This window comes from Chionomys nivalis, chromosome 14, assembly GCF_950005125.1.
Source record: "Chionomys nivalis chromosome 14, mChiNiv1.1, whole genome shotgun sequence".
NCBI lineage: Eukaryota > Metazoa > Chordata > Mammalia > Rodentia > Cricetidae > Chionomys > Chionomys nivalis.
In genome coordinates, this window is record NC_080099.1 from 24,345,680 (window position 1) to 24,452,968 (window position 107,289).

Here is a 107,289-nt window from a genome sequence, read left to right on the forward strand (position 1 = left end):
GGGCTTATTAATTAGGAGAAAGGACAGAAATGCATGCAGAGAGTCATGCTGGAACGTCAGAGCACACCTAAGTGTTGCAGCTGCAGCTCGGGAGTTACACTGTTTAAAGAGGTAATAGGTAACCGGGTAGAGAGAAGAGGGAATGTGTTAGTCTACTCAGGTCACCTTGACCACCTTGTCTGTGGTTGTCTCAGGGAGCGTATGCCGTGGGTTCTGTCTGGAGCAACTCACGTGTAGGAAGAAACTCCTGTCTTGGGCAGCAAGAAGTAAGCCAGGTCCGTGTGGGGGATGGGAGGAGGATGGCTCTTTTTGTTCTCCATGCCTTCCTCACTTTTCCCTAATTTCTCTCCTGCCTCAATATCACTCTGTTTATAGACTCCCTGAAAGCTGCCCTGTGGCGCTGTCAAAGGAACAGACAGAAACGTGTAGGAACCCAGAATCAAACACACACACAATCAACAACACATCTGAGAAATCTTTCCTTGTTAGTGTGTGGAAAATGTGCAGGAAATGTCCTGTCTTTTCTATCAAAGGGCTTCATTTAAAAAGGGCCTCCAAGGTCAGTACCTCAGGCTCCTTTTGCTGTGACGGAACACCATGACCAAAGGAACTTGGGGAGGAAAGGGCTTTTATTTTGCTTACCCTGCCAGTCAGGGAAGGAACTCAAGGCAGGAACCTGGAGATGCAAAGACCATGGAGGAACGCTGATTACTGACTTGTTCCCCATGGCTTGTTCAACCTACTTTCTTACAGCACCCAGGACTACCACCCCAGGGTGACACCACCCACGTGAGCTGAACCCTTCCATATGGATTATTAATCAAGAAAAGGCAGCACAGGCCAGTCTGGCAGGGATATACTCTCCACTGAGGTTCCCTCTTCGGAAATGACTCTAGCTTGTGTCAAGTCTAGTAGCGTCAACTAGCCAGCAGTCGGGAGTTTTTGAAATCAAAGTACGTGTTCAAGGTTACACTCAGTGCTCAGAATGTATTCTGCTTGTCAACTGCCGCATATTTAATCACCGAATCATGTAATAATTGGAGGCTGATCTCTGATCACTCACAGGGCACAGGACCCCTTTGTGTTAGGAATAAAAACTCATCGGGACCCTCTTGCCTTCTTGATTTGGCACAGCTAGACAACCTTCTACAGAAGTCAAGTTTTTGCATTGCTAAAATACTCCAGCCGGGCGGTGGTGGCTCACGCCTTTAATCCCAGCACTCGGGAGGCAGAGGCAGGAGGATCTCTGTGAGTTCGAGACCAGCCTGGTCTACAAGAGCTAGTTCCAGGACAGGCTCCAAAACCACAGAGAAACCCTGTCTCGAAAAAACTAAAAAAAAAAAAAAAAAAAAAAAAAAACTAAAATACTCTGGATGTGATGGTCATTTTCTTGAGACACAGGACCCATTTCTTAAGAGTACAGAGATTTACCTTGCTGTTCTTATTGCTTAATTTAGGGTTTTATTCCTTGAGACAGTTTCCTGTTAGATAGCCAGGCTGGTTAAACCCGTGATCATTCTGCCTCTGTCTCTGGCATGCTGGAATTATGGGAACACACCACCGCACACTCAGGGTACTAGTTTCTTTTCATTGCTGCATTTGAGATCTCTCTAACCAATGGGCACCTTCATTCTTTCTGGTTTTTCTCTATTGTAAACAATACCACAGTGAACACATGAACCTTTGGGCACAAAGGCAATCATTTGAGCTGGATCCGTTTCTAGAAAAGTGATGTCTGGTCAGCGTAGATACTTGAGATGTGGAAATACTGTGCTCTGAAAGAGGCAGTACGCTTGTACACTTCCACAGCCGTGTGGGAAACCAGCATCACTGTGTTCCGGCTGACACTGAACATTATTGGTCTTTACATTTTTTTTCCCAGGCCTGGGAGGGTGCTGATAATTGTTAGAGAATCTGCCTAGTATGTGTGAGATCCTAGGTGCCATCCCCAGCACTACACACATACACACACACACACACACACCAATCTCCTAGAACAAGCATTAATTTACTAGTGTTTTAATATTCTTTTCCTGGATTTGCGATGATATAAACACTTGATTCCATGTGTTCACCATCCATCCTTCTACAGAGATCTTTTGTCTACTTTTCTATTTTCCCCTTTTGTCTTTTATTGATTCGCTGGGGTTGTTTGTAAGCCGGACTATTAACCCTGCGGCCGCAGATGTTGAAAACATTTTCTTGCAGTCTGCCACATCTCTTTCGTGTCCTTTGGGCAGTGTCACGCACACAGGACTTTCTACTCTGCACTCAAACCTCCCCATCTTTTCATCTGTGCTGAGCTGGCGTTGTTTTACGAGACACTTTCATTTCCATTTTCCCATGCAGGCTGGGGTCACAGGGGATCGCTGTCCTGCCTTTTATCCGCTGTATAGATGAGAAAGGGAAAGATGGGAGGGCAAGCGCCTTATCTGGGGTCTCACAACTGCTTTGGGAAGACTTGGGCGCAGAATTGAGTCCCAGAACCAGAGAAGGGGTTGTCCCGGCTATCCAGGTGAGATAGCTGGTACATTTCTCCTGCACAGCTTCTACTGCTGGAAAGCTGTGGGCCTGCACGTCCTTGGTGAGGACACACTACCTCCCCAGGGCACCCACCCGTCCTGCTGCTGTCCTGTGGATCCCCAGAAATCCTGTTTCCTGCTCGGAGACAGCTCTGCAGTGTTGGAAAGACAGACCCTGTGGCTGTCCTGGCTGTGTCCTTAGACCCTTTGGAACAGGCTCTCCAAGCACATCCGGTCTCCACACCCCTCATCACATCTCCAGTAATACACGTCCATGCCACGCTCCCTTCTTACAGTCTGACATGCTTGGAGGCCAGAAAGTGTGGCTGTGACAGAGACAGGAGATTCTGTGGAGGTTTCCAGAGCAGTGGTGCCCGAGCTGGCCTTAAGGAGAAAAGGGGTCCTCTGTTCCAGAGGTCTGTCTCAGAGAAGGGATCTTGTTGGGACAGAGGCTAGTCAGAGTAGGAGTAATGAGAGGAAGAGGAGGGTGAGGCACACGTGCAAAGACTTCTGACCCAGCTAGGATCTCAGGCTTAATCATGTAAGTGATGGCATCTCAATGGCCCAGAGGTTTCCAAGAGCAATGTGGGAACACGAATCCTAAAGTTGCAAGCACATACAGCAGCCATTAGGACCAGCCAGCTCTGCTACCTTAGAAGTGGATGGGGAGGATGATAAGATGCACAGCCAATCTCTAGGGGTTCTTATTGCTGTGGCCATGGTCCACCCACATCTACGGGCACTTGGCACACTCACTAGTACAAAGACCCCAGGTCACTGTGTTTCCTGGTGTTTATCAGCACAGGCTGGCTGCCTGGTTTCAGTTAACTCTGCCATCCCCAGGAATTTGGGTAAGGAACCACACCTCTCTGGGTCTTGACTTCATTATTCACAAAATGCTGATCACGAAAAGAATGAGCCTCGTGGGCTGAGATTACTGTATGAGAAAATCACACAGAGGGCCTTGCATGGGGTCTGGCACAAAGTCTCAGTGGGTGGCCCTGGGTGAGGAGGTCTCAATGATGCTGTTGGGAGGACGACAGACAAGGACCGAATAGTTCTTCCTGAGGTGGAGTAGAGTTGAATCTGAGGCTAAGGATTAGAAAAACCTTCTGAGAGTAAAGGGACACATAAGTGCTTCTCCACCTGTGGAGAGACCAGCCTTCATCTCTCCGTTTGGCTCCTGAAACCTCTAGATGCCATGCCCCCCGCCCCCCATACTCTGGAACCCTCTGGGCCAGAAACCAGACAACCAACATCAGGGTGGCTTGGCAACTGGTTTTGTATCAGCTCCAGGCCAGAGAGGACTAACCACACCTGGCTCTGGGGATGAGAGTTAAGTGGTTTCCACTGGAGGGTGATGGGTATCTCTCCAGTCTTCCAAGCCAGTCTGGAAGGGGCCTCACAGGCACCTTTATGCCCTACCCCCTGCTGAATGGCCTCTTCCTCTCCGTCCCTTCTATACACAGCCCTGAGTAGTGAGTGTATTTGCAGCTTCTTCCTGTACCACTGTGCCTTCCTCCTGTCTCTGTCTTGACTGTGGATACCTCTCTTTCTCTCGATCTTCTAGCTCTGTGTCCATCTTTGACATCCCCAAGGCTTTTCAGCTTCATAGTGCTCTCCTCCAGCGTGAGCACAGTTGTGAGGGTGGTCACTGATACCCTACGAAGGTGACACACACCTGCCCAGCAGGAGCTCCCTGGTTGGAGCTGCAACAGCTTTTGTCTTTGGCCATGCCTGGCAAAGGAGAACTCAGTCCCCACCAGATTGCATGAGTAAATGCATCAAGGGTGAACAAGCCAAGTAGAATAAGGCTTCCTCATTTCCAATAACCAATTCACTTAATGAATACTTCATATGTTAGGCCTTGCTTGGGGCTTGGGGAGCCCAGGGTTCGGCACTGGTCCCTGCATATAGAGCCTTTACCAGCCTGGGAGATGGAAGAGTAAGTGACTAGGTGGGGGCAGTTAGATAATAAGCTGGTACTACTAAGCATCTAGGAATAGACAAGTGAGACTGTGAGTTCCAGCCACGGAGTCTGGAGGTTCCAAGAACCAAAGGGGGAGAAGATGACTGGGCTCCCTACGTGTGTCGACACATCTAGCAACAGACGTATCTTCCCTAAATTAATATCTTGGAGACCGAAAGGGTGACGCGAACTTTGCGCCGACGCAGGAATAAAAAGTTCTGAGCCTATGCAATGGTGCCAGTCTCTCGACTGAGCTCATTCATGATATCTGTCTTCTGGAACTCACAGCCATGGAACCAGAATGGAGGCATGGGTGTGTTGCAGGAGGTCCTGAGGGCACCAGAAACTGTGCTGGGGAAAGGCTAATCAAAGCTAAGTAGGCAGTAAGAGTGAGCAGGAGCGTGGAATGTTCTAGCAAAGAGAAAAAGCGTGACAGAGGCTTGGTAGTAAGAGTGCTGAGGACATCAGAGGTCAAAGTCACTGGAAAACAAAACAAAAACCAAAACAAACCACCAACGACAAAAACAGCCCTCAGAAGGTCCACACTCAGCACAAAGACAGGAAAGTTTGTGGAAGAGGCGGCCTCTGCTGCCTTAGGACTTAAGCAAGATGACCCTTCACCACAGAGGCTAGGAAGGCCAGGTGGTAGGTGACATGCAGAGGTCAGCAAGTGTGTGTCTCACATAGCAAGGATAGACTTTGAAAGGACGGAGGTGGGAGAGGGAACAGCAGGGGGTAGGTTCATGGCCAGGATGGGCCTTGGATACCACAAGCCAACTGGGTCGGGCTGTGAGGAGCCACTGAAGGTGTCTGAGGAAGGAGAGTACACAAGATAACAAGGAGGCGGATAAACATAGCCCTAGGAGCTCCCTCTGGCCTCTGAGGAGGGGAGGGGAGGGGAGGAGAGGGGAGGGGAAGGGAGGGGAGGGGAGAGGACGGGGGACTCTGACAAGCTGAAGATCTTCCACAAGCTTTGTTACTCCCCTGTGTGTGACTTTTCTGATGTCTTGCAGTGACTGTACACAAAACCCAACCTGGAATCTGTGGAGCTGCAACGATAGAACCAGAGAAGTTGACAAGGGGCAGCCTGCTCCACGCCTGCTAGGAAAACAACAGGCCCTCAAGTGGACACAGAGGAGGAACTGGAGGGTACGGACCTGCATGTCGTCGAACACAAGAGAGAAAAATGATACTGGAAGACTGTATGGCTTCCAACTCCCCTACCCCTAAATCCCTGACCAGAGCAGGGACCTCTGACCAGGCTCTGAAGCACCCAGAAAATTATACTCTCAGTTGTTAACACACACCCCATAGCCCAGAGTGGGCCGAGAACCCCGTCTCATAAAGGAACCCCCCTCCCAGCTTCATCCCAGTCCTCACCATAACCCTAGGCTCCGCCCACTGTCTTTAAGGAGTTTTGGCCTGAGCCAGGAAGGCAATGACAAAGAAAGACATGGGCAACCCACCCAGGCCCTAAGGTTCCAGGTCATCTGAGTGTCTTTCATCAGTTTCTCTCCTCAGCTCATGATGAGGACTGAGTAGTCCCCAGAACTTTAAAGTGTGAGATGGGGTACTCCCTGGGAGGGAGGCCCAGCCTAGGGAGTATCAGATGCAGCGTGGGGCCATCTGCCTGGTCAGTGGCTCTGGGGCTTTGGTCAGTGAGCTATCGATCTGTGTTCCCTGCTAGCTTCTGGCTGTTTACAGTAAACCTGACAGGTTCCAAACTTCCAGTAAGGCCACACCTTGCTAGATCCAGTATTGTTCTCGTTCTCATGTTAAATTTTTATTTTATTTTATTTGGTTTTTTGAGGCAGGGTTTCTCTGTGTAATAGCCCTGACTGTTCTGGAACTCACTCTGTAGTCCAGGCTGGCCTCAAACTCACAGAAATCTACCCGCCTCTGCCTCTCAAGCGCTGGGATTAAAGGCATGCATCCTCCATTTCCAGTGGACTTTTTTTTCCCTTAAGCTTTCTAGAGGCCCTATGACTTTAATTCTTTTTTTAAAATATGCTTATTTATTTTCCATTTTACATATATGCATGTCTTGTTGCATGTGTACCATGTGCATTGCAATGCTCTGTGGGGGCCAAAAGAGAGTGTTGGTTCCCCTGGACCCGGAGTTATACATGGCTGTGAGCCCCCATGAGGGTGCTGGAAGCCAAAACGGGGTCCTCTCTCTATAAGAACAACAAGAATTCTTAACTTCAGAGCCACTCCTCGAGCTCTAACTTTGTGTGTTTTAAAGGGAACTTTCAGTGGAGTGTGGTGCAGAAGGATCAGAAGTTCAAGGTCATTCTCAGCTACATTGAAAGTTGTAGGCCAGCCTGAGCTACATTGGGACCCTAACTCAAAAGCCCAGGTGCTAGGAGGGCGGACTTTGGGTTTCAGTAACTCTTTGATGTTGTTTACTGGAAGATGGAGTCTTTCTATGAAGCTCAACCTAGTCTAGAATTTGTTATCCTGCTCTCACTTCCTGGGTGCTGGAATTACAGGTGTATGCTACCAAACCCAATGCCAGGAGAGAGAGAGACAGAGAGAGACAGAGAGATGAGGAGAGAGAGACAGAGAGATGAGGAGAGAGACAGAGAGAGAGAGAGAGACAAAGACAGAGAGATGAGGAGAGATAAACAGAGAGACAGAGAGATGAGGAGAGAGAGACAGAGAGATGAGGAGAGAGACAGAGAAAGAGAGAGACAGAGAGAGACAAAGGCAGAGAGATGAGGAGAGAGAAACAGAGAGAAACAAAGACAGAGAGATGAGGACAGAGAGACAGAGAGAAAGAGACAGGCAGACAGACAGAGACATGGCCTTACTAAGATGGTCCTCCTGCCTCCACTTCCTGAGTTCTGAGATTATTGGTGTGTGCCTCCTCTCCTATATTTTTAAATAGGTTATTCTTTACTCAGTAATTCTGGCTGGAGATATATCCTATGGAAACAAACACAGATGTGTAAACGCAGCGTGTTTCAAGTCAGGGTTGTTGCAATGTAATTTATAGGTGTAAAATCGGAAATGACGTAAGTGTTCATCAGTAGCTACTTGAGGGCCCAGGGATACTTTAAACCACATGCAGCTCTAAGGATGGATGAACTTATGTCTGTATGTTTCCCGGATTTAAAATACTGTAAAGAAAAAAACAGAAAGGTGCAAAATGCTAGTGGTAGCTTTAAAAATGATTATAACTTAATTATTTACAAAGCAAAAATGTTAACATAAATACAAAGAAGGAAAAATCCTAGATAAATGTAAGTAAATTTTGCAACAAGAAAAAAAAAATTCCCGTAAGATAATTTCCTATCCCCTGGGTAAGCAGAGAGAGTAAGCATTTACAGTGTTATCAGAATTTCAACCATGAGAACACATAAGAGGGTTCGAGGGTGGTGGTGTAAATTATAAAATAATTATAAACTTAAAACACATCCACAAAATGAATGTATTGATGTAAACCTAAATAACATACTCAGATAAACAAGGCCTTATGGGGACAGGGCCCTAGCCTGGAGAAGGGGTGCTGATAGGGGCTGGGAACCCTTCATCGGGGCACACAGGGCCCCACAGTCACACTGTGTTTCAGTATTTCCCTCTTTTTTCCAGGAAAAAAGGACTCCTGGCTGAGAGTGGAATCTGGAAGAACTGAATGGCCCAAGTGGCTCATTTGTCTGGGAGGAAAATTCCAGCTCATTTATTTTCCCTGTGTGGCGAGGCTAAGAAGCAGGAACCCAAACAGGCCTCAGAGATTCAAGCCGGTCTCCAAACATTTTTCATTATCTTTACCCAACCTCAGTGGCACTGGATAGAAACACGGAAAAAGGCAAAGCGTACACAAGGAAGAGTCATGCCCACCCCCACTTTGACCTTTTGTGGCCTGAGTCAGGAGTTTCTACATACAGACTAGAAACTTCCCTACACAGAAACCATATGCAGAACTATACTCTCTTCCTAAGAATACCACAAACAAGGCTATAAACACAGCTGACAGAATATGCTTGGGATAAAAACACAGGTCTTCATCTATTGGTGGAATCTGTGTAAAGCAAAACTATTTTAGTTTTTAAATTTTGATCTACGTGGCTGGAGCGAGTGGTTAAGAGCACTAGGTGCTCTTGCAGAGGACCTGAGTTCAATTCCCAGCACCCACATGGTAACTCACAATTGTCTGTCACTTCAGCACCAGGGGACCTAACGCCCTCTTCTGGCCTCTGCAGGCACTGCATGCACAGGCAAGCCAAACACTCATACACATACCATGAAAAAGTAAATCGTGGGGAGCAGAGGAATCTGAGTGAATGTATGTTGTTGACATGGACATAGCCATGTCAAAGGCCCTATAGCTTCAGACCTGGCAAAGTCTTCCTCTAGTTCCTGTGTGGATGTTGACCATGTATGCAGAAAAGGACCACCATTCTTCCTTGGATGTTTACCACCTGCAGACACTTTCATCCAGAGACTGCTCCTACTGAAATTAGCTTAGACCACCTGATCCCAGGTATTTCTGCATGTCTGTCTGTCTTTTCTTTATTCCCTTGCCTCCCCAGTCAGGTCCCTGGGAGCCTTGCAAGAATGAGGCAGTGTGTGTGTGTGTGTGTGTGTGTGTGTGTGTACATGTATATGTGTATATATATATATATATATATTTTTTCCCAGCATCCACAGAACAGCTCGAGATGGTTCATTACTCCAGTTATTGAAGGGGGAAGGGGGTTCTGATGCCATCTTCTGGTCTCTGTAGGTATTGCATGCAATGATAGCCATACCCTGTATACATAAATCTTTTTTTTTTTTTTAAACTTAAAGAAAAAAAAAAAGTCGGCGTTGTGGTACCTGCCTTTAATCCAGTAGAGGCAGAAGTAGGTGAATTTAAGTCTTTGTCTTAGCTGAAGTTCTTCCTGGAGTGGATGCCTGACGAAGTAACTGCATGAGCCACCCTGCGATTCCATTCGTTAATATGAAGACGTTTCCAGTAAAGATGTGATGAGAACAACACGCTTTTCTTTTTCCTCGCCTCAGCTATGGGTTACCTGCCTTAAACGGTGTAACTCTAAGAGCTCGGATCCCTTCCACAGCTGCTGATGGAGCCTTTATGTGTGTTCTTCTGGCGCTCACACAGCTCTTCAAGGGTCTGCCCTTTTGCCTAGTCAGTGCACTCTGATTTTGTTGTATTTTGACTTGTCCTGAAACCCTGCTGCTCTCTGGAAGTCAAGAATCCCTTCTGTGTAGAGGCCTCTGGGGCTCTGATGGGCACTCCTAAGCTGTGTTTAGCTGGGTTCCCCTTGGATGCTAGTGGCACTACAGGTCACTTAGCTCCCCCCTCTTCTACCCAGCACTTTTAATTCATTCTTTTAGGGGACACACAGATCCAGAAAGACCTGGAGTCCAGAGATAAGAATTGGGTCCCCAGCTGTCAGATATCTGTTTCTTCACTCACCTAAGTTGAGGTGGAAGACAACCAGACCACAGTTTCTTGTCAGCCTGGCATAGCAACCACACTGGGAGAGTCACTTGGGATTCTCGTCTCACTTGGACTAAGTACGGTGTCCATGGGACTGAGACGGGGGCGAGAAGATAACGCACATGCTACAGCCAGCCAGCCTTGGCATACGAGCTTTTGAACGAATGGCAGCCAAGGCTCTAGCGCACTTCACTCTCGGTGACCTTGACAGTTCCATACACCGTGGAGAAACTAAGGTCTGAGGGGTGTCGTGCACCTCCAGTCCGTAAGAATCAGTCTGAGATGGGCGACTGGGGATCCTGACTTCCAAGACCAGGGTAAGGGCATCTCAGACACAGAAAGTCTTGTCTGAAATGTGAGTTTTGCTTTTTGCAAGGCAGATTGGGATATTGCTTTATTCCATGCCTACCACAGCCAGGGCAGAAGGGTGTCACCGACTTGGGGTGTCCTCCAAAGCTAGGAGTCCTGAGAGGGGTAGCAGTGTGTAGCGAGGTTCTCTTGTCAGGTGGTTTCCCCTGCTGTGTCTCAGCTGCCTCTGAGCTAGCAGCTGTCTGTGAGTCAGGGCTATCGTATAGCGTAACTCCACTCTTACTCACCCTGGGATCCATGGCCTGAAGCTCCAGAATCCAGAGATGCCCTCCCCTCAATTCACACAGAGTGAGGGAAGGCCGGACAGAGAACAAGGAATGACAGGTCTCAGGCAAAACTCGCTCCCATCTCAAGTGACCCCGCCAAACAGCTGAGGTGGGAGGGTCTGGGAACCCCAGCCTGAGTTGGAACCCTTTCCCCATTGCCTGTCCCCGAAGCTCTAATGTCCCTGGTCCTGAGCTGCTGTCAGTGTCCCACAGGCCAGTGTGCTGTAGGCTGCGATCAGCAGAGTAACCTAAAGCCAGGACCCAGCAGGAACCAGATTGCTTATCTCATGCAATAGATATGCCGACCCCATAATCTCTGGGATGCTGAAACCACCTGGGTCTGCATCCCTCTGTCCTCAGCCAGCACGGTTCTTCCCCTCCTGCTGCCCCACTCCACCACACTGCCCCTCATCGCTTCGTCTCTCCCCCACCCCTAATCCTTCCTTTCTTTCTCTTGCTCTCTGGCCCTCCTGAGTATTCGGTCTGAGCTGGTCCTACCTGGGTTCCAGTGATGACTCTCAAGGACCTAGGTAGGATTCGGACTCTGGTAGGCACCTCTCCATCAGCTACCCCAGCTCAAATCTGGCTGTGGGCAGCAAGAAGTGGGACAGGGAGGGTGACTCAGCTTAGTGGCCAAAGCCAGAGCACATGGTGAGGCGGGCAGGGTGGAGGGGGCCTGGGCATCTCTGTAAGCCCACGCTCTCCTTCCAGATATCACGGTCAGAAAAGCCTCGCTTCACACCTGGAAACCCAAGCACAAGGCCTAGGTGGTCACCCAACCACTTCCCAGGATAGGAGGAAATGAAACTCGCTTTTTAAAAAAGGTAACTGTAAGTCGGAGCCAAAGGGACGGACCTGTCTGGAACAAACTGTCTCCCCAATCCTGGACACATAGACCGAAACCCAAGAGAACAGTCTCTCAGTGAGAAGCACCAAGTTTAATATTACATTTTTTCCTTTAAAGAAAAAATACAGATAGGAAAACTTAACAGCATATAAAATAGCACTTCCGGTGTCTAAATGTGGGTTATTGTGAGTCCTACAGGTACTTGTAAACCTAGGTGATTACATCTTTGGTACCCTTGTGAGCAATGCTCTCCATCCTCCAGCAACCTCTGCTGCTCCTGGCAGGGAGCTGCCAGCCAGCAACCCAGCATGGGAGGGCCCCCAGAAGGGCTGACTTCCGCTACACTGTCCCATCCCACCCCTCACTCCCCAGGATCCTCCAGTATCCATTGGTTCAGGGTTAGTGAGAAGCCAGTGATGGAAACATTCCCGTGTGGTGCTGCCTGAGGCCGGGCACAGCTGCCACTCGAGATGGCAGCCCCCATAGCGTCTACTTCTCATGTCCACCTCAGGCCCCACTCTGTCCTCACTCACTCTCCATCACGTCTGTCCACACTTCTGGTGACAGTGGCCTGAGGTGCCTGGCTTGCCTTCTCTGTCACTCTTGCTGACTCCAGAGTTTACCATGGCATAAGTAGGGTCTCGTGGTCCTTCTGTGTCCTCAGGACAGCTGTAGGGGGTTTTCCTAGGACGGTGACTGTTAGGCCAAGTCAAGGCCTGGGCAGTTACACTTGGGGACCTGAAGAAAAGGCTCAGTTCCTGAATCCCCAGATGTGGTGTGTTTCTGGAGTCTTTCCAGAGTTCAGCTGACTCCCAGAGAGGTGGCTTAGGGACTTGACCCCACTTTGCCTGGATAAGTACCAATCCCTGGGACACTCTGGAATTAAAGTATTGACAGGGCACTCAGAGTCGATGAATCCAACTTGTTCATTTTTCAAAGGGGAAAGAAAACTGGTACCCAGAGAGAACAAGGCACCCTCCAAGGTCTCACTGCAAGTCCAGTGCAGAGTCAGGACTCCCAGTGAGGCACACTTCAGGGAGATACAGCTCACTTCAGTGAGGCGCATCCCAGGCGTGGACTAGAGGGCCTGCAGACTCTGTTAGGCAGGTCGGCTGAGAGTGAGGAGGGACACACTCCAGCACGGAGGAGGACGAAAGGCATTGGTACTTCTTGTGGCCAGCTGTGCCCTGAGGGATGCAGGCCAGAGCATCCTGTACTCAGCTCTGCCTTCACCCTTAACCATGTTCATTAATCATGGCTGGCCCCAGACCAGCTTGGGCCTAGGACACCTAAGATTGGCACCAAGGCAGGACCTTGACCGAGGCTGGCCACTGTTTGACCAGGAGCCAGGCACCAGGTTCTTGTCCAGTTCTTGTGAAGATCGAAGTGGAATGATCCAGCTGGCTACACAGGAGGAAATAATGAACACACCGCCTTACACCCAGCACTCTCTCCAGGAATCCAGGCTCCATACCTGTCTGAGAGCCAAGTCCAATTCTTCCTCTTACATCTGGGGAAACTGAATCCCTTGGAGGAGCTCTGGCTCAGAGACTCATGGCCTTCCAAAGGCAGAGACTCGATCCCCACAGTTCTCTTGCCTCCTAAGCTAAATTGGTCCCTGGACCTTGGGTGCCGCACACCAGGGTCCTTCTTCAAGCAGCTGGTGGCAGTGCAACAGCTTGATGGCCAGGCCAGGCCAGGAGGGTTGGGTGCTGGGAGGCAGACGGGAGTTTCGGACAGGGTGGGGTGGGTCCAGTCCCTACAGGAAGCTGTCCTCTGCTTCAGCCAGGGGTTCCTGGCCCGAACCCTGTGGCTGCTCTGGGTCTACCTCGGGCTCTGCCTGTGGCTCTTCTTGGAGCTCCAGGGGACTGTCACAGGAGATGGTCGAGGAAGTGTTGACTTCATTCAAGGTGGAGCTGGAGGAAGGAAACAAGTCAGAAAGGAGCTAGGGAGAGCCTGGGAAGAACTTACAGTATTGTCTAAGAGCTTTCTGTGTATTGACTTTCCACACCGAGAGGCCTGCACCTCTGGAAAGCACAGCTTTGAGAGTTTATATCATCGCTCCCCAATACACAGTGAAGGAGGACAGAAGCCAGAACTTGAGGGCAGGACCATAAAGTTCTTGAGTTTCTTTCTCAATCCCACCTGCCTTCAGGGCCTGCTAAGACCTACATGGACTGCGAGTTCCTATTGAGAAACAGAGGCTCACAGAGGCAAGGCCTGTCCACATTTCATAATGACAGGCTAGAAATGAAAACCAGCATGTCTCCTTCCACTCCTCCATGGGCTGAATCTCGATTTGGGGAGTCCCCACTCCAGCTTGACATCAGTCTAGGAAGCAATGAGGCTCCCCTAGAGCCCATCCCACAATGCACTCGCCACAACCCAAGGCAGACCTCGGGTCTCTTCTGCTGTCTGAATTCTAAGCTGAATTTGCAGTGCCTCCATCTCCTACAACCAAGTTCTCTGGAGCCCTCTGGACATGGTGTCAAGGGCAGCCATGACCCATACTAGCAGCTAGGAAGTGTTAAATGTTTCCTCTCTGAGCTCAGAACTAACATAGTACCTGAGAAGAGTCTGCTGGGTGCACCTTTAAAAGGAAGAGCTATCTTGCAAATGGGTTCTTGAACATCTTATTTCATTCTAGAATGCCCTTCCCATCTGTGGTTTCAAGGGCTGAATAAACTCCAGCCTCTGCTGGCCACTGGGCAGGAGTTAGTCCTTTCTCTAGCTAGCTGTCAGTTTTTCTGTGGTGAGTGTAGTAAGCGTGTGCGCATGCTCGTGCACACACACATGCATGCTTGTGCACACACACACATGGTTGTGCACACACACATGCACACACACACACACATGAACACATGCACTATCCGCATGATGTCTGGGAACAAAGGGTTAGGGTGGCTACCTGGCAAGGCTGGGGGAACCTTCCATGAGGCCCTCATCAGAAGCATCAGGTTTGGGGTCAGGCAGGGGGATGATGTAGTCATTGTCACCCTCGTTGGGCTGCACGGCGGTATAGAGGACAGAGCTGGTGTCCAGGGGAGATCGGAGGCTGTGGAACCCTGGCAAGCGGGCTTGAGACCTCAGGATGGCTGGGTGGTCACTTCTTAGAAACTCTTCATCCACCTGCTGGTATTTCTGCTCCACAGGACAGGGAGAGAAGGAAAAAACTGGGTGAGAGACAGGCAAGGTCCTAGAGATCCCCTCCCCCAGCTGGTACACAGAGAAAGGGGTTCCGCTCAAAGCCACACTGGTGAGCTGCCTTCCTACCTGGTATCCCAAGACAAGGCACATGCTCAGAGTCCCCTAGGGAGGGCAGGTAGTCAGGCAGCACCATGACCATTGTTCCTACACCACTTCAGAGTAACTGATAAGGAATCTTATCCCGTTGAGGTCTCCCATAGCCGTCTGTTGGGGCTGGGGGTCAGCGTCCCTTGCTATGAGATAGTGGTGAGTCCGTTCTGCCTTGATCTCCCCAAACCTCCCCAGAACCACCCCCAGATGGGAAGAAGTAAGAAGGCGAGGTCAGGACAAACTCGCTCCACTGGCCTCATATAAACCTGGGACAAAGTTTAAGTGGTTGGTGCAAGGGCTCGGGAGAGCCTAGGGAGGAGTCCCAGGGTTGTCATGGTGCCCAGGTTTGACAGTGTTATCAACCGTCTGCACCTCCCTGGGTCAGATTCATCAGCTTCCACATCTTGGTTCTACTAAAATAAACTCCTGGCTCTCGCATGACTCTTTCTAGTACCAGCAAGGAAACTCAGGCCCAGTGTATGTGAAGAATATTTCCTCCCAAATACCAGCACATCACCCCATGCCCAGTGCACAGGGTTGGGACCAGAACTCTGTCTCCCACCCCGCCTTGTCTCCATACCTTTTTATAACCCTCGCCCAGCAGCCTCTCCAGGAGCAGCACCAGCTGGGAGAAGGGAGGTCGAGTCTCAAACTTCTCTTCCCAGCACTTCTGCATGATCTCATAGCTGGGGGAGGCAGAGAGAGGGTCAGAGTCTCTGCCTTAGGGGCAGGGCCATGCAGTAGAGTTCAGAGCAAGGTGAAGGCAGATGCTGGGAAGGAGCCGCATCATTGTTAACACCATCATTGCTGTGATTCTGTGTGTCCAAGATGCCATGGTGAGCATGTGACCCAAATTTGGCTTATAGGGATTTTCATCTTCCCAGCTCAGGCCTGGATCTGATGGCATGTGACCAAACTGAGCCCTTAAAGTTCACCTCTGGGTCAGGTTGGAGATATGGCTCAATGGTTATGAGCACTTGTTGCTCTTAGAATAGTTGGGTTCGATTCCCAGCACCCACATGTTGCTCACAATCCCAGAGGATCTGACACCCTCTTCTGATCTCCGAGGGCATCAGACATGGATGCAATGCACACACAGGCATGCAGGAAAAGCACTCATACACTTAAAAAAATTTTTTATTTTAAAAAAAGTTCAGCTTTGGGTCTTTTGCTGGAGCAATGCAAGCAGTAAGATGTTAGGGCAGTACTAACGTCAGCCATATGAACAGGACAGGCTTGAATTTGAAACCAGCCTTGAGAAAGTGGAGACCTGGGCTAGGATAGAACTTTCTGATGGTGCCATTTTGAACAGCTTGATCCAGTTCTAACAGGATTTGTCTAGCCTCTGAGCTGGAGATGCACAGCCTCTGAACCCTCAGATTCCTCCCAAGTGCACAAGGTTCCACTCACATCTCGTCAGAGGCATGAGCGGGCTGGGCCATGCGGTAGCCCCTCTTGATGGCATTGTAGAACTGGTCGTTCATAGGCAGCTCTGGATAAGGGGTGCCACCTGTTATGGAACAGAGACAGGGACATTAGTGTCTCAGCATGTGGAAAGTGGCAGGTTGTCCTCTCAGGCACACTGTCCTGGTGTATACAAGAGTGTAATGCCCTTGGCATTGGAGACAGAGATGGAACTAGAGAAGCAATGATACCCAAGCAGGGTCTGTCTGTGCTTATGGAGTCTCGGTGTAGCCCAAGCTGGCCTGAAACTTTCCATCTTCTTGACTTCCAAGTATTGGGATTACAGACGTACACCTTTATAGCTAGCTTCAAGCATGCCTTTTGATATGTCTAACTCCTTTGATGCTTGGATGGGAAGACAGAGTAGGCAAAGAACTTGCCAAAGCCATGCAAGGGAAAGAGAGGCACAGCCTGGCCTTGCTCATGAGTCCCTGCTCATGTTCCAGTGTCTGCCCCACAGTCCCCTGCTTCCAGCCTGAGAGGCAGTCAGGAGGGAGGTAGGAGCAGGAGGGTAGCTGCTCTGGGGTATAGCTTGGGGCCAGGAGAAGAAGCAGCTCACCCAGTGTGAAGATCTCCCACAGCAGGATCCCGAAAGACCACACATCACTCAGCGTGGTGTAGAGGCTGTTGAAGATGCTCTCTGGGGCCATCCACTTTAGAGGCAGGAAGGTCTGCAAGGGCAAGACAGGGACTGAGTGCATGGAGGGTCCTCGTGGCCAATCTCTCAGCCCCACCTCGCCTGGGAAGGAGGAGGCCCAGCATCTCCCATACCAATTCCATCTCACTCCACTCCAAGGCTCTATCTAAGCACATTCCTGGTCAGAGTGCTGCGAAGCTGTTTCATAACTCACTAGCTAAAGACATGGCAGCCTGTGTTCCTGCAGGAAGCCCTTAGGGTGTGTTGTGCATAGACATGGGCAGCCATGGTCATGTCCAGGAGTTCTCTTTGGTCTCTGGGGTCTGCAGACCTTCTACCCCTGAGCTTCAAGACTTAACCTATCTTACCACATCTTCTGGGCTCCTTTCTATGCTCCTTTACCTTACATCTCCTAAAACAGGGGTGTCTATACCCCCTTCCCATTTACCCCAAGCCCACTGTAGCTGGTTCCTTGGCCCCTGCTGTGACACTCCTGACCCTCTCCCAGTCTCTCTCCACTGTGCACAAAGCTAGGCTCCTTGTCCTGTCCCTGCTCATAAGTAGGCAGCATTGACATCTCTGCTGGTAGGATAAGCTACCAGTGGCCCCCTACCAAACTGAGGCCACATGAATCTGGAGAAAACCATGTCTAGGTGAGAAGCACCTAGGGACAACCCCACGGATGATGAAGGCACTCACGCTGCCTTTGGAGATGTAGTTTGAGTCACGCATGATGTCTCGAGCCAGGCCAAAGTCGCAGATCTTGACCAGCTTGCCCTCACAGATGAGCACGTTCCTGGCCGCCAGGTCTCGATGGACGCACTGGGTCAGGGAAAAGGGGTGCTGAGACTAAGGGGCAACTGTGGAGAAGATCCTCTGGGACAGAGATTCAGGAAAAATCCGTGCCTGCCCGGGTGTGAGGTTTCTCATTGTCCAGCCCACCAGAAGGTTGGGAGCTATCTCACCCATAAATGTGGGAGAGTCTAGTTGGCTAGATGACCCCTCTCCCCATAATTCTGCCTTCCCCATCAGGACCACACTTACATTCTTAGATGCCAAGAACTCCATGCCATTGGCCACCTGGTAGCTGAAGCCCACGAGGTCTGTGTAACTAAGCACTGGAGAATCATTGATCAAGGTGGCCCGATAGGTCCTTTCAGGGGCTAGAGAGTGCAGAGGATTATGGGTTACTTTGTGTACACCACAGGCCTAGAAGAGCCCTGTCTTTAGGCTTGTAGGTGGCTGAGAGTTCAATACAAATGGCTACTGATTTTCTAAGTGTTCCCTTAGGAGAATGAGTTTTGTTTTTGTTTGTTTGGTTGGTTGATTGGTTGGCTTTGTTTTGAGAGACAGGGTTTCATTATAGCTTTGAAGCCTGTCCTGGAACTCACTCTTGTAGACCAGGCTGGCCTCAAACTCACAGAGATCCGCCTGCTTCTGCCTCCCGAGTGCTGGGATTAAAGGTGTGCGCCACCACCACACGGTGAGAATGAGTTCTTAAGTGTCTAACCTAAACCTCTTCTGCTTTCACTGTCCTCACTGGCAAGAAAAGCCCTAGTCCTGAAACCACCAGCTAAGGCTTGCCTGCCTGTTTCTCAGGACATTAGATGATCCCACGGCCAACCCAGAGCACATCTGTCTTCCTCCAGGCCCTAGAAGGCCACCTCTACCTGGTTCTCCCCTTCTTGCCAGAGTGTGCATGCTTCTGGAACCAGTTACAGGATTTGGGTCAGGGCTCCACTGCACAGCAGCAGTGGGCAGGCAGCTGGCCTCAGTTTCCACAGGTATGAAATGGGCTCTCTGCCTTCCAGGGTTGTCACAAGACTGAGCACATGAGGGACTTTGAAAGGAAAGCATCACCGTGTACATGGGATGAGCCTGCACACGTGTGCCAGCACCACATCCACTTACCAGATGGGACATAGTTGTCATAAGGAGCCATGTAGTTGGAGGGCTCGATGTCTGCATATTTGATGTCTCCTTTCATGTCCAGCATAGGCACATAGTCTACAGATTCATCCTTGCTCATGTCCATGTAGCCGCCATCGCTCTCCCCAGTCAGGGACAAGTGGCTGGAGATAAGAGGATGGAGTCAGGGGAAGCCATGGATTTCTCTTCCCTCCTGCTCCTGGCCCTTGCTCAGCCTGAGCCCATGCGGCCTTGTCATCTGTAGATCTCCTCAGTCACTGTACCCACTGTCCTATGGTCTGCCACAATACACATAACTGAATCAACTCTTCCAACTAATCTGTGTGGCCCTGAGCTGGACCCTGGGCTGCAGGGATGATATGAGGAAATGCACCCCATGTTCCAGAGGTCCTGAGTTCAATTCCCAGAAGCCACATGGTGGCGCACAACCATGTAATGACATTTTGCGCCCTCTTGAGGAAGAGACCTGGTCAGTCGTCATCAACTTAGACCATGAAATCCAATATGGACAAATTCAACAGAACCACCATATACGGGCTGCCCATGCATGCTTCAGCATTGCCAGAGCATACATTTCAAACTTCAATTTCACGTGTTCTCAGAGTTCACACCCAGGAGTGATTACAGCAACCAGGGAAAGGGTCATACATGAGTCTGCAGAGTGGTTCCTTTCTGGGCCTTTCCAGTACCTATCCATGCCTACAGAGCGGCGAGGTGTATAGTCTAGGGTAGCAATGAGGCCTCACCTGGACCCCTCAGGTACAGCCTCAGTTCCCCAGGGAAGAGTGGAACCAAACACGCATGTGAGGGAACACGTCACAGTGTTAGGATGGGGTGCATTTTCATATCCCTGAGTACACTTTTGCAAAGTTATTATCTTTGTTTTTTTAAATTAACAAACAACAACAACAAAACAAAGTAAGCGGGGATGAAAATATGGCTCAGTGGTTAAGAGCACTGACTGCTCTTCCAGAGGACCCAGGTTCAATTCCCAGCACCCACATGGTGGCTTACAGCTATCTGTAATTCTAGAATCCAACACCCTCACACAGACATACATACAGGCAGAACACCAATGAAAATAAATAAATTAAAAAACAAAAACTAAACAAACAAATGAAAAACAAAATAAGAAAAGTTCTTTATGAAATAATCAGAAAAAAAGAGCTGAGTTGCCTGTAGGGAACTGGGGAGACTGGCTTGTGGAGGGTAGGGAGCTAAGGCCCAGAGCCTAGTATATAGCATCTTAGAGCCTGGCTCTCAGATAATCACTGCCTCTGCCCCTATGTCCCTAAGACAATAGAAAAGGACACCCATGGGTTCAAGGAGTCACATCTTTAGAAGGTTTAGGATGGAGCCTGCCTCACTGAGATGACACGGAATAACAGCTGATCCCTCTCTCCCTCCTATTATCATCGTCTGTCTGGTTATGACTCTGTCTCTGGGAACTGACTCTGCCCCAACGCTCACACCCTCATCTTTGGGCTTCTGAACACGAGTGCCCATATGCTTGGCAGGTCCTCACTCGGGGCTCCCTCCCTCATACCTGGGTGGGGAAAGCCCCACTGGCAGGGCATTGCTGTAGAGCTCAGCACTGGGTGGGCATGGCTTGTTGGAATGGCGCTGCAAGAAGGTGTGCTTGTTGCGGTGCAGGTAGTCCACCAGGTCACCGTAGCGGCAGTATTCGGTGATGAGGTAGATGGGCCCTGCAGAAGGACAGGCTCAGGGATGGACTCTGGGAGAGGCCTCATTCTTCCCAGGATGGCCACAAGGCCAATGAAGAGTCTTGGGTGTGGAGACACCGATGGCAACATGGCAAAGAGGGCTGGCACCTTGCAAACCTGGATCCTCTCTCTGCCCTCTGTGACTGTAAGCGATTACTCTCCCAGGGCCTTCTTTTGCCCTTCTAGCCAGGGGCTAACAAGACCCACCCTTGGGGTTGACATGAAGACCCCTGAGATGATGTCTTTGAGGGCTCGGCATGGGGCAAGCCTCTGACATCAGTTGCTGCTGCTCTTTTCAGACTCTTGGATTCTGATCTACATGAAGTAGGTAAACGTCTCTGTCAGCACCATTTACCAGTTACACTTAAGTTCAACGCACTTAAAGCCACCCAAAAGACAAAGACACTTTTGAAATATGCCCAGTACAGGCACGGACGACGGTCTGTGTGCAATGTACTTCTGTATTTAGACTGATTACACAACACTGAGGAAAATCCCAGATCTCACAACAGGCAGCTGCGAATGGCAACAACTTCACTATTATTACTATGTCCACAGCCCAAGGGTAACCAAACCCTCAAGTAAACACATCGACCAAAGTGACTTTCAACACCCATGTGAACAAAAGCCAGCTCCTGGTTAGCCCGCTGATGGATGGGCTCTGCTGTCTCCAAGCTGTAGAAGCTGTTACTTTCTCACGGTTTCCAAAATGTATTGTGAAAATACAAAAATGGAGGTTGGAGAGATGGTCAGCAGTTAGGAGCCTTGTTAAGAGCTCTCACAGAGGATCCTGGTTCCATATCCCACACCTACGTGATGGCTCACAACCATCTGTAACTCCAGTTCCAGAGGGTCTGATGCCCTCATCTGGCCGCCTCAGGCACCAGCACACACATAATGCACAGACATACAGGCAAATATGTACTCACATAAAACTTCAGAATCTGAAGAAAATAATGTCTGGAGAGACTTGGGTTTGGAAGCTGCTGGAACTAGTGGCCCCAAGAATCTCTCTGCCCTGAAGGTATCATGATTCTGAGTTTCTAAAACCGAACCCAGGGGCTGGAGAGATGGCTCAGTGGTTAAGAGCACTGGCTGCTTTTCCAGAGATCCTGGGTTCAATTTCCAGCAACCACATGGTGGCTCACAGTCACCTATAATGAGATCTAGTGCCCTCTTTTGGCCTGTAAGCCTACAGGACAGCATAACACTGTATGCATAATAAATAAATTTCTAAAAACAAAAACTGAACTCATCTTGTGTTGGGACTAATGAGTCCTGGCCTTCAGCTGCTCTTCCCTCCTAGAACCTTCTAATTGAAGTTACTAGAAGCTGTGCCTAGCTTAGAGGATCAGAGGATGGGATTTTCACCTGTTGGCCATTGACTGCAGTGTATTTAAGCCTCCATGGTGCTAATAAAGAGGGGCTTTGGTATCAGTGTTTAAAGGTCTGTGTGTCGGTCTGTCTCTGTGTGTGTATTCTCAACCTCCAGCCCCTTGCCCGAAGCTTGCAAACTGGGGTCTAGCGCATAGAGTGCAGACCGGGGTCGCGGTGTGCGGCAATCTGGGATAGTGAAGTAAAAGTAAAACAACGTCACTATTATCACTATGCCAGCAGCCCAATGGGTCACCAGTTGGTGTGCTGGGCAGCAGGTGTGTGGGCACTCCCGCAAGAGCGTCCTGTTGGTGGCTGACTGAGTGAGAACAGGAAAGAGAGGAGCCTCAGAGTCCTCTGGGGCATGACTTGAGTACCTCCTTTGGTACAGGCTCCCAGCAGGTTGACCACATTCAGGTGGGGTCCGAGGTGACTCATGATCTTCAGCTCTGACATGAGGGCTTGCTTCTCACTGCTTCGGGCTGTAGCTGAGGAGGGAAAGGGGCTCAGTCTGGGTGGGCCCCACCAGGGCCTACTCTGTCCCACTCTGATGTAGGACTATTGTCCCAGGGTGGTGAGGACCTCACTGGAGCAGGAAGAAGGTGGAAGGAGGGGAGAGAAGAAAGAGGAATCCAAAGAGGACACAGTGAGGAGCCTTTCTGTCTCACAAATCCAGGACCGGGGCCCTTCAGAAGAAACCAAATGTACAGGGAAGGGTAAGGCAGAGTAGGACCATAGGTGTGAGGAAGGGGTGGGCTGGCTCATGTTTCAAGACTCACATTTCAGCATCTTGACAGCCACTTTCATGGTGGCGTGTGAATGGCTCAGACCATGAGCCGTGGCCTCCACCACCTGTCCGAAGGCCCCGGAGCCTAGCGTGCGTCCTGGGATGGAAAGAAACTCTCAGCTTCTGGGAACTAGGACCCTTACCTCATCTTCCCACTCAGAACGGGGGACTATTCTCTTAGGTTACCTTCCAACCACCTCATTGTGCTCCCTCTCAGGAAGCTTCCCATCCTTTGGGTCTCCTTTAGATCCTGCCTGCTGTCTGCCTCCCCTAGAGCCCCTGGAAGACCTCCTGCCTCCTCAGGAAATCACAGCTCCCCTGCACCCGTCTCAGACTCCCCAGCCTATCTCTGGTACTTCCTCTTTGGCCTAGAGGGGCCCCATATCAATCTCAGGTTCCTAGGGCTTCCATGCTATCAGGGATCATCTTGTCTTCACCATATAGAGAGGATACTGAGAACCAGAGAAGACAAGATATCAGCTCTGGGCCTCAGCTGAGTCGTAAGCATGCTGGGAGCAGATCTCAGGGTCCCTATTGCCACCGAAGACTTCTTATGACTGACCGAGCACGAGCTGGTCCCGTGGCAGTTCCCAGGTGGAATCATAAGGCAACTGTACAGGGTCCACATAGATGTATTCGTGACCATCAGAGCTCACAGACTCAATCACCTTCCATCGGATCTCATAGCGTGGTTTCTGCAGGACAAGACCAACAAATGAGCTGGTTGGTCAGAGGGCATCTTTGGCCTTGAGCCTATCAGTTTCAGCCTTAGATGGCAGATGGGACAGGAGACTCTGAGACCAAGAGAGGCCGGGAACATATTTAAAGAAATACAGCGAGTGACCAGCAAAACCAAGGTCTCCATGAGTTCAGAGGCAACTGGCACTAAGGGGCCCCAGAAGGTGGAAAGTGTGCCTGAGATACCCTGAGGACGCTGCCTCTGGAGAGCAGCTGACAGGGTGGCCTTCACTCACTAGAACGGATTTATCAGCTTCTCCCTGAGCCCCAGTTACTCCTCAGATGTCAAATGTGGGGGGCCCTTCCCATGTCGGGTCTGTCTCCGTGGGATCTCAAAAGGATGCAGCCTTTGAATGTGGAAATCTTAGATGCTGGAGTCACAGGATTGGAATCTTATAATGACAGGATGAAGGGCACCAAAGTCCCAATTCAGGAATTGTAAGCGTTTGGAGCTACAGAACGGGAAAATGTCAGAACAGAGCATTGCAACTTTAGATTCGTGGGGTCAGATTGCATTCTAGTGACTCATGGGTAAGAGCTGGAAGAATCATGGGGCCAGGGTAGTCTACCCACAAAGTGCCATTTGTCCCGCGACTGGATTGAACAGGAAAGACTGAGGCAGAGGAAAGAGCAGGGGTCTGGAGTCAGTCCTGGACCCCTTGCACCAGGCCTGGGGTCAGCACAGCCCACTGGGGATGGAGGGAGATGGGGACCCAGTGCTGCTCTGAATCAGCTGAGCTCTATGCTAGGTCCTTTATATGTGGCAGACTGTGTGACATTTAGGGCAGACCATGAGGAAACAGGGGTTTACTTTGCACCTACAGGCTAAAGGCGCTTACCTTCTGCCACAGCATGATGAGAATGATGAGCGAGATGACGGTGAGGACCACCAAGGCCAGGATGGCTGAGATCACCACCACTTTGAAAGGCAGGGCTAAAGACAGAGACCAAAGTAGCCGTAAGCAAATAGCGGCTGGCAGTTGCTCTCCCCATCATGCTGTGGGCATCACAGATCCACTGGACTTGCTCTGCCTAGCACTAAGCCCTTACTCTCTAGATAGCTGGCCTCAGGACCCTCGCTCTGGCCTTACCTGCAAACCCCAGTGTCCCTCAATAATCCCTCTTCTCAGATCATGGCCGGGCTCAGGCTGGCCTCTGCATCATCCTGCTAGGCTACAGAAAACCCTCTTCTGGTTCCTGATCATTCTCTGTACCTCTCATGGCATTAGGCACCCTGAGGACCAGGCCATGCCCTCTTTTCTTCCAGGCCGATGCCCTGGTGGGTTGTCATACCTGGGTCATAGATTTAAGTGCCATTTCTAACCAAATGGTTGAGGCATTCACTAAGTGACTGCTCGAAAGAGCCAACTCTGAACTTCAGCAGCCTGGTGAATCCACATTCTAAAAAGAGTCTGTTCCTCCCAGACCCTCCTTGGGGACCAGCTGGTGTGTGTGACAGGGCGGTCATAGAGTGCACTACTCAGGGCACTGAGGTGAACACACAGCTCTGCCTGGGTCCCCTGAGCCCTGAGTCTTCTCTAGCCCAAGGTTTCAGCTTTGCTGCTACCCAGCCACCCTGGTTGAACTTCTGTCCTTCCCCACTTAGCAATAGCTGTTGTCTTCTGGGAACTTGCTCCTTCCTCCTTATGTCCCCTTCCTGTCCTCCTCTGTTCCCCAAGGAGCCTTCCTCTGGCTTACTCCACCTCCTTTCCTTCTGAGGGTCACTGACTGACATCTTTGTCCTCTCTTCCTGACAGCGCCCATGTCCTAGTCTTGCAAAGGGAGCCTGCACCCTCCAGGGATCCATCAGAGTCATCCTCTGTGTGATAGAACACAGTGTCCTGGCCAGGCATCACACAATGACTTTCCTCCTGCCTTTACTCAGGCCTAGAGTGGGTCTATATGCCAGGCTGCGCACACTCTGCTGTACCCACTTGCTCAGGGATGCATGTGCACATATGAGAGTGTGGGGGAAATAATTGTGTTTTATTTTTATGTACGTGTATATGTGTGCATTTGTATGCCTGAATGCCATGTGTGTGGATGCTGATGGAAGCCAGAAGAAAGCATTAAATCCATGGGCACTGGAGCCACAGGTGGTCGTGAGCCCCCTGGCATGGGCGCCGGGAATGGAACTAAGGTCCTTTAGAAGAGCAGTGAGTGAACTTAAGCCCTGAACATCTCTCCAGTCCAATAGGATATTTACAATGACAGGGATGTACATAGCCAAACCTTCAAAGGCTGTGGAGAAGCCTGTGTGTGCGTGTGAGTGCGTGGTGTGTGCGCGTGCATGCTTGTATATGCATGTGTGTGTGTGTGTGTGTGTGTGAAATGCCTTTTGAAGCTCTGATTTTTCTGACTTCTGTATCCCGTATCCCCACTCCTTACCACTTCCTTCCCTATTACTTCCCCTGCCTCAGATCCACATACAGCTTGCCTTCCAGACGGTCTGGTTTCCTTGAACTTCTCAGAAACTAATGTACCTCTAGGCTTTTCCACAGGCCTCCTTGACTACAACACCACCCCTCCCAGGCTAACACTAGCCATCTTTCAGCATTTGATGTAAAGCTTCTTTTTCCTGGGGTACTTCTTCAACCCGACGGTTGGCATAGAGCTTCTTCTCTTATGGGTGCTTTCTGGATGTAGTGATCCAGCCCGGGCTGGTTTACTCCCTTGTCGGCCTCCTGTGTACTATGAGTTTGGGTCCCCATAACTTACTGAGCAGGAAATAGGTGAGTGATGAAGCATGCACATACGTGTGCGGGCAGGGATGAGTGGACACACACACCTGAACTCTGGCAAGCACTGTTCATATGTGCAATAACCATACACATATGTGAACCTGCTGTACATATTGTCTGGGGGGGGTGTCTACAGACTTGTGCTCAATGCTTTTTTATGTTTTATATGTTGCAACTATGTGAGTGCAGATATGTACCATGCCAATTTTCACACATGCACAAGATTTGTACATGCATGGTTTATACACATGTATGGGGATTGTACTAACTCCCACATGTACCTGTGTATAGATATTCATTTCATGGATTTACATACAAGTCTTAGATTTGGGCAGGCTTATATACACAGCTTACAAAAGTATATCTTGCGGTTTTATATACATGGACAATATTGAAGCACATGCTAACATATATGTTCTCTGGGGATTAAACATTCTCAGCACAGATTGCATGTGCACATGAAAAGTGTATGCCCAAGTCTCAAGATCAGCCCTCTCATGTTTATCTCATGCTTACAGCATGTATCATGCATACCAGTTCATTTCCTACGCATAAATCAATGCTTTGCATGTCTGTGCTGTATAGACTTGTGTTTGTGCACCTGTGCCCACATGATATGTTGTGATGTGCATAGGAACATACTCTGGTGGGTTTTGTAATGTTCCTATAGGCTTTGTGAGCATGCTGACTTGACCCACTTTGGGCATGCAGGCTTGGAATAGCAGGATCAAGGAAAGGGTGAACGGTCATCAGAGCAACCCAAAGCTGGGACACTCACAATGTGGTACCACGGTGACCTCCTGCGAATCTCTGCCCATCGAGTTCTGCAGCATGCAGCGTACTGACAGTGGCTGATCCACGTGACGCAGGCGCAGCGTGCTCACCACCTCATATACCCGTTCCTCCTCCCAGAAAGTCACATTAGTCTCTAGCTGGTTCTCCTCCTTGGAACCGTTCCCCAAGGGTATGGGTGACAGCTTTCGTGGACACCTGCTAGGAGACACAATGGGACTAGATTGCAGCCTCTCTTAGTTCCCCTCTGCAGATGGGGAAACTGAGGCTCAAAGCAGGCTGTACACTGAGTGGTGTATAAAGAAGGAAAGCATGCTTCCTCTCTATGACTGCTTGGTCCTTAAGCAGGTTCCTACTGTGTTGTCTAGATGGACCAGCAGGGGGCGCTAGTACTCCAGAACTGAGACTCCTAAATGGCAAAATTCACTCATTTGACCCTCAAGGTTAACCAGTGTATCAGGGTTAGAGGCAAACCCTGAACTCAACCTATGTTTATGTACTAGACTCAGCTCTGGTCAGGGGTATAGAACAACTACTGGATGAATTAGACACCTCTAGGGGCCAGACCCTGCACCTTCCAGAGCTGAGGATGGCTCAGGGTCAAGAAAAGGAGCTACTTAGGTTATGCACAGTATCTCCAGGAAGGCAGAGGACTGGTCTAAGATGTGGCCTGGACCTCTCAGGAGAAGAGGCTGGTCTGGATTACCGTGCACTGGGTCATTCTAGGCAGATGAGGGTATTCTGAAAGGCTGAGGCTCAGGTATGCTCACCTTTTGAGGTCTCTGCAGGTAGACCAGGTGACGTTTGGCTGCGGCATGCCCCGGCCACGACAGCGGATTGTCTGCTCCCCATTGGCAGGGTGGCTCTCACTCAGCTCCAGCACACGGACAGGAACTGAACAGTCAGAGAGTACAGGGTCAGGGAGTGGGGTGATCAGAACAGACCTCAGGGGACATGCTCCAGAATTTCCCCAAGGCAGGAGACTGCAGGGGGAACATTATACACCAGGAGCCACAGTGTGAAAAGTGACAGGTTCCTCTCGGGTACTTCAAAGGGCAAGGCTCAGAGTCTGTCTCTAACATCAGTCTGAGACTTGCTCTTCCCTTAACAAAGAGAAAACGGGTCCGGAGACCAGGGCCCTGGGCAGCCAGGCTCATGAAGCTAGACTTTGACAGCATTGCTTTCTTTTTTTTTTTTTTTTCTAATTTTATTTTAGTGGTTGTTTTATATTTATGTCCTATGGCACTGAATTTACATCTACAACCAAGATGCTAAATTTTGTCTTTCAAAATAGATTTAGTTTTAGAAAGCTAACTGATAAATCATTAAGTCTTTATCCTGTCATTTCTGTACACAAATTCTTCATTTCAGTCGCCAAAGCTGTACCAAGCCCACAAGCACTCACCCAAGTACCCCCTCCATCCTTCCTCCATTTCTACCCTGACCTTATGCCCTCCATATATGCCAGAGCCCTCTGTTCAGGCCACACCTACCTTCCTTCTCTGGCAACGTGACGCATGATCTGTAGTGCTCTTCCCTAAATATCCACTTGTCTAATGCCCTTCGTCCTCAAGTCTTCTCACAAAGGCCGACTCCAGAATGAGGTCAACCCTGATCACCACACTGGAAACTACAACCCTCACCACCTGCTATGCCAGGCTCCTCTCCTCTCTCTCTCTCGCTCTCTCTCTCTCTCTCTCTCTCTCTCTCTCTCTCTCTGTGTCTGTGTGTGTGTGTGTGTGTGTGTGTTCTATCTCTCTCCCTCCTTCCCTGCCCTCTATAGTTACTTCTCCTCTTCTAACCCTAACCTTCCTCCTTTCCCCTACTAGGATGCAAGCTATAAAATGTAGAACTCTGAACAGACTACCATATTGAAATTACTCATCGAAGTATGAATTGTATAAGTGAAGTAAAAATGTGGTGTTGACTGATAAATGACTCAGATTTGGGGGAACACCAAAACAATCTGGTGGTCATTATTTTGCTGCTGGGAAACTAGGGCCCAGAGGGGGGACACACTGGATCAGCAGTCTAGAATGCAGCCTCCTTGGTTCCAGGCCCTTTCTCCAGTCTCTCCCATGGGTGGATGGGCAAAGAAGGAAGGGAAAGGTTTGGATGGGGAGGAAGGGAAAAGGAGGTGATGTTTACCGTTGACCTGCAGCTTGAAGGAGAGCTGGGCCTCTGCGTCCTCGTGGAAGGCCCGCATAGTGTAGTAGCCAGCTTCTGCCACCTTCACACGTACCAAGGTCAGTTCGGATACGTACCTGTGGAGCAGACCAGGCCAGGGGACTTCAGTCAGAACTTCAGAAACCCCTACAGCATCCTCACCTTCCTATAGTCTGTCAGGGAAGGGATGTGCTTGCCAAGGCCACGTGGGTGACGGCAGCAGAGTAAGCATTCACACCGAGTCTCCTGAATCCCTACCCACAGACAATTCCGCTAAGCTAAGAGGAAAACTTCGGAAAGACCTCGGTATCCCTCTTCCCACAACCCACCCCCTTCAGAAGGGACAGTCTGGTCAGTCTGCCTCAGGGACACCCGCTTCCATCCAGTCATTTTGCTTTTGGCTGCCACCTGCCGTCTCTTCTCATTGCAAAGGTAACTAAACCTCTAAGCGGCCAAGCCACCAGTGTGTTTCTCCCTCCAGGAGGGACAGAGTGGCTTACTCTGGTCCTGAGCATCCCTGGCAGCTGGCACATGCCTAGCACATAGCAGATTCTCAGGCAAAAAGGATCTAGGTTTGTGGTATCTGAAGGCCCCTGAGCTGCCTGGCAGCTTTGAAACTTGAAAAGCAAGCGGACTCTCTGGTGCTCACCGGGTCTCGGACACGTTGCGGGTGGACAGAACCATCTCGCCAGCACTGGAGTCACCTAAGGTACGGTTGTCCTTGAGCCACAGGACAGTGGGTGGCGGATAAGCCTCAAACACCACCTGCAATGTCCGACTCCGGTGCAGCTCAGCAATTTGTACATCACCCAGTGTTCCCAGCAGCCTCACGTAGCCATTCTCTGTGAAGGTATACAACAGACAAGGGTGGATCCTGTGGGTGGGGCTATGCCCAGACACCAGTGAGAGTATGGATCCAGGTAGTGGGGTGTTCCTGGTGGCCTGTACCAACTAGAGGTCAGAGAAGTACCTTCTAGGGGCAGGGCTTCTTGAGGTAACAGACCAGGAGTTCAAGCTTGGTCTGGAATTGGAACAGGAGTAGAATTTGGTGTTCTTAGTGTTGGGGTCAGTGCTGAGCTTGGGACTGGAGTTGAAGTTTTCTGTTCTGGCTCTATATTACATACAGGATACATCAGAGCTTCAAACTAGTACAAGGTTGACTTTGGCAATGGGACTGCCAAGGCCGGCATCAAGGGGTTGATAATGAACTAGGAGTCTGGCTAGGTGAGAAGTCTAGGTTAGGCTTAGAGCTAAGTCTGGGGCTGACGCTACATTTTATTTGAATCTGATACTGAAATGGACCTCAAGCCTGTGCCAGAGTCTGGTCAGCTCAGGGTGGGGTAGAGGGCTGAGTCCCAGGTACCCACCGATCACAGTGATGTTGATGGCCTTTTCATCTCCATGGTCATTCACGCTCACAGAGACATTGCAAGTATAGGTTCCCGAATCACTCAGCTCAGCAGCTGGGATGTGCAGGATAGAGCCAATTCGGGAGGGCACCCCAAAGAGGTAATCTGTCACTGGTTCCACCAGTCGCCCACTCTGCAAGGACAAGTCCCCAAATGAGAAGCCGGTAGGAGCCAGGACATCTGTCCTGCCTTCCAACCTTGGCCCAGCGGTACCTTCATGCGGGGGTATGTCCACTGGAAGTTGACCACATCATTGCCCATCACGATGCACTTGATGGTGATGCTCTCACCCTGGCGGACCAGCGTCTGTGCAGCGTTCACAGAGACATTGATGGATGACACTGGAGTGGGGCGAGGAGATTAGATTAGGGCCACGGAAGTCATCAACAGCCACCAGCACTGAGCTTGGGAATGGGAGTGGGTGGCTGTTGTGAACGATTCGTTCATGGGTCCTATCAATAGTAATTAAACACTACTATATACAAGCACTATGCTACACTAGGGCTAGAGGAGTGCACACCATAGACAGAATCTCTTTCGTCATGGCGCTAACAATGGGATAACCATCTCAGAAGCCATAATCCTCTAGGAACCCAGAGACATTTACCAAGCACCTATCACATGCTAGCACATTAACCTGTTATTTTACCTTCCCCCAAATCTGTGAGGAAGGCAATCATCGCCACCCTCATCTTATTGGAGGAGAGGGAATCAGGCTCATGGGGACCACGAGTCTTGTGCAAAGTGGTCCAAATGGGAAGTGACCAAGTTGGGATCCAAACCCAGTTGTCTGCAAGCCTGTGCCTTTGTCCCCACCTTATGAAGCCCAGACTGGCCCTTAGTCAACTATGACTGTGGACCAACTCCATCCTTTCTCTGAGCCTCGGTTTCCATAGACATAAAAGGGAGAAAATGCTAACTAGCTCCCTCCCAAAACTACAGGAAAATCCAACGAGATATGAGGCTGTGTACTTAGTTAACCGAGGGGCTGTTCCCTCAGAAAGGGAGCTCACCCTGCAGGCTGTAGACATAGAAGGTATCGGAGTCCACTTCCCTGTCCCCAATGGTGGTTTTGCAGATGTAAGTCTTGTCCTCAAATGTACCAATGAAACCTCGCTGGTGGTCGTAGGGTATGTGTAGGGGGATATCCACTTTCTTCTCATGCAATGTCACCTCCAGCTGGGGGTCTGTCACTCGGCACGGAATCGTCGTCTCAGTGACATCCGTGACAAAAATGAACAGGTCCTCAGAGTCCATAGGGAGGAAGCCCATGGTGGGATCTGTCAGGAGTAGAGCCAAGGAATGAAAGTCCTGGCTAGTTTTGTTTTGTTTTGTTTTCCAACTTTGACATAAGCTAGAGTCATCTGGGAAGAAGGAACCTCAACTGGAGAATGCCTCCATCAAGTTGTCTAAGGGGCATTTTCTTGATTAATGATTGATGTGGGAAGGCCCAGCCCACTGTGGGTGGTACCCCTCCTGGGCAAGTAGTATAAGAAAGGTAATATAATACCTTTGGGTAATATAAGAAAGCAGGCTGAGCAAGCCATGAGGAGCAGGGGAGTAAGCAGTGTTCCTCCGTGGTCTCTGCTTCAGTCCCTGCCTCCAGGTTCCTGGCCTGACTTCTCTTCCTGATGGACTACAAGCTGTAAGATGAAATAAACCTTTCCCTTCCTGAATTCCTTTTGGTCGTTTAATCGCAGGATAGTGAGTTTCTAGCTGTCTGGTGAATTGCTGTTTGACTTTGAGCAGTCTCTTCTCTCTCTGACCGTCAGTCCCCTCAATACAGAATAAGGATGCTGCTATAGTTCTGATGTTGGTCCCCTCCAAACTGCACTGAAATATAATTGTCATTGTAACAGTTCTTACAGGTAGGATTTTTAAAATGATAATTGTTAGCTGGGTAGTGAAGACCTATCATCACCATCATCATTATTCCCAGCCTCTTGTGAAGCTCATGCAAGATGTCAGAGGACTGACTTGAGATGTGCTGAAGCTACAGAGTGAATTCAAGGCCAGCCATGGCAACCTAGGGAGATTACGTCTCAACACAAAAAAGTTAAATAGCAGTAGTAAGAACTGGAGAAATGGCTCAGGGGTTGAGAGCACTCGCTGCTCCTCCAGAGAATTTGAATTTATTTCTTAGGTAGTTCACAATTGCCTGTAACTCTAGCTCCAGGGGGTACAACACCCTCTTCTGGCCGTCATGTGGCTGGCACACACACACAGACACGCACGCACACACACACACACACGCACAGACACGCGCACACACACACACACGACACACAGTGCATTCACAAACACATAAATAAAAACAGCTAATTAGTTTTTTTAAAAAATCACAGTAGAGAGGTCTGGGTATGTAGTTCAGTGGTAAAGTCCTTGCTTAGTATGCACAAGACCGTGGGTTCAATCCCCAGCACCAAAAAGAAAAAGGCGTGTTGCGGGGGGTGATTAGCCATGAGAGCTTCATGGATTGATGCCGTTACAGAAGCGTAAGTTCAGGCCCCTCTTACTCTTCTTGTGCTCTCTTGCCTTTCTGCTTTTTCCATGGTATAAAGTTGCAAGAAGGCTTTTGCTGGGCCAGGGGTGTGGCTCAATGGGCAGACTGCTTGCCTAGCATGCATTAAGGGGTGCACTAGTGCATGCATGTGATTCCAGTACTCAAGTGGTAGAGGAAGGAGAATCAGAGGTTCAAGGTCACCTTTGGCCATTTAACAAATAGACATTGCCTCAAAAATAAAGGAGAAGAAGCCGAGTGTGAAGGCGCACACCTTCAATCCCAGTTCTCAGGAGGCAGAGCAAGATGGATTTCTTTAAGTTTGAGGCCAACCTGGATCACAGAGGGAGTTAGTTCCATGCCAGCCAGGGCTACATGGGAAACTCACCCCTAGGGTGGGTGGGGGGAAGAGAAGAAGCGGGAAAAAAGAAAGTGTTCTTGCCAGATGCTAGCCCCTGCCTCCAGAACTGTCTTCGGTTATAGTAGCACAATGGTATTCAGGAAGATGTTCTCAGAGGCCGTTTCCTGCTCTGTGTTTGATGTTGATAGTACTGGCGTTGGAGGGAGGGGGTAAAAAGTCATAAACTAAAGAGTAGCTACACCTGGATCTCAGAGAAGAGGGCAGTGGGATATGGGGGCCGAAAGGAACAGGTTGGGACCAGCTGAGAATGCGGAACTCTTGGGAGGCAAGAGTGAGAGACAGGCAGGAGAGAGCGGACAATGAGTGGACCAATCGTGCTCCTGGACTGACCCAGGCTGGACGCTGCTCTTTGCCTGTGTCACATGGCTGCATCTCACTGTGTCCTCGAGACACTTCCTTTTGTACTATGCGCCATGGAGATGAGGGTGCGGGAGTAGGCACCCAGGTAAGGTCCTTACCTGGCACAAAGATATAGATGCGCTTCCGTTCACCGAGCTCTGGCCCCAGGGAGTTGTTGTAGGCACAAAAGTATTCTCCAGTGTCGCCCCCGGTGACATTACTGAGTGTCAGCACACTGGAGAAGGTACCGTCCTGATTTACGGCTGTCTCTTGCCAGGACACCTGGGACATCTGTTCCCATATCACTGGTGCTGAGCCCGAGCAGGTCAGAACAAAGGTACTGGAGACATTGAGGATGAACTCTGGCCCAGGGGGCGTGATGACTAGGCTTTGGCAGGTCGGTGGTCCCAGGAGCAACAGCAGAGACAGCAACAACTGGCCTTTGTGGAGGAAGGGTCAAATGTCAGGGGGAAAAGATCTTAGCCACTCCCCCAGAGTTGTCCTGGAGGCCTGTCTGCACATCTTCCCATTCAACACAGGCCACTTGACCACTGTCAGGCCCTCAAGGGTCCTGTCCTGGGTCTCTGCCTCTTTTGACTCTGGCCTCTGAGCCGTTCAGTTATGCTGTGTGTAGGCGGTAAGCAGGAGAACGGGGCAGGAAATCCTGTGGAAGCAATCCCTAGGCCTCCAGTTCCTGCATTGCCGTTCAGGTCACTCCCTAGACCTCTCTGTAGCTCCTCAGTGAGCCGCTGAGGCCCCTGGGGCTTGAAGGATGGAGCAGGGTAGGGGGTTAAGAAGTGTATGTTACATGATTGGTGACATCCCCTGGCGGAGGATGGGAAGAAGCAGCCACCTTCACCACAATACATCAGTGTTCACAGGGAGGGTTTTAAAGGCCACACCCTCATGTTCCCTGGTAATAAAAATCAGGACAGGTGCAGCCAGTCAGCAGGGCCATCAAACCACGGTCAGTAGGGCAGGCCACTGGCTCATCCCTGGTTGCCTGGGCATTTACCCAGATCTCGGAGAGCTTACGGAAGGTATCCAGCTAAACCGAAACAGGATGGGGGACTGTCTCAGAGGCGCTGTGGGTGCAGAGGGATAAGTGGGGAACTTGGGCTGGTGGTTCTGGACAAGGAGTGATCTACTGAGGGGATCTAACAGACCACCTCCAAATACAGGGAAACTGAGACTCAAGCGTACTACAGAGCTTCTAGATTCTCAAGTCTTAGTGCTACCAAACATCACCACCGCCGACTCCCTAGGGCATCCCTGGGACCCTCATCCTTGACCCCCCACCAGCCTCCTTACCTTTGAGGACTGAAGCTGGCATCACACCAGGAAACCCCATGGTGCCCTGTAAAATTAAACAGAGATCAGGGCCCAGGGTGGGCAAAGGCAGTGCCAGGCCCACCTTAGACCTGGTTCCTGCAGAGTCAGCCCTACTTGGGTTTCCAACATCACGTGTCAAGGCTGCAAAGACATCCAGGGCCCCAAGCCCTGTCCCTTCTGTTTCCAACCCTCATGTAGCCTTGGCTGTGTCCTTTGCCCATGGGCCTTAGGTTCCCTATGTATTACCCTGGAGGTGGGGAAGTTGGGCTAGCCGGGGGACTGCCAGCTCTGACAGCCTGTCCTCCGGGTGACAGTTCCAATACCAGGCACTTATCTGCCAGGACAAATATTTGGGAAAGTGTGATGAAAGGCCTAGGGGAGTAGGAGGGGCAAGCCAGAGCCTGGAGAACTCCCGCAGCGCCCTCTGCAAGCACAACAGGAAATGGGATGGCTGTGGGAAGGGAAGTGGGGAGGGGGTGAGGGTCAGGACTGAGGAATGTGGGAGTGGGCTGAACCCCCCCCCCCCACACACACACAGAACACAGCGCTGCCCAGGAGGCCCGGGAGAGAGAGGAACCAGGTTCTCAGTCCCATCTAATTTATTAGGTTTTGAGGTCCTTGGAGACCACTGAAGCCAAACTTTCAACGTTCATGTGGGGAAACTGAGGCTCTGAGGAGCAAAGACATTTCCACAAGGTTCCTAGCAGGGCCTGTCTGAGAGTTCAATGGTGAGAGCCGAGGAAGACAGAGAGGAGATCTGAGAACCAGGGTGCTGGAGCAGGGACACAGACAGGTGAATCTTTGATTGGTCCTTCCTTCACTAGCAATCAATCACCAATACCCAGGTATGGTCAGAATCATGGATGGAAAAACCCAGGAGGCAATCACATGACAGGCAACAGGAGCATCCTGAGATTGTGGGCCCAGTTTGTCTCCGCTCCGCCATGTTGCCCTTTCTAGGTTCCTCCCGGGGCTGAGGAGTCAGGTCTCATGAACTCCACTGCCATCTCTTGTGCCAAGGCTATGCCTGTGGACAGAGCCGCTACCCAGCAAGGAGTTGATGAGTGTGCCACCAGTGAGGGCTATGGTCACACATGGTGCATGAGACACAGGCAAAGCCCCCCAAAGTTCTGTTTAACACAAACTCACTCTGTAGACCGCTTCTCCTCCTTTACCCTCTCTCCAGACAGCCTGCCTGGGTGCTCCCTCGGGCTCCGGGTCACCCCTCTCAGAATTATTACAGGTCAGAACCTTCCTGATGCCCCCTCTCCAGTCATTCCTCTTGCATCCCTCCAGGGCTGGCTCCTGCAGCTGGACACCAGGCCTCTTTCGGCAGCACAGACAGCATCGGGTACCCAGGCAGAGCCAACAGGCCCTACAGAAACCCATCTTCCCCTTGGTGGGTGCCCCTCTGGCTCCCCACTTCCTGCCAGAGATGCAAGCCAAAGAAAATCATTAGCAGCCCAGGCTGGGGGAGGGTTCACCCTAGCCTTCTTCCCCTCCTCTCCCAGCCTCCCTGGCTGGCCACACTGTTTATTATTCTAAAGGAGGAATTTGGCCTGCTGGCCAGGAGATGGGAGGTCACTGCAAGGAGGCTGGTCTGGCTCTGGCAGGCTGTGCTCACCATGTAGGTTAGAAACTCGTGGCATGCAGATCCCAGCCCTACTACTTGATAGCACTCGGTCGTCTCTTCTCAGGCTCTCTCCTGCAGGGAAGAAGGCTGGGGGAGCTGAAAGAAAGACTCTAAGCTGGGAAGGAGTCTTCCCAAGTGGGAAGTAGAGACCCTGAGAAGCCCAGAATCATGACCAGGTCACATAGACACAAAGTGGGTTCCAGCTGTGGGGAGGACAGACTAGGCAAATGAGCTTCCGGAAGGAGAATGCAAGTCAGTGCTAGCATCGGGCTGGCTTGATTGTCTCTTGAAACAAGCACCCCTCACCAGATCCTTGAACCCACTGTGACAATGGCTGGGTCCCCTGCCTGCTCTGGGACTCATTTGCATATCTACTCAAAGAGAGGTTGTGATGGTCATCTGTTTTGTTTGTTTGTTTTGGTTTTTTGAGACTGTATAGCCCTGGTTGTCCTGGAACTGCTCTGTAGACCAGGCTGGCCTTGAACTCATAGGTCCACCTGCTACTGTTTCTACCTTTTTTGACTACTCAAAGAGAGGGTTCTGACTACCATTAATCTCAATGGGGTAACCTGAGGAAGTAATGATTGGTCAGGATTGTAGACGACTTGTTTGAGGCCACAGTACCTGGGAGTCCATGACCCACATCCCACCGACCTAGTGTGTAGATTCAGACACATTGTCTAAATGGCCTCAGTTTCCTCCTCAGTACAACCAGGAGTTGGATGGTTTTTCAGGTGACTTCCCATCAGTTGAACCTGGGGTACCTCCGGGGTGGCGTGGACAGCAAACCACATGTCAAGGACTCATCAGAATGGAGCCCAGGCACCCAGCATAACCTCCCGGCCATCTCAATGTCTCTGGGCAATCTTAGCTTTCCATGTGGTGCTTTATGGAACATTTTGTACTTCTGGAAGCCGCTGTATTCTGAGCAACCCCAGGAAGGACCAGGCAGCTAGCTGACTTGCCCTGATGGCATGCCTCTGACAACTTCCTTTCTTCAAGAGAGGGAGTTGTGCTTCAGAAAAAAAGTTACCTAGGTCACCATGGGCACCACATCAAGAGCCAGGCACCCCCTACCTGCCACGCTATCCCACCCAGTGAGTCCCCTGTAGTGGAGAAAATTCCTAAATCCCACTCCTTGCAGTCAGAAAAGCCTCAGCATTGCCCTTGTTCAGGCAAGGTCTAAAGAGGGGGTCAGCTCAGCTTGTCCCAACAGATCTGAGGCACTCCTTAGGGAATCAGAGTGAGGCCCGAGGGAGCAAGCATGCTTGGGAGTCATTCTTGGAGCCTCAGCCTTCCCGCTCACAGGCACATACAACTCCCCACTCCTTTCCCACCAACTTAATCTAAATAAATCCAGCCCATCTTGGCCACATCCGCCAGCATCAGCTTTCCTCCCTCGGGGTCCCGAGGCTCCCACGACACAAGTAGTCTGGGAAGGAGGGGGGGACGCTGCACTGCTGCCAGAGGGAGGCCTGCACACGGTGAACACATGCACACAGCCCAGATGCTGCCTACGCTCTCTCTCACACGCTCTTCTCAAGCGTATACATGTGTAGCTATTCGGATATGTGCCCAACCCTCAAGCAGGCACGAACCATGTGCGTGCCCACACAGGGCACATGTGCACACAGCTCCCCCAGTGCTCAGCACATGTGCCCACTGCACAGACCGATGCCTGGGTGCTTTGCCACATGTCCATCAGAGACACAGTCGGCTGTGACAGTCACTCGTATACTCCCCATGGGACATATACAGAACACGTGTGCACAGGACCACAGTCACCTGTATCTGTGCACAGCATTGATAAGGAGCTAAAAGCCTCATTTGCTGTGGTACTTGGCATGCACTGTCTCACTTCATCCTCTGACATCTCGGGGGCATAATTATGCCCATTTTATAGTTAAGAAGACCAAGGAGGAGACTGCTTTGGTAAATTGCCAAGAAATGCAGACCAAATGAGAGGAAAGTAGAAACCAAAATAAAGCAGTGTGTCTCTCCACTGCCTGCCACCCCCTGCAAGCTGGGCAGAGGGCAGTGGGTGGGGCCTGACGAAACAGATGGCTTTGAGATTAATGTAGTTGAGAGTCCATGGGACTTGGTGACTGCATGTCAGAGGGGCCCAAGGGGCAAATTTCAGAGATGAACTATGGAGGGCAGGAGGGCAGATGACAGGAAGATAAAGCCGCGTTCTAAGAATGAGACAGCACAGGCTTAAGAGATGCTGCTGAGCTGGTTTCAAATGTGCAAGGTTCTGTTGGCACGAACTGGAGGCAGAGAGCAGGCCGGGCAGAAATGTAACCTCATGGGGGGGGGGGAGCCAGCTGTGGCCCAAAGGGGCACTTGGTGTCACCAGCTTCAGTTCCATCAAGCTCTGAATAAACAAGATACCCAAGCAGGAGGCCCGGTCCTGGGGTCGCAAGGTCGGAATCTTGGAATGTCAATGCCCTGCAGCCAGGAAACATCTAACTGATCCCTTCCTGAGGCTCACTGTACAGGTGGGGAAACGAAGGCATGGGACAGGGAAATGAGTAGTCCCACTGGGTCTTAGCAAGATGGGTTCTGTGCCCACCTGCCTGGAGTCCCACTGCCAGCACCTGCTCACCGTCCGGAGTCTAGCTCCGCAGGGCTCCGCTGCTCCACAGAATGGTCACTTTCCTTAATCTGTCCCAGACACGGGGAGCCCCGTGACAGACTCAGGGGTGTGAGCCACTCAATTGCTGGCAAAAGGGGAACACAAACTTGTTTCATGGTCTTGTCTGTCTTACAAATCAGGGGCCCTTCACAGCCCCTGGATGGGAGGAACCAAACCTGGTTATTATTTTCTCTCTACAAGAAAGTGGAAGAACTTTCCAGGCTGGTGGTGTGACTCTCAGGACCCTTGCCCTGTGGACTTGGAATGCCGGGTTAAGGGTGGGGGTGGAGTGAGTCTCCCCAACCCCAACCGGGACGCCATGACTCAGCTCAGAAGAGGCAGCCAGCTCTAAGCTGGGAGTGTGTGGGGGCAAGAGGAATCTGCAGCCAGGGACAGACTCCTTGGCGAGCGGCTGGACAGTGAGCAAGTGGCAACAACCTACTCTGGACCTGACAGACTTTGGCACTTCTAGCCTTCCCGTAGCCAACTGATGTGGGTGGCGCCTTATAGTACCAGTCAGGAAGCCCAATCCTGGGAGCCGGAGATGGGTCTGGAGGGTGAGGATACCATTACAAGTGGAAGAGAAATCTGGGGAGGAAGAGAGCCCATCCCCTCCATCCTACGGCACACTTTATTGGAGAAGTCTTAGCATGCTACCACTGCTCTACAGTGGCACTCCCCAGGAGCCTCGGAGGACCACCAAAGATGGTGGACCAGCCCCCTAGGCGGTCTGGGCTGTTTGTGTGTTCTTGCCCACACATGACTCCTCAGTTTCCCTTTCCCCCTCACCTGTCCTCTCTCTCTGTCTCTGTCTGTCTGTCTCTCCTATCCATCTGACCCTGTCATTTCCCAGACCTGCCTGGGGCTCTGTGGCACTCAGGTAAAGGCGGCTTCTGAGCCATGGCTGTAGGAACGTAGGAACCATCTCTCGCGCTCAGACCACTGCTCCTCACTGTTGAGGGAGGAAGGTCACCGTCCACTCAGTGGACAGTGTCCCCAGGGTCCCACATTCATCCTGTCTTCCTCTCCCCCAGGAGGCCTCCCCAGGGACAAAATGGAAAAGAAATGGCCTATTTTCTGGAAGTCCAAAATAAAACGAAACATCTGTCTGGAAGGGAGCCAGGCAGATAAAGAACGAAACGATCCCCCCCTGCAACAGCACCCCCCACCCACACAGTGTGTGTGCTGGGGTTGGGTGGCGGGTGGAACAGCCTGTGGGAAAGTGTTCAGTGTGTGCTAGGGGCCCCAGGGAGGGAGCAGCCTGGGAAGGAGGTCTGAGAGGAGGATGGGAGGCCCAGTCATGCCCCTGCCCACAACCCAGCCGCCTGCAGAGCAAGCCCTTCCTGACCCCTGCCTCAGGCACTTTGCTGGCCTCAGGCTCAGCCCCCATTGCTTCATTCCAGGCCAGATAGCCTGGCTCTGCAGACGCCCTGGGAGCCCAGGGTCTCACTCCAGCCCTCCCTCGTTAGTTCAAAAGAAACAGGAAAGCCGAGCGGTTTTAATCCCAGCACTCGGGAGGCAGAGGCAGGCGGATCTCTGTGAGTTCGAGACCAGCCTGGTCTACAAGTGCTAGTTCCAGGACAGGCTCCAAAACCACAGAGAAACCCTGTCTCGAAAAACCAAAAAAAAAAAAAAAAAAAGAAAGAAAAAGAAAAAAGAAACAGGGACGTAGAGGGCCTTGGAGAGTTCCAGGATGGCAGTAGCTCTACCTTAGGCAATTCTCCACTGGGCCTACCACCCTTGGCACAGTCACGGGGGTCCTGTTTAAGGCCTTGCCTGCCACCAGGGCCAGGCTACTCCTAAGAATGATCTTGTCAGGTTCTCAGCCCAGTCCCCTAGGTCCTGCTACGTGCCTGTCTCACAGATGAAGAAACTGAGGTACAGAAAGAGCTCACATTATTTGCTCAGCCATGGCTAGCGTGCAAACCCTTGGCAGACTGACCCCACCCCTGTCAACACACAGGCCGAATTTCACCCACCCACCCACTCACTCACCCACCTTTCCTGCAGGACTAACAGCTACAGGCCTACAGAAAGGACAGTGGGAGCCCGGGCAGCACCAGGCACACGCTAGTCTCGGGTCTGCAGCCTGCTTATTCCCATATCTGGACTTCTCAACACTGTCCTTTGAGCTAGGCCAAACCGAAGTCAACAGTCATCAGGGTTACAATCTTAGGACCAGCAGGGGCCACACATGTCCTGTTCCCCACCTCCTCTGCAATTGCATACAGCCTGTAATAGGAATCTTATCACTTCTCCTGGGGCCCTTTCTACGCAGCGGTCCAGGAACCTCGGAGGCCAGGCTAGCACCGTGGTCTTACACTAAGCACAGCCTGTTTCACTATGTCCCCTTCCTCTTGGTTGGTCCTGCTTCTGTCTACCAGTTTCCCATAACCACTGAGCAAGACTTTCCTTCTCACTCACTGTTTCAATCTGAAAACCAAGAAAAGTCCCAACTAATTTGGAGCCAGACATTCTGCTCGGCGAAGTGATCCAGAAATTCTGTTATATCCACACAGCAGTAGTTGGGAAATGTTCTCATTATACCCATTTCACAGAGGGGAACACTGAATCTCATGGAGGTTTGGTGACTTGTCCAAGGTCAAGTGGCCAATAATCAGAAGAGCTAGAACAGCATGCAAACCCAGGCTGGTTTGGGTCCAAAGCCTGTTTTCTGAGCCAGACAGCTGATCTCCGAGCTAAGAGCAACTCTGTCCACAGGAAACTGGTCCCACCTGAAGCTCCCAGAGACAGGAGGATCCTCCAAGGTCAGGGCCCTGCCCCTCTCCTCACTGAGGGCAGTGTGCAGGGAACTGGCACCCGCATGTTCATCCAACAATTTGAGAGACAAAGTAGAGACAGAAATCAAAGCCCTTTGGAGACATCACAGTAGAACTCAGGAGAGGGGTGACTGGCACAAACCTTTAATCCCAGCACTCGGGAGGCAGAGGAAGGAGGATCTCTATGACATTGCAAGTTCTAGGCTGGCCAAGACTGTGTAGTAAGACTGTCTCAAACTCAGAGAGACATCCTTGCAGAGAAAACCCATTTGGTCTCATCGCTAAGGTCTCTGAGACAGATAATCTCGGCAGTCTCGCTCAGTGTGCTGCCAGCTCTGCACAGGGCCTGCGGATCTGCCTCTACCGGCCTTGCACCCCTAGCATAGCCACAGAACACCAGAGCCTGAATCCAGAGTCCCAGCCTTCACCTCCCCAGGCTGCCCTCCCTTCCCCCCACTCTCTAGAGCCTCATCTCAGGCTGGTGCCATGGCAACTGAGAACACCAGGCCCTGGCAGCTGAAGGAGCCCCTGAGAGGGGTCCCAGGCTGGGGCTGGGAGGGTGCAGCAGGCACAGACAAGCAAACCTTCTGTTTCCCTGGCCGCTGCCATCGGGTCCAGCCGTAGGCTGGGGGGCCTCGGGGAGAATGCGTTCTCAGAGCCAAGTGGGCAGGGGGCAGGCCTCGAATCCCACTCCTACTGACCCACCAGTGCGCGGCCTTCCCGCACCAGCCCATAAACCTGCAGACCAGGCAGGAACCACTGGTTACGGAGAACGCCTGCCACAGGGCTGTGTCAACTATAGAACATTGAGATTCCCCTCAGAGCCCTCCTGGGCAGTGAATCGGGAGGGAAAGTGTCCACGTTTCCATCACCCCGGCATTTTCTCAGCATCTCTTCCCTATCCCTTCCTGTAGGCTCTGCCCTCTGGCTCTCCCTTGGACTGTCTTGTGTCTTGTCCTCTAGGCTAGAATCGAGGCCTGTGTGCTGAGTCACTGGGCCTGTGGATGAAGTTCACACAAGCTAATGCTTGAAGGAGGGCCTGGTACCCCATAGGAAGTCAGAGACCACCTTCTCCCTCCCTCTCTACCCTTGGGAGCGGAGTCACTTGGCCAGTCTGGAATGCATAGCTGACACCTGGTAGACTAGATTGGTCAGGGAGAGGATGCAAGCAAAACACCAGATGGCACAGGAAGCTCCAGGGGAGCTCTCCCGTGTGTTACGCTGAGGCTCAGTTAGGAGTTTGTTCAGCTATTATTCCTAAATAAGCTAAATCTGATGGTGTCTCCCAGTCCACAGCTGTCAACTAAGTCTTCTCTGTCCCTCGAATTTGACTCCCCACAGTTCAGGGAACATACCTAATGATTATGTGGGACCTCTCCAAATTCCCAGTATGGGACTGAGCCTATAGTAGGTACTCCATTGATGCTTACGCAGCATGGGATAGAACGGCTACGTTGAGTGAACTCCTCCATGCCGTAGGCCTTTTCCTCAGCTGTCCCCTCGCGACACTGCTCTCTAGGCTGGGGACTGGGTTGGGCAGACAAGGGTGACTCTTTCCTCTTGGCAGCTGGTGGGAGCAGAACAGACAGACTTATGGTGTCCCAAAGCCAGCGAGCTAGCTGTCCCTGATGACACCCAAGACAGGGAAACAGCACGGGAGCTCAGCCAGGTTGGGAGAGCTTCTCCATCTCCAAGCCATTAACCCACACCCACATCCCAGTCCTTGCTTCTGACAGCTGTGTGACCACTCTGCGTTTAGCTTATCTGAGCGTGTTTTCTGAGGAGTGGCATGACAGCCTTCTGCTATTGCTATGACTGCTCAAGATGATGCCTGTGGCATGCTGTCCCAATCAGTACACGGTAGCGACTATGATTCCATGGGCTCTAGGACAGATGTCAGGGCAGGCTACTCCACAGCGCTCTTGTATGAACCACATTGAGGAAGTGGAAAGGCATCTGGGAGAAAGGGCAGCGATGAATCTCGTCAGCAGAGTGATAGGTGACCAGCAGGAAAAGAGGGCAAGCCTTTGGGAAAGGTTCACGGTACAATTCGGGCTTTGCCCTGGGTTTATCACTATTCCAACTTCCAGGGGTTCAGCAGAGATGGTGAATGACTAGCCACTGATAAAGCCATAATGGTAAGCGTGGGTGGGGATGGGGCCTGTAGGAGAGACATGAGCAGGTATATGGGGTGGGTTGTGAGCTGGCATAAGGATGGTGGAATCAGAGACTCCAGTTTCCAGAATGAGGCCATGCTAAAGTCAGACAGAAGTCCCCAGCAGGAGCAGCTATGTAGTTTGTGGGGCAGGTGTAAAGTAAGGGAGCGGGGTAATTTTTTTTTTTTTTTTGGTTTTTCGAGACAGAGTTTCTCTGTGGCTTTGGAGCCTGTCCTGGAACTAGCTTTGTAGACCAGGCTGGTCTCGAACTCACAGAGATCCGCCTGCCTCTGCCTCCCGAGTGCTGGGATTAAAGGCGTGCGCCACCATCGCCCGGCGAGCGGGGTAATTTTTAAAAGTTATTTGTAGCTTCAAAATGCTGCTTTGAGGACATTACGCTAAGTGTGGGCCCTTCTCAGCACAGAGTCCTCATGAGGGCCAGAGCTGATGAAGTCACCTTTATGTCCTGGAATAAAGGGAAGGTCATCTGTCCATCATCCATCTATACATCCATCCCTCTTGACGGTCATTAATTTCCTATTCACCATAGCACTATAGTTCAGTAGACAGGTTGGGCATTGATAAAGGCACAGGTAATACAATCTTAATGTAATCTTAATACAGGTAAGACTAGAATGGCCTATGTCATCGAGCCTGAATGTTTACCTTCAAGCCCAATGCTAAGGGTTAAGAGGAGTCAAGGCATCTGTGGCCAGTTTAGAAATCTGGTTCTTGTCCCTCTGGAGTGGTCTGGGTATCCCTGCTATCTCTGTACTTTTTATGCTCAGGAGAAGAAGAGCTGGTGGTACCACAGTTCTTGGGGACCCACTTTCCAGGAAATGAAAGTAACAAGGTCACCAACGAAATGTGGCAAACAGCCATAATAAGCCTGGCAGAAGGGCCGGGGTGTAGGTCAGTTGGAGTGCTTGCCTAACATGTAAAAAACTCTGGGTTCGATCCCCAGCACCACGTAAATTGGGCATGGTGGTGCACGCCTGAACCTCCATCACACAGGAGGTGGAGGCAGGAAGGTCAGACATTCATGGTTAACTTCAAGTACCTATCAAGTACATATCAAGCAAGCGTGGGCTACAGAAGACATTGTGTAGAGGAGGAGGAAGAGACTGCAGCCATGGCACATGGGAGGGGCACTGAGTGCTAAAAGCAGAGCTGGGAGGGCCTCTGCAGCAACCCCTTTCCCTCCTCTTTCCCTCTTCATAGAAGAGAAAACTACGGTCAGAATGGAGAAGTGATGGGCCTGGAAGCCTTCTACCCAGAAAACCACACTCGGGGGTTCGCATCCTTCAGGATCTTTGGGTTGCGCCTCAGTGAGCAGAGCACTTGCCCTGCAAGAAATCTTGGTCCCCAGCACTGCATAAAACTGGGCACAGTGGGGCATGCATATAATCCTAGCACTCAGGGAGTGGAGGCAGGAGGATCAGAAGTTCATGGTCAGTCATGGCTACAAAGCCAGTTGGAGGCCAGCCTCAGATACCTGAGACCCTGAGAGAAGGGAGGGATGGGGTGAGCTTTATTCCTCTTATGCATATATCTGCCCTGTAGCCTTACCCCCGAGGGTCGAGGAGCCTGATCCACAGACAGCAGCTGGTGCTTGGATGCCTCTGTCCTTTGGGTGATGATATGGACACGGGCATGCTCCATCACCTGTGGTCTGCATAGCTTGAGATAGATCCTTTCTTTTTTTCCGACTTTGGGTCTACCCCCATACCATAGTGAAATCAAACCAAATGAGTCCCGAAATCCTTTTCATCTCTGACATTCAGGCAATTCTTGAGCCTCTGACCCTCCCCAGGGACAGTGCTGTCCATCACAGAGCGGAGAAGCTGTACCTCCAGGAGATGAAAGTGTCAAACATCAAGACATCAAACAGGCCTACGCTGAGGCCGGAGTGAGTGAGAGTATTAATGTGATTAAAGCCGTACACAGACATACTTTGATTTTTCACCCACCTGCATCAGGCTGAGCATTATCTGAGCCCCCAAGAAAGTGCTTGGGAGTAGAAGAGCCTTGGAGCCAAGTCTGGGGATTCAGAAAGCTGTTTTCTGAGTCTTTGGATTCAAGACTTGGTGGTGGAGGGCATCCCAGAGGTGGGTCCCTGGGCACCCATTCCCACCACTTCTGCTAATGCCCCTCTTTGTTTGGGGTCCAAGCCTACTTCCTCTTCAAACCAAAGCTCAGCCCCGAAAAGGACATACAGGATCTTTCTTGTACAGTCCTCACACCCTACTTCCCAGACCTCCTTACTCTCAGGAAAACAGGCTGCAGGAATATGTCCTGGGACGGGAAACTGAGGACATTAAAGGGCCCTCTCCTGTTTAGAAAGTTCTCCTCCTTATTATAGGTTAAGGTTTTCCATTAGCAGCCATTGATCCAGACCTCTTTCTGCAATGTGTAGAGACAGGGTAAGAAAAAACTCTTTCATTGTAAAGTTAAATATGCATGATCCCTGAGTACACAGCAGGGCCTGTGCGGCTGCCAATCTGCTCTGGCAGGGCTTGGAATCCTGGGATTGTTCTGTGGTGGCAGGGAGCTTAGTGATCATCGAGGTCAACCTCTTTGTTCAACTGAGGGAGGACTGAGGCCCGTGGTCACATGGTATTCTGGGACTTGAGGCCCCGCTCTGGAATGCTGAGGACAGATGAGGCCAGTCTTCGGAGTTTATACTGGGTCCCAGGCCCCACCCAGCCTCTTCTCACAAGGCTCTGAAATCAGAAAACCCTAATGTTGATCCCAGATCCTCTATTTCCTATCTGTGAGACTCTGGACTACTGATTTAGCCTCTTGGGGGAACTTCCCCATCTGTAAAATGGGAAGAATTTGTATCTACTCCTCGAGATGGCAAGATTTTGTTAACTTAACAGATATGTAGGAGCTTCCTGAATGTCAAGCACTGAGGACCAAAGAGAGAACTTCAAGGTTTCTTCAAGGCAGGAACGTAGTTAAAACACACATAATAACTAACTGTTCAGGACTTGGTTCTGCTCACATTAGCTGAGGTGCCACAAAGGGACCTGGGGAGGTGCCACGCCCTTCTCCCATCTCCCTGCTTCCACAGTGAGTTGTCTATGGAAAAAGTCCCATTCCAGGGACCTACTGTTCGGGATCCAGAGCCATCTGGAAGAAATAGAAGGGCCTTTCCGGAATGTCTAGTGATATTCTCTCTCTCTCTCTCTCTCTCTCTCTCTCTCTCTCTCTCTCTCTCTGTGTGTGTGTGTGTGTGTGCGTGTCTGTCTGTCTGTCTGTAAGTCTGTCTCTTCTCTCTTCTCTCCACATCACAAGGCCTATCCAGAACAAAAGCCAGATTCCCTCTTACAGCCCGTGGGCATCTAGTCTCAGAGTCAGCCTGTGTACTGGCTCTGGAGAAAGAGGTATTAGATACAAGTCCCTTCCATAGTCAAAGGTCTTTAGGGTTGCACATCATTTTTCTAGCCAGATGCTCACACACAGAAAGTGGAGGGCACATGTTCTGTTCTCAGCTGTGGTCACAGGTCCCACCCCACAGGTTACAGAGATCAGGCACACACCTTGTATCTTGGTAAACCCACAAATTGTCACACGGTTCACAGAGAAGACAGAGGCCCAGAGAGGCAAAGTGCTGGCCGGGGCCACACACCCAGCCAACAGCAGAATCAAAAGTCAACACCTGGCTATGCTTGGTAATGCAGTTTTGGTCCCAGAACTCTGGGAGGTGAAGGCAGAGGATTTCTGTGAGTTTGAGGCCAACGTGGTCTACAGAGTGAGTTCCAGGAAAACCAGGCCCTGCCTCAAAACAAACACCTGGTGTTGACCATAGGACTCACAACCTCTAGGTATGGAGCAGCCCAGGGATGACCACAGGGTGCTCATGCAAGAATAGGCTCAGATTTGGATCCCCTGGGCTTTCTGTTGCCTCCCTACATCTGCTAGCAATTACACGTCCATCTTTTTTTCCCCTGCAGAGGAAAGAGGGCTGCTGATAACACTGCCATGCTGTGGTCTGAACTGCTTCCCAGACAGCCTCCCTCCTCACTCAGGACCAGAGATGGGGGATCTTGGGGCATCTAGGCCTGATGCTACAGCTTCTGTTGGGGATGATGGAGGCTGGGAGGAAGCACTGCAGGAGGAGTGAGACTGCCCAGATGATACAATGCCAGGATGTATGGGGCACAGAGTTTGGTTTATTTCCCCCTCAGCCTAAACACTAGCGCCAATGTGTGAGCCTGGAGTCACTTAGCTTTGGTTTCCTCATCTGCAAGCAGGGATAACAACACTGACTCTGAAGCCTTGTTGCAAGGCATACGAAGTGGGTGTGCACCCGGCTCGCCTGTGACAGTGCCTCTGTGATGGTGTGACCCCTATGCTGGGGCTCCAGGGGCGCCTGCCTGGAGACAGGGGAGGACTGATCACTTTAGAAAGACCTGTCAGAGGCATTAGGGAATCCTGGCCACCACATTCTCACTTCCAACCCAGGGTCAGGCACTGAGGCTGCAAAGCAGCCAGAGCTGGTTCCAAACAGGCTGTGGTGGACAAACAGTGAGCAGCAGAGAGGCCGGGTGTCAGGGTGCTAGTAGGAAAGGCACGGCAAGCGCCTGAAGACTGGAGGAAGCAGGGAGGGCTCCCTGGAAGAGGTATGGTTGGAAGGACCAGGAGAAGGAAGTGATGAGGAAGAGCATTCCAAGCAAGAGGGATGGAGGGGCGGGCAAATGCCCACAGGCAGGGTGGTGCAAATTCCTTTCACAGATTCTGGAATCTAACCATCTGGAACCAAGAAACCAGGCTGGAACCAAGGGTCCCAGTCTGTCTGGGGCAGTGGGGTAGAGGAAGTTTAGAGTCACTTCAGCCTGGTACTGGGCTGAGCTATGGTTCGGTAGTCATCACAACAAGGTAGAGAAAGAAACCATCCCTGCATCCCAGAGGACATTCAGAGTGCTGGGACATTCCTTCTGCAAGAGGAAGTTGCAGAGAGATCTGGGCAAAAGGGAATTGTGATGAGACTGGGTTCAGATTTTAGGATAGAGCAGAGGGAAAGGAGCAGAGTCCTGAGGGAGAGAGCGAACCGGGAAACAGACCTGGAATAGCAGGAAATGGGACAGCCACCACCCTTCACAGAGCAGCCCCCCAACCTGATAGCCCAGAACTAGATCCCACCCCAGCCACAGTACCACTAGGCCGGTTGGTAAACTTCCCTCCATCCAAAACTTCAGGACCCAGAATTTTCTCAGTAGCTAGGGTTTTGGAAGGACATCTTAGGAATCTGGAAAATTTGCAAATCTATTTAAAATCTCTAAAGTCAGCCTGGCAATTGACTGGCCTAAAGCCAGACTAAGTCTTAGGCACAAGACTTGGTCCAAGGGACAGGGGCTAGGATCCTGAGGTCCCCACTTCTGCAAAAGCTGTTAGCCACCTCTGGATCACCCTCCCCTGGCCCTGCTATCTCTCCCCATCCTCCACAGTCTTTGCTGTGCCTTGGAGGTCCTGCTCAATTGGCACCCAGAAAGCTCTGGGGGTGTCCGAAGAGGTCTGGCAGGCAGCAGAATTGAGGGAGCAGCAGGTAACCATGCGGGGAGGGAGGACAGCCCTGCTATCAAGGGGAGTTCCTGCCCTCCTCCCATCTGATTTTGTTACAATTTTTCCCTTTTCCCCCCTGCACAAAGAGGCACAGGCTGGGGTGGAGAGTGACGACAAGACATGGGATGGGTTTTCTGTTCCCTGAACTTACCAGGCTACAGATGGCTTCTGGTGTAGGCTATCACCCCCTCCAGGAAGTCCTCCTCGCTGTCCTCTGCTATTTTGCTGGACCCAAAATGGACAGCAGTAGAAGGGCTGGCCTGATTGCGGCAAGCCCTGGGAGAGTCAGGGGAACGGAGAGGGTGCTCAGGGGCGAGTTGCAGCCCGGCCCCTCCTCACTCCAAATGCATCCTTTGGGAGGAGCGGAACAGCCTGGAGGGGCCGCCCTGGGTCTCGCTGGCAGGCAGAAGGCTGACGACTGGTCTGGGCCCGGTCAGGCTCTGGCCTCCTCTCTGTTCTCCTCTTTCTCAAAGTTACTCCCAGAGCAAGCTTAAGTCTAAGATAGGGCAGGCGGGACTGTGACCACAGACAGCCCCAGCGCTCACACCACTGTGGGCTTTACGTGCCTCCCCCTAACACCACACACTTTGGGGGAAAGGCTGCAGGGCCGATTCTGATTGGCCAAGCTGGGGGAAGGGGGGGAGGTGGAGCAGGGAGGGTGGACGGCGGCGTGTGTCTGTTTTCAATTTCAGGGTTTTTTTTCCCCCCTCTCTCTTTCTTTTCCCCCAAGTTTCTTGTTTTTCTTCCTCCTTTCTCTCTGCTCCCTCCCTCCTCCACCGGCTTGCTCAGGATGTGAGGGGATGTTTAGAAATTCCGCTGCCCACGCCAGCCACTGAGTCACTGTATTAGAGTGGCCTGCTCTACTTGCCTGCTGCCTGTCAAAAGGAGTCTCCCTTCAGCACAGCACCTGGGGTGGGAGGGGGTGTGTGGTGTTCCTCTATGCCTTAGTTTCTCCATCTGTAAAGGAAGGGCTGATGAGCTGTGTAGCAAATTCAGCTCTGACTCGGTGAACAAGCCCACTGAACATTCGCCCTGTATGAGGAACTGTACTATATAGTACGAGATCACCTGAGTCAGAGAGACGTTCCCAGACAAGCAGGGACCCCCTAGAGGAGTGGCCGACAACCCCATAGAGGAAACCTGAAGGAAGCTGGAGGCGATCAGATAGCACTTGGTCATAGGGCCTTCAAGGCTGCTACCACTGAGTCCTGACTTTTCACCTGAGGCTGGAGCTGTCTCCAGGTTGTCTTACACTTTGGGTCTGATTCCTGTCCATTTCTGCATACACATGAGTCAATCATCAGAGGAGTGTCTGACCAGACACTCGCCGCAAGATAAGAGCCACTAAGCCGCTGAGAGTGGTGGAGCATGCCTGTGACCCCAGACAGGCACACCAGAAGACCAGTCTTAACTACACAGGGAGACACCGTCAGAAAAAACAGCATACTCTTAGATTCCAGAAACAGACAGTCTTACAGGCAGACCACCCCAAGCATGATGGGATTCTCACAAGCTGCGGCAACCTCCCAAGAGCCAGTGGGACCCTACAGGACGAGCCCCGGGAGCACGGGGAGCCGGAGCACCGCATGGTGGGAGACAGCCTGGTTTGTGCATCCCTTTCTCCTGGTCCCTGCTGTAGATTATTCTCCTCTATCTCTTGTTACTTCCACAGACAGGGCTTAGGAGGACAGTGCCCATCTCCCTGGAGATACAAAGGCTTTCCTTGCTTCTCTGCCACGTTTCTGACTAGACTCTCCAGGCGGCCCTGGCAGAGCCTGGTGTGTTAAGCTCTGGTGTCAAGTCTCTGGCCTGAGGCCCCTGAAACTCTCCCAAGAAGGATAACATCAGCCTTCTTTCCTCCAGAAGAAACAAAGGCCCAGAGGTGAACTGGCACAGGAGGGAACAAGACTTACCCAAGTTCACCCAGCACATTGCCTCATGTGTTCATGCCTACCCCCTTTTAACACCTTAAAGTCCCCGAGGAAACAGGAAAGGGATTATTTGCCCTCTTTTAGGGCAAGGAAACTGAGTACAAGTTCAATGAGCTTCTTGATTTCCCACGGCTACAGCAAGGGTGGAACTAGATTGTCTGGAACCACACTCACAGAGACAGGAGCCCTGACCTGCCTTTCTCCTAGCATAAGGTACCACCTATGGTGTTCCTGTCCATCTCACTGCCCTTCTTCCCGGAGCCCCTGGCTGCTTCTCTTCCACCCACCTCTCTAATTCCTGGTCTTTGTTGTTGTTGTTTTTTGTTTTTCAAGACAGGGTTTCTCTGTAGTTTTGGAGCCTATTCTGGAACTAGCTTTTGTAGACCAAACTGGCCTTGAACTCACAGAGATTCCTTGCCTCTGCCTCCCGAGTGCTGGGATTAAAAGCCTGTGCCACCACTGCCCGGCTGATTCCCTGGTCTTAAACCCCTAGTCCTCAAAGATCCACTGGGTACTGTTCCAAAAGCACTTGGAGCCTTAAATAGAGCCACCTGCCCCCAGCCCTGGGGAAGCTGGGTTTCAGGATGTGGAGATGGGGTGTCCCAGGTCATGCACAACTGAGTTCTGGCCTCTTTCGACCTTATCTTCTGTGTCCCTATACCCCAACTCCCCCATCTCTTCTCCAGTCCCACCAAGGTCTGGAATCAGGGGCATCTGAGATTCCATTATTGAACTTGCTGCCACCCCTAGGTCTCATCTCAATAGCAATTGCTCAACTGAGTACTGGGCGGGACTGTGTGGAAGAGGGGACTCTGACTGGCCCAGACCATGTAGGGCAATGAGTCTCTAGAAGGTGAGCCTGGCCCAGGGCTTGGTGTCCACACAGGGTCATGGGGAAGCATGGATGATGCTGAAGGTCACAGGGTCAAGCCTACACAGGAATTTCCTGTGCCAAAGACTCCACCAGAAATTGCCAACTCCCTGGGTTTGAACCCCAAATCACAAAACAGAGACCGAGAGAGGTAAAGAGAAGGGGGAAACTGTACCCTAGAATTTCACTTGGTTGTGCTCATCTGGACTCTCAGACCAATCACAAGGACCAGAATAGCTTACAGGAAGCAAGGAGTGTCCACTCCTTAGTCCTGAAGGAAGTGAGGACACCTGACCCTGGACTTTCAGTCATTGGATGGGTCCCTATCTTATCTGAGCCTCAGTTTCTCAGTTGTGATCACTGCTGCACAGGACTTCGGGATGTTCTTCTGCAGCCCTCCTTCATGGCTGGACATTGACTAGGGAGGGGAGGATGGCAGACGCTGGAACAGGGACAGCTGGGGGCCAAAGATGCAGCATAGAGGGGAGGAGTGGTGGTGGCGGCTCCCCAGGGGAAGCTGGGGGCTGCCATTTCCGGCCAGCCCAGCCGTCCGCTGGCCCATCTGGAATCACTTAGCCCTACCACCATTAACCCTTGGTGGGCACAGGAGCTGTTTCTCCTCCCACTGATGGGGGAGGGGGCAGGAGATCCAGAACTACACAGAGTACCACAGGGTCCTTCCCAAGGCCTGGATCATGAGGCTAAACTGTCACAGCTGAGGGTAGATTTGGCACCCAGAGAACAAAGTTGGGTCAGATTCCAGCCTCTCCGTTCCAGGCTGAAGGACCTGAATGAGTCCCCGAGTTGCCCGAGCCTCAGTTTCCTGCTCTAGAACACAGGTAAGTCAGGGGCTGCCGAGATGGTCACTGTCCTCCGAAGCAGCATGGTACCTGGAAGAGCGACAGGACGAAGTGGGCGTCTCTCTTTGAGAGTACCCCATCACTAAGTGCTTCTGTACTTGCTGCTTCTTCACAGTTCTGTAGGGATTACGTAGCACCATCACACTGGCATGCAAACATGGCCCTAGCCCCACTGTGGACAGAGCAAACCATGCACATCCACTCCCTGCCTATACCCTCGGAGCTAGTTTGGCTACAGTCAAACAGTGAGGGTGATGGGGAGAACTCAGAGGGGGCTTGGGTTTTGGGGACACCACACTTCCCACCCCTACAGTCTGGCGGTGTACTCAAGGGGTAAGGGCTGAGCTCTACGTCCAAAGTTCCAAACCAGCCCAGTAGCTTCTTAGCTGTGTGACCTGCAGAATGCCCCAGCCTTGGGACTTTAAAATAGGGATACAAGTGCGTAGCTCACATGCTAGGAGAGGCATACAGGACCCACAGAGGTTGTTGCAAGCCCGAGGCAGAACAGTTAAGAGTGCTACAAAGAATAACGGATTCTCAGGAGCTGCTGTCACAGGAGTCCATGATCAGAGCTGGAGGGAGGCCTCTCCACCCACTCATTTTACAGCTAAGGTAGGGGGTTGTGATAGAAGCGGCTCATGCCAGGCCACGCGATCCTGCAGTGTGGGTACAGATGTGACTGCAGCGAAGGCTGGCTCTCGACCTTTACACTCACGTTCTGCCTTGGAGAGGACGTCCAGACTATGTGCAAACCCTCAACATCTCCCTCACCATCAGAGCAGGAAGCAGCGCTCCATGGGGTGAGCCGAGGGGCCGGAAGTGGAACCCCCGTGGGAGAAATCCCTGTGGGACGGCTCAGCATTCGCAAGACAGGGCCAGCAGCTACCACAGCTGGCTCTCCCACGCTCCTGGAGCTGCCCTGAAAGCTCCCAGGGCAGGCATGGGGTGTGAGGAAGCAGCGCACGTCCCAGACCTTAGCTCGACCACCTCAAGTGTCAGAAGGGCGTGTTCAGCACAAGTCCATGGACGGGTCTGGAGGATGGAGGGTTTCATGGGGATACGCCTGAGTTACAGGACCCCCAGCACCCTTTCCTACTACATGCAGTGAGCGGACAGTAGATCCTCTACCCATAGATGGAAAGCCAGAGACTTAGAGCAGAAATCACAGAATGGTGACTCTTTGAGCGGGTGAGGGGAGCAGCAGGGATACAAGTCATCTTCCACAGAGACTCTTGGGACTTTTCTGACTGGTCCAGGCTGTAGCAAGTGAAGCAGGCCAGGATGGCAGGAGATCTGGAGTTCAGGACATGTTCTGTCACACTTACCCCAGACCCGATTCATACTCCCCCATGCCATTGCGGTGCCCCAGGACCACAGGGCACCATGGTGCATCCTCCTAGCACACAGAAGTCTTAAAGACAGTTGGTCAGTGGTGGCACATGCCTTTAATCCCAGCACTAGGGAGGCTGAGGCAGGTGGATCTCTGTGAGTTCGAGGCCAGTCTGGTCTACAAGAGCTAGTTCCAGAACAGACTCCAAAGCTACAGAGAAACCTTGTCTTGAAAAACCACACACACACACACACACACACACACACACACACACACACAAAAGAAGTCTTAAAGACATACAGCAGCAGGGCCCTTGAAGACCATATAGTTTCTCCCTCATGGGGACACTGGCTCTTAAGGTTCAGAGGGGGACAGAACCTGCTAGAAGGCACATAACAGGTCTTCTGTGGGGCCTCTCACTCCTACACTTAGACTGTCCTGTTTCTCCCATCATGCATTTGCATGAAGGAAGTTCACTGGGCACCCAATGTGTGACCTGTCCCTCCATCCTGCAGAGCTCACTAGCAAACATCAAGGAAATAACACTGATACTAATATGTGCTTGGTACAATAAAAGAGATTCAGAGAATACTGGGTTGGGCAGATGAGGGTTTTGTTTGGGTCTCAGAAGCTCCTTCGGGGAAGACATATTTCAGCTCCTACCTGAGGTTGAAAGCTCACACATGAATGGGAACAGTGTTTGAAGCAAAGGGAACAGCCTTTGCAAAATCTCTGAGGCTAGAAAGACCTTGAAGTGGGAGATCAGAAGGAGGAAAGGGGAGGCTGAGATCTTATTAAGGATAGGGAGGTAGCTGAGGGCCAGCCTGAAGGCCTTGATGGCTTATGGCAGCCTGGCTTTTACCCTGAGACCGGTAAGTCTCTACAGCTTAAGGATGGATATGACCAGATACAGAGGAGAGTTTGAGGCTAGGCTGGCCCGCTGGGGAGCTTTCGGGCAACTGGGAGCTGCAGCTGAAACTTCTGGGTCCTGTCTGAGCTTTGACCATTGAGTCTCTGCCAATTTTCGTTCCTGACACATCATGGACGCAGGACCCCTTCTGATGAGGACAGTCTGTGCTTGCCCTGGGCCCTGGCTCTTGTGTCTCCTTTGGGGTGTCTGGAGAAGGATGCTGTCTCTGTTTCCCAGCTTAATTGTGGCTTCTGTCACCAGAGACTAGGCAGTAGGGGATAACTCCTCTTGTAATGCTCCAGAGTGACAGCAGGTGGCGACCGCACCTCTAGAGGGGCAGAAGGAGCATAGGCCAGGGTAGACAGGATCGTCTGAATGGCAAAAATAATTCCAGGGAACCCGCCCACACATCGAGATTCCCCTCTACCTCTGAGACATGGACAGCCACCCCCATTTCCAAGGTGTAGCAAGGATCCAGAGAAGGGAATTGACGTGCCCAATGACACAGAGCAAGGCTGAAGCTTGGTTGGCCCTTGGTCTGCTGTCTAGAGAGGGGCTCAGGAGGCTAGGAGTGGGAGCCCGGTGGGTCTGACACTGACCCTGGTGCCTGCCAGTTTCTCTTAAGCAAAATATTTTCAGCAGAAACCAAGACCCAAACCTTTCTCTTTCAGAGCCATAAACCAAGTTATCAGTGAGATCTTTATGAGGCCTTCATCAGGGCACCCCACCCCAGGAGGCCCTGGTGTGAGAGTGTCCTGGAGTGAGAGCTTCCAGAGGGAAGAGGGAAGAAGGAGGGGTCCAATAAACAGCCACACCCAGAGATAAGGGGGCTTCCCAAAGGAAGAGGCTGGTTTAGGATAGGCAGGGACCATGCACAGTGGTCTTGTCATCTGCTACTACCAGTCCCGGTGGGCACATGGGAGACGGGGGCCCAGGGTCTCGAGGTCAGATGACAGGTCAGAGGTAGAGGTATGGGTGCTACAGTTTCCAATGAGGCTTTTAAATAAGGTTATGATATCTCTAGTTATGGAACTGGGGGGAGTCACATCCATGATGCTAAAACCTCTGACAGATGAGGGGGTCCACCAGGGGCGAGGGTGAGGGGAGTCTAGAAGCTCTTTTGCATGAAGAAGCCTGAGGAGGAAGAGGAACGAGCAATTTGTTTAAGCAAAATCCAGCTATCAGGTCGTGGGGTGGGTGGGGATGTAGACACACATTCGGGGTCACTCTCTGTGCTTACCAGTCAACCATCTCTACAGGGGAGAAAAAACTGCCAAATAGGTCATTGACTTGCTGTGTGACCCCAGGAAGGTGACTTTACCTCTCTGAATCCATATGTTAATCTGAAAGAGAAAGCAAGGGTAACAATCACCTCCATTTCCCTGGAAGGTGGTGAGGATGGGTGGAAGTGATGTGTGGTGTGAGACCTCACTCTTAGCACCTGCTCAGTGCGTAGAAATGTCACTGTCACAAACCAGCCTGAAGCATCAGAGAGAGACACTGAATACTCAGAATACTCAGGAAGCATGGTGCACCCCAGGAGTGCCTGCAGAGTGGGAAGGACATCCACCCCGGGTTCCCTGACTGACTGCTCTTCCCTGCCATCATCCCCTGCTACACTGACCTATCCCTAAGCCACTACCAAATCCTGGCTATGCCTCAGCCACTCATGATCCCTCTCCAGGCGTGAGGGGTCGAGTGGGGCTTTCAGACGGCCCCCTGCTTCCCACTCAAGACTGGGTTATCAGTACTAGGGGAATATTCCTAGAGCTCTCGGGGCCTCTGTTTGTACTTGGAGCACATCACCCTCCCCCACTCACCAACCCCCCCCATCTCCTGCAAGAGTTCTCTAGCCTTCTGTTCCTGCCCAGAAACAAGATGTAGCATCCTTTTCCCTGTGAACATTTAACACGCCTGGCCCCCAGCACTGAAGGCCCTCTGAGCACAGTGTCAGCACAGGTATGTAGGTCAGTCTGTAACTGTCAGATGAATGAATATAGACACCAATGAATGTCTAATTTCAAATGCAAAGCCTTTCGACTAGGTGTGAACTAGAATACTTGGGATTAGAGGCCCTCACCAGAATGAGATCCCTCGCTGGAGGTGTCCAGCGATCCCTTGCACACTTCCCCTTGGTGGCAAACTCACTCTCTGCAACCTCTACTTCATGTTAACCAATTGTGAGCACTTCCTTCTGGACTGGTAGGTCAGGCTCCACACCTGCAGTTTTCCCGCCCTCAGGTCCCTGCCCTCCCTGCCAGGCCTTCACTTCCCACAATAGAAGCAGGCCCTGGTTGTCCCAGCTGAGAGCAAAATTCCCCCCTCCCAGGCTTCATCTTCCACCCATGTGTATCTCTTGGTTGGGCTCTCAGTGGAGCCCAGAATGTCAGATGTCTTCCAATGTGGGGAAGTGGTGGCCTTCCCTGCGAGACGGCTGTGAGCTCCACTGTGTCATACACTCAGCCGTTGTTATGAAGCATGAACAGAGTTTTCCCTCTCCTCCCTGGGCCTCCCTACTTCCATCCATTCAGTGGGCAGTTTCCCCGGAGCAGGAAGAGAACCCCTAGGCTTACTGCTATGTGTGAGTGTGATTCTCATCAGGGACGCCTTCTCCCGCCAGTCGTCCGTACAGGGTTCAGTTTCAAAGGACCGCATGCTTGGCTGAATCCCACTACCATGAAATGCCAGGTTAGTTTTGAACAACAGACCTGCCATGTTCATTTTGCACCCGCAAGTTACAGTGTGACCTTGACTTACCGGCCTGCCCCGAAGGGGTGCTGCTTGGTCCTGTGAAGAGAAAGAAAGCATTAACAGCTAAGACCTGGTTCTGCCTTCCTTTGAGGGCTCACACATCCTGCGCATCTCATGGCGCTAGAACAGGAGAGAAGATCAACCCTCAGAGGACTCTTTTGCACTGTTTCCTCCCCGGCCCCAGCGCCATGCGGAGGGGTCCTCATCTACACCAGCCTTCCTGACCCAGAGACATCTTTTCAGATCCTTCCCCAATTCCTCAGCCATGGCCGCCACTACCAGTCTCAATGATTCCCTTTCCCATTCAAGCAGCTGTGGTTGTCTGCCTGTTTTCAATGGAGTAGGGAGAGAACACACACAGACATTTAAAATGCCAGCAGGGCCCAACCCGTAGCCAATGAGGTCAACTGTAAAAACACACTTTTTCCCAATCAGTTGGAGTGTGTTGGCTATAAACTGCATTAGACAATAAACACTCAGGAATTTGTCCATGTATTTTAGAGAATCGGGCTGACACGTGTAGGGGTATAAAATGACATGAAGCCTGAAATTTGTTTTAAAATGCTTTAGAAAAATGGCAGTCGATGTGAGGGGGCGGGGGAGTGACAGAAACCTTATAATTATGGAAGCTGCACGGTGGGTTCATGATAAAACTCTGTTTTCATGTATATTTGAAGCATCTCAACCAAAACGATAGTAAGGAAAGGTAAGGCGCCAGGGAGAGCTTGTGAAGTTTCCCAAGGTGTCCCCAGAAATAGCCCACACCTTTGAGAAATCTCTCTGTGGAGCCACCAAGGGAAACACACTCAGTAGCATGCAGACAGGCTATCTACATAGGCACATTCTCCACAGCTTTCATCTGGGACCCGAGAGGTCGTGACCCCTGCCCCCCCCAGACGCCCTCTACCTTACAGACGGAACCCCGTTTGAAGTCAGTCTTGCTCTCCCCCTCACCTCAAGCTGGTGGGCACTGCTGACAGCGCCACAGGCTCCTTGCGCTGTGTGAGGATGGCCTAGGGTCCTCCCCCATGCCCCTCAAAGCCAGTTTCTCCACCTGTAACCCAGGGTCGGTGATGGGGAGGTCCCCGCGACCACCGAAAGAGGAGTCAGAACCTGAAGCGAAGCCTGGACCCTCACCCAGGCCGCGCCCTCTGGGTCCCCAGCCCCCAGGCCCATCCACCTCCTGCTTAGGGCGGCAATTTGTCTCCTTTTGAACCCCTTCGCCCGACGGGCTTCCCCCTTTGATTCGCGGCCCCGAGGCTTCCCCCCGCTTTGAAATGCAAAGCCGCCCGGCTGGGGCCGCGGACGGCCCGCGGCTATAAAAGGCCGGGGTGGGGCGGGCGCGGCGGCGGCCGCGGGTCCAGGTGAGCAGTCGCTGGTCGTCGGGGCGGCCGGCCGGCGCGGCGGCTCCAGGGCCCAGCATGCGCGGGGGACCCTGCGGTCACCATGTACGTGGGCTATGTGCTGGACAAGGACTCCCCCGTGTATCCAGGCCCCGCCAGGCCATCCAGCCTCGGTCTGGGCCCTCCAGCCTACGCGCCACCCGGCCCGGCGCCCGCACCCCCGCAGTACCCCGACTTCGCCGGTTACACGCACGTGGAGCCCGCGCCTGCGCCCCCTCCGACCTGGGCCGCGCCCTTCCCTGCGCCCAAGGACGACTGGGCAGCTGCCTATGGCCCGGGCCCCGCGGCCCCCGCCGCCAGCCCGGCCCCGCTGGCCTTTGGGCCCCCTCCGGACTTTAGCCCGGTGCCAGCGCCTCCCGGGCCTGGTCCTGGCCTCCTGGCGCAGTCCCTCGGCGGCCCGGGCGCACCGTCCTCGCCAGGAGCGCAGAGACGGACGCCCTACGAATGGATGCGGCGCAGCGTGGCGACCGCAGGCGGCGGTGGCAGCGGTAAGGACCCTTTTCCCGCCCTGGGCCTTCTGACCGGCTCCTGGCCCTGGCAGGTGCCCAGGCTGCCCTCTCTTTGACCTCTGCCCTGGCCTTGACTGACTTCTCAAGAGTGTGGCCCACTACCACCTCTGCCCTGGAGAGTCATTTTGTTTCGCCCTTTCTTATCTAGGGGCTTTGCCAGCTTTGAGCAACACAACTGAATCCTTCTGTATAGATGGGGAGACTGCTACCCCATGAAGAGAGGACATGGGTGTATGTAAGTGGCAAGGCCGGAATTAGAAGGCCAGACGCCAAATCTCCGCAGCAGCATTGGCAATGATGATCTTTCTTTCCTAGCTTCTTCCACTCCTAAACCTGCCACACACACCCAAGCACCTATCGGCTGTGGGAATGTGCACAGGTCACCTCTGCAGGACCAACTGGCTCCCTACCATACAGTGAAGAGATAGGAGTCTATCCTTTGGTTGACAAAGCCCCCTTTGGTTGCACTGGTACAGGGGTCCCTACCTTGCCTCCCCAGGACTCTCGCTGAACTCTTGACCCCGGGGGAGGGGCAGTAGGAGCAGTTGGGAAGGTGGCTGCTGTTTGGCTCCTTAGCCTGTGAAGCTCCTGCCCCCAGGCAGGCCTCTCTGATCCACCCTCTTCAAAGGCAGGGGACGGGGCTGGACAAAAGCTCACTTAATGACGGACAGCCTGACCTTTCTAGGTGCCCCCCTTTGTCATGTAACTGGCTTTGCTTTAGCTCAGTAGTGACTCCTGTTGGCAGGAAAGTGTACAGGATTCCTCATTGTCCAGATTGTGTTTGGCCTGTCCTGACAAAGGCCACCTGGCCTTGAGGGCGGGAAGCTGGCCTGCCTCCTCTTTGATGTTCAGCCCCTCCTTCCCTTCCCCCAGCTGGGAGCCGGCCCGGAACTTCCTCCACCTCCTCCCCATTCCCTCCATTTTTCCCACACACCCATCGACTCCCCTGGGCAGCTGCGGGGAGGGTTTGATCCCTAGCAGCTCCTTCGCAGTCCAAGGGTCACAGAAGCTCCTGTCTGACTTCAGGGATGTTTGAGGGGCAAGGCTGGACCACTCACTTCTGGGCCTTGAGTAATAGCAGCGGACATATTGGAAGTCTTCCATGAGATACTGCTATGGGTGCTGTCCCTTCCTATTTGGAAGATGAAGACACTGTGGTACAATGATGGTCAACACTGGCCCAAGACCCCAAGCTGGGAACTGGTGGAGCATACTGAACGCCGTACCTGTGCCCTAATCCTCTGTCCAACCGATTCACCTTTTCTTGGTCTCGTTTTATGGCCAATTAACAAGGGACAGGGGAAAGTTACATGGCGACTTCTACCCTGCTTCAAGCTGCAAAAAAGAGTCTTGAAAAAGCTGATGGAGAAGACGATGATTTCTCCTTTGGTAGATGATGTGGGCTGTGTGTGTGTGTGTGTGTGTGTGTGTGTGTGTAGGCCCTCTGAAGTCTTGTCCGTGAAAAGCATGGGGAAAAGCTTCTCATTGAGTGATAGGGGAGGACGAATAGGGGCCTCGTCCCCCAGCACCCTGTGGTCCGCTATGGAAGTCTAGGAAGGAAGGCACAATTTCTAATCTCCCACTAGCACTTCCTGTGGGTCAGGTGGCTCTGGAGAAGGATGAGGAGGTTCCCCTCAGGTAGAGCCTTGGAGAAAGGCCATCATTGTGCGGCAGTGTGAGCAGGAAGGAGTGGGCAAGTGGGGTAGGAAAGAGTGGAGTCTGCCAATTTGGGTGAGATCTGAGGTCCCACCAACCTCATTTACCGTTGGGCATGAACTCCAAGCCCAGTTCTACTCCCAGGCACCCGTCACTTATAGATTGTTCCCTGCATGAAGATAGGGCTGTGGCTTTACAGAGGCAAAAGTGTTTTTCTCTTAGCTCTGAGAGTAGAGGGCAGGACTTCGGGCGTGGATCTCAGGAGGCTTGAGGAAGACTTCTCAGAAACCAGACAATTGGCTGAGGATGCAAGAGGCTGGCCTTCTAGTCTGTTGAAGCCATGGCCTTCTCTCTAATGCTCCAGTAGGACTGAGTGGAAGCTGGGGGAGGGGGTCTAAGCCGGGAAAACTCCTTCCCCTCCTCCTCTTCTGCTCAGTTTTTCCTCTGCGGCACTGAAGGCACAGGTTTCCAGAGGGGACTCTTGTACAGTGCTGTTGTCTAGGACAGCTGAGGGATGTTCACTGTGTGCCCCACCCCCCAGTGCCCAATGACACTGGTCAGACAGTCTTCAGCTTTCCTCCCTTCTCTTTGAGCTCCTGACATTGTAGAATATCTGCTTTGGACAACTCAAGAGCAGATACACTGACGAGGAAAGTGAGGTCCCGAGGCTATAAGGAATGTTCCAGATGAAGATGAGTCCATTTAAATTTTTTTGTGTGGTTTCCCATCCTGTTTAGGATGAACAGCTCTCTCCTCTAGGAGACTTATTCTATAACTCCCTGTTCTGGACCTCACCCCGGGCCACTCCCCTTGGCCACTATGCTCCAGGACCCAGCCCGCTTTGAACTCCTTGCCCGCCAAGTCTTCTTCAGGTCTTATGTCCAGGTTCTTTTCTCTTCCCTCCGACTCTTTGCCCGCCTGGCTCCTTCTCACCTTTAGTCCATAGCTGAATGAGAGGCCCTTTGTGATTCCCAAATTAGACTCCCCACCTCCACTCCTTTGATGACTTCTACTGGGTGTCTTTTAGAACAGCGACAAATTCCAACTTGTTCTCCTACACGTTGTCTGTTCCCAAAAGCTCCAGGGCCACGTCTGTCTGACCCAAACTGCCTGGGGGCACCAGCTCCGTGCCTGGCATCAATATGGGCTCAATGCATTCCATTAGATGGATAAACCAGGAAGATGAAGGGGCGGGAGACGCCTCTGGAGACCAGAAGAGGAGAAAGAGCTCAAGCTCCACAAGTTTCTAGGGTCCCTCCCTGGGGGTTGGACCTATGATGGTCCAGGCAGCATTGCAGGCTAGTGGTTTGAAGCTTGGCTGTCTTCCCCACACTTGGTCAGTGCTCCTGACTCTAAGCAATAGGAGTCGCCAAGACCAGATTGTGATTTGATTTGGTTTTATTCTAAGAAAGGGTGCCAGACAGAGGAGCGGGGGTGGGGGGGGTGTCTGGGGTGGGCTTCAGTTAGGCTGCACTACATGAACAAGTGTTAGCTGTCACTTCTAAGGTCAGGGTGCAGATGATTGCAAGGAATTCCGTTGTCTGTCTGGCCACATGTGTTTAAAATATGAGTCTTGGCCCAACGACGGTAGCGCATGCCTTTAATCCCAGCACTCAGGTGGCAGAGACAGGCGGATCTCTGTGAGTTCAAGGCCAGTCTGGTCTACAAGAGCTAGTTCTAGGCACCAAAACAACACAGAGAATTCCTGTCTTGAAAAACAAAAGACAAAACAAAACAAAAAATTCTTAGCCTTTCTGTCAGGAGGTTATAATTGTTCTTTGCCAGAGGCCCTGTCTGATCCCTCGTGGCTGAACACTGATGTCTGCCCAGATGATGGGGTTATTGTAACGGTTACATCCTGTCTAACCCCTCAGCTCCAGATGTGGAAAATGAGGCACACAAAAGGATGAACACAACCCCCCACCCCGTCCCTTACCCCATAGCCACAGCCACTAACCTGGACTTTCCCTCTGACCTTTCATGACCTCTGCCCATCTTCTAAAGCACTGCCAGACCTCCCTTATTAGGGCAGGCACATGACTGCCCCTGGACCTCCATTCTGGGTGCCCTGATTCTAAGGCATCTAGAGTCCTGTGGAAAACTGATTCCAGTCAGTGTTGACACTCTCCTGAAAGTTTGCTTAGAGCCCAGGGACTTATTAGAATGGGAAGCTTGGGAGACTTATCTCTGGGGTTGCGTTTTATGTAGCTAGAGGCTCATTAGCTTGGATCATTTCTTTTTTCTTCCTTCCTTCCTTTCTTTTGAATTTTATTTATTAGCATGGGGATTGCATGCTCACACCCCGTGTGGATTCCAGAAGACAGCTGTGCAGTCAGCCCTCTCCTCCCCCTTCCCGTAGGGTCTCGGACTCAAACTCCGGTTCTCAGGTTTGAGTAGCAGGTATTTTTTACCTCTGAGCCACTCCACCGGCCCCTAGCTTGGATAATTTCTGGAAGCCACGGTGTTTGTAAAGCACAGCCCAGCATCGGGCGGGTCACTGGTGCTCAGTGCCACTTCTTGGCAGGTTGTACAGCAGGCCTAAACCTCACCCTTCCTGCCTCTACATCCTGGGCCCTTTTCCTGCCCTACCCCCTCTACTGTATCTTTACCAGTGCAAATGCTGTGCCTTCTCCAAGGCCACCTCCTCCAGGAAACCTTGATTCTCCCGGCTCCAGTGCAGCAGTTGGAGTGACATACAGTTATAGCCTCCTCACAGCCTCCTGTTTTAGCCGTCTCTGTCACTATCTACCTCTGTCAAGTTGCTTATGCCTGCCAGTTGCCGTCTGTAATCCCATCAAGGACTAGTCCTAATCAGCCCTCTCCTGCCCAGGCTGGCACATAGTAGGAGTTCATCATGTAGTCACTATGCAAAGAGTTCCTCTTGGGTCAATTCACTTAGGTCTTATAACTACCCCAAGAGATGAAAGGATCTATTATTGGACACGTTTTACAGATAAAATTAAAGAGGCTTAGAGAGGTCATGTGGCCTACCCAAGCTCACACAGCTAGGGTATGGCGGCATATGGTTCTAGCCAGGATCCACAGCCTGCCAAGGGTCTGTCAAGTAAAGCAACAATCTCCAGCTCACGATCTCTCCTCTGCTGCATGCTTCCCAGCCAGTGCCCACCCAGGTGAGGAGAAAGAGGCCAGCTGGGAGGAACTGGGTGTGAAGGAGAGGGAGAGAGAGAAAGAAGACTATGTCTTTAAAGCTGGCTTTCCCTGCAGCAGAAGCCGCACCTGACACCTCGACTCTCAGATGTAGCTGGGAATGACCTAGTTAGAAAGTGGCAGGAGATTTTTGTGTTGTGGAATGTGTCCCCTTCCCCCAGCAGATCTTGTATTTGGAGCCTCCGGAGTTGTTCTGACATCCAGACAGCTTTATTAGCAACAGGGACCAGCTTTAGTGAAGGAAGTCCTCTTGCTAGACAGGCCTCTCAGGACAAGCCACCATAACATCTGGAGTCAGGGTCATTGCTATGTCTTGCTATCTTTCCCCTCTGTCTTCCTCAGCGTTCTCCTTTGCGTGAGCAGAAAGGAAATGTCTGAGGATGCCACTTCATGCTTGATATCCTCAGATTTGCCTGGGCTCTGGAAATCAGACACAGACCTCTAAGCCAGAGGTTCTGTTAGTCCTCCAGCTGCAGCTTCTGCCTTCCTCCCCTTCATCTCTCTCCCTTCATCCATCCTCCCCAAAGGCAGGCGATAGTATCCTCTTCTATGCTGAAGATTCTGTTAGCTGATGGAAGACTATGACTGAACAAAGGTGGTGTACTACTTGATTCCCCACTGGTCCTCATCGGAGGGTCTTTCATCGGCAGTTTTCTCTCTCTGGAATACTGTTCCTCGTTTGTGACATGGAAGCTTCCTTCTCAACCTGCAGGTCTTGGCCTATATGCTATCCCTCTAAGAGACTTCCCCAAGGCTAAGTAAAGGGGATCCACCCTCCAACCAACTTAGCCCAGCCCTCATCTCCTTATTCCTGGTCCTTCACACTCCTGTTCATACTTGGTAGTCATTTAATTAGTGTGCTTGCTTTCTGCATGCCTTCCACAGGAGCAGGGACCAGATCAGTGCTGAGCACCTAACATAGGGTGAAATGGGCTGGCATCTCCCATGCATTCAGCGTGTGTGCTCATCCCCTCTTCAAATGCAGCATTACTGACCCTAGAATGGTGGACTTCTCGAATGGCATTGAGGCTGAGCGAAGATGAGGACACCATAGCCACAGGCAGGCAGGGCTGCTTTGGAGGCTGAGCCGTCAGCTGAAGGGATGGAGTTCCACTCTGGACCGAGGGTCTTTGTAGAATAACTTTGGAAGGATGAGAATGGGTGACAGGAGTTGCAACTAGTGTAGACTCCGTGTAGTTAGGTGGGTTAGGCAGCTTGGCTCCTGGTCCCTGGCTGGCAGAGAACCAGCGGTGGTGGGTGTCTCAGAGAACTTCCTGTCATTGTAGGAATGCACAGATCTGGACTTTCCAGCACCAGCCAACAGTACAGACCGCAGTGAGCACTTGGAATCTGGTTAATGCAACAAAGAAACCAAAAACAAAAGGGCTCTATTAGTTTGCCTAGGGACATATCACCAGCCCGTGGCCACTAGGTGACAATTTTCAGGGCCGTCTAGCTCTAAACTTCTAAATTATTCTATTATGTGTATGAATGTTTTGCCTGTGTTTATGTCTATACCCATGTTTGTGTCTACTATGCCTGTGGAGACCAGGAGAGGGCATCAGGTTCCCTGGAACTAGAATTACAAATGGTTGTGAGTCACCATGTGGGTGCTGGGAATTGAACCCAACCCTCTGGAAGAGTAACCAATGCTCTCGACCTCTGAGCCATCTCTTTAGCCCAAGACTCTAAAGTTCCTTTTTGCTGCCGCCCAAAACAGGCCTGCTTGTGGGCTTTGAGGAAGATAATGGTGGTCAACAACATACAGGTGGCTCTAGAGTCACAGAGCGTAGCTGTGATCGATGACTCTGACTAGGAAGAGGGGTGGTTCAGGGGAGCCTTCACCTAGGTTACTGATTTCCTCATGACACTTCCTCAGACTTGTCTGTGTTCAACCCAACCCTGCCAACCTCATCCTTCCTCCAGGCCTTGAGTGACGAGCCTTAGTATTTCAGTCTATAGTTGCCCCTGAAACTCAGGGATGAGTAGTGGGCTCAGCAGGAGGCCCCATGACTCCAGAATGGCCTCCATCATCCTGAGGATGGGCGGGGCTATTGCTTCTACAGCAGAGACCCCACCACAGATGACACAGATCGGGGAAACAGGCCCAAATTGAGACAGTATGGCAACTGATGACCTAATCAGCTCTCCACACTCCAGGGTGTTCTTTGACATGTGACTTCCCATCAGACAACATTCCTCCTGCTCCCAAGGGAGCTCTCCAGCATCTGCTTCTACAAATAGCTCAGTTCTGCTTTTTGGTTCTGTAAAAAGTCCTTTGCCCTTACAAACTGTTTTTACATCTATTTTGTGTGCTAGGCAGGGAGGGGACCCAGGAAATCTTGGGTTGTTCCCCTAACGATATAGACTGAGCCACCTCCCAGCTCTCTGCCTTGGTGCTAGGCTTAGACCCTTAAGAGTGCACACCGCAGGGATGCTCACACCCTGTCACTCCTTAGCATCCCTCTTATGTTACTCTGCTCCTATGTGAGAGTTATTTGTATGCTCAGCATACTTGGAATTCTCTCTTCTCACACATCTAGACAAAAGATGCTCACCCTGTTCTTACCTCTTTTTATAGGACACAACACTGTCCAGCTCTTTCTCACTAGATGGGGATGTGGAGGCACAGAGTGAAGAAGGGGGTCCTACTAAGACTCAGGGGCAGTGCTGGCACAAATCGCCTATGCCAAAACCTGTTCTTTGGTGCCTGAGAAAGGTGTTGGCCAATGGTGCCCAGATGCCAGTGTTGGCAGGGAAGCTGGTCTTTCAAATACCTTTGAACCCATTCTTTCTTTGCTTCTTTTTATTCCTTGCCTCTGCAACTTCCTCATCACATGACCTGATGACCTTTCTGGGCCTGTTCTGTCATCTCTGTCTTGAAGTAGGATCCAATGTCTTCCTCTCCCACTTTCCCTGTATCCCCCAGCAGGCACCATAGACAGGCAGGCCATTGCCCCCTGCTCTGCTAGGCTGGAGGGTGTATGGGTGTGCTCTCCCTGTGTATGTACCGGGGAGTGGTTGAGCAGTGAGTCCCTATTAGTGAGTTGTCCAGAACTCGAGCATAGAAAACCTGTAGTCTGGGGTTGTAGTTGAGTGGAAGAGTAAGTACATACCTAACATACCTAGCCTACGTGAAGTTCTGTGTTCACACCTTGGTGCTGACACCTATCCTTCATTAGGAGAGATGGAGACCCACAGATGAGGGGCTTGTTTAAGAACACTACAGCTGGAGCTCATTAAAGGTGAGAGGGATGCGGTGTAGCTCAGAGGCAGAGCTGGTTTGGTCCTCAGTACCACTATCAGCCCCACCAAAAAAAAAAAATGGTAGGGAAGTGGAGACCTAGACCTGAGTAGAGCCCAGCAATAGCTATTTTAAACAAACTCCCATACACACATGTGTTTGCGTGTGTGTATGTGTGTGTGTACATACTGGGTGTGGGTGACATCTTAATGTACAGCCAGTCGAGGTGCTCCCCCTCCAGTGAGAGCTCACAGAGGGCCTGGGACCAGATTTGAGGTCCATGTCTTGAAAGTCAGCCCTAGGAGCCACAAACATAGAAGCAAATCTGACCCAGTGACCACACGATTCTTCTGGGAGTCACTCTGTCTTGGAGCAGAGTCCAGGTTCCTCTTGTCTGTCCTGGGCTGGATGAGAGCCCCGATACAGGCCACCACAACTCTATCCCTGTCTTCCAGCTGGGCAGGCCTGATGTCTAGACTCTGAAACTGGGAAATCAGCCTTAGAGTTCTTTTAGCAATAATAACAAACACAGTCTAAGAATCAACAAACATTAGAGCCTCCAGCTTCCAAGTTGGAAGGGACCTGACAGATACAACATACCACTAGACACAGCCCATTTCCTGGCATTCCTACAGGGGGGCTACCCCACCAGTGTTGGAAAATAGTGGGTTCCCTCCCTCCCTCTGTGTACCTGCTACATGTCAGGTATTACACAAAGAGCCCTCCTCATCACACGTGAAACCCTGTATGTCTCAAACCTGGAAAGGATTGTGGAAAACCATGCACTATGCTGTAGGTTCTAGTGTTTCTTTTTATTTTGTTTTTGTCTATTTTGAGACAGGGTTTGTCTGTGTAGCCCTGGCTGGCCTAGAACACAATCCGTAGACCATGCTGACCTTAAACCCAGAGATTCACCTGCCTCTGCCTGCCAATTGCTGAGCTTAAAGGCAGGCATCACCATGCCTGGCTCTAGTGTGTAAATGGAGCCTGTGCCTTTGTTTCCCTGGCTGCCCAGACAAATTTCTAAGTACAAATAAGCATGATTTTTTTTTTTTTTTTTGCAAGACAGGGTTTCTTTGTGTAGTTTTGGAGTAGTCCTGGAATTTGCTCTATAGACCATGCTGGCCTCGAATTCACAGATCCCCCTACCTCTGCCTCCCAAGTACTGGAATTAAAGGCATGTGCCACCACCACCCCCTGGCTAGACCTGGCTTTGAAAACAGGTGCAATTATATTTGTTTGTTTGGGCCCTATGGGTCCCAGGGATGGAATTCAGGCCATCAGGCTTGGCAGTAAACACCTTACCTGAACCATCTCCCCAGGCCTGGATAGTCTTGAGCCCCATTGTTTGATATATAAGCCTCACTGAGCCCATTTCTTGTATGTAAAAATGGGATATGTAGCCAGGCATGGTGGCGCACGCCTTTAAGCTCAGCACTCAGGAGGCACAGGCAGGCAGATCTCTGAGTTTGAGGCCAGCCTAGTCTACAAAACAAGTTCCAAGACAGCCAGGACTGCACAGAGAAACTCTGTTTCAGAAAACAAACAAACTACATCACACCATCCCACGGGTTGTTGAGGCACAAATACAAAGTGTTTGGCCCATGGCCATGGTGGCTGTCCTTAATGGTTATCTCCATATTGCAGGTATGGGGCTTAGAGAGGTAGGGAGATGGTTCTTAGCCACCCTGGCACATAGGTGACCTGCACATCCCTAGAGGTCCTGCTTGTTCAAACAACCACATACTACGGACACCTGGAGAGCTAGACAAGTACCAAACCCCAGGAACCAGTGTCAGCCCCACCCACTCCAAATCTGGGGACCAGGATTTTCTGGACAGCTCACCAGGAATGCTGAGGTTAAGGGCCAGTCACTGGGAACCATCTGCCTGAGGCTTCCCTGGACCTTAAACTGCACATGCTTTAGAGATGGGGAGGTCCATTCATGCCTCTCATGGCAGCCTGTTCTACGGGAATGAACCATTCTGCGAAAGACAGAACCAGAGCAAAGGGTGAACCTTTACCGCTTAGGTGAGTGAGCCAAGGCTCTTCCCACCGTGCTCAGCCTGAAAACCTGCACCCTCTCCCCTTTCCCATTCTCGCTGGCATTTTGCCCAGAAATTACTCGTTCAGTGTCTGGGCGTGTCTGGTCCCTCATCAGACACCTGTTGCCGGAACCTGGACTTCCCCTTAGGCCCAGTGTCCCAGGGGCCTGTAAATCATTCACCTTGCCACCCCCTTGCTCTGTTCCTCTCATGCACCACCTTGCCCTTCCTCTTTGGGTTCCAGGGGACACAGGTGCTCACAAAAAAGTTACCGGCTTGAGTTCTGTCCAGAGCTGCAGCTGGAACCCAGGACTCCTGACTGTCACTGAAAATACAGTTTCCCAGGATGGGGGAGGGACTCTCAAGGCCCCACCCCTGGCCAAGGAGCTTTTGGCACTGGATGGCTACAGGGGAAAGGAGAGTCATTTTTCTTTGGCGTGGCCACTGGTAGGTGTCCCATGCTCCAGCAGATGGCCCCACCCTCATGCGCATACAAACAGCACTAAGTGGATTCTGGGTTAGAGGGGAAGGAAGATGAAGAGGAGGGCGGGAGGGGGTAGCAGATGAAGTTGGGAAGGAGAAGGTGGCTCCTAGGGGAGCTGGAGGAGGGCATAGTGGTGGTTATGATCAAAATTCATTATATACATGTATGAAATTCTCGAAGAATAAAGCCGGGCGGTGGTGGTGCACGCCTTTAATCCCTGCACTCAGAGGCAGAGGCAGGTGGATTTCTGCGAGTTCAAGGCCAGCCTGGTCTACAAGAGCTAGTTCTAGGACAGGCTCCAAAGCCACAGAGAAACCAAAAAAAAAAAAAAAAAAGATAGAGTTGAGGGGCTGGGAATGTAGCTCCCTGGAGTGCTTGCTGTCTTAGCGTGCACAAGAGCCTGGGTTCCTTCTCAGTGCATATAAACCAAGGGCTGTGCTACATCTGTAATCCAGGTACTTGGAGATGGGGACAGGAGGACCAAGAGTCTAAAGTTATCTTCAGCTGCATAGTGGTCCAAGGCTAGCTCGAGACCCTATCTTTTTTCAAAAAAAAAAATTATTTATTTATTATGTATACAATATTCTATATGTGTGTATGTCTGAAGGCCAGAAGAGGGCACCAGGCCTCATTACAGATGGTTATGAGCCACCATGTGGTTGCTGGGAATTGAACTCAGGACCTTTGGAAGAGCAGGCAATGCTCTTAACCACTGAGCCATCTCTCCAGCCCCTTGAGACCCTATCTTTAAAGTAAATACATAAAATAAAAATAAAAGATAAAACTAGGTCTGGTGAAACAGGCCTGTATCCCCACTCACAAGAGGCCGAGGTAATGAAGTTTATATTTTCAAAAATTGCCTGGGCTACAAAGTGAATTCAGGGTTCACCTAGGAAACTCTATCTCAAAGTTTAAAAAGCACAAAAAGGGCTGGGGGGATATATCCTCATGGTCAAATGCTTGTCTACTACGAATGAGGCCCTGAAGTCAACCTCCATTGACATGTACGCACATGCACACACACGCACACACACAAACACACAGATAATGCAATGGATCTGAACACAGTGAAACTTGAAGCCTCTAAAATCGCTCTCGTCCCTATGTCTCTCCACCTCCAGCTGCCTTCCTGGAGGAGGTAGCTTCTGTTGTTGGCTTCTTGTACATATTTTTAGGGAAAAAATAATTAAACATAAAACTATAAAATGATATGCTACCTAAAGTTCACAAATGTCTAATTTCTATGTATTTTTGTGTGTGCCTGTGTGTGTGTGTGTGTTCATAAACAGATGCGTTCACCTGTACCTTTGGGTATCTCTCTCTAGCGCTCTCCTCCTTAGTTTTTGAGGCAGGGTTTCTCACTGAAGGCAGAGCTGACCGTTTCAGCTAGACTGACTGGCCCAGGGCTTTACCTATCTCCACCCTACACCCCCAGAAGTGGGATTACAGGCAAGGGAGCCCCCATAACTGACTTTACATGGGTTCTGGGGATCTGAACTCAGGTCCCATACCTGTGTAGCCATCACGTTTCCCACTGAGCTATCTCCGCAGGCTGGCAGCAGGCTGTTCTTCTAGTAGCCTGTGTCTTGCTCCCTCATACATGTCTTAACAGTTGCTCAGTGCTCCTCTCCATGGGGGCTCACCAGCTCCCTGATCTTAGGCATGGGCATTGTGTTTAGTCTTGTGCTATTAGCAACAATCACTGCCGTGGGCAGTTCTCTGTGAGGTTGTTTCCTGGGAGTGGAGCTTATGGCTAAGGCTCTGTGCATGGAAAAATCAGGATACATGATGTTTAGTTGGCTCCTAGGAGGGTGCTCCAGCTAGTGCTCACTCTGGACAGTAGATAGGAGTCCCTGGTTTCTGGACCATACAAGGGAGTGAACATTTTGCTCATTGCTGAATGTTTTCTTAGCAATCAATCTGTGCACTTTAAGCAGCTGGGCTAGACAGATGTTGGCCAGTAGGTCCCTAATTCTATCAACTCCCCTCCAGGGCTATGGACTAGGGCTCCACTGACCCCAGTGGGGACAGAGGTGCTGCAGTGCAGCCAACACCCTAATCTGGAGATCTTGGTTCCTGTTATTACCAGGCTGATGGCCTCAGAGAAAGTAGTTTCTGTGCCCTGACTCCCAGCTATAAATGACTGTTGTAGGCCCCTGCTGTTCAGCACAAGGGGACAGAGGCAGGGAGCTGAGAGAGACAGAGAGGGCGAGCAAGCTAGGTACTAAAAGAGCAGCTGCCTTCATGACTGGGCTCTTGCAATCAAAGCCCCCTCTGCTGCTCAGCTTATCCTTTTGGACACCACTAGGAGTCTTCCTGGCATTTGAAATTCTCAGCCCGAGGCCATCAATCCCAGCCAGCCCAGACTTTCTGGTCTACTGTTGCTATGCATGATCTGACCCTTTATTCCAGGGAATGGGCATAGAGACGTGGTCTGCTCTGTAGCTGCTATTGCCTACACAGGATATTGGGCAGCTCAGTGGTACCTAAAGATGGTGAGATGGGGAGCTATGTGTTGGAGGCAACTCTAGGCTAGAGGGCATGGCATTGGCACATGTGTCCCACTTGTCCTCTTGTGACCCTGACTCTGCAGAGAGGTTGGACTAGATTTAGCAGGAGTAGCCAACCGTTTAACATTATTCCATTCAGTAGTAATCTAAGGATGTGTAGACAGCGTTCATCGCTGTCGTAGGACGCTTGGGGCCCACAGCTGCAATTGGACACTCCTGGAAGAACTCACCGGCCTCTTATTTAGACCTCCAGCAGCCGCACGACTTCCTTAAACCATGGTCTCTTCATCTGAAGCTGGCAGGGGACCGAAATCCCAGGACTCCTGACTCTAGCTAGTGACCCCAGTGGGCTGTGGGTTCAGAGCCCAGCTAAGCTGTGGTGGTAGCAGCCTCAGGCAGAGCTGTTTCTGAGCCAAGAGTGACTTTTCTAGGTCAAGGAGGAGCCTCATCTCCTCACAGGAGCCAAGGCCTTCGCAGCCTCTCCCTCCGCCCTTCCTCTCGCCATGCCTGGCACAGGACTGAAGGCCATCCTGGGCTATGTCTCTGCTGTCAGGTGGTACTGTGAGCTTGGTGCATGTGGAAGTGGCCAGTGTGGCTCTGCCACTCTGGCAGAAAACCCAGGGAGAAGCCGCCTAGGAACAGCTGTTGTCTCCCATTCCCCCACAGAACCACTTGGCTGGAGAAGAGCCTGAGTCTGTCCTGCCAAGTCGTGTGGGATGGATGGGTGGAGGTGAGCCAGATGTAGGTCTTTAGTGCAGGAGCATGGGGGGACAGGCATAGCCAAGGCACAGAGTGGGGAGGCAAAGGCTAGGCTGTTGTGGGTATGTGGGTGGCAGGGAGGTCCAGGGTTATCCCAGGATCGGTCGTGCCCTGGTGTATGCATGCCTGCTGTCGGCGTGCACCTTCTAGTTCAGCCATGGGTTCAGGTTCTTACAGAGAAAGCTGGTGTTCATCCAGGCCCCGTACAGTAATGTTCTCCACAGGCAGCCCTCCACGCTCAGCTCCAAAGGCAACCCTGATATTAATAACCTCAGACAACCCTTAAGTCCAGCTCCTGGCCCATGCTGCACTATCTGGAAACCAAGCCACCACCCTCTTTTCCTGAGACATGGCAGTCCTTCCTGCACCTCCTTCTTATTCCTGCCCCTAATCTACTCTCCACACAGCAGCCAGAAAAACATGAAAGCCTGCAGCAGACGGCATGTCCTCTCTGCTTAGAACTTTGCAGGGACTCCCATTCCAGGCAGAGGAAAACCTAAGCCCTTCCCCTTGACCTCTGCCCCATCCCCTCTGCTCCTCACAACCTGTCCCACCAGCTTCCTCACTCATCCTCAGACATGCCCCCACCTCAAGGCCTCTGCAATTCTCTGTTCGCTCCACCAGATTCTGTTTCTCTAGGTAGCCTGCATGCTCTTTCTCTTGGTTCAGCTTCAAGAGCCATAGTGTTGAATGTTTGACTTTTTCTTTTCTTTTTGAAACAGGGGTCCCGCTATGTTACCCAAGCTGGTCTTGAATCACTAGATTCAAGTGACCCAACTGAGTAGCTGGGACTACACTACTTTAGTAGCCTCACTCTGTCTGAAATTCCCACAGCTTCCCACCGCCAAATTCTTAGGTGCCCTGTCTTCTTTCTTTCCCTTAAAATAATTGCCAGTGAACAATGCCAATGTTTTCCATTTTTATTTTCTTTTTGTCTGCCTCCTTCCCCTAGCATCCAAGCAGGGACTTCTTATTTTTTTTCCCTGCCCACTGCAGTGTGTAGCTTGAGGCAAGGACTTGGTTTATCTAGTGGAAGGAGCTGAGTCATTGCTCTGTGCCTGGACATGGTGGGGAGTGTGGACGGCTCGGGTAGATCAGCCCCCGGTCCCTGGTGCAACCTAGAGCCTGTCCTGGTGTCCTGAGTGTCCTTGGTACCCAGCAAACCCTGGGGTCCACCAACAGCCCCCGGCCTTTAAGTCTTTGGGTTAGCACTCAGTAGAAGCTAGGGTACTTCTGAGTCCTGTTTATCCTCCACTATTGTGACTTCCCTGCACAGGGTGGGCAGGGGGAGCATCTGGCAACCCCCTTAGCCCCAGTCTACCCTCAGCAGTCAGGTGTCCCCTTCATAACACTGGTGTTCAGACTCACACCCTGGGGACCCTTGAGTCAAAACCATCTGGGGAGTTTGTTCCCACAGCACTGAGATCTTCTGAGCGAACAGAAGATCTGACACAGCTAGTGGCTGTGTCTTAGCTGTCAGCTGCCTGCCTGGGACCTCCTGGCCTCTTGGGGTGCTCCATTGCACTCACCCTCCCTTACTGCCCCTTCTGCTCCTCAGGTAAGACTCGGACCAAGGACAAATACCGAGTGGTCTACACAGACCACCAGCGCCTGGAGCTGGAAAAGGAGTTCCACTACAGCCGGTACATCACCATCCGACGCAAGTCCGAGTTGGCTGCTAACTTGGGGCTCACAGAACGGCAGGTATGTAGGTCCTCTGCCTCAGCTCAAGTAACATTGCCCAGAGTCAGGCATTCAGGATGTCATGAAGATACAGGGCTCACAAAAAGAGAACAGAGAGGTTGTCTCCCCGACTACTGGCACAGTATTACACAATGCACACTGCCATACTGCCAACTAAGCGCAATATTGCTAGGCATGTGTGCATGTATGCACATACATACACACACACATATATACACACAGGCTACAGTGGGCAGTAGTGCTCTTCAGTGCTCTTCAGACCTAGACAAAGGGTGGTCACAGGACACAGGGACTCTGGAGTAATCAGGCCTTGAAAGGGGAAGAAAGAGGTTACAGAGAACAGGGTCTAGGGCACAGGAGAATGTGTATCAGTGCCTGAGGTCTGGTGGCTACAGCAGGAAGTGGACCATGAAGACCACCTACCCTGACCCAGCTCCCTCTAACCCCTGCTCCATAAAAAGTCTGTGCAATCCCACAGGTAAAAATCTGGTTCCAGAACCGTCGAGCCAAGGAACGCAAAGTGAACAAGAAGAAACAGCAACAGCAGCAGCCACTGCCTCCCTCGCAGCTGCCCCTACCCCTGGATGACAACCCCACACCATCAGGGCCAACCCTGGGTAGTCTATGCCCCACCAATGCTGGCCTTCTGGGTACCCCCTCCCCAGTGCCTGTCAAGGAGGAATTTCTACCCTAGACCCTTATAGCCTGGGGCCCAGGGATCTAGGGACTCGAATGCTGGGCACCTGGCTTTGCTGGAGCCCAAGAAGCCTGTTCTGAGTTCCAGCCCTATTGCTGACCCTTGGGGTCACTGTGGACAAATTGCCTACCTAGGACAAGTCACTGCCAACTCCCTGCCTCCCTTGGCTGGGTTATGTGATGAGCCTTTTGGATAAGGACCTCTTCCAGCTCCTGTGTCCTAGGCCATGGGGTGATGAGGGGGCCACACTGAGAGGTCTCAGTCACCTGGAGCTATCTCAAGATCCAGAGGGCTCAACAAGCCATCCAGACAAGACTTAGGCTCCACCTCCTCCTAGGAGGCTGCTGCGTGGAGCAGACTGGCCCTGGAGAGGAGTCAGTGTTGAGAGAAGGGGCACACATGGATCTAGATTCACATGTGAAGTGTAAGGTTGATTGATGCCAGTCCCACCTGTCTCCACCTGAAACCTCACCTCCACCTGCCCTCACACCCCATGCTCTATCCCTCCCCAACCTTGAGGTTCTCTCAAAGCTACCAGGACTGGGCCCGAGGTAAAGGCTGGGCAATTTGTCCCTGCTCTTAAGACAGAACTTGTTCCCTCCCTAGCACCCCAGGAAGGCCTATGGATGAAAGGGAAGCCTCTCACGGTAGACTTAGACAGAGTCTACCACCTGCCCATGCCCACTTCCCCATAGACTGACTGTCCATCACACCCAGTGAGGCCCCAGGCCATGGGGAATTCACAACTGGACAGGGGTTAGGGAGAGTGGAATCTCTTGAATGCTGGTTCAGAAATACGTTTTTCCCCTTTAAACAATTTATAAAAATCATACATAGCATTAAAGGAATTTTATAAAAAGTTTTATCACCATCATCCTTTCCTCATGATTGTGTCTCCTTCCCATTCTGTAGTTCCCCCAACAAAGTCACTTTTAAAACATGACCGGTCGCTGGGCGGTGGTGGCACATGCCTTTAATCCCAGCACTCAGGAGGCAGAGGCAGGTAGATCTCTGTGAGTTCAAGGCCAGCCTGGTCTACAAGAGCTAGTTCCAGGACAGGCTCCAAAGCTACAGAGAAACCCTGTCTCGAAAAACAAAACAAAAAATCATGACCCATCAAACAGGGCCCTGCCAAGGCAGGTCTGAGGCTGAAGGAACGCCAGTCTTAGGAGAGCGCTTCAGAATTCTTCTGATCCTGGCGCTTTCAGTTCAGCTTTTCTTGCAACACTGTTGAAAAACATTGTGAAAAAATTCACACTGCACTCTGAGCACCAGGCCTGGCGGGAAGTGCATAGCCCTTTCCCCAAGAGGTACCTGGCCCAGTGGGAAGAGTGCCACACGCATAGTGGTGCTAATATAAAAAGATAAGGGCCAGTCAGAACTTTGCTCTGGACACAGCAGGAACCAGTGCGGTGTGTGGGGATGGAATGCAGATGGGCTCCCTGTGCATCAGGAGGCCTAGGAGGCTTCCTGGAGAAGGCAGTGCCGAGCTAAGACCCTGTGTGATGGTCAGGTCCAGAAGGGAAGGAGAAACAGTGCAATGGAAACGTAGAGTGTTCCTTAAGCTTCTGGGAGGGGACTCTATCCTCACCTTCTTCCCAGAGGTGGGCAGAAGTCACTTCCCTAGGACCTTCTCTGCCCAGAGGGTTCTGGTGCCAGCTGCTTGCCCTCTGTTTACTGTTCTGGGAGGTGGCTAAGTCATAAAAAGTGTGCTCAGCCTGCCTGCCTTCGCCCTTTGCTCCTGGGCCTGGGATAAGAGTGCACAGGTGTTCCCAGCCCCAACACACCAGCCTCTTCTCTCTCCTGCCATCCTCTGGGGAGAGAACAATTGATATCTGAGACGCAGAAATCAGGTGGCACCAGAAGAATGGAGTGGGGAGAGGCTGGTAGTGGCTGAGTTTAGCTTTCTGATCCACATGACTATAGGGTAACTACTTCCCCTCTCCGGGCCCCCATTTCCTGCTCTGGTCCAGTTGTTTTGGATGTAAACGGAATTTTGCAGCAAATGCTTTTACCTGTTGAGCCCTTTTACTGCCCAGGCTGACCTCAAACTCACCATATAGTCTAGCGTGGCCTTGAACAAAAATTGATCCTCCTACCTTGGCCTCCAGAATGCTGGGATTACAATGTTCCTCATGCTTCAAACCTAGGAAACTGATAATAGCACCTGTGACCACTCCCTACTCCCCCCTCCCCATACACACATACAAGGGAGTCCTGGAAGCTTCATGGATGAAGGGCCATGACCTCCCCATGACTGACTGAACCATCAGGTTTTGGAGTTAAGTATGACAGTTGAGTGTAACACACTGGGTTCCAGTGTGACAGCCTCTAGGTTATGATACTTGGAAGCTAAGATGTGCTTGGTCTCTCTGGATCTCCTCATCTGTCAAAGGGAGCTAATGCAGCTATTCCTGGGACTGAGGTGTACAGGCTCGTCATATGCTTTGCACCCCACTTGAGATGCTTGCATGACTGGCTGCAGTCCCAGCCACTATAGCCCTGAGGTCAGTTGGTGTCATGAGGAGATGAGGCCCTGGCTCTAGAAGACCTCTGCCCAGCAGGCAGTGGTCACTCACATGGGAGCTTGGAAGTTTGGATGTTGATTACCTGCCCGTTGGTATTTGAACTCCATGAGGAAGAGACGTGGCCTGTATATGTTTACAAGCATGCTATGGTCTTCCTGTCACCTAAAAGCATTCCATTGGAGGGCTGAGGATATAGCTTAGGTGGTAGAGGTGCATGAAGCCCTGGGTTTAACCTCCAGGACTATGGGTCTGGTGGCACATGCCTGTAATCCCAGCACCTGAATGGTGGAGGCAGGAAGATAAAGAATTCAAGGTCATCCTTGGCTACGTGGTAAGTTCAAGATCAGCCTGGAGAACCTGACACCCTGTCCAGAAAAAACATAAGTTCCAGGAGAGGTTGAGGAGTGTAGCAGTGACTAAGGAAAGAAACCTCCTCAGGTTGCATCAGACCCTGCAACCACCCCAGAGATGGAGGTGTCCCAGCTATCCTCTAGGGACAGCAGGTGCTGTTTTGTACAGGGGAGCTATACATGCCTTTCTGCTGAGTGACAGGCCTGAGCTGCTGCTAGGGATATAGAATCCAATAGTAGACCTGGCTTGGGCTGGTCCTCTAAGGCACTAGCAAATGAGACAGTTTTGAGCTGCCGTATGGGTGCTGGGAATTGAACCCGGGTCCGCTGGAAGAGTAGTCAATGCTCTTAACCGCTAAACCATCTCTCTAGCTCGAGCGCTAGCAAATGAAAACAGAGCACAGCAGCACTGTTTTGTATATAGTTTCCTTGGATCCATAGAACACTAGCTCCACACTGAGAACCCTAGTCCTATAGAAGCACTAAGTCACTATCAGTTGCCACAAGTATGGCAGGGGCTATGAGGCCCCATGAATGTTCTAGAGACTCCAGGTTGGAAGCTTTGGAAGAGGCAGGCTCCAGCACCTGAGGGGTTATGCGTGCCTGGCAGCAGAAACTTGGAGGAGGTCTTCTATCTGAGAAAAACAGCCTGGCCTGCGATGGGGAGACAGACGGGCAGCCCACCAGGGCGGCCCTAGAGAGCAATCCCGGCCTGCTGGTCAGCCAGGCTGTTCTAGAAGGGCATCCTCCTCTCTGCACCAGATGGACTGGCAGTCTGGAGCCTCGGTTTTCACAGTCCCCACTCCTCGTGTAGCAAAACACATGCTCTACGGTGACAAAATCTGAACGTTTAAGCAAATTAAAAATGTTTATTTATATGCACTTAAAAATATCTCCCTATATAATAAAAGAAGTACATTTCCATCTAACACTTTCCTTAAATCAGCACACATCTCCATTTCACTTCTGGCTTGTGGTGAGACCAGGAGACATGCCTGGAGAAGGAAAGGGAGGGGCGGGGATAAGAGGGCAGGGGAAGAGCATTTAAGGGGTGTTAGCATCCGAGTCCCTCAGGACGGGGGACAGTCAAGTATGTCTTGTCACTGAACCTTTGCTTATTGCATAATTGCAAAGTTGGGACTCACAGGGTAGAATGACTGATGTGGGCAGCATCTGCCAGAAAACCTTAGTATTTTGCTTTTTTTTTCCCTACCCAAGGCTGGTGACAGGGAGATGGTGGCGGAGAAGTGATCAGGAAGTGCTGCCTGCAAGGGCTCAGATTCGGTATTCCAGGTGTGGCTCTGCCCCACCCTAAGTGATTTTTGCCACTCTGGGTTTCAGTTTCCCCATCTGGAAAGCACCCCATGTCCTCAGTGACTATCGCCAAAGTTCAGTGGTCATCATACTTGCTCAAGGAAGGCTAAGTTTCAGTCTGGCCCCCGACTTCCAACCAGGTGCTGCTATGCAGGGCCCAGAAAGAGGCCAGTATTCTGGGATCCAAAGTCAATGGCCTCACCCCAGCTCTGTCCCAAAGTCTTCTGGACCTTCCAAAGGCCTGACAGTTCCCAGTGGCAAAGGGAGAGTAGCAGGAGGGGAACCTGCAAGAGCCTCCTTCCTGAGCCCCAGGCCTCTGGTCCTCCCCAGACAGGGCCATAGCACTCCAGGCTTATTCCCAAAGCCCAGAGATTCTCTGAGGTCTTGGGCATATGACATCATTCCTCTGAGCAAGTTTCCTCGTGTATAAAATTTGTTCTACACATACCTGCTTTCTGGGGCTGTTGGGAAGAATTAATAATTGAATACTAGACATGAGCGTCCATCATAATACAGCAGGGCTCAGGAAATGCCCTCTGCCCATCTTGGCCTCCTGAGGTTCCTAGGGGCAGAAGCAGCTGGGGGAAGCTCCTTTCTCCTAAGTCAGGGAAGCCTTGACTGGTTAGACTCTGGTAGGAATAGCTCAGATGTTGGGAAAGCGAGGTGAGCCCTCTACCCAGCTCAGGAACTCTGGAGCTTTCTACTCTTCTCAAACCCCAGAGGTCAGAGCAGACCTATCCTGCCATCTCCTGAAGTCCTCCCCCTGCTGGAGACAGCAAACATGTTAATGGCAAATGTCTGAAGGGGGCACCTTTAGCGGCCATGGATTTGCCACGTCTGGTTTCTCCTAGTGTACTGATTGCTCAGAAACCCCGGCTCTTATTTCCCCATCCTAGCAGAAGGCTCACAAGATGCCCAGGCACTCAGAGAGTCAGCCAGATACCTGCTGGCTGATGGCCCTAGTCACAGATAAAACACGTGGCCCTGGGGCCATAGTGCTGGTAGACAGGAACTTGGTTTATCATTACATCACAAGCCACCACAGCACAGTCAGACCTACCTGTCCTTTTCCTCCCCCAAACCTCCCAACTGCACTTTCATCCCATGAAGAGGAGTAGTTTATGAAGTCTACGGGAAGTTTATGAAGCCTGACTCTGTCGTTGATGTCACACACTGTGTGGCCTTACCTGTCCTTTAATTTCCTCACCTGTGAAATAGAAGGACTAACACGGGCCTCTCTAGGTTGAGAAAACGAGATGAGGCAGGATCATTGTAAGGTACTGGATAAGTACTGATAGACTACTGGAAACAACAGTCAGTAACAAGCAGCTTTAGTTGAGTGCCTACTGTGTGGCAGCTCCATGCCGGTTGTTTTGTTTGGCCTCCCTGAGTTCCTTACGGCCCAGTAAAGTGTAAGGTAAGAAACTTAAGGTCATCAGCAATGAAGATGTAGTGTGCTAGAACTCCATACATGAATATTAGTGTTCAGGAGCACTCTGGCTGCGTCTCTGCTCGCCCATCTAATGAAAGGGAGACCCAGAGAAGGCAGTCACTTGCCCAAGGTCACGCAGGAGACCGTAGCTGCTGCCGATGGTTTCTGTCACGCACCCCCCTCCCCACCCGCTCGGGCCGCTCCAATCCGCATCTCTGCGTGCGGGGGCGCACGCATCCCCCCGCCGCCGTCCGTCCGTCATCGGATCTGTCTGGGTGTCTCCCCGGCGTAGGGCGCTGAGAAGAGAGAGAGAGAGAGAGAGAGAGAGAGAGAGAGAGAGAGAGAGAGAGAGAGAGAGAGAGAGAGAGAGAGAGAGAGTCAGGGCGTTCGCAGCGCCCCACGCCCGCAGCGGCCTCACGGCAGCGCCTGCGCCCTCCTCAGCCGGTGCGCGGGAGCCGCGGGGGGCAAAGGCACAGCTGTAGGACCAGCGCTCCGCCCGCCTCGCTGGCTCTCTGCGCTCCAGCAAGCATCAGCGCCAGTTCTCCAAGATGAAGAAGCTCCAGGGAGCTCACCTCCGCAAGGTAGGGCACGAGGGCGGAGCGCACCTGCCTGAGGCTGGGAGAATTGACCAGTCAAAGAGACCCCCACCCCCACCCCGCAAGGCTAGAGAACCTCCTCCCAAGATGGATTACCGGGAGGGGCGGGTCACGATCTTCCCTGGTGGGTCGCGGTGTAAATCTAGGGTCCAGATTCACTGTGCTCCATCTGCAAACAGGTGTCTGCAGCCCCAGGGGGCTCGAATGGACGGCTGGGTTAGATACCGCCCCCTCTTCCAGTTCTCCATCTGTTCTCCCAGGGCCTGACAAGGTGGGGGTGTTAGGCGCTACAGAGCTCTTCTGGGGCTAGTATCACGCCCTGGCCTCTCCTGGACACGCTGTATAGACCCAAGGGCCTCTGTCTGCCTCCAGCACACTCACTTCAGTCCTAAGGACTCGGGCCGGGTCCCTCTGCTGTCTCCCTTGTCCGTTTTCACTGCAGCCTTCCCTTTCCTGCTGAGACGACCTCTCCCCTGAGGAGACCCCATGCAGTCCGTGATCGGGACTGAAGTGAGGCAAGGGTGGGATCTGGAGGTAGGGTACCGGTAGAGATATCAGGCAGACCTCGATCTCTCTACCTTCCATGCTGGACCTCCCAGTTGTTTGTGGGGGAGGGGGACTACTGAGGTAAGTTTTCCAGCGACGAGCTTTAAAGAGTCAGCCCTAGACAGGGTAAGAGAACTCCTTACTGCTTCGGAAGCTGCCACTAGGTGGTAACTGATCAGGTTCATTCTCCAGCCAGTCATCTCCCAGGTGGAGAAAACAACCCCTCACCCTCTGAGTTGTGTGAGATGTGGAGATGCTAAAAATGGGGACGGGGCCACTACAACGGAAAAGACTTCACCGGGGCTGGCTGCTGTTATCACAACACACACACACACACACACACACACGCCTTCATTCACGATTTCTGTCCTTATGCTCCCAGGCCTGGAAACACTGGGATAGTTGGGTCTTTTCTATTGGCTGACAGGAGTCAATTCTTAAAGCCATTTGTGGTCTCTTGGATCATATTGGGTCTTGTCCCCATTCCCCCGAGGGTTCTCTCTCACTTCTTTGCTCTTCCTTCCCACTAGAACCTCTTCCCCTCTCTGTCACAGCCGCACGTGATAGCATGCGGTAGGAAGCTCTTGCTGGGTGCCCCACAGGAGCTTCTCCAGTCTCTTCTCCTTGAGCCACGCACTAGACTCCACTAGCCCATTTTATAGATGGGGCAGCTGAGGCACAGAAGGAAGTGCTTCACGACTTACCTGGAAGTAGAAGCTACCTAGAAGAAGCAGAGCAGAGCTGACGCCCCCCCCCCACCCCCCATGACTCAGAGAGAAGAGGGCATTTGTAAGCACCGCCAAGGGTCAGCAGAGTAGCAGCTGGCTGGGCTGAGGATCTGGTCTTAGGAGAGCTCTGCCCTTGACTTGCCATTTGACCTTGGGCCCCTCCCTTTCCTTTCTGAAGCTCTGTTTTCTGCAATGAAGTGGGATTCCCCAATGCCTTTTGTCTTTCCAAGACGGTAGAAGATCCCCCCCCCCAGGCTTGGCAGTACTCCCTCTCCTAGCCCCCTTCTCCTGATGTCTGGGAGTGGGGACCCATATCTGTTGGTTCCTAAAAGGGGGGGGTGCAGGTGCATGCTCAGAAGTATTTTCCTGAATGATCCAGAGTGGGGAGCGGGAACTCCCAACCAGGTGGAAAAGAAAAGCCAGCCAGGTAGGTTCTGGCCCTGCCCCATTTACTTGGCTGCTGTCTGCAGCTCCTGGACCATCCCCAAAGCCTCCTGGGATTCACCTGATGGTGAGGCTAGGGTGTCATGTAGGTTCCTGATTGGCTCAGCTTTGGGGGACTCCCTATCCCCTGGCCCTAGAATAGGAGGAAGCTTCCTTCTGATTGGGGGAGGTGGGGGACCAGTTGGCAGCCTTCTGCTCTTAGAACTCTTGTCGCCATGGAAACGGATTGGACTGCTCTGTGAGTGTGGAAAGGGCAGCGTCTCTAAGGGGATCAGAAGAGCCTCCTTTACTGGGACCTCCTGTCAGCCCGCCTGAAAGGGGCAGGGTGTCTCTGGGTGACAGGCCTACCTTGCACCCTAGTGACAAAGGTAGCTGGCTGACACCACCTCGTTCTTAGGCTTCCTGTACAAGCCTGAGGGTCCCCAAAGGCTGATTCTCACAACTAGAGAGGCAGCCTGAGAGCAGGGGAGGGTGGGGAGGGAGGCGCTCTGCTAAGCCTCGGAGTTGCTGTCACCCTCACCACAGCCTGTCCTAGGCCACAGCGGAAAACCTCCACTCCAGCATCTACGGATCTTAGTTTTAAAGCACCTTTTTCATTTTGTCTGTCACCGTCACCCACAATCATGCCAGGCTGTCCCTGACTCTGTTGCCTAACCACAGACACGCTTGCTGCCATGGTCACACCACTGTCACTGAGTCACCCCAAGCCTGCAATTTCAGTGCGGCCGCAGGATCCGCTGTCCAGCCTGACACACTACAGCAGACATCTCCAGCTGTGTGATACTTTGTTCGCCTCTATTCTCCTTCCAGGGATGGAAGCCAGGCCTGGAATATGGGGACAGATGCTCACCACTGAGCCACACCCCGGCTCCCCTTCCATCAGTAATGCTCATGTGGCCAGTGCCCGGTGACGCCTCCTCTGTCACTACCTATTTTGGGTGGAAAGTCTTTAGGAAGAAAACTCATCTAGTCTGGTTTGGCTGGGTCCCTGGGGAGGCTCATACCTGGCCCCCAGTCATTGTGAGCCTCTAGCGAAGACCTTGGCTCCCTGACACTGCCTAGACGCACATCTCTGAAGGTACCAGCACTTGAGACCCTTTTCTTAAACAGAAATTAGGAACATTGCGTTCTAGTCCCTATTTGGAATGCCCTGGCTCATAAGCTGTCCGGTCCTGCAAGCGAAGATAAACATTTTAAATTGTGTTAACCCAGCTTTTGACTAGAGAATTCTGCCACAGAATGCCTATGAGCATCTCAAAGGATATGTTTCTGGAAACAATGATCTCCCCAATCTCCACATTGTCTAGATGGGGAAACTGAGGCTCAGAAGACTACGGTCACACAATGTATTAGCATAGACCAGGGACTAGAATCGGTGCCCTAGTCCCAGGATTTCCCAGGATAGGAAGCTGAGAGCATGTACTTTTCTCCTGTGCTACACACCATGGCGGCATATTTACCGATTGGTCTGCTTTGTATTTCCATTTTCCTGGGCACTAGGGAGTTTCAAAAGCAAAGAGGCAGTGTGGACTGCCATCTTCTGACCCCCTCCCATGTTCCTTCCTGGGAGTTGCTCTCTGAATTTCAGGTGGTCCTCCTGGTACCTCGGAGCTTCCTTCAGGTACTAAAGCCAGAATAATTCATTCACTCACAAACAGGCCAGCTTGCATTCTTTGGGGCCAAGATCCCAGACTAGAATAACTCACAAACAGGCCAACTTGCATTCTGTGGGGCCAAGATCCCAGACCAGAATAACTCACAAACAGGCCAGCTTGCGTTCTTTGGGGCCCAGATCCCAAGCGTCTGGAGCTGACCTCGGCCTCTTAGCCCCAGCCACAGGGAGAGTACCTAGGGGGCTGCTCCGACCACAGTGGATCATGGAAGGAACCAGTCAGGACACTTGACCTCATTCTCATCTGCATTTTCCTCTCCATTAATGACAGTTGGACTTTGACTCTCTGAGACAGAGCATAAGAGGTTTCTTTCTGAGTGCAGGCAAAACCCACAATCCCTGCTAGGCTTTCTGAGCCACAAGACAGAATTTGGATGCCTTCCTCAGGGAGCCCACATTCAGTCAAGTCCTTTGCCTCCCCTACCAAGGGTACCGTGGTTTCTTCTCTCTGTCACCCCTGGAGCCTCTTTTCCCGAACACCTTGCAGTCTTCCCACCTGTCCTTGGGTGTCCCAGTATCCAGATGGAGATAACCTCAAAGTGGGTAAAGACCGGCCATTAGCCTCATGAGTGCTGGGTACCAGATGTGGTTCTCCTAACAGCCAAGCAGGCAAAAGGCTCAGGTGGGTCATGACCCCTCCCGGAGTCTCGGCTTTCCTCAAGCTCGGAATGCAGTGTGGATGAGTAGTTGGCTCAGGTGACATGAGCAGAAAGTTTATTGCTGTGATCACTAACACACGATGACTGTCACAAAGGTCATCGTTGGCCATGGTATTAAAATCGGATCATCTTTGGCCTGTTTCTGCTGGCCAAGATGAAGCCAGACAGTTTCCTAAGGCCTGAGCAACCCTGCTAGTCCCTGAAGATCTCCAAACTAGAGCCTCTTGCAACCAGGTGAAACCGCTTGATTATCTGAACTGATAGAGCATCTCCCACTCAGCCCTGTCCAATTCCATGGTCTTGTCTTGGGTTCCCAGCTCCACTCTGGCCTCATCCACCTCCCTCTTTGTTTTGTTCCCTTTTCCCCGGCAGCCTGTCACCCCAGACCTGCTGATGACTCCCAGTGACCAGGGTGATGTGGACTTGGATGTGGACTTTGCAGCAGACAGGGGCAACTGGACGGGCAAGCTGGACTTCTTGCTGTCTTGTATCGGCTACTGCGTGGGTTTGGGAAATGTCTGGCGGTTTCCCTACCGAGCCTACACCAATGGAGGCGGTATGAGTCTGGGGAACTCTTGGGAGTAGCTGGGGTGACAGATCAAGACTTGGTGTGTTGGGGGAGCTATACGGTGACCTTTGAAGTAAAGGTCAGAGGAAGGAGCTTACTCTGACTGTCTCTTTTCATCACCAAGCCCCTCCTCCTGCCTTGCCATTCCCAGGATGATACCCAGGTTTCCTCCCTGAGGCCTTATGCTTCCCAGGGCAGCTCCTCCTGCCCACTAGCTCACAGTGTAAAGTGTAGTACCCACAGTCACTACACATACGCTTTGCATTGTCTCCTGTCCCCTCCCACACCTCCTCCAAGGCCCTGCCCCACCCACCATTCCTGCTCTAGAATCTTCAGTGTCTCCTCTCCTGATTCTTTTCATTCAGATTGCAGACACAAGATCTGTGCTATTTTACAAGTAATTCCCTTTGTCCTTGATTCTCCATCAGGTTTACATTCTAAGCCTCATCAACAATAGCTAGGGCTAGATCCTGGGCTTGGTGCCTGCCTCGTGCCCTGAGAACAACCCTTCTAGGTAGGCACCTTGGAAATGCTGAGGTGATTGGGGTCTGGAGAGGCCAAGTTATTTGTTCAAGGTCACATGATGCAGATTCAACCTTCCAACTGTCTTCTCCAGGGCTACATGCTCTTAGTATAGCTCCAAATCCCTCTCCCAAACTTGTTAAGAAGTGTGTGTTGGCAAAGAGAAACCCAGGTAACACTAGAGCAAGCAAAATCGTGAGCCCACCACCGGCCTCTAAAACCCCAGGATTCTCCCCTCCCCCACTCCCTGCTTCCCTATTCTTTCTGTATGTTGATCTCACTTTTTCCTCAGACAAGCAGCCCTCATCCATGAAGTTGGGGTGGGGAGCCCAGACATAGGCACTTCTGGAATGACTCTGCTCTGGAGGGTTTAGCCATCCAGAACCTCTTGGAAGAACACCTGAATTGACCGGGTGGTGGTGGCACACGCCTTTAATCCCAGCACTCAGGATCTGTGAGTTCCAGGCCAGCCTGGTCTACAGAACAAGTTCCAGGACAGGCTCCAAAGCTACAGAGAAACCCTGTCTCAAAAACAAAAGCAACACAAACGATCACCTAAATGAATCCATATACAGGATTGCAAGGGAAGTGATGGGCATGACTTGAATATTTACCCACATCTCTTCAGGAGGGAGGGCAGAGGGCTAGCTGTGCGACTCCAGTCCTTCCAGAGCCAGCTGGTAGTAGGCAGCTGTCTGAAGGAGGTGGCTGTCTATGTGTGAAGAGAAGGGGAAGGATGCCAGGCCCAGGAAACTGCAGGGCCCATGAAATCTCAGGTGTCAGCCAGCACGTCTGAGGCAGCATTCATGAGGAAGGGACCACTGGAGCCGATTCTGGAGGTGCAGAGCTGGCGCTCTTGGCAATATAACTCTTCACGTATTCACTCACTCAGCAGGTGCTTCTGGAGTATCTGCTCAGTGCCCAGCCGCTCCTGGGCTCTCTAGCTACAGGAATGTGTAAATACCCACGAGCTCCCCCCCCCCCATCCTCAGTGACTCTTGGGAGACGTGCTCCATCCCCACAGGTGGATGGTAGGTGGCTGCTGTCAAGGGACAACGGTGGGGCCTTAGGGGGAGTTCACCTGAATCCCACCCCCATCTGCTTCCTCTCTGCAGGAGCCTTCCTTGTTCCCTACTTCCTCATGTTGGCCATCTGCGGCATCCCCCTCTTCTTTCTTGAGCTCTCCCTGGGCCAGTTCTCCAGCCTGGGACCCCTGGCTGTCTGGAAAATCAGCCCCCTCTTCAAAGGTAAGGCCGCTGTGATTCCTGGCTTTGTTGAGCCAGCAGGAGCCCTGGGGGAGAAGTTGCCCTCCTCTCAGGCTCTAGCAGGGAGGTGACGCTGTCCCTCCCCTGCTCCAGGTGCAGGTGCGGCCATGCTGCTCATCGTAGGCCTGGTGGCCATCTATTACAACATGATCATCGCCTATGTCCTCTTCTACCTCTTCGCCTCCCTCACCAGCAACCTGCCCTGGGAGCACTGTGGCCACTGGTGGAACACAGAGCGCTGCCTGGAGCACCGAGGCCCCAGGGACGGCAATGGGGCGCTGCCTCTTAACCTCAGCAGTACTGTCAGCCCCAGCGAGGAGTACTGGAGGTCGGTGGGACTGGGGTAGCCCCTGAGGGTGGGCAGGAGGAGGGGGTGCTGTGCCGGCCTTTGGAGGCTCCTCTCCTGGCCAGCTACTTTTAGAACAGGACAACTGCCGTGACTAATTCAGAAGGTGACTGTGCAGAAAAGAGTGCGTGAGAACTGTGGTCTAGCTCCTGGGTGAGGGGTTAGTAGGTGCCCGTTTGTTAACGAGAGTGACGTTTATTATCAAAAGTGACATGTTAGAGTCTCAGTTTCTTCCACCGTCGCAGTGGGGGTGGTAAACACACCGGCTTCATAGGACCTTTGTCCATTTAGCCACTCTCATGTATCTGTTCTTTGAATGAGCATTTATTGAATTCACTACTATGTCATTTGGTAAAGCAGTTAACATAGAGCCTGGGCCCTATGGAGTTAGAACCATCTCAGATTAGTATAAGAGCAGAGGTGAGATAAAGGTTGCTTGGGAGGTTTAAACAAGGCAACGTGGATAAAGTTATCATTCCAGTGCCAGGCACTCATGAGCCCCGGAATGTTGCCTTCGGGAAGACGTTGGGGCTCATTAGCCTATCCTAGCTGAGAAACAAGGGCCAGGAGCTTGATCAGTAGTGGCAATGGTGATACTAAGGATTCCTGACCCTCAGGTCTTGTTCCAGGATGTTTTAGAGGAGCCCAGACCCTGGGTGAATAGTCCCCCCCTTCTCCTGCGCAGGATCACTTGCAAGGGTTCCCCCAATAGGTTCATGCCTTAAAATGTTCCCTCTCCCAGCTCGCATGACCTGTACGGTCTGCTCATTTGTCCATTTCCAGGCCAGCCAGAGGGCCCATAGCTGCTAAAGTGTGACCTATGAGTTTTGGTATGCCATACAAAACTCAAGAACTTGACATGGTTGTTGTGACTGCCAAGGGTCTCTGCGGTGGTACCAAAGCTGATCACATTAGGAGAGGTATAGGCAGGGGGCAGATAGCACTGCCAAAAGGGTTAGTTGAAGGGAGCTTAATGGAAAGGCTTTGTAGAGGGTCAAGGGATTCACATGAAGAGAGAGGACATGAGAAGCGCTAGAGAGAGCTGCTACCATAAAGAGCCAAAGGGCAAAAGAGGGATTGTAGGCCTTGGAGCCTTGGAAGTGGGTCTACCCAACGTGAAGCATGTCTCAGAGGAGCATAGCCATGGCCAGGCTTCTGAATAGAGTGCCTTTGTGTATGTAAATGTATACACACGTGTGTATACGTGTGCAAATACCAGACCCATCAAGCCTACACCAAAGGAGGTGGCAGGGGGGAGGTAGAGGCAAGCTGGGCTCAGCCAGTCTGAGAAAAATGGGAGGGATTTCCAAAGCATCACATGAGGGGGGGAGAGAAGCTACTGGACATGACTCCCCCCGCCCCCACATGCCTATGGAGTGTGGCAGGGTGACCAGAGAACTCTCAGATTGTTGTCTCCCACAGTCGCTACGTCCTGCACATTCAGGGCAGCCAGGGCATCGGGCAACCTGGGGAGATTCGCTGGAACCTCTGCCTCTGCCTGCTGCTGGCCTGGGTCATCGTGTTTCTCTGTATCCTCAAAGGGGTGAAGTCCTCGGGCAAGGTGAGGCTTGGGAAGGTGGGGGCCAAAATTCAGGGACTGGAGAGGAAGTAGGGTGCTGGCCAAGGTTGAGAAGGTGGTAGAATTCACCTGGTGAGGGGAAGAGAGTACCTGGGGAGGGCTCTTCTAGGAGGGCATGGAGGTTACTAGGGATCCTGGGCCTCCCTGCTTCCCTAGGCTATGTGCCTGCTTTGGGCAGTATCCAATTTATTCAAGTTGGCATCCTTGCCCAGAGCTTGGCAATTTTCAGATTCAGTGAGGGTGTGTGGAATGCTTATGGGATGGGTGTATAGATCAGACCTCTTGGAGCAGCAGGTGATCTGTACCCAGATGTTACACTAACTGGAAAGCACCCTCCCCCCCGGTGGGGGACAACTTTGGTGTGAGTAGGTCTGGGGTTCCATGGCTTTTACCACACTATGCTCCTCTGACCTCTCTCTCATTAAAGCCTTCCTCCACATGGGCTTCTTCCACCTGCTTCTCCAGTCTGTAGATCTTGTAGAACTTACCTTATTGGGTAAGGCAGGCTTATCGAAACTTACCCGCCCACCCCATACCCGATCTTTGTGGCAGGAAAGGATTATCTGTTTGGCTTGGCCTGTTCATGAGCCCACCCTGCTGCTGGACATGAAGTGAATCCCTTGTAGGGGAAGTTGAACTACTGTTAGCAGGTGAAGACAAACTAGATATAACCAGTAGGCACAGCAGGTGGTGGGCAGAGAGAAGGGCAATAGGCTGTTTGTCAAAGTCCATAAATGACCTTGGCTAAGCAAGAGGACATCACTATACAATATAGGGTAGAAAGTGTTAACAAGGAGGGACCACCATGGTCACCATCAAGGTAGAAGATGAGATAGAAAAGTGCCCGACTAGATGTTCAAGAAGTTGGGGGTGTCCGGTAGCTTACAGGGGTACTGGCTAGGCACAGGAGGAGGAGACTCGCCACCAGTGGTGCTAGCCTGTATCAGGGGAAATAGTAGAAACGAGACTAGGGGGCCTTGGAAGCAGGATAGCAACACTGGGCTGCTGATGGAGGGAGCAGGACCAGAATGGTGGCTGTTCCTGGTTAAGAACCACCAAAAGTTGAAAAGATGGGTGTCCAGGATGAAGTCTGGGTCATGCAGAGCTGTACGGAGTCCTCTGCCACTTCCACCTGCCCTCTTCCAGGTGGTGTATTTCACGGCCACCTTTCCCTACCTCATCCTGCTCATGCTGTTAGTGCGAGGAGTGACCCTTCCTGGCGCCTGGAAGGGCATCCAGTTCTATCTCACCCCCCAATTCCACCACCTATTGTCTTCCAAGGTGAGCGGGGAGCATGAAAGGAGAGGGGGGCAGGGGTGGGGAACCCTCCAAGTGGAGCCTCCGGCAGTAGCAATTTACCAGCCCTTCCTGTGTATCAACATTTATTCTTTAAAATCCTATGAAGCAGTCACACACACACACACACACACACACACACACACACGGAGAGAGAGAGAGAGAGAGAGAGAGAGAGAGAGAGAGAGAGAGAGAGAGAGAGAGAGAGAGATGCTTATAAGAATTAGTGATGGTCATAAGGTCTCGTAGCTGGAGCTCCATTCAGATCTGTCTGGCTCCAAAGCCCAGGTGGGGACTTCATACCAGTGATGACCACAGCATGGTTCAACAGCTGACACTGTTGCCTGTTGACTGTACCTGAGACTGCTCTACTTTCATAGTGATTTAACCCTCACTGCGCCTCTCCACAAGGCAGGCACTATTCTAGGTCCTTCATCACAGACAAGGGAGCACAGAGAGGTAACAGGGCTTGTCCAGGATGTACAGTTAAAAACTGGTAAAGACGGGTCCCAGTTTAGATCCCTCTGACTCCAGGTAGGGAGTAAAGTGGTTGCACAGGCCTGTGTTCAGCTCCAATCTGCTGCCAACTCTACATTAGTCACACCTTTCCTCAAGACTGGGTCAGGCTTAGAGACTGTCTGCTAGACCCTGGATGGTAAACTGAGTCCCAAAAAAAGGGGAAGGACTTGCCCACGTCCTGCATCGTAAGTGTTGGGGCTGAATCTGCTCCTGGCCCTCACTTGTGACCCCGGCTATTCCTCATTCCTGAACCTATCTCTCATCCTCACCCTCTTCCTCTTCTCCTGGGCCCTCCCTGCCTTCCCTGTCCCTCTTTCCTTGGCACAGGTGTGGATTGAAGCTGCTCTTCAGATCTTTTACTCCCTGGGAGTGGGTTTTGGGGGTCTCCTCACCTTTGCCTCCTACAACACATTCCACCAGAACATCTACAGGTCAGTGCCTGCAAGCTTCCCAGTGCCAGGGGCCAAACTCAGGAGGACAGTTGCCCAGGAGGCTCTCTTGGGTTGAGGTTGTGGCTGGCTCACCCTGGCTTGGGTTTGGACTCTCCCGGCAGAGACACGTTCATTGTTACTCTGGGCAATGCCATCACCAGTATCCTGGCTGGCTTCGCTATCTTCTCGGTGCTGGGTTACATGTCTCAGGAGCTGGGTGTGCCGGTGGACCAAGTGGCCAAAGCAGGTAGGTGGGGGTAGCATTTGAGGGTTTGGTTGGGTGACTGGTGACTGGGCCACAGGGCGTGCTATTTACACAGAGATAGGGAATAGCTGTGTTCGCGCGCACGCACGAGTGTGGAAGTGCGCACATGCACGCACATGTGTGAGAGCATTCGTGTGTAATGCATGGGTATGCGAGAGTACAAAACAATCCACTGGAGGCGAGAGAGTTTCTGTATGAGGCTGTCTTATCTTTTGGGTCTTGTTTGCCCACTCAAGTCACGTCCCGGGTTGAGATGCATGTGTGGAAGGGCAAACAGGTCACATCCTGGGTTGAGATGCATGTGTGAAAGTGAACCTAAGGTGCCCATGACCTGTGAATCCGCGTGTCTCATGTCAGTGGATGAGTGTCAGTATGTGCACTGGTGGGATTCTCTGTACAAAGGAGTGTGTGCAGACCTGTGTTCTGATTAGGGGCTACATTTGTTTTCTGTGTGTGTGTGTGTGCATGGCTGCTAATTTGTATTCAAGGGTCCCATGTGCTGGGCACCTGTAGTGCGCCAGCCGGACTCCTGGAAACCAGGTGTGAATGTTAGTGTTCAGTTAGTGTCTTTCTCTGGACTTGGGTGTGGTAAATGAGAGCAGTCCCGCACGGACACAAGCCACCCTATGTATTTGGATGTATAGTGGAGCATACTGTGTCCTTCAGGCTGCTGACCCTGCACGTCCTGGGCCCAGGCCCTGGCCTGGCCTTTGTTGTCTACCCACAGGCCATGACTATGCTGCCCCTGTCACCTTTCTGGTCCTTCCTCTTCTTCTTCATGCTTCTGACTCTTGGCCTGGATAGCCAGGTGAGCCTCGCCCATGGGAGTGGGCGCCGATATGTGTGTGGGTAGAACGCTAACCTCAATACCCTTTGCAGTTTGCCTTTCTAGAGACTATAGTGACCGCAGTGACCGATGAGTTCCCATACTACCTGCGGCCCAAGAAGGCAGTGTTCTCAGGCCTCATCTGCATAGCCATGTACCTGATGGGGCTGATCCTCACCACTGATGTGAGTGACCTGCAGGGGGCGCACAAGCTCGGGGAGCTGGGCAGGGCAGTGCTCGCTGCAGTAGTTGCTCCCGGTTCTACCAGGCCATTTCCCGTGGCCTAGGTCTGTGGTTGAGTTCTGACTCTGGAGTAAATCTGAAAGACCTGCTTTAAACCTCAACCATGCACGTGCTGAGTGACTCCAGACAAGTGAATTTCCCTCTCTGAACCCATTTCTTCTCATCCATAAATGGGTTCTGTTAGGAGATCCGGCACTCTAGCTGCTTCCCACTCGCCTCCTAACGGAAGGAGATAAGCTGCCACAGAGAAGGAGACCAAGGCTGGAGGCCCAGTGCTGTGCTTTGTGTTCTAGGGGGGCATGTACTGGCTGGTCCTTCTGGATGACTACAGCGCCAGCTTCGGACTCATGGTGGTGGTGATCACCACATGCCTCGCCGTCACCCGGGTATATGGTGAGAAGGGCCGGGGGATGCAGGCTGACACGCCTCAGAGAGAACAGGGTGTGGGCCCTGTGCTAGCGGTCAGGCAGGGAAACAGGCATGGAGGAGGGGGTCCCAGGTACTGGTGGGACCCATCATGAGGACACTCCTTCTCCTCCCATGTGCAGGCATCCAGAGGTTCTGCCGAGACATTCACATGATGCTGGGGTTCAAGCCAGGCCTCTACTTCAGGGCTTGCTGGCTGTTTCTGTCCCCAGCCACACTCCTGGTAACCAGGGGTGGGTGGGAGGGAAGGTGGTTGGCTGGGGCCCCAAGGTCAAGGGCAGGTCCCTTTGCACTTAGTTCAGCTGGGTTGCCCCTGCTCTGAGGGAGCCTCTACCAGGACTGTGGAGTAAGCATAAGGATCTAGCCTACACATCCCCCTCCAAGCCCCAGTTTCCTGAGCTGAGCTATTCTGGCAAGTGGATGGGACTTTGCTAATTCCTAGGACCTTGAGAGGGGGCCTCTGTCATAGGGTGGGAGCAACTGGGAGAGAGGCTGTCTCAGGATTTAGGATATGTCTGACCTGGGCTGTCACAAACTTTCATATTGAGTCAGCTTTGGAGTTGACCAATAGCCCAGGCCTGGCAAAGGGCCCATTGAGGCACCGTCTTTGGTTCTGGTACAGCTTAGAACCATGGGCAAGTCCCAGTTAGGCTCTCTCAGGCCTTAAGGTGTCCAGACCCAGACCCAGGCCATGCCATACTCTGGGTCCCATTGAGGACCAGTGATGCTGGAGTCTCCACTCTGCAGGCCTTGCTGGTGTACAGCATCGTCAAGTACCAGCCCTCGGAGTATGGCAGCTATCGCTTCCCTGCCTGGGCTGAACTGCTAGGCATCCTGATGGGCCTGCTCTCCTGCCTCATGATCCCAGCTGGCATGCTGGTGGCTGTGCTTCGAGAGGAGGGCTCACTCTGGGAGGTGAGTCTGCCTTTTCTGCCTACCTACAGTCTTCCGGCCCTGTGGCCGAGCCCTCAGCGTTATAAAGCCACCTGTGCCGACATCTTATCCAGAACCTGGTAGGATTCTTGTAGCCTGCAGAGGCCCATGTGGTCTAGATTCACTTGGGACTGGGATCATGATCTGAACCTCATATCCCATGGGGCCGTGGGATTGAAGGGAAGAACGAATCCAAAGACCACTGATGATAGTGTAGGGGTCAGGACTTGAACTTGGAGACCAGAGCCAGTGAACAATGTTGAAAGACCCCAGAAGGTAGGCTGTCTCCCTTGTTCTGTGTCCAGGATCCCTGCTGGGTTTATAGGTACTAGGACAGAATGATTATTTTAAAGAGATCAATTGGCACAGGAGCCAACAGGGCTTGAAAGAGACAGATAGCAACCCACGGTGAACCAGCAGATATGCTGTGTGACCACAAGGGGATCCTGCCCGTCTCTGAGCCCCGGGCACCCTGGCCATTATGAGTCTGAAGTCCTCCAATGACCAGAGTCCCAAAAGCGCTAATGGCCCTACTCCAGATTCCTCTAGTCTGTCCTTCTCCATAAGGACAGGGATGACTGCTGATAAGGCTGCTGTGAGGAGAAAAGGAGCCAGTCAGACTAAGGAACAGAGAAGCAGAGCATTAGAAAAATTCAGGATGGCACCTATCCAGGTTCAAATCCCAGTGCCATCACTTCCCACCTGTGTGACTTTGGGCAACTTAAGTGACTTCTCTGAGCTTTAACTTTCTGATGGTATCTGTGGGAGCAGAAAGGGTGGAGTGTGAATGACCCTTTTATTGGGTGCTTCCAACCAAACAGGTACCACAAAGAGTAAAAGGGCCAACACCTAGCACAGAGCTTGGGCATGCTATGTGCTCAGTTCCAGACCAGGAGTTTCGATAGAAGGTGGTTTTTCCCTGAGCAGTTTCCAGTGGTATTGTTGGTGGTTGTGGAGGGTAACCGAAAGGACTATAGGCTGCGATTGTGGTTAGCACCCTCCCATGTACAGGACAGCCCCACAGCTGACGCTAAGGAATCACGGCTTGGACTTCTTTTTGTGTGTGCAGATACATCTAAATCCTTGCTCTTGGGGACCTTGTATTAAGGACTTGGTAGTGCTGGCTAAGCGCTACTCCTCAAAAGAACAAACTGAAAAGCAGAATACAGAAATAGAGTGATAAAAGATGCTATTTTAGCTAGGGCAGTCAGAGTCAGAGAGAGATGCCAGGATGGACAAGGTGACATAGACGAGAGCACTCCCACAGCGGGCAACAGAGACAAAAGCCATGACGGAAGGACAGCTGGCATGTTTGAGGCCACCTAAGAGGCCCGTGTGCCTGGAGCAGATAATGGAAGGAGAGTGACAGGTCCAAGGTTGTAGAGTAGCTTACTTTGTTTTGTATTGTTGTCCTTAAAACACCACAACTCGGGGCTGGAGAGATGGCTCAGTGGTTAACGAGCACTCTCTTGCTCTTGCTGAGGACCCGAGTTCAATTCCCATATCAGGTAACTCACAATTGTCTGTAGCTCCAGCTCCAAGAGGTCTGATACTTTCTTCTGGTCTCCCCAGACACCTGCACTGACATGTACACACCTACACACAGATACATGCACATATATGTATTTAAAAGTAAAAGTAAACTTACACACACACACACACACACACACAAAACATGCATACCACAGCATGACCAAAAGCAAGCTGGGGCGGAAAGGATTTATTTGGTTTGTGTCAAGTTGGCAAAAACCAATCAGTACAGGAAGGTAGGCAGGGCAGGGCACAGAGATCATGACAAACATTCAGATTTCATTCCAAGAAAGAGGAGAAACCATTGGCGAGTTTGCGAGGAGCTGGCTCTAATAGCCCAATGAGTGCCACCACAGTCTGAGTGCCAGTAAGAGCCTTTCACAGACTGTATCCTTGGAATCTGCACCCCGTGAGCTTCATCAGTTGTCAGTGGCCCCGTTCTTTTTCTCAAGGTACAGGGCTCTTCCTCCGGGAGGACGGGCAGAGGATGAAGGGGGTCAGGAATTGTAGGCTTCATCAGTTCCCCACTTCTTGGACACTGGACTCTGAAAAGTGTCCAAGGAGGTCACCTCAGCCCTGCTTCTGTTCTGGCTTCCACTTCTTCCATAAAAGCCCCCAGAAAGTCTGCATTTGGCTTTCAGCAGAAGGGATCTGGGGTGGGCTCTGAGTCTCGTCAGGACATGTGTGCATCTTGTCTCATAGCCTCGGAAGCCATCCACCAGTTACATCCTCTTGACAATGTCCCAGCATCCATTAGTTATATCCTCTTGACAATGTCCCAGTGTGGAGTTTACAGATGGTTCCATGATGCCACCAGTCCAGAAGTGGCAGAGCAGATTCCCACTGGGTGCAGGCAGGTCTTTGTTGGGTACCTGGTCATAGAAAACACTCAACGCCCATTGTCATTGCTCTGCCACAGCGGCTTCAGCAGGCCAGTCGGCCTGCTATAGACTGGGGCCCATCACTGGAAGAGAACCGGACAGGAATGTATGTGGCCACGCTGGCTGGAAGCCAATCACCAAAGCCACTGATGGTGCACATGCGCAAATATGGAGGCATCACCAGCTTCGAGAATACGGCCATTGAGGTGGACCGTGAGATCGCAGAGGAGGAGGAAGAGTCCATGATGTGACACTGGGGACCACCAAACAGGAGGGCTGACCGGGGCCTCGCAGGGGACAGCTATGCCTGCTGGGATTCTGAAAGGCAGTTGGAGGTTACTACATCCATGCCAGTCCCCAGTATAAGTCCCTCTTTGTGGCCTCTGCCTCTCCTGGGACCTCTATCTAGATGGACACACACACACCATGTAGTCCATTCAAAGCTGCAATGGTCCAGCTCAGCCCTCACTTTGCAGAGGGATGTGTTGAAGCCAGGGAGGGAAGAGCTGGTCCAAGGTCACATGGCCAAGAGGACTTGTTCCCAAGCCTCCAGCCAGCCAATTCCCTTTCTCCTGGGGCAGCGGGGACATATTTGATATTTCTGTTCAGACATTTTGACAAGACACATTTCCATACAAGCCGACTTTAAACCTGGGGTTCCAGGTAGTGAGAAGCCTGGAGGGTTCCAAGGTCCTGAATATAGAGTTAGTAAATGAATTGGGCAGTAAAATATCTCTGTGGGTTCCTGTGTTAAGGCTAAGTTTCCCAGAAGAGGTGGAAACCTAGGGGTCTGGCGGATGTGATGGATTGCAGAACAGACTGGAGGGAGGGCTTATGGATCAGAGCTGTCCCGGAGCTGGGAGGGGGCCATCCTGCCAGAGAAGAGACCGAAAATGGCTGGAGATGGCGATTCTCACAGGTTACGAGAGGGAGTGAGGAATAGCAGGGAGGGGGAGCCAGAAAGATGGGGTGGGAGGGGCTTGCATGGCACTGCTTATCGTCTTAGGTCTGTTTAGTGTGGATTAGGGACAGGTATAGAGATGGAAGGCTGGTGAAGGACAGGTGAGAGGTTTGGGTGGGAGTAGGGAGGCAGAGCCCACCCTTCACCCTGTGGACTTTATGCCATGGACTGGCAGGAGGCCCGAGGAACACCAGCCATGGAAATAGGAATGCAGGCCACAGTCAAGACCCTGCTCCCCTGTCCCTGTGCTTTCCAATGACAAAGACACCCAAGACTCAGAGATGGTTCACGTAGGACAAATGTCCTGATGCTACAGGGCACCTGACATGAGGGAAGCCTCCGTCCTGGGTCCCCGAGAGATGGCATTCAGGCGTGGCCACCAGGCAGGCATCCGTCCTGACATTGCGTTTCCCAGCAGAGCAGAGCAGGGCACCTTCATACAGAATAGTGAGTGACCCCTGTGCCCACCATTCTCCTGGCATCTCCCCAGCCCATTTGTGTTCTGCTGGCTGATTGTCAATAAATACCAAATGAGGTCACCCTCCTTATCTACTCTTTGCTACTGGGGGGCACAGTGGGCATCACAGAGTACGTGACAGCTCCCACTGGACAGAGGAGGAGCCCAAGGCTGGCCACCTATGTCTTGCAATCCTGACTTCTGGTGTTTGCTTTGTCTTGTTTCTGTGGATTAATGCTGAGCTCCTAAATGCCGTGCACCGCGCCTCCCGTCTGTGCTCTATGCGCTAGAACCCAGTTAGCGAGCTTTGGGCAAGGGGCTGGAGGTTGAGGAAACACACACAGAGACAGACCAACACACAGACCTTCAATCGCTGGTACAAAAGCCCCTCTTTAATAGCACCATGGAGGCTTAAATACCCTGCAGTCAATGGCCAACAGGTGAAAATCCATCCTCTGATCCTCTAGGCTAGGCACAGCTTCTAGTAACTTCAATTAGAAGGCTCTAGACAGCAAAGAGCGGCTGAAGGCCAGGACTCAATTGGTCCCAACACCTAAAAATGCACAGTCTCCCCATTTTACATAAAGACAAACGGAGCCCCAGAGGGGAGAGACTTACCCAAAGTGGAGAAGATAGCAGGTCATGACAGCATCCTCCACCACCCCCAAAGTCTGGCCTGGAACTGATGGATTGGTTTTAGGGTTTGCTAAGCAGAAGAATCTCCTGGTGTTCTCAGCCCCTTCCCCGCAGGGCCTCAACACATGAAAGAGCCCCGAGCCTTTCTAATGCAGACCCAGGTATCTGCAAGGCTTTGATGGGGAAGAAAGGAAGGTGACTGCCGTTGGGTATTAATACATTTCCCTTTACAAAGGGCCAGACCCGGCCACCCCTTTGTTGGTACTGCAAGTGGGAAAGGGGTGATGTGGCACCCCTTCTCCCCAAGGCAGGTTCCCCTTTCCACACCAGGTACAGCCTCCACTTTCTGGCGGGCGGGGGGGCGGGGCTGGCCTGCCGCCTTCTTGCCACACCTACATGGAGAGCTAACTCACTCTGTTCACTCAGGGTTGAGGACCTTGCCTTGGGCACCAAGTCACAGCTGCAGCTGGTGACCAAGGCCTGAGACTGGAGGACTTGGAGCTGAGACCTCACTTTTCTCAAATTGCAGTGCGAGGTGGAAGGGTCGGAAGGTTATGGGGCACCCCAGTTTCGTGGCTGCAACCTCAACACTTTGGCTTTCCTTTGCACACCCGATTTCTCCACCTTCCTGGCCCTGCTCTCCAGCCCAGGCCCTGGACTCGCAAGTTCTTGTGTTAACTCCACTCAGTTTCTAGCCCATAATGCCTTTTCCATTCCCATGTTCTCTGACTGCGCTTCCTGTTGGGCCACAGTGTCCCTTTGCTTGTGCCAACTCCCAACTGCCCTGACCCAGCCCTTACTGACCTTCACTGATCTCAGATCTCTCTGAGTCACAACAGACTTGGGTAGATGCCAGCCAGGTTGGGGCGCTAACTGGGAACCAGAGATCCCATCTGGAGGGCTCCATTGCAGCATAGGATGTAAACCAAAGGAGACACTGGCTCTATCCACAATAGGAAGGACCCCAGCCTGGAATCTAGAAGGTACTGGTTGCGTAAAACCCCAATGGTCCATAGAACCAGGTGAGGGAGGCAAGGTGAGCAATAATTTCAATAATTTTGAAATGGGTGGGAGGACAAGGAAGCGATCCTCTGTGGGTACTGGCAGGACAAGAGGGAGGATGGGTGTGGGAAGCGGAACAGGAACCATATCTATCGTGGTCTTGATCTTGAGACTTATGCCATGTCCCAGCAGGTAGCCTGGTTACTGTGTGTCCTAGCTGCTCAGAAGGTAGATGTGTGTCCTCACTTCCAAAGAGTACTTGGTGGTGTGGATTTTGGGTGCAGGTTCTGAGCTCAGCAGACTCAGGGCTGAGCAGCTCAGAGGACATTTTGGCACTTACCAAAATCTCCCAGGACCGTGCTGGAGCAAGGCCAGGCCTAGTCTCTGTTCCTACTGGGTCATCTGCTTCTAGCCTCAGCTGATCTCTGCACCCATGCGCCTCTGAACTTTGTGCTCTTGGAGAACACGAAGAGGCAGCAGGTCAGCCTGGCAGGGATGTGGTAGAGGATGCGCTGGGGCCATACATTTCTGCCCTAGAATTTGTTAGAGCGAGTGTCCTCCTGGGTACTGGAAAAGGCTGCTGACTCTTCCCTGCAGCCACGTGTAGTTTATTCTCTCTGGATAGCAACCTAGATGGGGTGGGCCAAATGTCTCTTCTTCAGCAGGGTTAAAGATAGCCATAGTCCCAAGACCAGCAGAGAGGAGGGGGAGGGTGGCACATTGGCTACCTTAGCAGGTCCTCAGTAGCCCCACCCACTCCTGCTGCCCTCTGCCAGCCCAGGAAATTCATCTCTGACTGTGTCCACACCGACCCAGGCTATCCTCTGCTTAGACCATGCCTCCACCCTGATCCTGTGCCATCAGACTCCTAGCCAACTACATGAGCTTTCCTCAACTCCCAGCCACATGTGACTCCTGAGTCTGACTCAGCCCCACATCTGGTGAGTTCAGACAGCCAAGCCTTTATGTCTGTGGCACTCATGTTGTTCTGAGACAGCATATTCTATTTCTATGCCATCGAGATTCTTATCTCATGCTCCTCGGACCTAGGATGTGGCAGGGGGCTCTGGCTTTTCGGCCACAGGCCTGGTGTGTTCTCAGCTCTGCCTGCCTGAGCCATGTGATCAAAGGAAGTCGCTATGCCTCTCCAAGCTTCAGGCTCTTTCCCTGTAAAGGGATAGCCACAGTTCTTCGGAAGGAACCTCAGTGGGGCTGAGGGGGTGTGGGGGGATGCTGTGTGGTTCCAACATAAGCAGAGGCACACATCTGTCTGTTGAAGGCCTCCAGGACCAACCTTGGACACCACTGGTCTTTCTCAGTCATGCACAGTGGAGTGGCAAACTGAACTCAGTTCTCTGGTGGCTCTGGGGACAACCGTCTAGCGTTAAGAGAGCTGCAGGCCCCTGGGAATACCATGGGTCCTGGGTTGTTCAGCTTTCAGGATTGTGGTGAGCTGTTTTTAACACTCTTTTTTTTTTTTTTTTTTTTTTTTTGCTGGTGGCTCATGGAAAGTTTGGCTTCTTTAGTTTCAGGCCCCTCCTTCCAGGGCCTGAGTTCTCAGTGACACTGGCCCTGGCCTGGAAAGGCGTCCAGGGATGTCTGCCCACAGCATGTCCTTGGCCTGTATCCCCCTGTCTCCGCCTGACTTCCTGTAACCTGGGACTTCTCTCCAAGGGACTGGGCAACAGTCCGCCCACTCAGTCCTGATCCACGGGGAGGCCTCCTCCCAGCACCCTTGTCCAGGCTTGTTTTAATTTTTTTTTTTTTTTTGGTTAGGCAGAGAGAAAAACGTTTTTTCCATTAATGTCCACAGCGTCTGGGAGCTACAGCCCCTAGGGGATTACTGTATGTAGGAGCCAAGGCAGAGCGACATGGTCAGAGTCAAATCCTGGCTCCACAGCCCTGAGAATCTGCTACTTCATGTTTCCAAACCCAAAGCCCCTTCTCTGTAAAATGGAGAGTTACTTTTCCTTTTGCAAGAGATTAAATGTGATGCTGTTAGGTCCCTAGACCACACTTTGAAAAAAAAAATACCATCAAAATGCCTAACACAAAACTCAATACTTAGAAACCTGTTAGGTAAGATCATGCAGGCAAGAAAGAGACTCAGCTTCCATCTCCAGTAAGCCCAGGGAGCAGGAGGCCAGGGACTCACAATTCTGGAGCCTGGAACAAACTGCCATCGGGTCCAGGACTTAGCAATACTATGACGACAGCCCTCAGTGCTCCCATCCTAAATCAAGTAAGTTGAAGTGGGAAGCCTTGGGTAGATCATCCCATAATGACATCTTGGGGCAGCCAGCATAGTATTTGAGACTGGGAGGGGTGAATGAGTGCAGAGCCCCTAACGGAGGGACTTTTAAAACCATTGCTGCCTGGGCCCCTGCCTAGTCTAACAGATCTTACTCCTCGAGAGTAGGGCCTGGTACACACCTGTATCTAGTAGACTCCATGAGTGAATCTGAAACAGCCAACCCCAGTCCCACATTTTAGAACCACAATTCAAGGTCATTCTTAAAATTTATTTATTTTTATTTTATGTGCCTTGGTATTCCGCCTGTGTGAGGATGTCAGGTCCCCTGGAACTGGAGTTACAGACAGTTGTGAGCCACCATGTGGGTGCTGAGAATTGAACCCCGGTCCTCTGGAAGAACTGTTGGCACTCCCAACTGCTGAGTCATCTCTCCAGTTCCCCAGGTCATGCTTATAATGAAGAAACGGAAGTCCAGAGAGGGGCTGTGTCTCACTGAGAGCCATACCAAGAGAGGACAGTCTTTATCCTTCTTCTGAGTGTTAGGAAGGTCCCTTTCTAGCTCCTTCTGTCTAGGTCTGAGAAGTGAGGTGTCTGGGTTAGACTTCCCTCAAGGAAGTGGCCTCTGGGGTCTTGGTAGTCCAGGTGGGGGAATGGAGGAAGGACAAAGAGAGAGGCCATTCCCTTGGAGTTTGTATTTGTTCTTCCTCTTCCTGAGTAAACACCCCCAGAACCCACGAGGTAGGGGGTGTTTTCTGAAGGGTTTACACCCCAGGCCCGGGGAGACCATTTCCACTGCTGGAGGCCCACTTACGTCATGAAACGGCACAACCATGTTGCAGTCAGTTCAGGGCTCCCTTGGCCCGCTCATACTTCTGGTTCCCCACAACTTCCTCCTAAGCCTGCTTCCCGCACGCACACGCTTCCAGGCTGCCGGCTCGTGCCTTGCCTCTAGTTCCCTCCCGTCCATCCTGTGAGTGTTCCCGCAGAGTCTCCTAATCCTCAAGTCAGCCTCTCCTCTTTCCCCCAGCCCTGTCCTGAGACTTGCCTCTTGTGGCCCAACACAGTGTCAGGGATTCTGGAAGATAGGAAATAGCTCATTTTCAAGTCTTATTGAGACCCCAACCTGGCCCCAGCACAGCCCAGAAAAGTCAGCGTTTGGTGTGGCTTGGGATCCGCCTCACCCCCACCAATACCCCAGCCGCATTGGGCAGCTGCTCTTACCCTTCAGTGGCACAGTTGCCCTATTCGTGTGTGGCCCACCATGGGGCTGGGCTGAGGACTGAGAGTATTCAAGTGAAAAAGACAGGAGATGTGTGGACTTGGTCAGCACCCAATAAGGAATGGCATTGCTGTTGCAGATTGTCGGAATGACACGTCTGCTTGTCGTGTCTGTGCGTCTTTAATCCCAGTGACATGCTTGCCGGCGTTGGCTTCAGGCAAGAGGGGAAATGCCTCCTGCATGCATCCTGAGTGGGGACTTGCTGCCCTCCTGCCTTTAAGGAGCACATGGATTTAGGGACACTTGTTTAGGTCTATTGATGGGGTAGGGAGAGGGCATGTGGGAGGCTGGGACCTAACCAAGTAGGTAGAAACCACAGGAGTGGACAGTAAAGATGAGGCTAAAAGGGGATCAGTGTCAAAAGTTGTGGAGCTTCTCAGATCCCCACTCACTATCTGCTGATGTCCAGAGTTGGAAAGGCACAGAACAGAGGAATGGGGATCCCTACAGGACCTAAAAGTTGGATGAGTTTTGGCTCAGGGTTCCAAAGTAGCTGAGTCTTGCTGTCTTCCTTGCTCCCTAAAACTGTTGTAACTGGAGAAAGTGGTATGAAAACACACGGAGAACTGTAGCATTGCAGGCTCGTATGAGGTAAAAAAAAAAAAAAAAACACCACAGTTCTAATCTGAGCTGGGAGGCTTAGAGAGTTCAAACGCTCCCTTGAGATCGGCAGGACCTGCCCAGACTATATACGCCATGATGACACACGCCTGTAACCCACTCATGTTCTGCCACCTGCTGGTGAGAATATGAAATTGCAGCCTAAGCAAGCACGGTGCCAGGGGCTGTGGATGCACAGCTTAGAATTTGTGTGCTCTCTTTCACGTTCTTCTGAGCCTTGATCTGTAATCTCACTGTGAAGATCCTCAGCTGTCTGCAAGGGGCACATTTCTCTTAGACACTCCCTTTGGCTCCCCCACGTACCATTCATACGGACAGACCTGGAAAGCAGTTGATACAGGGACTCTGGGGTACCAGCACAAGGACCACAGTTTAAGAGGACACCATTAAACAATCCCCTTGGCCCTGTGAAATCCGGGCCTTTGGGGTTGTGGCTTAGGATGACTGATTCATCTGGCTTGCCTGAGACTGTCCTTGCTTGTTTGGTTTGGTTTAAATTTTTCAAGACAGGGTTTCTCTGTGTAGCTCTGAGTGTCCTGGAACTCACTCCACAGACCAGGCTTGCCTCAAACTCAGAGATCCCCCTGCCTCTCCCTCCATAGTGATGGGATTAAAGTTATGCATCACCAGACCAGGACAATTGTCCTATTTATAGGACCAAGAAGCTCATGTCAACATTTGGGATAGTCTCGAGCAAACTAGATGAGTTTGCTGGTCTCTGCTGTGAGCAGAGGAGGAGGGAATGACAACGGCACACAGACACCGCCACCTTGTCACACCAGCCCTGCTGAGCTGAAGGTGAGTGGTGTGGGCACAGAGAATTTCCCTGGAGTCCATGGGGCTTCTCACTGGTACCCTGCTGTCGGACAGGCACAAGGCTCCTCCCAGGCAGCTAGATTACATGTGTAGTCTGAAGACCTTTTCTCCCCTTAGCTCGTCATCGCATGGCTCACTGGGGACTCTGAAGCTTAGGGATTTTCTACGAGGTCATGCAGAAGGAAAAGAATCGGTAGGGAGGGCCTCTTCTAGACAACCCTTCTCATCGTCCAAGGGACGCTGAGGCCCTAACAGAAGATGAACCTTGACTTGAAGGCCCCTCAGAGAGACTTGAGTTCCTGACTGCTGTGACAATCCATACTCATCCCTAATTCTTGTAAAGGGTACCCCAAAGTGCCTGAAAGGAAGCAGAATCCATCCTTTGTCCTAAGAGTGCAAACATGTGATCCAGACAATCGCATACCGATCGGCTCAGCCTTGAGCATATGAACTGAGTTATTCTGACCTACTTGAAGACCGACCAGGGCAACACAGGAGAATTGGAACAAAAACATCCCCTAGAGTTCTGTGCCTTGACCAATTCAAGAAGACATGGAGTCACATAAATTTGTAGCTATTTATTGCACTGAAAACACCAAGAATAAAACAGACACCTCTTCTCCCCTCCCCCCACCCCCACCCTCACCCCCAGTAGCAGAAAGTTTGAGCAGTGGTCATTCAAGTTCAC

The 107,289-nt window shown here is 51.8% G+C and overlaps 3 protein-coding genes across 4 annotated transcripts; 2 read left to right on the plus strand and 1 right to left on the minus strand.

Moving 5' to 3' along the window:
* Positions 1-11,500: 11,500 nt before the first annotated feature.
* Pdgfrb (platelet derived growth factor receptor beta) lies at positions 11,501-50,378 on the minus strand. 2 transcript variants are annotated; one of them, XM_057788876.1, is made up of 23 exons: positions 49,996-50,378; positions 35,052-35,097; positions 33,860-34,180; positions 31,494-31,760; positions 30,694-30,821; positions 30,439-30,613; positions 29,721-29,913; positions 29,054-29,169; positions 27,676-27,799; positions 26,892-27,103; positions 24,212-24,306; positions 23,197-23,329; positions 22,627-22,731; positions 22,225-22,335; positions 20,296-20,455; positions 18,732-18,892; positions 17,865-17,983; positions 17,520-17,642; positions 16,743-16,854; positions 16,130-16,229; positions 15,300-15,405; positions 14,331-14,563; positions 11,501-13,338 (listed from the first exon to the last, which is right to left on the minus strand). In XM_057788876.1, the coding sequence occupies exons 2-23, from the start codon at positions 35,089-35,091 to the stop codon at positions 13,182-13,184; spliced, it is 3,291 nt and encodes a 1,096-aa protein (XP_057644859.1). In that variant the 5' UTR covers positions 35,092-35,097; positions 49,996-50,378; the 3' UTR covers positions 11,501-13,181. The 2 variants fall into 2 exon arrangements, with proteins under 2 accessions (XP_057644859.1, XP_057644858.1); XM_057788875.1 differs by having other exon boundaries at positions 26,892-27,106.
* A 9,565-nt stretch (positions 50,379-59,943) lies between these two features.
* On the plus strand, positions 59,944-76,673 carry Cdx1 (caudal type homeobox 1). The gene is made up of 3 exons (XM_057789343.1): positions 59,944-60,388; positions 75,834-75,979; positions 76,458-76,673. Exons 1-3 carry the CDS (start codon positions 59,944-59,946, stop codon positions 76,671-76,673), a joined length of 807 nt encoding a protein of 268 aa, XP_057645326.1.
* A 5,978-nt stretch (positions 76,674-82,651) lies between these two features.
* On the plus strand, positions 82,652-99,523 carry Slc6a7 (solute carrier family 6 member 7). Its single transcript, XM_057789121.1, has 14 exons — positions 82,652-82,881; positions 87,318-87,501; positions 89,151-89,282; positions 89,394-89,628; positions 91,069-91,207; positions 92,372-92,506; positions 93,368-93,471; positions 93,594-93,718; positions 94,432-94,544; positions 94,616-94,747; positions 95,099-95,198; positions 95,354-95,454; positions 95,979-96,146; positions 98,614-99,523. The coding sequence occupies exons 1-14, from the start codon at positions 82,849-82,851 to the stop codon at positions 98,824-98,826; spliced, it is 1,914 nt and encodes a 637-aa protein (XP_057645104.1). The 5' UTR covers positions 82,652-82,848; the 3' UTR covers positions 98,827-99,523.
* Positions 99,524-107,289: the final 7,766 nt, after the last annotated feature.

Bases quoted from the DNA above. Each gene is read 5' to 3' on its own strand.
- Pdgfrb (XM_057788875.1), bottom strand. From the start codon at position 35,091: ATGGGGTTTCCTGGTGTGATGCCAGCTTCAGTCCTCAAAG. The intron at 29,914-30,438 runs GTGGGTACCTGG...ATACCTTCACAG, and splicing joins CATCAACATCACTGTGATCG to AGAATGGCTACGTGAGGCTG. The intron at 18,893-20,295 runs GTATGAGGGAGG...TCTTATCTCCAG, and splicing joins GTGGGGCTTTCCCCACCCAG to CCACTTGTCCCTGACTGGGG.
- Cdx1 (XM_057789343.1), top strand. From the start codon at position 59,944: ATGTACGTGGGCTATGTGCTGGACAAGGACTCCCCCGTGTATCCAGGC. The intron at 60,389-75,833 runs GTAAGGACCCTT...TCTGCTCCTCAG, and splicing joins CGCAGGCGGCGGTGGCAGCG to GTAAGACTCGGACCAAGGAC. The intron at 75,980-76,457 runs GTATGTAGGTCC...GCAATCCCACAG, and splicing joins TGGGGCTCACAGAACGGCAG to GTAAAAATCTGGTTCCAGAA.
- Slc6a7 (XM_057789121.1), top strand. From the start codon at position 82,849: ATGAAGAAGCTCCAGGGAGCTCACCTCCGCAAG. The intron at 89,283-89,393 runs GTAAGGCCGCTG...CCCCTGCTCCAG, and splicing joins AATCAGCCCCCTCTTCAAAG to GTGCAGGTGCGGCCATGCTG. The intron at 94,545-94,615 runs GTGAGCCTCGCC...TACCCTTTGCAG, and splicing joins CTCTTGGCCTGGATAGCCAG to TTTGCCTTTCTAGAGACTAT.